A 127,196-nucleotide genomic window follows, 5' to 3' on the forward strand; every position below is an offset into this window, starting at 1 on the left:
CCAACTTGCTTTACATATTAGCCTATCTAGGGAAAGACGAGAGATGATGGCTGGAACCCCATCATCCAGGAAGGAAGGAGAAAAGCTGCTCTACTCCACTTCTGAACCCACTGATTGTGACTGTCTCCTTCACGCCCTAGATTCACGGTATCGGGCCCTGCAGAAGAGAACAGCTGTGCTGCAGTCAAGAAGAATCGGATCCATTTTGATATCTGCAACACTGATTATAAATGGATTTGCCAGAAGGAAGCTGTGCTCATTTAACGGGCTGGATTGGTGACCTCTGTTTGAATAGGTGGAATGCAAAACATCTGGTGTGTTTGTCTTTATAACCACTAACAAATTCTCAGCTGGGGGAAATCTGGGCCGCTCCAGTAAAGTCAGTGGAGCAAGACTGATTCACACCAGCCGGGGGTCTGGGCCCACTGATTCAAATGGAGTTATGGCTGATTTCAACCAGCTGGGGCTCTGGCCACATTGACTCCAATGGCGCTTCCCCCGATTTATACCAGCTGCGGGTCTGGCCCTTTGGAAGGGTTCTAGATTTACAAAATTATAAAATCACTGAGCTTCTAAAATTGTTTTCAGTGTATAAAAATAATTTGATTCCTGGGACATCATTATGTGTATTACGGTAGCACTGAGATCAGGGCCCCGTTGTGCCGAGCACTGCACAGACACACAGGGGGAGACAGGCCCTGCCCCAGCTGAGATCAGGACCCCATTGTGCCGGGCACTGCACAGACACACAGAGAGAGACAGTCCCTGCCCCAGCTGAGATCAGGACACCATTATGCCGGGCACTGCAAAGACACACAGGGAGAGACAGTCCCTGCCCCAGCTGAGACCAGGACCCCATTGTGCCGGATGCTGCACAGACACAGTGTGAGACACTCCCTGTCCCAGAGAATTTACACTCAGAGTCTGAGATTCCAAGGCCCCTCAGGGTGTCAGGTGTTCAAATCCCAATGAAATACAACTCTTAGGCTCCTCTGAAAATCAAAGCCTAAATGGACAGAGCACACATTGCTTAAAAATTTTGTTAAGATGATGTTAAAAAAAATAAATAGTGAACAGAGTTTGAGCATAGAAGTTTCTTGTTATCAAGGAATAACATACAGATTATCGAGGGTGCAAAATTTGGTTTAAGATCAGGTGGCATGAGGAATACATAATCTGCAATATCCCCAATTGGGGGTAAAAGTTTGATGGGTCAAAGTACAGACATTGAAATATGAGGGTATGAAGTTCATAGAGTGGTTGTGTTTGGGTGTGGAGTATAATGAGTGGATATGATGATGAGGATGGATTGACCCTCATTTGGTGAGATTTAATGTTCAGGGAGTTTATGGTTCCAGTTCATATGATCCAACGGAGAAGGTCACTTGGTCCCTTTCTCGTAGTGGGAGAACGATGTCACTCTGGTTCATGCCTCCTGGTACTGTTGGTGGCCAGTGATGTGCTCGATGTAGATGTCCCTGGACCATTGGATGGTGTCTGAGACCATGAGGCGCTGCATGAGCCGTGTGTAGCGTCGACTGATCCCGCAGGTCCGCAGCACATGCTCGTTGCAGGGGTCCCAGGTGCCCAGGGCTCTGACAATCAGGGCGTCCATCTGCACCTCGTAGCCCTTCGCTCTCAGGGTGTCAGCCAGGGGGGCATACTTTTCCAGCTTACGAGCTCGGGCTTCGCAAAATGCCAGAGTCCTGTTCTCTGAGGAAACTACAATCCATCGGTGATCTTCCAGAAAACACCATCCTGGCCACTATGGAGGTAGAAGCCCTCTACACCAATATTCCACACAAAGATGGACTACAAACTATCAGGAACAGTATCCCCGATAATGTCACAGCTATTTCTAATAAATTTGTTAGTCTCTAAGGTGCCACAAGTACTCCTGTTCTTTCTGTTCTCAAAGGAGACCGTGACATCGACGAGGATGATCTTTTTCTGGGCCTCGTCGGTGAAGACGACATCAGGTCGTAGCTGGCTGTCAGTACCGGGGATGGTGCAGTTCATGGAGATCTCCCCCAGGCGTGGCATGATGGCTTTCACCAGGCGGTTCTGGATGGCATTGTGGTGCAGCTGCCAGGCTCTGGAGTGGGGTTTGCAGCTGCACAGGATGTGGGGCAGGGTCTCATTGGGGTAGTCGCACTTCCTGCAACGCTTGTCTCGGTTCCCGTGGCGGACGGCTCCGTTGAGCGGGAAGCAGTTGAGCCGGGCATAGTGGATGAACCGCCAGTCGGCGAAACGGGTGAAGCCGCCCCCGGCGAGGAAGTGGTTGCTGGCGTCCCACTTGCTGGTCAACTCAAAGGCTTTACCCTGGTCTGGTTTAGGCTTCAGGGTTTCCACATACAGCGAGCGGATGGAGGCCTTCAGAGTCCTCTCCAGCAAGCCCCTGGCCGTCGGGGTGACGATGGTGTTGTCGTCAGACCTGATCTGTGGCACCCAGACTCCCAGCTCCTGGCGCTCCTCGCACCACTCCCAGCGGCAGCCGATGCGCTTCCCCAGGCGACGCGTGGCATTGCGAATGCGGGACCTGTAACCCTTCTGCCCATCTGAGTTGGCAGCAACAAGGGCCGGGTTCTGTATTTAGGGGTTCCGTTTCAATAACGCAATGCAAAACCGGCTCAAGCCCCCACCCAGTGACCTGGGACAATTACATACCACCCCCTGGGCACCTCTAAGAGGCAATACTTCCCCTCTCGCAAGCACAGAGTCTGAGTGTAGCAGAAAATGTTTAATAACATGAGGTAAACGACATTAGCATTAAATTTGAAACAGACCACACACAGGATTCATAACACAAACTATGAGCAAAAGACCCACCCCAGCAAATTGGGCTGTCTCCTTTCCCTTTGGTTCTTGAATCCAGCAACCCAAAAATCACCCAAAGTCCCCAAAGTCCAACACCCCAAAAGTCTCTGCCCCTGGTCAGTGCAGCCCCAGAGTTCTAAAGTTTATCTGCAGGGTTTTTACCCCCCCCCCCCAGTCTGGGTGGAAAGGGTGGGGAGAAACGGGGACACGCAGGGTGTTAAGGGGCACCTTACGTGGTCCGAGGCCGACTGCCCGCCTCTCCGTGGGGTTCCACTGCAGCCTTCATCACGAGCCGCTCCACTCCACCAGCTGTCCCGTGAGCCACTCCTGCCGCCCCACGAACTGCTCCGCTCTACCAGCCGCTCCGCTCCGCTCCTCCAGCCGTCCCCGCAAACTGCTCAGCTCCACTCCGCTTGCTGTTCCGTGGGCCGCTCCAACCATTCCACAAACTGCACCGCTCCACCAGCCGTCCCACAAACTGCTCCACTCACCGTTCCGCGGGCCGCAAACTGCTCCGCCAGCCGTCTAGCAATATAGCTTCAGGCTCCCCCACTGGTTAACACAGCACTCAGTGATCTCAGCTCTTAGTAACTTTAGCTCTTTAGTGACTTCAGCTTATAGTAGGGGAGCCCCAGTGCTGGTGCACCATTGGCCCAAAATGAATTCCACATAGCAGCCTGTAACTAGACTCTCAATAGAATCAAAATTAGCTCTGCTATTCAACAGTGGAGAGAGAAGGTAGTGCAATTGCTGTTTCAGACCCTCAAAGTGGGCCTATACCATCAGGTACAAATACCTGTCCCCATCATCTTTCAATTCACAGGGTTTTGGAACCCGGGCCCCTTATCTAGCGAGTGCTACTTAGTTAATGGTGAGTCCCTCTGTCATACAACAGTTCCACTGGCCTTGATTCATATAATCAGGGTAACAACACTTTATTCTTCCTGCCCAAATAACAGAGAAACTGGGGATCCCACACCAGCCAAAGTAACCACTTTTGGTTGCTGTGGGCTTATGCTAGGCGGGTGGGTGTGCCTATGCAAACAAGATCAGCCCGAGGTTCTTTTCCACAGTCGCCATAATTCACCACCAGATGTCAGGGTAGAGCTCATCCTGACTCTGCTTACATCTAAATGGGGGAATTGAGGCCCAGTGATTAAGTGATTACAACAGGAGTGTAAAACAGAGGGTGTGTCTACACTACAGGGCCTATAGTAACATAGTGAGATGCCATAACGATGCTGGTGTAACCCTGTAGTGTAGACGCAGCCCAGCAATGGGAGGGGTTTTTCCTTGGTGCAGGAACTCCACTTCCCTGTGCAGGTTGACGGACACACTCTTCCATTGACCTAGTTGTGTCTGCACTGGGGGTTAGGCTGGCTTTGCTCCCGTGCTCAGGGGTTGGATTTATCCCACCTCTGAGAGGCCTCACTACCCAACTTACATTTTTAGTGTAAACCAGCCAGAGCCAAGAACTCGAGGGAGAACACTTGTGCTGCAGTTCAAGGTCTTATCCACAAGGTCCACTGATGTTGACAGAACTATGACAGCTTTCGCCATCTGAGGATTTGCCCATAGTTTAAAGCAGCCTCAGTCCATCGGCGCTGACTCCGTGGGTGCTCTGGGGCTGGAGCATCCATGGAAAAAAAATACAGATGCTCAACACCCACTGGCAGCCCCGATGATCAGCTCCTCCCCCTCCCTCCCAGCAACTCCAGCCCGCGGCGAATCAGCTGTTCAGTGGCGTGCAGGAGGTGCTGGAGGGGAGGGGAGGGAATGGTGTGGGAAGAAGCAGGGTGGGGTGGGGCTTTGGGGGAAGGGGTGGAGTGGGGGGTGGGCCTGGGATTGAGCACTCCCGGGGAAAGGAAGAAGCCGGCTTTGTATTAAGGCCCCTGCCAATTTTTGTGGTTTTAAACAATGATTGTTCTCTTCTCAGCATATGAAGGATGCACAACAGGGGCCTGGACTATGTTGCAGAATTCGGCCATTATACAAAGTGCAGTTAAATGAGCAAAGTAACCAAAATAAATATAAATTCCAGAAACGGAAGGAAAAAAGCTGCAGATTTTTAAGACCAGACAGGACCGTTCCGATGATTTCGTCTGATCTCCTGCGTAACACAGGCCAGAGAATCTCATCCGGTGATGCCGGCCCAGAGCCCAATCTGTGTGGCTGAGCGTCAGCTCTTAGACCAACCCAGTCGTGAGTCAAAGAACTCACGGGATGGCGAATCCGCCACGTCCCTCAATAAGTGGCTTCGATGACTAGTTCCGCTCACTGTTAAAAAGGGGGCAGCGTATTTGCCGTCTGGATTTGTCTTGCTTCAGCTTCCAGGCATGGGATCTTCTTCTGCCTCAGTGCGTTCGACTCGAGATCTCGATTAGCAATCCTCTTCCCGTGTACACTGTGAACAAGTCTCCCCCGAACCTTGTGTGTGGTAAACGAAGTAGACCGACCTCTTTATGTCACCCACTGCCCAGCATGTTTGTCAGAGCTCAAATCCTTCTTGGAGTTCTCTGAAAGAGCTGCAATTTTTCTACATCTTGGTAAAGAGACAGCTCTGACCACCTGAGGTAGCAGGTTAAAAAAACCTCGCTCATCTTACAGTGTGATTCTAAGTTATCAGTTGATCTTCGACACCTCCGGAGTGCAGCTGACCACAAAAGAGCAGATATTGCTTTCATCAGGCGACAAAAGACACCTAGCACGATTCCACTGCATGTGTGAAATGTATCTCTTAAATGCTCGGTATCATGGTATGTAAGGGGGACTGTTGTCCCCTTACTAACATTCAGTGGGTGTTTTGGTTGGCTGCTCCCAGCACTAAAAGAAGGGGGAGAGGCCAATGCTCCAGGTCAGCCTGATTGACAGGGTGGGCAGGCTAATCAGGGAGTCAGGAGACAGGGGGGCGGGGAGATCCCGTCCTGTCCTCGTGTGAGCTGGGATTGCCTGGGTCAGACCGAGCTAAGGAGAAAGCAGGGGCCCGAGCTGAGCTGGGGAGCAGGGTCGTGCCAGCCAGAGGGGCCAGAAAAGCCGCCCAGGGGGCAGGTCAGAGCTGGGAGCAGAGTCACAGAAGCAGCCCAGGGAGCAGACCCTGTGCTGGGGGCAGAGCTGTAGCCACAGAGCCAGAGGGGACAGAGAAGCAGCCCAGGGGGCTGGAGGCAAAGTGCTGAGGCCGAGTGGAGCCGGAGCTAGAACAGTGGAGCTGGAGCCAGGTGTGTTGAGCGACTGGGGCCAGCCAAGGGGGGACCCTGGGTAAAGGGCCCAGCGCAGAAAGACACCCCCAGCCAAGGGTCCTTGCAGGCCAGACCGGGAGGGGAATCTTAGCCAGATGGGGGGCTGACACTGGGAAGAAGGGTCCCACCACCCAAAGCCCGGAGGTGTGTGGCCACCGCCAGAGCAAGTGTCCAACCCGCAGCGTCCCTGCAGCACAGCCAGGGCCTGAGAAGGAGCCTGGGACCTACAAGGAGCAGACTGTGACCTGCCCTGACGTTCCAGAGACACTGGTTGTGATGTTCCTGGCCACAGAGCGGGGTGATGTGTTTTCCTTTAACCTTTCCCATTTTTCCTTATTCTTTTTTAAATTAATTGTTGATTAAATAACTTGCATTTGCTTTAAATTGTATGTAACAATCAGTGGGTCAGGGAGGTGCCCAGTGCAGAGAGAGTACCCCGGAGTGGGGACACCCTAGCCCCTGTCCTGGGTGACCGCAGCAGTGTTGGGGGTCAAGCCCCCCAGGAATCCTGAGCCCAGCCTTGTCGGGGTTACGAGGACTCTGCCAGACAGGGGAGTGGAAGGGGAGTCCTCAAGGGCAGGGAGGGCTCTGGGTAAAGGAAGTGGGAGTGAGGAGTAAGATCCCTCCACTAGCCGATTTCACCGGGGTAGTGCAGAAGCCAGGAAAGTTCCCCACAATAGCGGGACCATTTGCCCACTTACATATAGATACAATTACCAGGCCAATTACCACTCCCAAACTGTGGGGTGGCCCCCCCTAAGGGGGGCACAGAGGAACATTTGGGGGGGCGGGGCCAGCCCCCATGTGGGGCAAGGAGGGAGTGCCACACAGCCCCACTCTGGCCCCAGCTCTGCCCCACCCCCAGCTGCAGCTCCAGCTCCGGCCTCACCACTAGCTCCCGGCCCCAGCTCCGCTCCTGGCTGCAGCCCCAGCTGCAGCTCCGGCTCCAGCCATGGCCCCATTCCCGGCCCCAGCTGCAGCCCCAATCCCAGTGGGGCAGGGACCAGGTAAGGAGGGGGCCGGGAGGGACATGACCAAAAAAGCTTGGGGACCCCTGCCATAGCCCCAGCCAGCATTAACGGGCCCAGCTCCTTTGACTTCTGCCAGCCGGAGATTTGGCTCCAAGGACTCAGTGGAGCTCTGGTCGATTTACCGCAGCTGGGGAGCTGGTGACAGTGAAGTATATTTTTATCACAGAAGCCTGGTGCTAAGAGGACCTGCGAGTGAACGGTGGCTCCCTCTGCTGTCTGCACCACAGCACATAGTCAGTATTGTACCATGATACGTAAACAGAATTGGATGTGTCGACACCTCCCCTTCGGAGATACAGGGCCTGATCCCCAGTTACCACATTCCTCAGCTTGGGTTGGAATTTAAGTAGTTTTAACCCCCCTTTTTGCTTCTCCTATTCTGGGTCTGTGCAGAGCTCTGCCTGCCCCCTGGTGTAGATCGGAGCCGCTTCAAGGCTGCTCTAATCTACAGTCTGTTTTCTATTGGCCTTAGGTAGCACAGAACAGGCATAACCCAGTGCATTCCAACCACGTCCTCAATCCAGCCCCTACACCAAGGGGCTGGAAGCAGGGTACCTGCAGGGCCCTTATGCCAGCTCCACACCGGCCCTGGTAGCATAAACACTTCCGGCAGAGAGAGAGAGAGTGTGTGTGTGTGTGTTCCAAATAGGAATTAATGGCCAGCTATGCGATATTTTCCACGTGAGGGATTGTTTTAAAAAAATTCAATTTGGGAAGAATTTTGCAAAGCCGTCCAGTCCCACCTCTCCAGCTCCCTGGCATCCCACTGGGGGCAAACTTCCAAACAGTTTGGAAGCCCTGGGAGTTCCAGCTCCCCACCTGACACAATGCTGAGACCTGGGAGTCTGACAACTCAGGCTCCCGAGAAGGACACCAGGTGGGCGGCTGAGGAGCCAGGCGGGCAGGCCACCAGGTAAGTTTCTGTCCAAACTTTTGTCAAAATAGACGCGTCCCTGCAGAATGTCTTGATTTTTGATGAATCACCATTTTCCCGACAGGAAAAACGACCTGCTGAAAAATTTCTGCCCGGATCCATTAGTGACTCTGTAACACACTGGTCAGTGCAGGTCACAGGTCGCTGCCGGCGCCTGCTCCACAGAGGATCGACGTCCATTACACCCGTCGCTACAAAGCCTGGCCCTGCAGCTCCAGCCCAGGGCAGCTCATGCGTCTTGTTCTGTACATTCCCTGGCTCAACTCCTGGGGTGTCAGCCAAGACAGCAGCTGTCACACCTCCACTGGGACACCCAGCGGCAATAAACACACACCTCTGAATGCAAGGACTGCTGCAGGACAGGCACATCTCTAGGAGTCAGGTGGGGATTCACAAACTACTAAGTAGCATCTGTCATAGGTTTCACCCCCACTCTGAACTTTAGGGTACAGATGTGGGGACCTGCATGAGAACCCCTAAGCTTAATTACCAGCTTAGATTAGTATGCTGCCACCACCAAATCGTTTAAACAACCGTTTATGAGTCATTTGGGAACTCTGTCTTCCCCCTAGAATATCTCCTTCCCAAGTACTATAACCCTTCCCTGGGTAGCCTTGAGAGACTTCCTGGTGAACACCGATCCAAACCCCTTGGATCTTAAAACGAGGAAAAATCAATCAGGTTTTAAAGAAAAGACTTTTAATTAAAGAAAAAGGGTGAAAGGAATACCTCTGTGAGATTAGCATGCAAGCTATTCTCACAGACAACAGATTCAAAAACACAGAGGATTTTCCTTTGGGCAAAAACCTTAGGTACACAAAAGAAAAACCCAATTTAATTCCCCCTCTTATGCAAAATGAAGTCACAAAAGGAAATAAACATAAGCTAATTTATTCCTTCTCTAATACTCACTACCCTGGTTGATTCCTGGATCTTTTCCCTCTGGCACAGAACTTAATGAATAGAACAAAGGAAAAACTTCCCTCCTTCCTCTTGAGACATCTTGTCCCCCCATTGGTTCCTCAGGTCAGGTGTCAGCTAGGCAAGGTGAACTTCTTAACCCTTTACAGGTAAAAGAGGCATTAACCCTTCACTGTCTGTTTATGATAGCATCTGACAAAACAACACCTTTATTGGGTGAGGATGAGGAAGATTAAGGAAAACCTTAGATCCCGCAAATCCCACAAGAGAGACAGATTCTCCCATGCTACTTAAAAAAAAACAACAAGAGTCGGTTAATATATTACATATAAATATAAACAGAATTCAGACACAAGTGAGACAGACACGTACATACACGTTATTACAGACCAAATGCATCACTCAGCGCATTTGCCCAGAAGCTGGGGCCAATTTCTACACACTCAGTGACTGCAGTAGCAACAGGCCATTGACGTTCCTGCTACAGCGACAGGGTTTAATTTCCAGTTATTAATGGAGGTAGAAGCAGCGTAACTGACACTGTCCATCCTGTTACTTTTCTCTCTGTGTGGTTCCCCCCTCATCCTTCCTTAGTGTTTGGTTCAGACCCGGGAGAGGAGCCCCACTGTGAACTATCCCACACTTAATTTACCTGTAACCAGCCAGAGAGACAGAAACAGCCTTTGTCTGACAGAAAACCTGGTTCACACCTTTGGAATCTCGGTGGATGATTGGGAAAGGAACGCAGAATGCCACGCTGGCATATCTCCCGGCTGGCCTGGGAATGCTTGGTAATCCCCCAGGAGGAGCTGGAATCTGTTGCGGAGGAAAGGACTAGTCCTCCCTACTCTCCATGGTGCTGCCACAACCCTCACCAGGAAAAACCAGCATAGACGAAAAAGATAGAAGTTAGTGTCATCACTAGGTTCCAGAGTTAACGTGTGAGTAAATTAAATGGGGCACTTCTCTGAGTTATTGTTTCAAGCTCTCTGCTGACTCTGTTTGATTTGCCAGGGTACATTCATAACCAAGCAAGCTAGAAACATACTCTTTTTAAAATAAAAGCAGGGATTCTTCATAATCTAAATAATTTATTCACTTCACGTATTAAGGGAATATTAGATTTAAGCCCCTAAAACCCCTGTTCAGTAGTACCATTGCAATGGAGTTACTGTTTAGTAGTTCGTGTTGTGAGCATTGTAAAGATGGTTTTTCAGCAGGGATCTGGAGGGAGCAATGGTTGGAGAGGTAGGATGCTCTGCAAGAGATGATGAATGTGTAAATTCTGCATCCACTGAAGAGACTGCATTGACCCTTTAAGTGATCTTAGACATTGTGTCCCCTCCTGCGGCGCTTGGCTTCCTTCTAGAGCACTCAGCTGGCTGGCTGCAGATGAAATGTCTGTCTGAGTAGCACCTGGAGCTGCTGACCCCATGATCATCCAGGTAGGCGCATTGCCCTTCCCCTCTGACCTGAAACCTGCAATGAGAAGCAGTGTGGGGTTATCACATGCAGCCGGCTCCCGTTCCTGCTCACGTACGGAGAAGCGATGTGGTCCAGTGCTGTATGATGCAGGGGAACTGGGTTCTCAACCAGGCTTTGCTACTAATCAACCCCGAGCAAGTCACTTCTAGCTGTAAATGTCACAGTGGACACTGAGCGCCTGAAAATCCGGCTCACAGAGAACAGGAAACAGAGTTTGTGAAGTTTCTTGCAGGTCTTTCCAGTGTGTGAGGGAACATAGGCCTGGAAGGGAGTTCCTGGGTCACTGAGTCCAGCCCTCTGCTATGGCAGGCAACCCCGGCATTTTGTCCTGTTCATAGACACAGGGCCGGCTTTAGGCCAATTCGGCTGATTCCCAGGAATGGGGCCCCGCGCCTAGCGGGCCCCGTGCAGCTGTCCACCACGCCCCCGGCCCACTTCCCCCTCCTCCCCTGAACGCTCCGCCCACCTTCTCCTCCCTCTCCCCTGCTTCCCGCGAACCAGATGTTCGCGGGAAGCCTGAAACAAGCAGCAGGCAGGAGGTAAGCGGGGGGGGGGGGGGGGGCGCGAGGAGAGTTCCAGGGAGGCGCAGTGCGGCCCAGTCTGGCCCTGGCTGAATGCGCGGCTCCCTCCGGCCTGGCCCCGGCCGAACACCCCCAGCCCGGTTCCAGCCGAGTGGCTCTGGCCCGGCCCGGCTCGGGCCCCGCGGCGCCGGTCTCGGGCCCGGCTGAGCGGCTCCGGCCTGGACCCAGACCAAGAACCGGCCGAGCGGCTCTGGCCCAGCTCGGGCACCACGGTGCCGGCCCTGGCCAAGTGGTAACGGCCCGGCCCGAGAGGCTCCGGCCCGGCCCCATGGCCCCGGCCCGGACGTGGACCTGGCCGAGCGGCTCTGGCCCGGCTCAGCTCGGGCCCTGCGGCGCCGGCCCCAGCCGAGCGGCGCCAGCGCGGCCCCAGAGACTCCGGCCCGGCCCTGGCCCAGCGGCTCCGGCCCAGACCCAGACCCAGACCCGGCCCAGACCGAGCGGGCCCGGCCCGGCCCAGGCCCAGGCCGAGCGGGCCCAGACCCGGACCCGGACCCGGGCGAGCGGCTCCAGGCAGCGCGGTAAGGGAGCAGGTGTTGGAAGAGGGCAGGGGAGTTTGGAGGGTTGTGGATAGGGGTCGGGGCGGCTAGAGGGCAGGGAACAGGGGGATTGAATGGGGGCAGGGGTCCCGGGGGGCAGTCAGGAAGGAGCAGGGGTTGGGTTGGGCGGTGGGGGGCAGTCAGGGGCAGGGGTTCCAGGGGCAGTCAGGGACAGAGAGAAGGGGTGGTTGGATGGGGCAGGGGTCGCAGGGGTCCCAGGGGGCCATCAGGAATGAGAGGAGGGGTTGGATGGGGCAGTCAGGGGACAGGGAAGGGGGTGGATGGGGCAGGGGCCCCGGGGGTGGGGTGTCAAGAACTTTAGGTAGGCTTAGCATGCATCCGCATACATTACGCAATGTATGTAATATATAATTTTGTTATTATTTATATAGTTATGGAAAGTACGTGGAAGAAATGAAAGGTGTTTTTTTACGTTTTTTTTTTTTTTTTTTTAAGTCATCCCTTTTGGGGCCCCACCGAAAATGTTCGAATTGGGCCCCGCACTTCCTAAAGCCGGCCCTGCATAGACATCTCAGGTTCTGTATTCTATCTAGTTAGGTGGTTCACCTCCACTGCTCCTATGGGATGACTGCTTCAGAACCTGCCTCCTCTGATGGGCTGAAACCTTCTGCTAATTTCCAGCCCCAAATTAATTCCTGGCCAGTTTATCCCTGTGTGATCTTGTGCCAACATTGTCCTGTAGCTTCGGTAGCTCCTCTACCTCCCAGGTTTCTACCCCTGAGGTATTTACAGAGAGCAATGAGAGACCCTCTCATGTTGCTAGGCTCAACCAGCCAAGCTCTTTCAGTCTCCTCTGATAAGGGAGACTCTCCATTCCTGCGAGTATCCTGCTGTGCTTCGCTGCACCTGTTCCAGTCTGAGTGTGTCTTTCTTGAATACAGGTGACCAGAACTGGACGCATTAGTGCAGCTAGACTGGAAATCAGGCAATACCTCAGGGTAAGCAAACCTCATAAGAACGGCCGTGCTGGGTCAGACCAATGGTCCATCTAGCTCAGTATCCTGTCTGCTGACAGTGGCCGGTGCCAGGTGCTTCAGAGGGAATGAACAGAACAGGACAATCATCAAGTACCCATCATCTGTTGGCCACTCCCAGCTTCTGGCAAACAGAGCTAGGGACATCCAGGGCATGGGGTTGCTTTGCCTCTCAGACTCGCCTCTTCCAGCAACTTCTTCTCTCTCCCAATATCCTTTTGCTGCCCTGTCATTGTGCACGAACGATGGGATGTGCTCGTGAATGATTCGGGGGGGAACTGTTTGCACTGAGGTGGGTGACAAATAGAATTTCCATCCTGAGGTAAATTCTCATGTTTTGGGACAAAAAGTCAAAATATTTACATTTCCCACAGAACAGAAATTCTCTTCCCTCCCTCCAAAAAAAGATTTAAGTCGACTCAAAATGAAACCTTTTCATTAGATAGACCGTGGGGCTGATGCCAGGCATCTTGGGAATTGTAGTTCTTGGTTCTTCCACCCCTGCTCTCTCCTTTAGGTCCTGATTCCCAACTGGACTACATCTCCCATGATGCACTGCAGTGTCTTCCTACTGCCAAAATACCACATAAGAACACGCATGAGTGAGACATTGCAGTGCATCATGGGAGATGTTGTCTGGTCAAAGACCAGGGACAAATGGGACCAGAAGGACACAGAACTACAATTCCCAAGATGTGCTGCAGTGGCCCCATAGGCAAACCAAAATGAAAATGTTTCATTCTGGGTTGACTGAAAATAAACATTTGAGTCGATTTTCCCAGTGGAAAAATCTCATCCAAATTGACCTTTCCCTTCAGGAAATTTTCTTTCAACATAAGGGAAAACATTTAGTAGGAATTTTTCCAACCAGTCCCACCCGTGTCATCCACATTACCCGAGTGGGGCTCTCTGTCCTCCTCTGGTGCCTACGCTATGGAAGAGTCTACAAGTCTCCTCCAGGTGCAACCTCCCCAGAACTAGCCCTGTCGCTCAGGCAGTAGAGGATCAGGCTTTTAAGATCCTGAGGTCTCGCTTCCAATCCCCGTTCTCCACCCAGCCCAGGGTTTTGTTGCATTTCTCTGTGCCCTGCTACTGAGAAAGCGAATGAGGAAAAGGGACGCACAGGTTGTTGAATATGGTACCGTTGGTCCACTTCCAGGGCTGGCCCTCGCCTTGTTCCTTCTGGAGGCCAATCCAGCGGTAAGGGATCTCTCTATAGCGCAGCATGAAATTCTGTGGATAAGAACACACACATGATATCCTTATCTGTGTTACAGCCGCCGTCACGGGGATCAGGGCCCCCACGCGCTAGGGGCTGCACACACAGGAAGTTGGTCCCTCGCCCAAACAGCTGCCAGTCAAACTACACAGGGCAAAGGGGTTCATCCAAAATGATTTTCCCCCCCCCACAGGAAAATGTATTTAAAAAAACCAAACAAACATGCTCCCGCCCCTCCCCCCATTTTGTACCGGGGGGGGGGGGTTCCTCCCATTTTCTTACAGTTTCCCAACTTTTGGGAATCATAGAGCACGGGGCTGGAAGGGACCTCGAGAGATCATCAAGTCCAGCCCCCCGTGCTCAGGCAGGACAAAATAAACCTAAACCATCCCTGACAGGGGTTTGTCCAACCTGGTCTTTAAAACCTCCAGTGATGGCCGCCAAGCGCCATGGCCGCTTCCTCCCCCGCGGCAGTGGGAGCTGCAGCAGCGGCTGCTCCCGAGTCCCGCTGCCCGGGGGGGACAACAACAACAGCCGCCGCCTGGCCCCGCAGGTCGCCCCCCTCCTCTCCCAACCACCCAACTGAGTCCTGCCTGCTCGGGGCCAGGCCAGACTCTCACTCACCCTGGCCCCGCGCTTCCCCTGAGTCTCCCGGGCCTCCCTCCAGCACTTGCGGAGGGAGGGGGAATGGTGAGCCCGGGGAAGAGGCGGGGATTCGGGGAGGGAGCCAATCGGGGGAGAAGGGGGCGGAGTCGGAGCGGGGGCGCGAGCACTTCCAGGCTCCGGGGCATTTCCTTGTTTGTCCAGGGACAAACAAGGAAATATCGGGACAGTCCCGATAAAATCAGGACGTCTGGTCACCCTAATACTGGAAGACTGTTATCGCGTCCCCCTCAGTCTTCTTTTCTCAAGACTAAACATGCCCAGTTTTTTAAACCTTTGCTCGTAGCTCAGGTTCTCTCAACCTTTGATCATTTTTGTTGCTCTCCTCTGGACTCTCTCCAAATTGTCCACGTCTCCTAAAGCGAGGCACCCAGAACTGGGCACAGTGTCCAGCTGAGACCTCACCAGTGCCCAGCAGAGCAGGGCAATCACCTCCCATGTCTTACGTACAACACTCCTGTTCATACACCCCAGGATGAGATTCACCTTTTTCTCAGCTGCATCACATTGTCGACTCATATTTAATTTCTGGTCCATTGTAACCCCCAGATCCTTTTCAGCAGCGCGACCGCCTAGCCAGGTATTCCCTATTTTGTCTCCATGCATTTGATTTTTCCTTCCTAGGTGAAATACTTTGCACTTGTCTTTATTGCTGGTTAAATTACACAGATATAACTAGATATAGATATATAAAAACGAGGTATATACTGTTGAGATGAAAATGTTCCTTTCTTTTTCAGAGCAACATTTGCACTCGTTTCCTGCTGGCAAAAAATATATATATTAAAGGCAGGTTCTCACACCTCTTTCCCATGCTTTTTACTTTCTCCTCCCTTTTTCCAGTATAAAATGATGTGGAAAAAGGCAAAATAAAAAAAAATAAAATAAAAAAAAGGGGTGGGGTGGGGTGGGGAGGAACCCAAAATTTTGAAAAAAAATGAGATTTTGGAGTTTAAAAGAATCTCTCTTTTGGGGGAAATCAACTTTTTCCTATTAAAAAATGTCAAATCCTGTCCCTGAATTTCCATTTTGCAACCAGCTCCGCAGGGGATTCAGTTCCTTGAATCTAGGAGCTGCCTTAGGCCTTCGGGGGGCGCCAGGCTCTGGCATGTCCCTAGCTGTGATTATGAAGGTTTGTGTCTCTTCCTTACCAGCTCCGGCAGGGAGTCAATGGAAGCCAGCGAGGCGTTGAGGGAAGAGCAGTGGCTCTGGCTGGTGCTCCAGTTCCCTTCAGTCTCTGAGAAGTAGTAGCAGTTCCCTTGGTATCCCACCCAGCCGTCCGGGCACGCAGCAGTGACATGGGATGGGGAGGGCGGTGTCTTCTTGGCTGAAAATAAGCAAGTAGCACAGTGGTGAGAGATGGGCCTATCCCTGGTCTCTGTCTCTGTGTGGGAATCCCGGCCAGCGAGGGCACTAAGACCCACACGTCTTGGGCCTGGGTTGTCGTTTTGCAGAGATCCCAAGGCCAGAAGGGACCATTGTGATCATCTTGTCTGACCTCCTGCATCACACGGGTCTTAGAACTGCCCCAAAATAATCCCTGGAGCAGAGCTTTTACATCATCATCCCATCGTGATTTAAAAACTGTCAGTGATGGAGAATCCACCGCGCCCCTTGGTAACTCGTTCCGAGGGTGACAGCTGTCAGTGCTGGAGCAAGGGGCTGGCTGCTTGGCCTCACTGGGCAAACAGACCTTCACAAGGGATGTGAATGGCTACGGGGAGCAACACGCTGTAGGGGTCGGGTTGGGCTGCGTGGAGAGTGGGAGATTCTGGGCTGGATCCTTAGACCACTTTACACCACTCTGGGGACTCAAGGTGGATGCAAAGAGCCCTCTGAGAATCCCCCCCAATTCAGGGGCCTCCCCAGCTGGTGTATGGGCTCTGCACTCAGAGTGTAGGGGATGGGTTGGGGTTGTGGCCAGAGCACGCTGCATTACAGCTGTTCTGTGCTTCCCAGGCAGCCTGAGAAGCAGAGGGTAAGTTAGAGCAACCCTGAGGCTGCTCTAAGTCACACCGGGGAAGGTCAGGGCCCTGAATGGCCCCCGGAATACAGGAAGCACAAAGCCAGCATCTCTTCAACATGTGCCAGACATCCACACGTGCTGTTTTGCTACAGTACACATGTCAGCATTTCTGCCCATAGTTAATGTGTCTGTGTGTTGGGAAATCACATGGCTGGTAAAAGTTTCCATTGACCCGAACTGAAATTGTTTCCTGCGTCCTTCTTGTTAGGCTCCTTTGCCCTCAGTTTTAGTGGCTGCTTCGCCTGAATGGAACGCCTTGGCGAGTGTGTGTGACAGGCCGGCCTTTGGGCCCAGTAGAGTGACCAGAACTCTTCGGTTCCTGGGGGCAGGGCGCCCACACTCCAACACATCCCTTTCCACTGCGCCAGCGACGCCCAGCCAGGAATGGGAAGAATCCGTACAGCATGTCCGATTCTCTGTGTCACGTGATTTTTACGGAGGAGCTTTGGCAGAGACAGGAAATTCAGAAATGCTCCCAAAGCCACGAGAGACTGGCCGGGATCAGGGAACTGAATGCTCTGCCCGAGACTCCCAGTTGCATTTACACACAGTACGGCGGATGAGTGAGGAGGAACAATGATAAATGGATTGGAAACAATTTTCGAGACGCGCTGTGAGCCATGGCCACATGGTGGCACCCAAACCTAAGACAACTTAAGGTTAGACTTGGCCTTGGATGACACAGGGAGGGGGAGGCAGGGAGACCCACCCACTGCATCCCTACACCACTACCCCGGCCTGGGATGTAGTGGGGCTGCTTCTGAAGGGGCAGGGAATGGGGTTAGGCCCTTTCTCTTTGAGGGAAAGGGTCTGAAGAGAGATTTCCCCTCTGAAAAGGGGAATGTGCTTCAACGGAGGAGTCAGACCAGGGCAAAGACGGGGTGAGAAGAGGCCGTGGGAAACGCACGTGGGCACCGTGACCTTGGGGCTAGGATAAGCAGTCAATTGAGAATCAGTGACAAGGGAATGAGAATCAGCTGGGTTAGTAATAAGCCTTCACTCACCTGCCAATGCAATTACGGTGATGATCAACGCTGTGATGACGACAGTAACGGTAATTGGGATCCGTTTATCTTTAATGCATTTTAGGCTGAAATCTGCAAAATAAAAAAAATGACATGAAAGCAGATGAAGGCGGGCAGCAAACGTATCAACAGCAAATGCTGCCGGTGCATGAAAATGGTCACGTTTTGCTAAGTGCTTCCATGAGTGGATAAATCTAGTTGATAATGATCAAGAGCCTGGAACAGCTTCCATACAAGGAGAAACTACAAAGATCAGTGCCGTTCTGCTTAGAGAAGAGACGACAAAGGGGGGATAGGCAAGAGGTCTATAAAACCATGAACGGTGTGGAACAAGTGTATAGAGAAGTGTTATTTACCCTTCCCACAACACAAACACCAGGTGTCACCTGATGAAATTAACAGGAAGCAGGGTTAATACAAACAAGAGGAAATACTTTTTCGTACAGCGCATAGTCCACCTGCCATTGGATGTGGTGATGGCCAAAAATAACTAGGTTCCAAAATAGAATGAGCTAAGTTCCTGGAGGACAGGTCCATCAATGGCTATTAGCCAAGATGGTCAGGGACAGCTCTTATGTTAACAACTTTCCCAAACAACTTAACACTATATTTTCAATAAAAATGTCACCAAAAGATCAATAAAAAAGAAAAAGCAAGAAACACCTTTTTTCAACAAAAATGAAAAAGCCAAACAACTCTGACAAATCTTGGTGAAAAAATTTGTTTTTCAATTAAAAAACCAAACAGGTTCAAAAATGTCCCTGAGCTCTGGTCACCGGCTTTGAAGGACCTTCTTACTTCCCAGATTGCTCGATCAGGGACCGTGCCGCCAGGAGCTGGTTGATTGGGAGAGAGATTTTCATGGTTGCCCAGAGTTACTGGGGCTAATTTGGGGGCTACCAGGATATCCCAGGACTTGCCTTTAGAAAGGGAATAAATCATCAGCAGTAGAAACTGAACACCTGATTTCTGGATTTAAAGGCACAAGCCATTACCACTTGAGTTAAAGGAAAAACACCTTAAGGGACTGTCTCTCGTTGTGTCTGTGCAGCGCCCAGCACAACGGGGCCCTGATCTCAGCTGGGGCAGGGACTGTCTCTCCCTGTGTGTCTGTGCAGCGCCCAGCACAACGGGGCCCTGATCTCAGCTGGGGCAGGGACTGTCTCTCCCTGTGTGTCTGTGCAGCGCCCGGCACAACGGGGCCCTGATCTCAGCTGGGGCAGGGACTGTCTCTCCCTGTGTGTTTGTGCAGCACACAATGGGGCTCAGCTGCTGTCTCTAGGTGCTACCATATTACACATAATAAATAATATAATTATTTACCGACATCTCTTCTCTTTTCTTCCACTGGTTTCTGACTCAGCAGCATTGAGACATTCACTCCACTACCTACCAGAAAGCAAAAGAAACTGTCATTTAAGGTCAGATCATACAGTCCCCTCATGCAGGGCCCAGTGCTGTGTACGAAGCCCAGGGCTTCCATCACTGCTTCCCCTCCCCCCGCGTATCCCAAAGTGACTAGCAGTCCCCAGATCTTGCTATCCCCACCCCACACAGCCCACCCTTGGCCTGGCTGAGGGACTCCAAATGGATTAGAGAGCATGGTAATGCATTTGACAAATTGTGTGCCATGTCCCCCTCTAGTGGCTGGTAAGAGGATAATCTCTGCCAACATTTTTGTTAGCATTATAACAACTCTGTCTCTTCCTGCTCTCCATAGAAATGTCCAATCCCTCTCGGAATTCTGCTAAGCTCTTGGCCTTAAAATCACTGGTTGATGTTACCTAGCAGCGAGTTCCACCATCTAATTACCCAGTGTGTGAAAAATTGTTTCCTCTGATCAGTTTTGAAGTTCCCACCTTTCCACTCCATTGACCATCCCCTTTGTGCTTGTGCTAGATACAGATCTACCTTCTCTATCCCATCCATTATCCTGTCCCTTGTACCCGTCTCCTCTCCAGGGTAACAATCTCCGTCTTTTCAAGTTCTCTTTACAGGAGAATTTTCCCAGGCCCTTGATCCTTCTCGTCACCTCTCTCGTTCTATCTCGGAACCCCTCTAGTTCTACAATATCCTTTCCGAGATGGGGCACACACACTATTCCAGATTTTCAGCCTCTCACTACACCAGTTCTCCTGTTGGCCATAGAGTCCTTCCGGGTGGAAAAGACCCAAATTGCTAACACAAAAAACAAGCATGAACCAAAGAGCAACAAAAACTCCTTTTATCCTGTCTTTATCCCTCATAAAAAAAGGGGAGGCAACCCACCCACCGTATCTTTGTCCCTCTGCCAATCACACCGCAGGCACCTTTTAATTAAGACCAAAGTATTTAGTATTTACTGGTATCGCTTCTCCAATTTATCAAGGTCATTTTGAATTCTAATCTTGTCCTTCAAAGTGCTTACAATACTCCCAGCTTGGGATCAGCCTCCCATTTTATAAGCATTCGCTCTACTCCATTATCCAGGTAATTAATGAAAATAATGAATAGCACCTGACCTACAACTGACCCCTGCTAAACCCTACTAGATACATCCTCTCAGCTGGACAGTGAACCACTGATAACCACTCTGGGCACAACCAGTTGTGCACCCGCCTTATAGGAATATGGTCTAGATGAAATTCCTCAGTTTGCTTGTGAGAATGTCACGTGGGACTATGTCAAAGGCTTTACTAAAATCAGGATATATCACAGCTCCTGCTTCTCCACTAGGTCAGTGACCCTGTTAAAAGAAGGAAATTAGGTTGGTTTAGTAGGATTTTTTTCTTGACCAATCCATGCTGACTCTTACTTATTACCCGGTTATCCTCTAAGCTAGAAGTTTACACACTGATTGTTTTATCATTTGTTCTAGTCCCTTTCCAGGGATCGAAGTTAGACTGACTGGTCTCTAAATCCCTGGGTCCTCTTTCTTCCCCTTATTAAAGGTAGGTCCTATGTTTGCCCTTCTCCATTCCTATGGGACCTCACCCACCTTCCAGGAGTTCTTGAAGTTAATCGCTAACAGTTCCGAGATGATTTTGCCTGCATCATCACTGCAAAGTGGGCGGGTTCCAGGTAATCAGTAATGACCCAGGGTACGTCAACACTGCAAAACAACACCCACGGCAGCGAGTCTCAGAGCCCGGGACTAGAGACTCGGGCTTGTGCTATGGTGCTAAAAATTGCCATGTAGACGTCGCCGCCCGGGCTTGGAGACCCACCCTCCTCACCGAGCTTCAGGGCAGGAACGTCTACATGGATCTAGTGGCGTCTACCAGGGTCCTGTCTTGGATGAGGGAGTGGAGAGCGTGCTTGTAAATTTTGTAGCTGACACCACGCTGGGAGGATCACAAGCACTTTGAAGGCTGGATGAGAATTCAAAATGATCTTGACAAATGGGAGAATTGGTCTGAATTCAACAAGATGAAATTCAGTAAAGACAAGCACAAAATACTGCACATGGGAAGGAAAAATCAGACACACAACTACAACCTGGGGACTAGCTGGCTCGGGGGTTGTACTGCTGAAACGGAGCTGGGGGTGCGAGTGGGTTACAAATTGAATGAGTCAGCAACCGGCTGCAGCTGCAAAGAAAGTGAACCCACCCCTGGGGGTCGGATTTTCCAAAGAGCCCAGCACCCAGTAGCCCTTCTTCCCGCACAGCTGAGCTCACGAGGGGGAACAGAGCCTCCTTGTATCCAGGGTAGCAGCTGATGCCCTTGAGGCCTTATTGGAGACAGAGAGTGGCCTTGTAATTAAGGCCTTGTCGACATGGGGGGGGGGGGGAAATACACTGCCTGGCACCCACACACGAGTGAGTGAGGCGGAACAGGCAACCACAGAAATTATAATTCAGAATTCTGCTATTTCATTAAGAACAGATTTTCCCCTTCATCTCCTTGCAGACTGCCACTGACACTAGCGGGAACCTCACTGTGCATTGAGGGGCGAGCGTAGCCCTAAATTTATGCCCCCGGCCCCTGGATTGTGATTAAACACAGAGCCGGGCCTGTCACACAGAATTAACTGGAAAAAGAACAGGAGTACTTGTGGCACCTTAGAGACTAACAAATTTATTAGAGCATAAGCTTTCGTGGACTACAGCCCACTTCTTCGGATGCATATAGAATGGAACATATATACTGGGGAACTTTCGTATCCTAGAAGTAGAATGAAACAAAAACTGTTAGGGGTAAAAACAGATCAGACAGCAGCTGCATTAAACTTAGCTAGGCAAGTAACAGACACGTATGAGACTGCAGCCAATCACAACCAACCACATCACTAAAAAGCTATTCCATTCTTCGCTATTTTTACTTGCACGTTCTAGCCAAGGCCCCAGCTGCTGGTCTGTTCTGTGTCTATTCAGGCTGCAAGCTCTTCGGGGAAGGGACTTAACTTGGTCTGTAAAACTCCCAGGGCAAAGGGACACTGTTCCCAACAAGTCTCCGGATGCTACCATATAAATTCTATTCTTCTCCTCTCCTCATTGCTACATGACATGAGCACCTGTCAGTGACACGGGATTCGTTCCCTCTCCCATCCCGGCCCCGCAAGAGAACAGAACAGGACGTGCTGGGGAGCGTTTTCTTTGATGGGGGGTTTGGTTTCAGTGCACACACTGGTCTGGGTACTAAATATACATGTTTACTCTGGCAGCATAAAGCGTCTTTCATATTGATGCCAATTTTCTCTACACTCGCTTCAAGGTCCCAAAGAGAAGCAATTCTCGCTCCCTCCCCCACTGTCCCCCCCTTGCCTCCCTCTCTCCATCCCCCGCTCTCACACACAGAGAACAGAGCTCACCCCTTCTCTGCTTCATTCACAACGCGGCTGCTGAGAACAGAGTCCCAGCAATGTCGGGCTGGACAGACCCTCGAGAGCTCATCAAATCCAGCCCCTTGCGCTGTGGCAGGACCAAGTAAACCTAGACCAGCCCTGACAGGCGTCTGTCTAACCTGTTCCTAAAAACCTCCAGTGTTACCCTGCCAACCTAGACGCCTCTCTGGCCTCTCCCACTGGCTCCCGCTCCTCTACAGCGTTAGACACAAGCTTCTCCTCTAAGCCTTTAAGGTTCCTGTCACAGCGTCACTGCAGGGCCCTCCTGGCTCCTGCCCCCACTGGGCTGAGAAAGTCACCCAGAGACCTTCAGGTGCAGCGCCCACCTGGTGCTTTTACTTACAGGCTGTTACAGGCTGTGCTCCCACCACCTATCACCATACGCGTGGTCCCCTTCTCGCAGTCCCCCGACAGGAGAGAGGGGCCAAGCTCTCTCTCTGCTTCCCCTCACTGCCTTTCCTCTTTCCAGCTTCCCCCCTGGCTTCTTCCCCTGGGCTCTTATCCAGCCCCAGCCTGATGGGGCAGCAGCTGTTAGAGCTTCCCCAGTCAGGGCCAGGTGCTCTACCCAGCTCCATTCACCCCCCTTCATTGGAGCTGGAGAAGCAGTTTTCTGCTTAGCCCTGTCACAGTTCTTCACCCTTTAGCCCCTCACTTCCTAGCAGATCTGCTATTTCATCATACCAGGGACATCGCCATTGCTCTGCCAGTGATATCCAGCCTTTCCCACCCCTGCAAGCGTCTCCAGGCTCTCCCCTCATCAAGGTATAAAACGTCCCCAGCAAAACACGGAAAGTCCCTACAATACCTTACTTTCGAAGCCGCTTCCTTTCCACTCAGATCTGCTGCAACACCCACAGAACACGGCCAGCTGGTGAGGGCAGGGACGGGATTAAGCTGAGGCTGTAACTGACTATGCAAAACATGCTGATTTTATTTGTCTTAAACAATGTGTAATTTGCCCCAGGCCCCCACGAGAATATAGTATTCTATCGTATTGCAATTTTTTTTATGGAAGGGGCCCCTGAAATTGCTTTGCCTCAGCCCCCTGAATCCTCTGGGTGGCCCTGGTTATACAGAGGACAGGGATCAATTGTTCTCCACGGCCACTGAAGGTAGGACCAGAAGTGATGGGCTTTAATCTGCAGCAAGGGAGATTTAGATTCGATATTAGGGGAAACTTTCTAACTGTAAGGGGAGTTCAGCTCTGGAATTCGCTTCCAAGGGGGCTTGTGGAATCTGCGTCATTGGAGGCTTTTCAGACCAGGCTGGACAATCACCCGTCAGGGCTGGTCTAGGTTTACTTGGCCCTGCCTCAGCACAAGGGGCTGGACTTGACGACCTCTCCAGGTTCCTTCCAGCTCCACATTTCTATGAGTCTAAGCTTAAGGCCTCTAGGCACTGCTGTAATACCAGTGACAACACCCAGTGCCTGCTCCTCCAGCAGATTCTGCTTGGGGAGTAATAGGAGATCCCATCTCCTCGGCTCCTCTATCTATGGACCCAGTTAGCATGTAGCCACCTTCATCTTTTAATGCATTTAACCCTACAAGGCAGGGCAGTGCTTTTACCCCCGTGTTACAGAAGGGGAACTGCGCCCCAGATCGATTTCAATGGGAAATAGGCATGTAAAGACCAGTGAAGATCAGGCCCAGGTGACTCACCCCAGGTATCAGTGCTGGAGCAGGGAATCAAAGCCAGGTTTTGCAGGTCCCAGGTTAACGTCCTAACGACTGGACCTTCCTTCCTCTCTTCAAGGCAGGGGGGCCTGGCCCCACAAAGGGTGTCGTGCTGCTGAGAGTCACAACCCCTAACTTTCAGATGCCTAGAAAAATCTCAGGAACAGCACCAGGAACCACCTCGCCTGGGTTAGGTTCCCCGGCTCCCGACACACTGAATGGGGAGAGGTAGGTGCCGTAGAATGGGATTCACAACAGCCAGCATGCTGGGCAGGGAGACGCCTACTCCAGCCAATGCTAATGAGAGGGGTGTGTCCCAGCCCTGCCCCCTCAGGGAGTTTGGCACCTAAGTCCAGGCTGGAAGGAGGCACCTATCTCCTCCGCTAGCGATCCACGAACGGGACACGTGTTTGGAGTCAGGCGATTAAGCCTCCTGAGTAGTTTCTTGTGAGATGGAGATAGTCATCTCCCTGCCCAGCTGCCTATGAGCCACCAATGTGATCAGGCCATGAAGAAAGCTAAAGCAATCCTAGGGTGCATTGGGCAAGATATTTCCAGTAGAGACAGGGAAGTGTTCGTACCATTAGTCAGTACTGACTGTCAGGGTGTTAAGCACAGGAATAAATGGTGGAATTTTGAGGGAAGTTGTGGAATCTCTGTCACTGGAGATCATTAACAGCAGGTTAGACAGACTCCTGGCAGGGATGGACTAGGCAATACTTAGTCCTGCCTTGGGTGCAGGGGACTGGACTAGACGGCCTCTCGAGGTCCCTTCCAGTCCGACGATTCTCTGATTATACAAAGCACTGGTGAGACCTCACCTGGAATACTGTGGGCAGTTCTGGTCTTCCATGTTTAAGAAAGATGAATTCAGACTAGAACAGATACAGAGAAGGGCTACTAGGATGATCTGAGGCATGGAGGACCTTACGAGAGGAGATTTAAGGAGCTTGGCTTGTTTAGCCTAACCAAACGAAGGCTGAGGGGAAATAGGATTGCTCTCTATCAATACATCAGAGAGATCAGTACCAGGGAGGGAGAGGAGTTATTTAAGTCAAGGGCCAATGTTAGCACAAGAAAAAATGGATATAAACTGGCCATCAATAAATTTAGGTTTGAAATTAGATGAAGGTTTCTAATCACCAGAGGAGTTTAGTTCTGAAACAGACTTCCGAGGGGAGCAGCGTGGACAACAAAATAACTTGTTTTAAGACTCAGCTTGATAAGCTTATGCGGGGGAGTGTGTGTGTGTGGGGGGGTTACGATGAAGTTGCCTACAGTGGCATGTGGCCCATCCATGACTGCTATTAGCAAATGTCTCCAATGGCCCGTGATGGGACACTAGCTGGGGAGGGCTCTGAGTTACTACAGAGAATTCTTTCCCAGGCGTCTGTCTGGTGGGTCTCGCCCACATGCTCAGGGTCTCACTGGTCGCCAGATTTGTGGTCAGGAAGGAATTTTCCCCCAGCTCAGCTTGGCAGAGACCCTGGGGAGGTTTCACCTTCCTCTGCAACATGCGGCACGGGTCACTTGCAGGTTTGAACTAGTGTAAATGGTGGATTCTCTCTCACTTGACGTTTTTAAACCATGATGTGAGGATGTTAGTGACTCAGCCAGAGGTTCGGGATCTGTGGCCTGTGACGTGCAGAAGGTCAGAGTGGATGATCGTGATGGGCCCTCCTGGCCTTCAGGTCTATGTGTCTATAGGGCTGCGTATCTGGTGGGTGGGCAGGAGGGACACAAGCGTACAGGCCAGAGATCAGCAGATGAATCCCGCACTGCTGGGGAGGTGCCGACATGGGTGAGTTGTGAGAGTCTGAGGCAGACGTTATTCTCCCCCTCCATAACAAACAGTGTCTAAAAACAACCCCCATGACACCTGCAGTTGGAGGCTCCGTGATTCAGGGCATTGCGGGAGAACCGTCAGGAAACAGTTGGGAGTTGTGGTTGACTCAAACAGCTGCTGGGGGGGTAGATACAACGTTTCTCACAACCGATTACTCTAGCCAGGCAAGGACAAATTGGAGAGCTGGATAAGGAAAGGGGGAGGGATGATAAAACAATAAGTTGGAAGTGGTGAAATGCCACAGGAAAAGCAGATGAAATAAATTTCTTCTTTGGCAGGTGTTAAAATCCCGCGCCCCTCCTGAAACCACCAATTACAGTGACCAATGAAGAATTGGGAAGCAGTTCCTGTAGGTGTCTGGCTGGCTGAGTTTCTGGCTGAATGCTTATTATACAGAATGCCATTTGTTTTCAGTTTTAACTGAAAAATTCCAGGGTTTTACAGAAGCTATTTGGTTGGGTTTTTTTAACCAATTTTCGACCTCTGCAGTCCACGGAAATACTAATTATGTGTTCACGTTAATAATAAGTTAGTCTAAGTGTAAATATGAAGCTGTCTATTAAAGTGAAAACACACACGTATGCGAGTGGCTACATGTATGTATTATGTACAGTTCATAACACAAACCACAGCATTAAACTGATTTTCCTCTCAATACTCCCACTTTTCTCTACTTGTTGCTTTTTTTTCTGTCCCCCAATATTTAACCAGAAAACTGTGACGTTAATTCTTTGCACTGATTTTCACCTATGTTTAAAATTGTTTGTAATAAACACTGATAAATTCCCAGGGACTTTTAAACAAAATAAAAACCAAAAAAGAAAGGGCCTTGGTTCTATATATTACTAGTAACACGTTAGAGAGTCTGGAATTAGTACCTTTTTATTATCTGAATCTTAATAAAATCTCCACCACTGTAAATGTTTCCATCAGGATTGGATGTTTTTCTAAACCCTCTGCTCTAGTTCAAACCGGAATTCATCCAGGGCCGCTCTCAGGCTGGTGCTATTCCGGAGCTCGTGCTACACGATCACAATGGTCCTGTCTGGCCTTGGAATCCATCAATCTTGTCCGCTCTGTCTCAGAGTCGTGGGACGTCAATGGGCCCCAGTTCCAGACCCTTCGGTTGTCACGAGCAAGTCTTACCCCCACAGTTCGGTGCCAGGCTTTGTCTTCATGCTGCGCTGGTATAAATGGGCTGCGTGAACTGGGCCCATCATTTGCCCAGCAGCTTAAAAACCAAGCCAGGTGGTGCAGTGGGTGAAGAGTCCCAGGAATGTGTTTGCTCCTAGCTCTGAACAAAGAGCTCTGCTAAAATGAGGAACCCGCAGTAGGCACTTCAAAGCAAACAGCATTATCCCCCAAAGCTGCTCTGAGTCTGCAACGTCAATACGCAGCCTGGCACCAAACTCCGTGGGGGTAGGATGTGCAGAGTGCCCTGACAATGGACGGGGCTGGAACTGGGGCCCGTTGATGTCCCAGGACTTTGAGACAGAACTGTCCTAGCTTACGCCCACGCTGGACTCAATGCGCTGGCTGTTGTCCGCTTTTGTAGGCCAAACTGCCCCAGGCCTGGCTAGTGCTTAGACCAGTCAAGACGCCCGGCAGTCTGCGTCACTGCAGAGAGTCTGCCTAAAACCTTTCCCACCCCCCCACCTCCCACTCAGACTCACTTCCTGAAGAAAAACAGGCTATAAACTAAGAATTTGGCTATCGAATTTGTTTAAAAACAGGATACAATGTGTAATGTACCTGTTATTTGTTGGCCTGACTCATATCAGCCACGTTTGCATGCACACGGACATTTGCATTAGTCCCCAGGGGGAAAAAAAGAAAAAACAAGCGGAAGAAGAAGATAAATGAGCAGTTAACAGACAGCTGAATCCGATCAAACCCAGTTTTTGCCATTTCCCGGGGGCTGGTACTTCTCCAGAGTCATTTACCTGGCAGCGTTTTGCATTCATTTACACCCCACCCGCCCAGTGATTTCAGTTCCTGCAGGCATTTCTGTAACCCTCCCCCGGGCAGGGGTGGCAGAACGGCTGTGGGTGGGGGAAGGGGCATGGGATAGAGCCCCCTCCGCAATGGAAATAGTGCAGGGGCTGATCTGTTTCTGCCCCTGAGCGTCAGGCCGCTCAGGCTGGGGGGTTTGCAGCTGCTGGGGGCAGAGACAAGAGCAGGGGTGGGAGCAGCCACTGGAGCTCCAGGGATCGGGCTGGGGAGCAGGTGGGGTCCAATGCGATCAGGTCAGCAGCAGCTACCCCTGGGGAAGAGACGGAATCACCAGGACCCCTCTTCCCCGGCCTTTTACAGGACTAGAGTCACAGAACAGACGGAGGTGGTCATGCACCGTTATCCCTGTGGTTAGAGCAGCGCCTGGGAGACGGTCGGGCTGTGGGGTGTCCTAGGGCAGGAACCTCCCAATCTCTCCTGCTGACGCCATATAAAGTACTCAGATCTTCACTGGGCCAGAGAGCATGTGAGAACGTCCCAGCTACCGGGCTATGGAACCGGGCACCTAGGAGGGAGAAATCCCTGCTCCATCCTCTGTGAACATCCTCCCCGTAGAACTTTTAGTCCAGTGGTTACAACAGCATCTACCCCCTCGCCGCCCCACTATTTTGTGAATGGCACCTAAGTCAAGGGGGAAAAAATGGCCAAACTATTCAGTGAAATGGTGTCAAATCTGCAAATTGTTTCAGGTCAACTGAAATGGCATTTTACTGCAAACAAACGATGCATGTAGCTCAGCGTAGCTTTGCTATCTGCCAAATCAGACACCGGAGTGATCAGCCCAGAGTTGTTCTTGAGGAGCTGAGGGGAAGAGGTCTCAGGGGAACCCCAACATAACTAAACAGAGGAGACCTCCCTGTGTGGTTGCCCGGAATGGTGTGTTGCAGTTTAGCTTAACACCTGCTCTCAATGACCGTAGGTCCCAGTGTCTGGCGTTTAGAAGCAGCAGTGGGGGTGTGTGAGAGCAGATGTAAACAGTGATTGTTGTGGTCCTAGTGTGCTGGGAGCGGGGGAGGGGCTGGAGGGGAGAAATGGCAGATGGTCTCTTAGCCGCCGCATGGCGAGCATGCTGGGGGAAGCAAACAAAGGACGCTTTAAAGCAGAGAAGCAAAGTTAGGGTTACCATTCGTCCAGATTTACCCGGACATGTCCTCCTTTTTGTGTTAAAAATAGCGTCTGGGGGGGAATTTGTAAATCACTGAAAATGTCCGGGATTTCCCCCCCATGCAGAGCGAGGCGCGGCTGGGAGGCTGCAGGAAAGTCACCGCTCGCCTGGGGCTCTGGCAGCCAGAGCCCTTCCCCCGCAGCTTGCCGGGCTGGACTCCGGAGCAGCCGTAGAGCTCCTTCTCCCCCCCCCCCATTCTGAGCCGGCCGGCCGGGCCGTTTGCATTGGGCCTCAGCAGCTCCTCCTCCCCTGCAGCCCAGCGCCCTGCTCCGGCAGCTCTGGGTGGGGTGGGACCGGGTTGTGTGTTGCGCTGGGGAGCGCAGCCACGTGTCCAGCTCCGCACAGAGCCCAACACCATGTTCTGAGCGGCGGGGTAAGGGAGCCAGGGGGCAGGAGAAGGGGCAGGGAGATTTTGGAGGGGGCAGTCAAGAGACGGGGGGGGGGGGGTCGGGAGTTCGGGGGGGGCTTTTTGGCGGGGGTGGAGAAGGTTTTGGGCAGTCAGGGTACAGGTAGGGGGTAGGGTCCTGGGGGGCATTTGGGGGGGGGTCTTAGGAGCGGGCAGTCAGGGGACAAGGAACAGGGAGGCTTAGGTAGGGGGTGGGGTTCTGGAGGGCAGTTAGGAGCAGAGGTCCCAGGAGGGGGCAGTCAGGGGACAAGGAGCGGGGGGGTGGGGGGTTGGGAGTTCTGGGGGGGCTGTCAGGGGGCAGGAGTGGGGAGAGGGATTGGAGCAGTCGGGGACAGGGAGCAGAGGGGTTTAGATGGGTCGGGAGTTTGGGGGGGCTGTCAGGGGACAAGGAGCGAGGGGGTGTTTGGGAGTTCTGCGGGGGGGGGCTGTCAGGGGGCAGGAGTGGGGAGAGGGATCGGAGCAGTCAGGGGACAGGGAGCAGAGGGGTTTAGATGGGTTGGGAGTTCTGGGGGGGGCTGTCAGGGGGTGGGGAGTGGTTGGATGGGGCGTGGGAGTCCCAGGGGTCTGTCTGGGGGTGGTGGTGTGGATAAGGGTTGGGGCAGTCAGGGGACAGGTAGGGGGTAGGATCCTAGGGGCCAGTTAGGATGGGGGGAGGGTCTCAGGAGGGGGCAGTCAGGGGACAAGAGGCAGGGAGGCTTAGGTAGGGGGTGGAGTCCTGGGGGGCAGTTAGGGGCAGGGGTCCCAGGAGGGGGCAGTCAGGGGACAAAGAACGGGGGGAGGGTTGGGGGTTCTGAGGGGGGCGGGAAGTGGGAGGGGCAGGGGCGGGGCTAGGGCAGGACGGGGGCGGGGCTCCTCCCGTCCTCTTTTTTTGCTTGCTGAAATATGGTAACCCTAAGCAAAGTGCATTGACTACAGAGCATGGCTCACATGCCACGTGTCTGGAATGGAGCTAAGCAGCAGGGGTTACCTTGATCCTCAGGAGGAACAGAGTAGGGGGCAGTGGGGACAGGGACGGACGGACACACACACACACACACACACCCCTGCCCAGGGACGGACACACACACACACGCGCGCACCTGCCCAAGGATGGACACACACACACGCACACCTGGCTTGGATTCCTGAGTCTCTCATGTCATGGGTGTATCTAGATCTCTCCTGAAACCTGGTCCTCTTTCTTCCATTATGAGCTCTTCCTACAGTACACACTTGGGGAGAACACACACACAAGAGGGCGTGCAAAAGGCACACACACACACACACACACCCCCCAAGGCAGGGGAACTCACACATACTAGGAATCAGAGAGGGCACAATAGCGGGGAACACAGAGGGCGGGGGAGGGAAGAGAGACATTTTGGGGAGCGGATGAGGACACTGAAAAACACACACGCACACACACACACACACACACTGGGGTTAAGGACACAAACCGGGACAACACAGATACACACACTTGTGGACACAAACACGTGCGCACGTGCCCCTCTGCACCCACTTGGAAGCAGAAAATGTTCTGCAATGGAACCATTTTCCAGGCTCCTGAACCAGCCAGCTTTCCTCCCGGAGCCATTCATGTAGTACAAATAGGCTCGGTGGGATTAGATTTTTATCTGCCAATGTCAATAGAGGTCAATTTCACCGCACATGCACAAAATATTTCCAGCCACAATTATCGAGCTTCACAGACAGGCAAAGTCAGGAAAATGCTGCTTGAGAACAGATTGGGGTTTGTTTGACGTGTATTTCCCTGGTATGTTTTGACATGAGATGTTGAAATTTGTGTTTTAAGGGTTATAAAGCTTTAACTGTTTAAATCTCAACATCTATTGTCATTAATTATCTGATCCCCCTCCCCCAATTAATTTCCCACAACTGCGAGTATTTACATAAACATTTTAAAAAGGCCTAAAACCCATAATTTTGCACAGCTGTGAACATTTAAAATTGATAAAACCTTTTAAAAAAAGCTTAAAAATAAACATCAATATTATCTGTCAAAATTATGACAATCATCACCGTCTGTCAAGCCTAGTTATAAACACAAGTCATTTAAAGTCCCCTAGGAAACAAATCCCCACTAGCCCAAGCTTAGGCTGTTACCCACCTACTGTGGTTCTGCCAGCCCGGATCCAGCACTCAGTGACCTGAACAGAAACGGGGGTTGGGATCTGGTTCTAGTACGTCCACACTGCAATGTAAGCCCAGGGTTCCAACTCAGGCTCAGGGCTAACTCCTCTTCCATCAACACACAAATCACGCTGACCCAGGGTTCCACTGGGGTAGAAGGCCTGAACCTGAGTCAAGCCAGGACCCAGGGTTTAAGCCCTATTGCTTTGCTGTGTAGATGCAGCCCCACTGGACTCGTGCTCTGGGAGTCCACCAATAGTATCCCACAGGCCAACTTTCTTTGTCCTCTGGACAGTCAAGTTTTCCCACACTGCACCACCACCAAAGGGCTACAGTGGCCACATTTTGGCAGGGCGCTAGGAAGTCTGGGATATGGGTGGTTGGACTCGGGCCTGCATAGTGCTTTGCAGACACCAGAGCCCTGGGGTGGGACCCAGGGTTGAACACTTACTAACCTGGGGTTACAAATAAGTGTAGACGCTCAAGTCCTAGGTCAGTTGTTCCCAAACGTTAACAACCCGCAAATCCCTTTCACTAAAATGTCAAGTCTCACGAACCCCCTCCTAAAAATGAATATTTCCTGGGATTTTCTCCTTTACCTGAGTATGAATTATAAAAGCAGTGATCTGGGAAATATAAAATTTGTTCTTATGACATGCTTATTACACACTATTTATCATTATGGTATTTTTATTACATTATGAAAAGGGCAACATTCTTCCAAGATCTCACTTTCGTAGCTTGTATCATTTTGAATAAGCGGTTATAAGACAAGACTCCTGTGTTTCATCAAGGAGTATCAGATGTGAAACAGCAGGAAGGTATTTAAGAAACCAACTCAAAGAGTTCCTCCTACACAAGCATTCAGGTCTTGAGCAGTCCAGGCAAACAACGCACGTTACAACAAAGCTTAAACTTGTTCTTCATAATAAATTTAAGAACAATACTAGCTGCCTATTTAATTTCAAAAACAGAAAAAACTATCCCCCTCCCTTTCCATTTCTTCTAAGGAGTCTTGAAGTTGAAATCTCCTCAGTGTGATAGAGATGCTTGCTTTGATCTGCTCAGCTCTTGGAAGTCCAGGGGCTCCGGGCTGCTGGTCCCGTGCTGCCTGGGGTCCCTAGGGACAGCTCTGTCCACCATTGGGGAATTTTCCCCCCCGAGAACCTCCTCTAACATGTCACGAACCCCAGTTTGGGAACCACTGTCCTAGGTTAAACCCCGGGTCTGCTCACTTGAGTTCTACTAACCCTGGGCTTACATAGCAGTGTAGATGTGCCCTTTAGTGCTACCCTCTATATCTTACCTCAGTCCCAACAAAGGATGGTGACAGCACTGATCTGCTGACCAGAAGGTCTTGGTTCAGTTCCCAGCAATGTCACAAGCTCCTGGCATGACCCTGGGCTAGTCAGTTCATCTCTGTCCCTCACCTACCAAACAGGCCCGCGATAACGCTTGCTTGGCGAGGAAATATTTCATTCCTATTCGGGAGGCCCAGACTCTGCAGTGACAAAGAGCAGCAGACATCTCCTAAACTCCCCACACCTGGAGTAGGAAATTCCACCCACCTTCAACTTGGCTGCTACCAGAGAGGCAGGGCTGGAACAGCAGGTTTGAAGCGAATGCCGGAGTGACATCTGTGTTCCTTCACAGACACGCGGCTCAATTCAGATCTATAGTTTGTATTCCTGGGCTGGGATACCGAGCGCCCATAACCAGATGAGCACAGGACACTCGTTTTTACATCTCATCCATTCATCATTGATTTCCACTGTAAGCTCTTCAGGGAGACGGGCTCTGGCGTTTAATTAACCTGTATAGCTCCGAGCATGCTGGTGGTTAGTAAGTAACAAATCTCAATCCCTTCCGCCAAGATCAAACCGCCTTCAGCCCCCTGCAAGGCAAGAAATGTGCAACATGAGGAAACGAGGGATCAGTGGCTGAGCCATAAGAACATAAGAACGGCCATACTGGGTCAGACTAAAGGTCCACCCAGCCCAGTATCCTGTCTCCGACAGTGGCCCATGCCAGGTGCCCCAGAGAGAATGAACCTAACAGGTAATGATCAAGTGATCTCTCTCCTGCCATCCATCTCCACCCTCTGACAAACAGAGGCAAGGGACACCATTCCTTACCCATCCTGGCTAACAGCCATTAATGGATTTAACCTCCATGAATTTATCCAGTTCTCTTTTAAACCCTGTTATAGTCCTAGCCTTCACAACCTCCTCAGGCAAGGAGTTCCACAGGTTGACTGTGCGCTGTGTGAAGAACTTCCTTTTATTTGTTTTAAACCTGCTGCCCATTAATTTCATTTGGTGGCCCCCTAGTTCTTATATTATGGGAACAAGTAAATAACTTTTCCTTATTCACTTTCTCCACACCACTTATAATTTTATATGCCTCTATCATATCCCCCCTTAATTGTCTCTTTTCCAAGCTGAAAAGTCCCAGTCTTATTAATCTCTCCTCATACAGAAGCTGTTCCATACCCCTAATCATTTTTGTTGCCCTTTCTGTACCTTTTCCAATTCCAATATATCTTTTTTGAGATGAGGAGACCACATCTGTACGCAGTATTCAAGATGTGGGTGTACCATGGATTTATATAAGGGCAATAAGATATTCTCTGTCTTATTTCTATCCCTTTCTTAATGATTCCTAACATCCTGTTTGCTTTTCTGACTGCCGCTGCACACTGCGTGAATGTCTTCAGAGAACTATCCACAATGACTCCAAGATCTCTTTCCTGATTAGTTGTAGCTAAATTAGCCCCCATCATATTGTGTGTATAGTTGGGGTTATTTTTTCCAATGTGCATTACTTTACATTTATCCACATTAAATTTCATTTGCCATTTTGTTGCCCAATCACTTAGTTTTGTGAGATCTTTTTGAAGTTCTTCACAGTCTGCTTTGGTCTTAACTATCTTGAGCAGTTTAGTATCATCTGCAAACTTTGCCACCTCACTTTTTACCCCCTTCTCTAGATCATTTATGAATAAGCTGAATAGGATTGGTTTTAGGACTGACCCTTGGGGAACACCACTAGTTACCCCTCTCCATTCTGAGAATTTACCATTTATTCCTACCCTTTGTTCCCTGTCTTTTAACCAGTTCTCAATCCATGAAAGGATCTTCCCTTTTATCCCACGAGGAGCCAGTCCCCAGAGGGCAAGTGTCACCCTTTGCTAACATTTCAATATTCCTAAATAACCCCAGGACTCAAACATCACAAGCAACGGTCATGAGACTGGCTTCAAAAACCATGAACTATGTCAACATTTATTATTTTTGTGCAACAGCTGCTGTAGATGCATTTAAGACCAGGTAAGGAGGGGGCTGGGAGGGACATGACCGAAAAAGCTTGGGGACCCCTGCCAGAGCCCCAGCCAGCATTAACGGGCCCAGCTCCTTTGACTTCTGCCAGCCGGAGATTTGGCTCTAAGGACTCAATGGAGCTCGTATTGGTGAACCGGGCGGGCTCACCCGCCCACTACTAAAGGCCCCTCCCCCAGCCTAGCAGGAGGGACCACTGGACCCAGTACCAAATAATTACTAGGGACAACTAATAAAAAAACAGGGAGCGAGGTGACGGTCAAAGGTTCAAAATCAGGGAACCGGATGGGGACACCGAGCAGAGAACCCTGGACAGCGCCCACTGCTCCTCGAAAGTGGCAAGGGAGCCAGCGGACGCTGCCCAGTGGAACTCCGCCCGGAGACGTGAGACCAAGGAGGTATGGAAGTAGGCTCCACAGTCGCAGAGCACCCCCTCGGCCAACATCCTCTCCCTGGTATTATAGATGGTAAGTTTGGCCAGGGCCAGGAAGAGGTTGACGAGGAGGTCCCGCGACTTAGTGGGGCCACGAACAGGGTGCGCATAAATAAACAAGTGTGGGGAAAAGTGCAGCCAAAACCTCAACAAGAGGTTCTGGAGGAGCCGGAAAAGGGGTTGCAGCCTGGCGCACTCAAGGTAAGCGTGCGCCAGGGTCTCCCTGATGCCGCAGAATGGGCAGGCCTCGGGAAGAGGGATGAAACGCGCCAAGTACACGCCCGTGCTCACGGCTCCATGAAGGAGCCGCCAACCAATGTCCCCGGCGGGCCTGGGAACTAAGGTGGAATAAAGGCTGGCCCACCGGGGCTCCTCACCCTCCACAGGTAGCAGATAGTCCCTCCACTTGGTGTCGGGGCGGGACACAAGGGTGAGGTGATGCAACGTGTGGAGCACGAGCGTGTACAGATGGTCTCTGGACGCGGTCCGAAACCGGACCGGCTGCAGAGCGTGCAGCCGGCTCGGATTATGGGAGCGGGAAAGCCGGGGGGGCTCACGGAATAGGGGCCCGAGAAAGAGGTCCGGAGGGCCCGGGGTGAGGGGTGGGCGGGGAGCGCCCTCCCGCAGGGCCCGCCACAGGAAGCCGAGAGCAGGAGGTGACAATGCAGCGCCCACCTCCTGGAGTACACGCAGAGGGGTTGCGAGGGTGGAGAGCCCCATGCGCCGACCAAGCGCGCGGGGATCCACCAAGTCCCCTCTGGTGTAGTCCAGGAGGTCTCCGACCCTGGTGGTTTCCGCCAGGACCAACCTCCGGCTCACCGAGGGTGACTCCGCCACCTGCACACGAAGATCGGGATTGTGCAGCAGGGGCTCCGCGAGGAGATCCACACCCTCGGTGGCCACAGTGGACCTGGTCGTCGAGAAAAGCTTCCAGGTCCGGAGAAGGTCCTGGTAGAAGACCGGCAGCTCCGAGAGGTCTCGCGGAAGACCTCTCGGGTGGAGAAAAAGGAGCTGCCGGTCGTATCGGAGCCCTCGGAGACGGCGGAGGAAGGCGTGCGCTAACGTGCTCCACGCCGGACTACCTGCGTCATAAAGGAGCCGCTGCAGGGCCTGGAGGCGGAAGACATGGACCTGGCTACGAAGGCAGACCAGGCCCTGTCCCCCCTCCTGTAGCTTTCCTTTCCTCCAATACTCGATCAGCCTGTTTAATTGCTTCAAGGATTTTGGCAAACATACATTTATTATCCTTTTGTGCTTCCTGCGGTACATTTGAAGTCTCAGACACATAAGGGTTACGATTAAACATTTGGAAATATGGTGTGTTTTGGACTGGCGCCATGGGAGTCAAGTTAAAAGCATATGCAATGGCAGATAAATTATCATCCCAGTCATTGGGGTGGTCTGCACAGTACTTGTTCAGGAAAGTCTTGATTGTCTTGCATGTTCTTTCATTTGTGTCATCTGTCTGAGGATAGGACAATACTATTTGTTTCATTCCAAAGAGCTCAAATAGTTCTCTGTTGATCTGATGAACAAACTCTTCTGCTTGATCAATAACCATTTTTTTAAGCGGTCCATACAAGAAAAACACACTGACAATTGCCTTAGCAATTTCTACCGCTGAAGTGTCTTGTAGTGGCAGAACCACCACCCATTTTGTGAACAGATCTGTCATCATTATGACATACATATGGTTTCTGCGGGTGGTATTAAAAGGTCCCATTAGGTCTATTGTGACTGCAGTCCATGGATCCTCTGCTTTGATAGGGTGTAATTTGGGTACTATGATTGCTGTATTCTTTGCCACCTGGCAATGCTGGCAAGCATACACCCATTGTTTGACGTCATTTGTTATGGAAGTCCAGTAGTAACTAGACTCCACCAGAGTCAGAGTCCTCGATATGCCATGATGAGCACCTGCAGCACTTTCATGGCATTTGCGTAGCACTCTCTTCTTCTCCTCATCTGAAACAATTACCAAATGCATCTGTTTCCTGTCTTTTCCCACATAGAACAACTTATTTTCTTTGAAAACAAATTTTTTGGCTGCTCTTCTTATTCCACTTCTCTCACTTGCTAACGTAGTTGGATGATATTCTCCTGTTCGTTTGTAATAGGAGATTTGTTTCAGATGGAACCCACCATTCTTTCCACTACGAACCATTGTTTGCCTTGCTGGTGGGCAGAGCTATCCATCGGCAGCAGCTGGCACTGGAGCCATCTGTCTGTGGGCTTGGGCAGACAGGCCATGGCCCCCGGGGAGGTCTGCAAGGCTGCAAACTATGTCTAAGATTTCCAAGGGGGTCTGGCTATCGCGATATCCTGCCCTGCGGGGGCCAAGACCGTTTTTTTCTGGCCTGGCGAGAATGGAGCTCTGGTCGATTTACCGCAGCTGGGGAGCTGGTGACAGTGAAGTGAACTCTGGCTCCCTCTGCTGTCTGCACCACAGCACATACTCAACATTGCACCATGATACGTAAAGAGATTTGGAAAAAAGAAGAACAGGAGGACTTGTGGCACCTTAGAGACTAACAAATTTATTAGAGCATAAGCTTTCGTGGACTACAGCCCACTTCTTCGGATGCATATAGAATGGAACATATATTGAGGAGATATATATACACACATACAGAGAGCATAAACAGGTGGGAGTTGTCTTACCACCTCTGAGAGGCCAATTAATTAAGAGAAAAAAAACTTTTGAAGTGATAATCAAGCTAGCCCAGTACAGACAGACAGTTAGATAACAAGTGTGAGAATACTTACAAGGGGAGATAGATTCAATGTTTGTAATGGCTCAACCATTCCCAGTCCTTATTCAAACCGGAGTTGATTGTGTCTAGTTTGCATATCAATTCTAGCTCAGCAGTTTCTCGTTGGAGTCTGTTTTTGAAGTTTTTCTGTTGTAATATAGCCACTCGCAGGTCTGTCACTGAATGACCAGACAGGTTAAAGTGTTCTCCCACTGGTTTTTGAGTATTTTGATTCCTGATGTCAGATTTGTGTCCATTAATTCTTTTGCGTAGAGACTGTCCGGTTTGGCCAATGTACATGGCAGAGGGGCATTGCTGGCACATGATGGCATATATCACATTGGTAGATGTGCAGGTGAACGAGCCCCTGATGGTATGGCTGATGTGATTAGGTCCTATGATGATGTCACTGGAATAGATATGTGGACAGAGTTGACATCGGGGTTTGTTACAAGGATAGGTTCCTGGGTTAGTGGTTTTGTTCAGTGATGTGTGGTTGCTGGTGAGTATTTGCTTTAGGTTGGGGGGTTGTCTGTAAGCGAGGACAGGTCTGTCTCCCAAGATCTGTGAGAGTAAAGGATCATCTTTCAGGATAGGTTGTAGATCTCTGATGATGCGCTGGAGAGGTTTTAGTTGGGGGCTGAAGGTGACAGCTAGTGGTGTTCTGTTATTTTCTTTGTTGGGCCTGTCTTGTAGGAGGTGACTTCTGGGTACTCGTCTGGCTCTGTCAATCTGTTTTTTCACTTCAGCAGGTGGGTATTGTAGTTTTAAGAATGCTTGATAGAGATCTTGTAGGTGCTTGTCTCTATCCGAGGGATTGGAGCAAATGCGGTTATATCTTAGAGCTTGGCTGTAGACAATGGATCGTGTGGTGTGTCCTGGATGGAAGCTGGAGGCATGTAGGTAAGTGTAGCGGTCAGTAGGTTTCCGGTATAGGGTAGTATTTATGTGACCATCGCTTATTAGCACAGTAGTGTCCAGGAAATGGACCGCTTGTGTGGATTGATCTAGGCTGAGGTTGATGGTGGGATGGAAATTATTGAAATCATGGTGAAATTCCTCAAGGGCTTCTTTTCCATGGGTCCAGATGATGAAGATGTCATCAATGTAGCGCAAGTAGAGTAGGGGCGTTAGGGGACGAGAGCTAAGGAAGCGTTGTTCTAAGTCAGCCATAAAAATGTTGGCATATTGTGGGGCCATGCGGGTACCCATAGCAGTGCCGCTGACTTGAAGGTATATATTGTCCCCAAATGTGAAATAGTTGTGGGTGAGGACAAAATCACAAAGTTCAGCCACCAGGTTAGCTGTGACATTATCAGGGATACTGTTCCTGATAGCTTGTAGTCCATCTTTGTGTGGAATATTGGTGTAGAGAGCTTCTACGTCCATAGTGGCCAGGATGGTGTTTTCTGGAAGATCACCGATGGATTGTAGTTTCCTCAGGAAGTCAGTGGTGTCTCGAAGATAGCTGGGAGTGCTGGTAGCGTAGGGTCTGAGGAGAGAGTCTACATAACCAGACAAGCCTGATGTTAGGGTGCCAATGCCTGAGATTTGAAAGAGATTTGGATGTGTCGACACCTCCCCTTTGGAGATACAGGGCCTGATCCCCAGTTACCACATTCCTCAGCTTGGGTTGGGATTTAAGTAGTTTTAACCCCCCTTTTTGCTTCCCCTATTCTGGGTCTGTGCAGAGCTCTGCCTGCCCCCTGGTGTAGATCGGAGCCGCTTCAAGGCTGTTCTAATCTACAGTCTGTTCTCTATTGGCCTTAGGTAGCATAGAATAGGCAGAGCACAGTGCATTCCGACCACACCCTCAATCCAGCCCCTACACCAAGGGGCTGGAAGCAGGGTACGTGCAGGGCCTTTATGCCAGTGCCACACCGGCCATGGTAGCATAAAGGTGAGTGTAGCTGAGAATCAGGCCCAGGGGAGTGCAGAATGTAGGTTAGAAACAGGCGCTGCGTCGGCAGATCTCTGCACCGACGTAGCAGCACACCGAACTCAGGAGCATGGGGCTTTGGTCTGAAACAGCCAGTGTCACATGAGCTTCAAGGAATGTTGCAAAATATGTAATTTATAAGTGTGTGTGTGTTACTGGAAGGGGAGGCAGGTTTGGATTTGTAATTTGCCTGATTTATTGCAGGCAGGGCCTATATTAAATTGTACTGCCGCACTTAGGGCGTATTATTTGTGATGCATTTTCAAGTTATTGAAGGGGGGACTGGAGTGTTAGGAATAGGCGCCCCTCTTCTAGCAATGTTCAGGAGGGGGTTTCTAAGGAAATTGGGAGAGAAAATCAAAGGGAACTGGGCCCACAAAACTCTTCAAATCTCTCCCCCCCCCACGAAATAAGCATCTAGGCTGGAATTTTCCAAGGACTTTAAGGTAGTATGGTGCCAAAATCCCAACAAAAGTCATCCCATCCCTAGAGATTGGAGTTGGGAGGGAAACTGGAAATTCCCTCCCATGGAAAAGTCCACATTTCCGGGAGAGAGAGAGAGAGAGAGAGAGAGAGAGGGTGTGTTTCAAATAGGAATTAATGGTCAGATATGCGATACTTTCCATGGGAGGGATTGTTTTTAAAAAAATCAATATTGGAAGAATTTTGCAAAACCGTCCAGTCCCACCTCTCCAGCTCCCTGGCACCCCACTGGGGGCAAACTTCCAAACAGTTTGGAAGCCCTGGGAGACCCAGCTCCCCAATGCTGAGACCTGGGAGTCTGACAACTCAGGCTCCTGAGAAGGCCACCAGGTGGGCGGCTGAGGAGCCAGGCGGGTAGGCCACCAGGTAAGTTTCCATCCAAACTTTTGTCAAAATAGACACGTCCCTGCAGAACGTCTTGATTTTTGATGAATCACCATTTTCCCGACAAGAGAAATGGCGTGTCGAAAAATTTCTGCCCGGATCCATTAGTGACTCTGTAACACACTGGTCAGTGCGGGTCACAGGTCGCTGCCTGCGCCTGCTCCACAGAGGATCAACGTCCATTACACCCATCGCTACAAAGCCTGGCCCTGCAGCTCCAGCCCAGGGCAGCTCATGCGTCTTGTTCTGTACATTCCCTGGCTCAACTCCTGGGGTGTCAGCCATGACAGCGGCTGTCACACCTCCACTGGGACACCCAGCGGCAATAAACACACTCCTCTGAATGCAAGGACTGCTGCAAGACAGGCACATCTCTAGGAGTCAGGTGAGGGGCCACAAACTACCAAGTAGCATCTGACAAAACAGCACATTTATTGGGTGAGTGTGAGGAAGATTAAGGAAAACCTTAGATCCTGCAAATCCCACAAGAGAGAGTTTTCCCCCCATGCTACTTAAAAAACAACAAAAGTTGGTTAATATATTATATATAAATATAAACAGAATTCAGCCACAAGTGAGACAGACACGTACATACACGTTATTACAGACCAAATGCATCACTCAGCGCATTTGCCCAGAAGCTGGGGCCAATTTCTACACACTCAGTGACTCCAGTAGCAACAGGCCATTGACGTTCCTGCTACAGCGACAGGGTTTAATTTCCAGTTATTAATGGAGGTAGAAGCAGCGTAACTGACACTGTCCATCCTGTTACTTTTCTCTCTGTGTGGTCCCCCCCCAATCCTTCCTCGGCGTTTGGTTCAGACCCAGGAGGGGAGCCCCACTGTGAACCATCCCACACTTAATTTACCTGTAAACAGCCAGAGACAGAAACAGCCTTTGCTAAGTGTAAGGGTCTGTATCCCACACTCAGGGTCTCTGTCCCCCTGTAGTAGCTGCTGTTCACAAGTCTGGTTCTTTAGCTCAAAGAATAGCTGCCTCTCCCTGCATGTTAGTGTCAGGCCAGTCTCCATCGCGGAGGCCAGCCCAGCGTGGTCCATCCCTCCTGCTGCCATTCGGGCATCGCACCCAACCCTCACTCTTTGCCTCGCGGGTGCTGAGCCCACGGCCCCTTTTCGGGTTAGGCCCGGCCGGGTTACATGGGTTGCCTGGCCATCAGACACTCACTAACACCACCCCCAGGCCTGGCTTCAGGGGTGGGTCCGATATTCCTAATCCAGGTGAGGTGCGTGTGCTTATTTGTTGGGCTTTCATGAGCATCTTGCGCGGGATCGTTTTAGTCTGGAACCTCCCCCCAGACCTGTTCGTCTAGGGTGACCCTCCCAGGAGCACTGGGCTCCAGACGACATAGCCCTGGGGTTCACCGGAACACGCAAGCCCCTCCACCACGACAAGGTAACGATCCTGGGAGGGAGTCTATATGTTCTGGACACCCGGGTGCAGAGACGGGCAGAGCTATCAGCCAATCACCGCTTGGTGATGGTAAATGGGAGCGGGAGATCTACCGACGGATTGGGGGGGCGGCGGCAGTGATGAGGCAGCTGTGCAGATCCGTGGTGGGGAAGTGGGAGCTGAGTCTGGCCACCTGCATATGAAATGTCTCTCTGAGTAGCACCTGGAGCTGCTGACTCCCTGTTCATCCAGGTAGGCGCACTGCCCTTCCCCTCTGACCTGAAACCTGCAATGAGAAGCAGTGTGGGGTTATCACATGCAGCCAATTCCCATTCCTCCTCACGTACGGAGAAGCAATGTGGTTCAATGGTTCAGATGCAGGGGAATTGGGTTCTCAACCAGGCTTTGCTACTAATCAACCCTGAGCTAATCACTTCTAGCTGTAAATGTCACAGTGAACGCTGAGCACCTAAAAATCCGGCTCACAGAGAACAGGAAACAGAGGTTGTGAAGTTTCTTGCAGGTCTTACCAATGTGTGAGGGGACATAGGCCTGGAAGGGAGTTCCTGGGTCACTGAGTCCAGCCCTCTGCTATGGCAGGAAACCCCGGCATATCTTCCTGTTCGTAGACTTCTCAGGCTAGTTAGGTGGTTCCCCCACTGCTCCTACGGCTGCATCAGAACCTGCCTCCTCTGATGGGCAGAAACCTTCTGCTAATTTCCAGCCCCAAATTAATTCCTGGCCAATTTATCCCTGTGTGCTCTTGTGCCAACATTGTCCTGTAGCTTCAGTAGCTCTTCTCCCGCCCAAGTGTCTACCTCCAAGGTATTTACAGAGAGCAATGAGAGACCCTCTCATCTTGCTAGGCTCAACCAGCCAAGCTCTTTCAGTCTCCTCTGATAAGAGATTCTCCATTCCTGCGAGTATCCTGCTGCGCTTCGCTGCACCTGTTCCAGTCTGAGTCCGTCTTTCTTAATACAGGTGACCAGAACTGGACGCATTAGTGCAGCTAGACTGGAAATCAGGCAATACCTCAGGGTAAGCAAACCTCATAAGAACAGCCATGCTGGGTCAGACCAATGTCCATCTAGCCCAGTATCCTGTCTGCTGACAGTGGCCGGTGCCAGGTGCTTCAGAGGGAATGAACAGAACAGGGCAACCATCGCTCCCCTGATCCATCCCCTGTCGTACACACTCAGCTTCTGGCAAACAGAGCTAGGGACATCCAGAGCCCATTATCCTCTTCTCCTGGGTCTCCTAAGCCCTCCCTCACACTTCCCATCCGTTTCCTCTGCCTCCCCTTGTGCCCCAGGCAGTCAGAGCCCAGCTGTGCTTAGGAAGAACCTAACACTGCTACCGAGATGCTCCCCCACGGATCTGCCGCATCTTCTGCCGCATCCCCTAGCTGTAGCGATTCCCCTCATTGGGGTGTCATTGTGCACGAACGATGGGATGTGCTCGTGAATGATTCAGGGGGAACCATGTGTACAGAGGTGGGTGACAAATGGAATTTCCATCCTACAGGAAATTCTCATGTTTTGGGACAAAAAGTCAAAATATTTAGATTTCCCACAGGATAGAAATTCTCTTCCCCTCCAAAAAAAAAAAAAAAAAAAAAAAAAAAAAAAAAAAGATTTAGGTCAACGCAAATGAAACATTTTCATTAGATAGACCGTGGGGCTGATGGCAGGCATCTTGGGAATTGTAGTTCTTAGTTCTTCCACCCCTGTTCTCTCCTATAGGTCCTGAGTCCCAACTGGAGTACCTCTCCCATGATGCATTGCAGTGTTTCCGATCACCAAAATGCCACATAACACCCATGAGTGAGACACTGCAGTGCATCATGGGAGATGTTGTCTGATCAAAGACCAGGACCAAATGGGACCGGAAGGACCCAGAACTACAATTCCCATGATGTGCTGCAATGACCCCACAGGCAAACCAAAATGAAAATGTTTAATTTGGGGTTGACTGAAAATAAACATTTGAGTCAATTTCTGCAATGGAAAAATCTCATCCAGTGACCTTTACCTCCAGGAAATTTTGCTTTCAACACAATCAGATTTTCCATAAGGGAAAGCTTTGAATTGGAATTTTTCCAGCCAGTCCCACTTGTGTCATCCACATTACCCGAGTGGGGCTCTCTGTCCTCCTCTGGTGCCTACGCTATGGAAGAGTCTACAAGTCTCCTCCAGGTGCAACCTCCCCAGAACGAGCCCTGTCGCTCAGGCAGTAGAGGATCAGGCTTTTAAGATCCTGAGGTCTCACTTCCAATCCCCGTTCTCCACCCAGCCCAGGGTTTTGTTGCATTTCTCTGCGCCCTACTACTGAGAAAGCGAATGAGGAAAAGGGACGCACAGGTTGTTGAATATGGTACCGTTGGTCCACTTCCAGGGCTGGCCCTCGCCTTGTTCCCTCCGGAGGCCAATCCAGTGGTAAGGGATCCCTTTATAGCGCTGCATGAAATTCTGTGGATAAGAACACACACATTATATCCTTTGCTGTGTTACAGCTGCCGTCACGGGGATCAGGGCCCCACGCGCTAGGTGCTGCACACACAGAAAGCTGGTCCCTCGCCCAAAGAGCTGCCAGTCAAACTACACAGGACAGAGGGGTTCATCCAAAATGATTTTTTTCCACAGGAAAATTTATTTAAGAACCCAAATACCCCCCACCCCATTTCATAACGGGGGGTTTCCTCCCATGTTCTTACAGTTTCCCAACTTTGGGGAATCATAGAACATAGGGCTGGAAGGGACCTCGAGAGATCATCAAGTCCAGCCCCCTGTGCTCAGGCAGGACAAAATAAACCTAAACCATCCCTGACAGGGGTTTGTCCAACCTGGTCTTTAAAACCTCCAGTGATGGGGATTCCCCCCTTGGAAGCCTGTTCCAGAGCTTAACTAACGTGAGAGTTAGCAAGTTTTTCCTAATATCAAACCTACATCTCCCTTGCTGCAAATTAAGCCCATTACTTCTTGTCCTGCCTTCAGTGGACACGGAGAACAACTGATCAGTGTCCTCTTCATAAAAGCCCTGAACATAGTCGAAGACTGTTATTGGGTCCCCGCTCAGCCTTCTTTTCTCAAGACTAAACACGCCCAGTTTTTTAAACTTTTGCTCATAGGTCAGGTTCTCTCAACCTTTGATCATTTTAGTTGCTCTCCTCTGGACTCTCTCCAAATTGTCCACGTCTTTCCTAAAGTGAGGCACCAAGAACTGGACACAGTACGAGACCTCACCAGTGCCAAGTAGAGCGGGACGATCTCCTCCCGTGTCTTACGTACAACACTCCTGTTCATACATCCTAGGATGAGATTCGCCTTTTTCTCAGCAGCATCACATTGTCGACTCAGTCATATTTGTGATCCACTGGAACCACCAGCTCCTTTTCAGCAGTACGACCACCTCGCCTGTTACTCCCCATTGTGTAGTTGTGCATTTGATTTTTCCTTCCTAGGTGAAGTACTTTGCACTTGTCTTTATTGATGGTTTATAAATAAATTAAATAAATAAGCAAATAAATAAATAAAACGTGAGGCATGTACTGTTGGTTGGAAAATGTTCTGTTCTCTTTCAAAGTAACATTTGCACCATTTTCCTGCTGGAAAAAAAATTGGGATATAGGTTTTTTTTTTTTTTTTTTTTTTAAAGGCAGGTTTCACACACCTCTTTCCCACGCTTTTTACCATTCCTCCCTTTTTTTAAAGGAAAAAACAAATCCTAATATTTGGAAAAACGAGATTTTGGAGTTAAAAAAAAACCCCAAAATGAAACCACATTTGAAGTTAAAAATAAAATGAAAATTTTGGGGGAAAAAAATCAATTTTTTTCTATTAAAAATGTCAAATCCTGACCCGGAATTTCCATAACCAGTTCCTTGAATCTAGGAGCTGCTTTAGACCTTCAGGGGGCACCAGGCTCTGGCATGTCCCTAGCTGTGGTTATGAAGGTTCGTGTCTCTTCCTTACCAGCTCCGGCAGGGAATCAATGGAAGCCAGGGAGGTGTTGAGGGAAGAGCAGTGGCTCTGGCTGGCGCTCCAGTTCCCTTCAGTCTCTGAGAAGTAGTAGCAGTTCCCTTGGTATCCCACCCAGCCGCCCGGGCACGCAGCAGTGACGTGGGACGGGCAGCTTGGGCAGGGGGGCGTCTTCTTGGCTGAAAATAAGCAAGTAGCACAGTGGTGAGAGATGGACCTATCCCGGGTGTCTGTCTCTGCGTGGGAATCCCGGCCAGAGAGGGCACTAAGACCCACACGTCTCGGGCCTGGGTTGTCGTTTTACAGAGATCCCAAGGCCAGAAGGACCATTGTGATCATCTAGTCTGACCTCCTCCATCACACGGGTCTTAGAACTGCCCCAAAACAATCCCTGGAGCAGAGCTTTTACATCATCATCCCATCGTGATTTACAAACTGTCAGTGATGGAGAGTCCACCGCGCCCCTTGGTAACTCGTTCCGAGGGTGACTAACGCTCACTGTTAACAGCTGATGCCTTATTCCCAGTCTGAGTTTGTCCAGCTTCAACTTCCGGCCATTGGATCGTGTTAATCTGAAGAGCCCAATGTTAAATATTTGTGCCCCATGTAGGTATTTGTAGACTAGGATCAAGTCACCCTTTAACCTTCTCTTGTAAACAGATGGAGCTCTTTGAGTCTATCACTATAAAGCAGGTTTTAATCCTTCTCGTGGCTCAACTCTGACCCCTCTCCAATTTATCAACATCCTTCCTGAATTGTGGGCACCAGAACTGGACATGGGATTCCAGCAGCGGTCGCACCAGGGCCAAATCTAGAGATAAAATAACCCGTCTTCTTCTACTCGAGATTCCCCTGGTTATACGTCCCATGGTCGCATTAGCGCCTTTGGCCACAGCATCCCACTGGGAGCTTGTGTTCATCGTGTCCACCCCCATGACCCCGAAACCTTTGTCAGAGTCCCTGCTCCCCAGACAGAGCCCCCCTCCTGGATGTACGGCCGCCATTTGCATGGGGTGGCTGGGGAGCACAGGGTGGAGCTAAGATGGCGTAATGATCCACTGTACCCGTGCATCCGAATGGGCCCGTCCACCATTTTAACTTCCGTTACTGTCATATGTGGTGGCCCATTCTGCCAGGGACGGGCAGCCCATTCAAATACGCCTCCTTGGGGCAAGGGGTGAAAAATGGGAGGGGTGGGTGCATTTCATGGATTCCCCCTTGACATACCATCCTCAGTACACACAAGTGTCGGTTGCCACACCAGGGCTACAACTGGGGCCCTCCAGAGCGAAGAGCGAGACCCCTAATATCGGAGCTGAGAGCCCCTAGGTGGGGCTAGAACAACTCACGTTCTCTGTGGCTGGGCCCAAAGCCAGCCTGTCACACACACTCGCCAAGGCGTTCCACTCAGGAGAGCGAAGCAGCCACTAAGATTGAGGGTGAAGGAGCCTAACGAGGGATGCAGGAAATGTTTTTACCCAACATCCTGAAAAAACGTTCAAGGTTTTACAGAATTTCCCCTTCCTGAGTTGGGGAGAAAAGTCAAACGTTTTCATGAACTGAAAACCAGAAACAATTTCAGTTCGGGTCAATGGAAACTTTTACCAGCCATGTGATTTCCCAATACACAGACACATTAACTATGGGCAGAAATGCTGGCACGTGCTCTGTAGCAAAACAGCACGTGTGGATGTCTGGCACATGTTGAAGAGATGCTGGCTTTGCGCTTCCTCTATTTCGGGGACATTCAGGGCCCTGACCTTCCCCGGGTGTGACTTAGAGCAGCCTCAGGGTTGCTCTAACTTACCCTCTGCTTCTCAGGCTGCCTGGGAAGCACAGAACAGCTGTAATGCAGCATGCTCTGGCCACAACCCCAACCCATCCCCTACACTCTGGGTGCAGAGCCCATACACCAGCTTCACACCAGCTGGGGAGGCCCCTGAATTGGGGGGATTCTCAGAGGGCTCTTTGCATCCACTTGAGTCCCCAGAGTGATGTGAAGTGGTCTAAGGATCCAGCCCAGAGTCTCCCACTCTCCATGCAGCCCAACCCGACCCCTACAGCGCGTTGCTCCCCGTAGCCATTCACATCCCTTGTGAACGTCTGTCTGCCCAGTGAGGCCAAGCAGCCAGCCCCTCACTCCAGCACTGCCAGCTGTCACCGCACACTCCCTACAGCATGTGTCTTCTCTAAGGAATTCCGGGAACTCTTCAGTTCCTGGGGGCAGGGCGCACACACTCCAACACACCCCTTTCTGCTGCGCCAGCGACGCCCAGCCAGGAATGGGAAGAATCTGTTCAGTGTGACAGATTCTCTGCGTCACGTGAGTTTTACAGAGGAGCTTTGGCACAGAAAAGAAATTCAGAAATGCTCCCAAAGCCACGAGAGACTGGCCGGGATCAGGGAACGGAATCCTCTGTCTGACTCCCAGTTGCATTTACACACAGTACTGCGGATGAGGGAGGAAGAACAATGATAAATGGATTGGAAACAATTTTCGAGACGCATTGTGAGCCATGGCCACATGGTGGCACCCAAACCTATGACAGTTTAAGGTGAGACTGGGCGTTGGATGACACAGGGAGGGGGATGCAGGGAGACCCACCCACTGCATCCCTACACCGCTACCCAGACCTGGGCTCTAGTGGGGCTGCTTCCCAGGGGGCAGGGAATGGGGTTAGGCCCTTCCTCTTTGGGGGAAAGGGTCTGGAGAGAGATTTCCCCTCTGAAAAGGGGAATGTGCTTCAACGGAGGAGTCAGACCAGGGCACAGACGGGGTGAGAAGAGGCCGTGGGAAACGCAAGTGGGCACCGTGACCTTGGGGCTAGGACAAGCAGTCAATGAAGAACCAGTGACAAGGAATGAGAATCAGCTGGGTTAGTAATGACCCTTCACTCACCTGCCAATGCAATTATGGTGATGATCAACGCTGTGATGACGACAGTAACGGTAACTGGGATCCATTTATCTTTAACGCATTTTAGGCTGAAATCTGCAAAATAAAAAAATAAAAAAAATAGATGAAAGGAGACGAAGGCGTTTCAATAGCAAATGCTGCCGGAGCATGAAAATGGTCGTGTTTTGCTAGGTGCTTCCATGAGTGAATAAATCTAGTTGATGATGATCAAGGACATGGAACAGCTTCCATACGAGGAGAGATTACAAAGATCAGTGCCGTTCTGTTAGAAAAGAGACGACTAAGGGGGGATAGGCTGGAGGTCTATAAAACCATGAACGGTTTGGAACAAGTGAACAGAGAAGTGTTATTTACCCTTCCCACAACACAAACACCAGGTGTCACCTGATGAAATTAACAGGAAGCAGGTTTAATACAAACAAGAGAAGATACTTTTTCATACAGCGCATAGTCCACCTGCCATTGGATGTGGTGATGGCCAAAAATAACTAGGTTCCAAAATAGAATGAGCTAAGTTCCTGGAGGACAGGTCCATCAATGGCCATTAGCCAAGATGGTCAGGGACACAACCCCATGCTCCTCTGACTGCCAGAAGCCAGGAGGGCAAGGCAGGGGTGCATCGCTCAGTCATTCCCCTGTCCCCTCCCCCGAAGCTCTGATAGTGGCCACTGGGTGATTGGGAGAGACATTTTCACGGTTGCCCAGAGTTATTGGGGTTAATTTGGGGGCTACTCATCAGCAGGAGAAATTGAATGCCTGATTTCTGGATTTAAAGGCACAAGCCATTACCACTTGAGCTAAAGGGACAGCACCTTAAGGGATTGTCTCTCCTTGTGTGTCTGTGCAGCGCCCGGCACAACGGGGCCCTGATCTCAGCTGGGGCAGGGACTGTCTCTCGCTGTGTGTCTGGGCAGCGCCCGGCACAACGGGGCCCTGATCTCAGCTGGGGCAGGGACTGTCTCTCGCTGTGTGTCTGTGCAGCGCCCGGCACAACGGGGCCCTGATCTCAGCTGGGGCAGGGACTGTCTCTCGCTGTGTGTCTGGGCAGCGCCCGGCACAACGGGGCCCTGATCTCAGCTGGGGCAGGGACTGTCTCTCCCTGTGTGTCTGTGCAGCGCCCGGCACAACGGGGCCCTGATCTCAGCTGGGGCAGGGACTGTCTCTCCCTGTGTGTCTGTGCAGCGCCCGGCACAACGGGGCCCTGATCTCAGCTGGGGCAGGGACTGTCTCTCCCTGTGTGTCTGTGCAGCGCCCGGCACAACGGGGCCCTGATCTCAGCTGGGGCAGGGACTGTCTCTCCCTGTGTGTCTGTGCAGCGCCCGGCACAACGGGGCCCTGATCTCAGCTGGGGCAGGGACTGACACTGTGGGTCTGTGCAGCATGCAATGGGGCTCAGCTGCTGTTTCTAGATGTTACCATATTGTACCTAATAAATAATATAATTATTTACCCACATCTCTTCTCCTTTCTTCCACTTGTCCGTGACCCAGCAGCATTGAGTCATTAACCCCTCTACCTACCAGAAAGCAAAAGAAACTGTTGTTTAAGGTCAGATCATACAGTCCCCTCCACGCAGGGCCCAGTGCTGTGTCCGAAGCCCAGGCCTTTTGAATGTGTCCATCACTGCTTCCCCTCCCCCTGTGCATCCCAAAGTAACTGGCAGTCCCCAAATCTTGCTATCCCCATCTCACACAGCCCACCCTTGGCCTGGCTGAGGGGCTCCAAACAGATTAGGGAGCATGGCAATGCATTTGAGAAATTGTGTGCCATGTCCCCCTCTAGTGGCTGGTAAGAGGATAATCTCTGCCAACATTTTTGTTAGTATTATAACAACTCTGGCTCTTCCTGTTCTCCATAGAAATCTCCAATTCCTCTCGGAATTTTGCTAAGCTCTTGGCCTTAACATCATCAGCTGATGTCACTTAGCAGTGAGTTCCACCATCTAATTACCCAGTGTGTGAAAAATTGTTTCCTTTGATCAGTTTGAAGTTCCCACCTTTCCATTCCATTGACTGTCCCCTTTGTGCTTGTGCTAGACACAGATCTACCTTCTCTATCCCATCCATTATCCTGTCCCTTGTACCCGTCTCCTCTCCAAGGTAACAATCTCCGTCTTTTCAAGCTCTCTTCACAGGAGAGTTTTCCCAGGCCCTTGATCCTTCTCGTCACCTCTCTCTGAACCCCTCTAGTTCTACAATATCCTTTCCAAGATGGGGCGCACACAGTATTCCAGATTTTCAGCCTTTCACTCCACCAGTTCTCCTGTTGGCCATAGAGTCCTTCAGGGTAGAAAAGACCCAAATTGCTCACGTAAAAAACAAGCATGAACCAAAGAGCAACAAAAACTCCTTTTATCCTGTCTTTATCCCTCATAAAAAAAAGGACGCAACCCATCCACCGTATTTTTGTCCCTCTGCCAATCACACCGCAGGCTCCCTTTTAATGAAGGCCAAAGTATTTAGTATTTACTGGTATCGCTTGTCACTTCGTCGCTCTCTTCTGCCATTTTCTGGACAATCAGCAGTGAGACTGCTGTGTCTCCACCTACCAGGAAGGAACAGAGACGGTCACTCAGGGTGGGTTATTTTAATTATGCACTTCTCCTTTAAAGCCGTCAGAACGTACCATGGGCCAAATGCAACAGACAATGCCTGGTCCAACCTCTCAGTGTGTCCATCAAAGTGTTTTCAGTGCATCTGTCACCATGTGAGACCCACGGTTGTGGCTTCCCCCGGCCTTAATATCCTCAAATACCCAACAGTCCCCACCCCTCCTTCACAGACTCGTAGATTTTAAGGTCTGAAATAGGGCTGTTGCTTAATTGCAGTTAACTCACGTGATTAACTCAAAAAAATTGATTATGATTAAAAAACGTAATTGCGATTAATTGCACTGTTAAACAATAGAATACCAATTGAAATTTATTAAATATTTGGCTATTTTTCTACATTTTCAAATAGATTGATTTCTATAACAGAATACAAGGTGCATAGTGCTCGCATTATTATTTTTTATAAATAATTGCACTGTAAAAGTGATAAACAAAATAAATGGTATTTTTCAATTCACCTCATACAACTACTGTAGTGCAATCTCTTTATAGTGAAAGTGTAACTTACATATGTAGATTTTTGTTACATAACTGCACTCTAAAACAAAACAATATAAAACTTTAGAGCTTACAAGTCCACTCAGTCCTACTTCTTTTTCAGCCAATCGCTAAGACAAACAAGTTTGTTTACATTTACGGAAGATAATGCTGCCTGCTTCTTATTTACAATGTCACCGGAAAGTGAGAACAGGTGTTCACATGGCACTTTTGTAGACAGCCTTGCAAGGTATTTACATGCCAGATATGCTAAACATTCGTATGCCCCTTTATGCTTCAGCCACCATTCCAGAGGACATGCTTCCATGCTGATGATGCTCGTTAAAAAAAATAATGTGTTAATTAAATTTGTGACTGAACTCCTTGGGGGAGAATTGTATGTCTCCTGTTCTGTTTTACCAACATTCTGCCGTATATTTCATGTTATAGCAGTCTCTGAAGATGACCCAGCACATTAGTTTTAAGAACACTTTCACAGCAGATTTGACAAAATGCAAAAAACGTAACAATGCGAGATTTCTAAAGAGAGCTACAGCATCGACCCAAGGTTTAAGAATCTGAGGTGCCGTCCAAAATCTGAGAGGGATGAGGTGTGGAGCTTTCACAAGTCTTAAAGAGCAACACTCAGATGCGGAAACTACAGAACCCGAACTATCAAAAAAGAAAATCAAATGTCTGTGGGTGGCATCTGACTCAGATGATGAAAATGAACATGCGTCAGTCCGCTCTGCTTTGGATCATTATCAAGCAAAATCCATCATCCGGGTGGTTGAAGCATGAAGGGACATATGAATCTTCAGCGCATCTGGCACGTAAATGTCTTGTGACGCCAGCTACAACTGTGCCATGCGAACGCCTGTTCTCACTTTCAGGTGACGTAAAGAAGAAGTGGGCAGCATGTTTTCAAATTACCAGGGCCTGATGAAATGCATCCTAGAATACTCAAGGAGCTGACCGAGGAGATATCTGAGCCATTAGCAATTATCTTTGAAAAGTCATGGAAGATGGGAGACATTCCAGAAGACTGGAAAAAGGCAAATATAGTGCCCATCTATAAAAAGGGAAATAAGGACAACCTGGGGAATTACAGATCAGTCATCTTAACTTCTGTACCCGGAAAGATAATGGAGCAAATAATTAAGCAATCAATTTGCAAACATCTAGAAGAAAATGAGGTGATAAATAACAGTCAAAATGGATTTGTCAAGAACAAATCGTGTCAAACCAACCCGATAGCTTTCTTTGACGGGGTAACAAGCCTTGTGGATGGGGGGTGGGGGGGGGAAGAAGTGGTAGATGTAGTATATCTAGACTTTATTAAGGCTTTTGATATGGTTTTGCACGTCCTTCTCATAAACAAACTAGGGAAATACAACTTAGATGGAGCTACTATAAGGTGGGTTCATAACTGGTTGGAAAATCGTTCCCAGAGAGGAGTTATCAGTTGTTCAGTCATGCTGGAAGGAATCCCGCAGGGATCAGTTCTGGGTCCGGTTCTGTTCAATATCTTCATCAATGATGTAGTAGATAATGGCACAGAGATCACACTTATAAAGTTTGCGGACAATACCAAGCTGGGAGGGGTTGCAAGTGTTTTGGATGACACGATGAAAATTCAAAATGATCTGGACAAACTGGAGAAATGGTCTGAAGTAAATAGGAGGAAATTCAGTAAGGACAAATGCAAAGTATCCACTTGGGAAAGAACAATCAGTTGCACACATACAGAATGGGAAATGACTGCCTAGGAAGGAGTACTGTGGAAAGGGATCTGGGGGTCATAGTGGATCACAAGATAAATAGGAGTCAACAGTATAACGCTATTGCAAAAAAAAAAACCAACATCATTCTGGGATGTATTAACAGGAGTGTTGTAAGCAAGACACGAGAAGTCATTCTTCCGCTCTACTCTGCGCTGATTAGGCCTCAGCTGGAGTATTGTGTCCAGTTCTGGGTGCCACATTTCAGGAAAGATGTGGACAAATTGGAGAAAGTCCAGAGAAGAGCAACAAAAATGATTAAAGGTCTAGAAAACATGACCTATGAGGGAAGATTGAAAGAACTGGGTTTGTTTAATCTGGAGAAGAGAAGACAGAGGGGACATGATAATGGTTTTCAAGTACATAAAAGGTTGTTACAATGAGAAGGGAGAAAAATGGTTCTTCTTAACCTCTGAGGATAGGACAAGAAGCAATGGGCTTAAACTGCAGCAAGGCAGGTTTAGGTTGGACATCAGGGAGAACTTCCTAACTGTCAGGGTGGTGAAGCACTGGAATAAATTGCCTAGGGAGATTGTGGAATCTCCATCATTGGGGATTTTTAAGAGCAGGTTGGACAAACACCTATCAGGGATGATCTAGATAATACTTAGTCCTGCTTTGAGTGCAGGGGACTGGACTAGACGACCTCTTGCGGTCCCTTCCAGTTCTATGATTATCTCCTGCAAACTGCAACCAAACTTGTTTGTCTGAGCAATTGGCTGAACAAGAAGTAGGACTGAGTGAACTTGTAGGCTCTAAAGTTTTACATTGTTTTAGTTCTGAATGCAGTTATTTTTTGTACATAATTCTACATTTGCAAGTTCAACTTTCATGATAAAGAGATTGCACTACCGTACTTGTATGAGGTGAATTGAAAAATACTATTTCTTTTGTTTTTTTACAGTGCAAATATTTGTAATCAAAGATAAAGTGAGCACTGTACACTTTGTATTCTGTGTTGCAATTGAAATCAATACATTTGAAAATGTAGAAAACATTCAAAAATATTTAAATAAATGGTATTCTATTACTGTTTAACAGCGTGATTAATCGCGATTAGTTTTTTTAATCACTTGACAGCCCTAGCCCAAAGACATTAAGTAGTGGAGAATCCAGCGCTTCCCTAGGGAATTTGGTCCCAGAGTTAATCACTCACCGTTAGAAAACCTGTGCATTATGTCTCATTTGAATTTGTCTGGTTTCAGTTTGCAGCCATTGGTCCTTGTCCTGCCTTTCTCTGTTAGCTTAAAGGGCCATTTAGCACTTGGTATTTCCTCCCAGGGCAGGTCCAAGACCTCTCAATCTTCTGTTTAAGAAACTAAACAGACGGAGCTCGTTAAATCTCTCACCATGAGGCCTTTTCTCCAGCCGGCAATCATTTTCGTGGATCTTCTCCGCCCCTCTCTGATTTTTCAACATCCTTTTTAAAACAGACACAAGAAGTAGAAATACTAGTCCAGTATCAGTCTCACCAGTGCCGTACACAGAGGTTAAATCACCCGCCTTCCCCTGCTCACAGCTCCCGTTTACACATTCACGGATTGCGTTTGTGATTTTTGCCACGGCATCGCACTGGGAGCTCATGTTGAGTTGCTTGTTCATTATCACTCCTGCTCCCCCAGGCTGAGATAATAACCTGCCTTTTCAATACATTCAGTGTCATGCATTGCAAAGGGAGACTCTTGTACCCCTCTATTGGTCCATTCGCATAACGGATAACAGCCTACTTCTGCTGCCACCTCAAGTTCTATGTTGTGGCGCTAACTGTCCCCACTTCCCCACTTCAAACCCAGCTCATAGACAATGAGGAAAGTCTTTATGTTAACAAACAGTTTAGTGGGGTTCAGGACACATCCCAGTGATCAGAGAGATCTCCTGGCTGATAAAGGGGCCCTTAATGTACTGGGGTGCACAGGGTTCCCCACACAAGGGTTTAGTAAGTAAGAGCAATGAGCCAGCGCTGCTGAATTTTCAGTCCCCGTCCCCCGTGTAGCACATTCTCCTGCTCCAGCTACTGGTCTCTGGGCCACCAAATTCCCAACCTTCACTTACACCAACCACATGGCTACTTTTAAGGCATTAAAGAATGTGATCTCCTCTGGCACCAGGACTTTACCTCAGGGGACACGGGGCATTTCCTTTCCACCTCGGCTTCAGTGGTGCGGGCTGCTGGGCAGGGTGAGCGAGACTTTGCACAGACACCTGGGAATGCAGATTGCTCGTCTGTCTCCCTCATTCCAGCCCTTAGTGCTGCAAGTTCTATCTCATCACCGTAGCTTCTGAGAATCTCCCATGTACTTGGTGCCAACGCACCTACAGTTAATATTATTAGCTACTTCTCTTGCAGAAGTGGCACGGGGCACCAACCAAGACTGGAGCTCCATTGTGCCGGGTGCTGCCCAGACACAGGGAGAGACAGTCCCTGCCCCAGCTGAGATCAGGGCCCCGTTGTGCCGGGCGCTGCACAGACACACAGCGAGAGACAGTCCCTGCCCCAGCTGAGATCAGGGCCCCGTTGTGCCAGGCGCTGCACAGACACACAGGGAGAGACAGTCCCTGCCCCAGCTGAGATCAGGGCCCTGTTGTGCCAGGCGCTGCACAGACACACAGTGACAGTCACTACCCTAGCGAGATCAGGGCCCAGTTATGCAGACACAGTCCCTTACCCAAAGAGCTCACAATCTAACCAAAGGGTGGGAGGGGAAACAGTGCAGAGAGGGGACTTGCTCAGAGTCACACCACAGTTTAGTGGCAGAACCAGGATTAGAACCCAGGTCTTCTGTCACCCACTCTGGTGCTCCAGGCACTAAACTACAGCATGGCCGTGGTTTTTGTTCTGATTAGCATGGGCCTGGCTGGAGTCCTTGGCATAACTAACCTCTTGGCATAACTGACCTCTGCAAAATACGTTTTAGCTCACACCAAGTGAGCATATCCTGAGCGGAGAGGCTGGTACAAAAACACGCAGATCCCTCAAGAGAACACGTCAGCACATTCCCGAGAGATGGTGCAGGAACACACTGACCCCTCTTACGACAAGGAGGGGATGACAGAATAACAGATAAGGATGTTTTGGTGGAACTAGAAGGTACAAGGCCAAGGGCGGTAACTAAACGTCTGAAGCGTCACATGTAACTTGTTTGTATCAATGCCAAAAGAGGAGATGCCAGAGGAGGGGTGACTTTACACTGATCTAGGGACAGGACCCTGGTGCGCTGACTGAGCCGGTACCATTGTCCCGGGTATACATGTGTTAGTGTCCTTGTGGCTCCTACGGGACACTAGCACCGCGGTTTGTCAACAATGAACCTGGCCGAGCGCCTTCACCACTGAACCGAGCCCAGGGCCTTACGAATCACACACTGACCGAACACGCTGCGCTGTGAGCGGGAACAACGCTGCAGCATCAGCCGTGCCCGCAGCGCGGACGACAGTCAGTCATTGAAAAGGGCCAAATTTGCAGAAACAGCCGAGTATCAGGGACGCTGAAAATCAGGTTCTTTCCCCAGGTCAAAGGCCAGCAGGGCCTGTTAAAATCATCTCGTCTACCACAGGCCAGAGACCCTCCCCCGCAGCACGTCCGGCATCCAGAACAGTTACGTGTTAAACAGAGCGTGTTTCAGGAAGATAGCTAATCTCGGTTTACTGGTTTTGCCTGCCATGGGAACCACCTCGGCCTTGGCGAGCTGTCCCAATGATTGATTCACCTGTGAACAGGTACTGTTTCTGCAGCCTGACTTTCCCAGCCTCAGCTTCCTTCTTTTGGTTCTGCTTTTGTCTGCTCCACGCCAGGGACTTCCCTGAGGCCGCCCAGCCTGGCCTCTCCAGCCGCGGTGCTTATTTAGCCCGGCTTTCTCTGCAGGCAGCAAACAGGAAAAGGCCTGTGGTCCCCAGAGCAGCGTTACCCAGGTGACAGCAGTTGCTAGGCTCCCATCTGAGGCCTGGGCTACCTGAAGAAGTGATTCCAGAGTAAGACAGGGAGAGACATTAAAGGGCCAGAGCTATTCTGGAGTGACTCCCAGGGCGGGCGCTCTCATTCTGAAATCAGATCACCTCGTTCTGGTTCAGCTTCATTCACTTCTGGAACAAGGGGAGCTATTCCGGAACAGCGGGAGCTATTCCGGAACAGCTCGGCCCACGGGAGCTATTCCAGTCCATTTCCCCATGTAGACAAGCCCTGCGGAAGGTGTTTGATTGTGAGAGTCAGACGTGAGCTTGGGGAAGGCTAAACCACCCCTCCAGGACGAGGAGCGATGACAGTGTGGTGGATTCTCTCCCCACCCCCCTTGAGCCCCTTATGCTGCTGGACTTGCTCAGAAGCCCTGTGCCCCCCTCCTACACAGCCCCCAGCATAGAGGCCTGCTGGGGGTGCAGCTAGGGCTAGGAGTGAGCATGACTCTGCAAGGCTGCTGCAAATTAGAGTAACCCTGGGGCTGCTCTAACTTGCACTAACATCCCCGGAGCAGCCCTGAAAAAAAGGAGAGCCTCTGGTGGCTTTAGGCCTTGGACCCCCACTGCCTGGGCTCTGATCCCTGTGCTGACACCCCCCACATCTACCGTTGTCCCTTCTTCCTGTCAGAACTCCAGGGGTTAAAGGAAAGGGGAGCTAAAAGCAGAGGCAAGGCCCATCCTCCTCTCCCTGGCTTGGGTTGAGCAGCCTCCTTCGCAGCTCCCCCTCCATTCTGGCTGGTGCAGACAGGATGCCTCCTTCCTGTTTCTATCTACTTCAGCACCCATGGACTCCTATGGGACAGGATGGTCTAGTAGCCAGGGTACCACGCTGGGACTCAGGAGAGCTCAATTCTGTTCACAGCTTTGCCACTGCTTCGCTGGGTGACCTTGGGCAAGTCCCCCGCCCTGTGCGAGACCTTTAATTGAACTTGAGTCTCTCACGTCGATGGGCCTTGGAGGCTTTTAGCTTTGGAGCCATTGTTACTTGATGCGCATTTACTGAGCCAGGGTGGAACGGCAGCCAGAGCCGGGGCTGACCCCATTTTCAATCAACAAATATTTCGGATTGACAAGGCTTAAAAGCAAATATCCGAGGAGGCAAATTGCCCCTGAGCTCCTCAAAGAACCAGTTCATCAAACGTAGGATCTGAAAAATGTCGGGCGGGAAGGGACCTCACAGGTCATCAAGTCCAGCCCCCTGCGCTGAGCACGACCAAGTAAACCTAGACCATCCCTGACAGGTGTTTGTCCAACCTGGTCTTAAACACCCACAGTGACGGGGATTCCACAACCTCCCCTGGAAGCCTGTTCCAGAGCTTCACTCTCCTCTGAGTTATTTTTTTCCCCCTAATATCTCACCTGAATCTCCCTTGCTGCAGATTCAGCCCCTTACTTCTTGTCCTGCCATCAGTGGCCATGAAGAACAGTTGGTCACAGTCCTCTTGATAACAGCCCTTAACGTATTTGCAGGCTGTTATCAGGTCCCCCCTCAGCCTTCTCTTCTCAAGACTACACACATCCAATCCTTTCATCCTTTCCCCATAAGTCGGGTTTTCTAAACCTTTTATCACTTTTGTTGCTCTCCTCTGAACTCTCCCAAATTGGCCACATCTTTCTTAATGTCCAGAATTGGGCACAGTGCCCCAGATGAGGTCTCACCAGCACCGAACCGAGCTGGACAATGACCTCCTCTGTCTTCCACACGGCACTCATGTTCATGGACCCCAGAATGATGTTCAAGTCTTTTTTGAAACTGCATCACATTGTTGTCTCACATTCAAGTTTTTGATCCACTAGAACCCCCAGATCCCTTTCCCCACTACGACCACCTGGCCAGTTAGTCCCCGGTTTGTAGTTGTCCATTTATTTTTTTCCTTCTTATGTGTAGTACTTTGCACTTGTCCTTATTGAATTTCATCTTGCTGATTTCAGACCAATTCTCCAATTGATCAAGGTCATTTTGAATTCTAATCTTGTCCTCCAAAGTGCTTGTAACCCCTCCCAGCTTGGTATCAGCCTCCCATTTTATAAGCATTCGTTCCACTCCATTATCCAGGTAATTAATGAAAATAATGAATAGCACCTGACCTACAACTGACCCCTGCTAAACCCTACTAGATACATCCTCTCAGCTGGACAGCAAACCACTGATAACCACTCTGAGCACAGACTTTCCACCAGTTGTGCACCCACCTTATAGTAATTTAATCTAGACCACGTTCCTCAGTTTGCTTGTGAGAATGTCACGTGGGACTAGGTCAAAGGCTGTAATAAAATCAAGATACATCACGTCTCCTGCTTCTCCACTAGGTCAGTGACCCTGTTAAAAGAAGGAAATTAGGTTGGTTTAGTAGGATTTTTTTCTTGACAAATCCATGTTGACTCTTACTTATTACCCGGTTATCCTCTAGGCTAGGGGCTTACACACTGATTGTTTGTTTGTTTGTTCTAGTCCCTTTCCAGGGATCAAAGTTAGACTGACTGGTCTATAATTCCCTGGTTCCTCTCTTTCCCTTTTTAACAGTAGGTCCTATGTTTGCCCTTCTCCATCCCTATGGGACCTCACCCACCTTCCAGGAGTTCTTGAAGTTAATCGCTAACAGTTCCGAGATGATTTCACCTGCATCATCACTGCAAAGTGGGCGGGTTCCAGGCGCTCTGTAATAACCCAGGGTACATCTACACTGCAAAACACCCACGGCAGCGAGTCTCAGAGCCCAGGACTACAGACTCGGGCTTGTGCTATGGTCCTGGAGCGACGCGGGGCTGGGAACAGGGCAGGCATGCAGGGAGCCTGCCCTGGCCCCGGTGTGTGTGCGCCGCTGCCCCCCCCCCGGAGCCCGAACCCCTCCTGCCCCCGGCTCCCAACCCCCTGCCCTGAGCCCCCTGTCGCGCCCTTCACCCCAACTCCTTTCCCTGAGCCCCCTCCTACACCCCACACCCCTTCTGCACCCCTGCCCTGAGCCCCTTCCTGCACTCCGCACCCCGTCCCACACCCCACACTCCCTCATGCACCCCTGCCCCGGCCCTGCATACCATTTCCCCACCCCAATGTGGCCCTCGGCCAAAAAAGTTTGCCCACCCCTGGTGTAGACCCAGGTGTGCCCACTTGGATCATAGAAACCCCCCTGGGAGCTGCCACCCGATGTGCAAAGACTACCCCTGCTCCTGTTTTCCCTGCCAGCTCAGGACTCCAGCACCCTGTCTTGCTGAGCCAGACACTCCCGTCTGCTCCAACGCAGACCCAGGGTCTGAATCACTTGTACCAGAGCTGCAAGTTTACCTGAAAACAGCTCACAGAAGTGTGCTTGTCTTTAGCACTCAGATGCCCAACTCCCAATGGGGTCTAAACCCAAATAAATCCGTTTTACTCTGCATAAAGCTTATGCAGGGCAAACTCAAATTATTCACCCTCTGTAACACTGATAGAGAGATATGCACAGCTGTTTGCTCCCCCAGGTATTAATACATACTCTGAGTAAATTACTAAATAAAAAGTGATTGTATTAAATACAGACAGTAGGATTTAAGTGGTTCAAAGTAGTAACAGACAGAACAAAGTAAGTCGCCAAGCAAAATAAAATAAAATGCACAAATCTATGTCTAATCAAACTGAATACAGATAATCTCACCCTCAGAGATGCTTCAGTAAGTTTTTTCTCAGACTGGACACCTTCCAGGCCTGGGCACAATTCTTTCCCCTGGTACAGCTCTTGTTGCAGCTCAGGTGGTAGCTAGGAGATTCTTCATGATGGCTTCTCCCCTTCTCTGTTCTCTTCCCCCCCCTTTATATATCTTTTGCATAAGGCGGGAACTCTCTGTCTCTCTGGGTTTCCACCCCCCCTCACTGGAAAAGCACCAGGTTAAAGATGGATTGCAGTTCAGGTGACATGATCACATGTCACTGCAAGACTTCATTACTCACTTGCCAGCACACAGTATACAGGAAGACTCACAGGTAAACACAGCCATCTACAGACAATGGTCCTTGTTAATGGGAGTCATCAAGATTCCAAACCATCCTTAATGGCCCACACTTTGCATAATTACAATAGGCCCTCAGAGTTATGTTTTATATTTCTAGTTTCTGATACAAGAGTGGTACATTTCTACAAATCGGATGATCACACTCAGTAGATTATGAGCTTTGTAATGATACCTTACAAGAGACCTTTTGCATGAAGCATATCCCAGTTACTAGGTTTGCGCCACAGCTATTCACTTATGATCATGTTTTTATAAAGCCATATAGACTGCACAACGTCACACCAGGCTCAGAGATGAACATCTGTCATGTTTATTCTCTCTTACCCTCTGCCCAGGGAGTGAATTGCCAGTGCCCTGGAGTGTTTTGTATTGGCAGGGTTGTGTTGTTAACACACACACACTGCCCCGTATACTAAATAGCAACATTTGTTACTAGCCATAAAACTCTCCAGAGTGTGGCAGCTTTTCTTCTGTTTCTGGGCACTTGTCTTTGCCGCAGGGTGAGCTGGACGGGCCACTCGAGCGTTGCCCTGAGCCAGCTCCCGTGCACACCTACAAACCTCTAGCCCGAGTGAAGCGAAGCGGTGCTGTAACCACGAGCCAGCCGCCCCGCTGGGGCTGGGGGGACCCGTAGCTCGAGCACTGCTGATGCCAGAGCTAGTACTGCAGTGGGGACGTCGTTAGCGCAAGTCGTTGGGCACAAACGCTCTGCCCGTCTCTGTGCTGCCCGTGAAATCACCCGCGGGCTCGGCAGTGGTTCTGCAGCGTGGATCGCTGGGCTCAGTCGAGTGCCGCACCTCGAGCTGGCTGGGACCACAAACCCCTCTGGGCCTGGAGTGTTGTTACATTAGTAAGGGGGGGGGGCACTTTGTAGCATGTGCTGACTGGCCTCATTGCTCCCTGGATCTCCTCATATCCTGCCCTTCCCCCGCCCCACAGGCTGCCTGATGCCACCTTCCTCTACTTCCCCATTGCAGGACTTCCTGCAACCACCCCCAAATTTCCCCTGGCAGGGCTTCCCCTCGCCCTCCCTCAGTTCCTGTCACGCAGGCCCAAAGCAGAAGGCCACAGTTCCAGGCACAATGTTCATTGTGGTTACCAAGTAAGTACAGCCAGAGCTCTGCACACCAGCAGAGCTTTTCCCATCCCCCCTCCTCTTTCCTATCAGGCCTAATCAGACCTGTCGTGCCTGCCCCCGGCCCCACCCCTTACAATTTATGGCCATGTTCTGTTCTGGAGAATCATGAATCTGGGGGCTTCATCAGCACTTCTTGTACGGGGCAAGGAGTGAGGGCGTGTTTCAGCCAGGCAAGGTCATTGTTTCTTTGGCTTTTAGCCTTTCTTATGCTTCACACACACACACACACACACACACACACACCCCTCCCGCCCCCCCGACTGGTTGCTTGACCTTGGCTTGAGAGAGGAGTTGAGCAGTCTTCCAGTGTCCGCTCGTACCTCAAACTCCCACCATCCCCAGCCAGACTTTTACGCTCTTCCTTCTCTTGTCTCACCATGTGCTATAAACCCCACCTGGCCACAGGTAGATGCAACACACAGAGTCTTTGTTCACCCGTGTTAGTGAGGACGTAAACATATCAAAAGTCAAACAGGCAAACGAACCCCAAATTCTACCTCAGGCTAATAAACTGAATTACCATCACTAACCCCCCCGGCAGGGGTTCTCTGCGCCCCCAGCTCTGTGCCCTCAATAGATATTGCAGAGCTGTGGCACTGTTACTAGGCCAAGGACAAGCTGTGACGATCACCGGCTACCTAAGTCTTGCTCACTGCACTCCCCTCTCTCCCCCCGCCATCTGTTTCAGTCACCGGTTGCCACATCGTTGTTATGACTTGTTTGCCTGCCTCTCGACTGTTGCTATGATTTGAGCCTGTGGGTCGGGTGGGGCAGTACCATCTGTGCAGGCACCCACACAATGGCGCCCCTAGGCAGGGTTATAATGCAAACACTGGGGTCAGTTCCATGTAGAGAGGGTGGGGCCAGATCCCACTTGCTTCAGCTCCACTGAAATCACTGACCCTAGATCCCCAGCTGGTGAAATTAGCCATCACTCCACTGCAGCGGGGTCAGATCCCCAGCTGGTGTGAATCATCCGTAGCTCCCAGGAGTCCGTGAGGACAAACCCCCAGCTCTGATTGGTGATGTCTGTTTATAGATTTCAGAGTAGCAGCCCTGTTAATCTGTATCCGCAAAAAGAACAGGAGTTATGCATCCGAAGAAGTGGGCTGTAGCCCACGAAAGCTTATGCTCTAATAAATCTGTTGGTCTCTAAGGTGCCACAAGTACTCCTGTTCTTTCTGTTTATAGAGTACCCTGTTTCCCCGAAAATAAGACAGTGTCTTATATTAATTTTTGCTCCCAAAGATGCGCTAGGTCTTATTTTCAGGGGATGTCTTATTTTTCAGAAATGAAAAATGCCTTATTATCGGTGGATGCCTTATTATCGGGGAGGTCTTATTATCGGGGAGGTCTTATTATCGGGGAGGTCTTATTATCGGGGAGGTCTTATATTACAACGAGAGGCAAAACTGTAAGTAGGCCTTATTTTCGGAGGATGTCTTATTTTCGGGGAAACAGGGTAGTTACAGCCATGCCTGAATTGGCAGCAATGAATTCGCTTCCCCTTATGCGAACAGTTACAAGAAGTCAATATGGTTCCATTTGAGAACCTGGAATATCTCGAGTGGGTGGGTCCTACCCCCTTTCTGCCCCTGAGGGTTGCCCCATGAAGTCCCTGCACCCCTGGCAGGACAGGGACCGGGAGAGCAGCAGACACAGATTCCCAGCTGAGCCCTGTGACGGGGCAGAGCTGCCAGCTGAGCAGATCTGAAGGGAGCGACTCCAACAGCAGCAGCACCAACTGCTTCAGCGGGAGGGGCAGGACACCCCTGTACTGGACAGCGATGGAATAACCTGCCCCGGGGACAGATTCATCCCTCACCCCCATTGGTTAGAAGTTGGGGCTTGTACCTTGTCCTGGAGGGTTTAGAGCCCTTCCCACTCCAGGTTATTGTGTAATATTGATGGTTATAACTCAGGAGGGTCCCATTAAACAAACAGCCCCCTCCTCTCACAGCTCCTCTTGGGTATTAGCAGAGCCGTGGGGTAATGGGGGAGGGGGGGTAATGGCTACCTCAGCCAGCTGGGAATTGCCCCATAGTCCCATTGTGTGTCATAAAATGCTACAAGGGCAGGAATCCGGGAGACAGAAAATGCAGCCGTTTCCCCGGGAAGAGTCTCCTGTGCTCATACAGAGACTCGGATTCTCCCCTGCCCGGCCCCTTGTAACAGCTCGGCCACCTGCCTAGTGGGGTATAAAATGCCACCGGATTAGAATTCTCCTCTCACTGGTATCCGCTGGCCTCATCACCAACCCACTGGCAACAACACCTGCCCTGGGATGGTGCCAACGAATCACTAAGAGTCCGTCTACACTGCATTGTAAACCCAGTTCTGTGGGACCCGGGTTTGTGGACACTTGCGTCCGAGCTCACACGCGTGAGCATCCACACTGCACTGCAAACCTGGGCTTACAATTGCTGCCCTGGGTCTCCTGGCTGTGCTAATGGTCCATATCGCACTGCACAGACCTTCTCACGGGGCTGCAGCTTGCGCTGTGTCCACACTGAAAAACAACAGGGCTCGGACCGGAGTCACACCAGGACGCAGGCTCAGACCCACGTGCCAGCAGAGTCCTAGGACTTGGGCCCTGACTGCGCTCTGTCCGGAGTCAGACTGATCTGTGTGTGGACAAAAAGAGGTTTGGGCTCAAACCTGGGTCAGAGCTGGGCTCACTGTGCAGTGTAGACAAGTCGCTTTCTTCCACCCGTGGGCAAGAACCGGGCAGAGTAAGGAACGCAGCATTTCGCTTAGATTTTGGTCTCTGCCACTGCAGAGCTTCTGCCTAGAGCTGCCCCCCACCCCTCCTGCGTCGCTTCCCCTGGCACAATGAAAGGAGCAGCCCACCCCACTCACAGCCCCACCTGCCCCAGGGGCATTTGTCCCCTGCTGCTCACAGGATCCAGGCTCTACAGACCCTGGTGAATTTCATTTGCAAAACACATCACAGACTAACCCAGCGAACACACCCCCAGGCTGGGGCAGCAGGTTAATAACCGGTAACTGGAGTCCAGCCAATGCAACTGACACCCGCTCCCCAGTGTCTGTCTCTGCTCCGGCAGGGAGAGAAGCAGCAACTGCTGCCCGGGGGGTTGCAGGAGGGACTCACCTGCCGGGACAGACAGCGCCAGCCCAACAGAGCAGGAGCCAGAGAGTGAATCCGGCAGCTCCGGGCACCAGGCGGCCCCAGCAAAGGTACCAAACGGAGCCGGCCCCGAGGGTCTGAGCCCAGGGCAAACCCCGCGGCGCTGCAGTGGGGTGCAGAGATCAGACCCCACCTGGCTTTGCAGGGCGGACACATCCCGGGCTGGGCACTGGGGCTGCCCAGGGCATCACTGCCCCTGTCCCCAGCGCCCCCTGCCCCATAGGAGCCCCCCGCAACCAGCCCCGCGGCGCAAATGAGCTGGGAGCTGAACTGGATCCGCGGGGACAAAGCCGGGGAGACAGGGCGGAGCCAGACCGGCGCCCTGCGGATAACATCCCCTCATCCCCCCCGCCCGCAGCTCTCCGCTCACCTGGGCAGCAGCCCCCGGCTCCCAGCAGGACACACAGCGAGGAAAGGGTTAATTCCGACCCCAGCGGGTTTGCGGGGCTGGGATACGAACCTACAGCCAGGGCGGCTTCAGGCTGATTCGGCGCCAGCGTCAGCATAGCTCCGCTCCTCCCTGCCCCATCACAGCTGTCTCCGAGCAGGAGGGGAAGGGAAGGGCTGGGCTGGGCTGGGGGGCACACCGGCGCGGCAGGGCTGTTTATAGCAGGTTTCTGGCCAGCAGCCAATCAGCGAGGGGAACTCAGCTCCTGGCACAGGGGCTGAGCGATCCCACAGGTGCAGCCCCACCTCCTTCTCCCACCTGTGAGCAGCCCCGGCCGCTGTCGGTAGCTCTGAGCAGCTCTCAGCCTCCCTTCAACCTCCCACCCAACTAAAGGCCGCCAGGAGCAACAGCTGAGCTGGTAAGTGTATTTCAAAGGGGGACTTCTTGGGGTGAGGGTGGTGGGGACTGAAACATAAGCCCAGGCACCAGGGGGGGTAGGAAGGAAAGGGAAACTGAGGCTATCAGGGGAAACCGTCCTCCTAGCAGTGCAATCTCTGCCTTGGGGGGTATGGCTGGAATTGTCTCCCAAGGGGAGGCTGGAACTATCTCCTGTTGTACGTGTTTAGTCCCTGTGCTCTGGCAAACACAAGTCCAGGCACTACGTGGGGGGCTGTAGGAGAGGGAAACTGAGGCTATCTCCGAGTTGGTTCTGGAGTCAACTAAAGCCCAGGAAGGGAATGGTCCTAACTTTGTGTCTGCTGGGGAGAATGGCACTGGAACTAGGTTGCATCCAGTTAGTGTCTATGCAAAATCCCAGAGACCAGACAATTCAGGTGCTTGTATTTCGCCTGTTGCTACTGTGTTGCTGGGAAAGGGTGTAGCAACTCTGTCTAATCAGGGTGAGATCCTAGCCAGGGCACAAGGAGAGCAGAAAGGTGATTTGATTGTGTTACCTACTGATAGTGTGGAAACTTGTAGCAAGAAAGAAAAGATTCCTGGACTTATGTGTGGCAAAGGGAAGGAGAATGCTTCTAACCTTTTATCTAGTGAGTCTATGAGTTTGTCTGAAAAGGGATTGTGTAGGAATCCGCCTGGTGGGCCAGAGGTAATCCTGGATGTAAGTGAGACCCAGTCTGTTGTTTCTCAGGGAAGTGTTCCTTTAGAGAGCAAGCCCTAGGTAAAGAGGGTAAGGGCAAAATTTCTGTGAGGAGTGAATTGCTGCTTAGAACAGCTCTTGGGGATCATGGTAGTCTCTGCAAGCAGTTTGCTGCAACTGAAGGGTGTGAAAGTGATTTAATCAAGAAGTTTCAAGTTTTGGTTCCTAACAGCCAGAAATTTTCTGTTATGAATGGTTTCAGAGTAGCAGTTGTGTTAGTCTGTATCTGCAAAAAGAAGAACCGGAGTACTTGTGGCACCTTAGAGACTAACAAATTTATTAGAGCATAAGCTTTTGTGGACTACAGCCCACTTCTTCGGATGCATATAGAATGGAACATATATTGAGGAGATATATATACACACATACAGAGAGCATAAACAGGTGGGAGTTGTCTTACCAACTCTGAGAGGCCAATTAATTAAGAGGAAAAAAAACTTTTGAAGTGATAATCAAGCTAGCCCAGTACAGACAGTTTGATAAGAAGTGTGAGACTACTTACAAGGGGAGATAGAGTCAATGTTTGTAATGGCTCAGCCATTCCCAGTCTTTTTCAAACCGGAGTTGATTGTGTCTAGTTTGCATATCAATTCCAGCTCAGCAGTCTCTCCTTGGAGTCTGTTTTTGAAGTTTTTCTGTTGTAATATAGCCACCCGCAGGTCTGTCACTGAATGACCAGACAGGTACAGGCCCAACAAAGAAAATAACAGAACACCACTAGCTGTCACCTTCAGCCCCCAACTAAAACCTCTCCAGCGCATCATCAGAGATCTACAACCTATCCTGAAAGATGATCCTTTACTCTCACAGATCTTGGGAGACAGACCTGTCCTCGCTTACAGACAACCCCCCAACCTAAAGCAAATACTCACCAGCAACCACACATCACTGAACAAAACCACTAACCCAGGAACCTATCCTTGTAACAAACCCCGATGCCAACTCTGTCCACATATCTATTCAAGTGACATCATCATAGGACCTAATCACATCAGCCATACCATCAGGGGCTCGTTCACCTGCACATCTACCAATGTGATATATGCCATCATGTGCCAGCAATGCCCCTCTGCCATGTACATTGGCCAAACCAGACAGTCTCTCCGCAAAAGAATTAATGGACACAAATTTGACATCAGGAATCATAATACTCAAAAACCAGTGGGAGAACACTTTAACCTGTCTGGTCATTCAGTGACAGACCTGCGGGTGGCTATCTTACAACAGAAAAACTTCAAAAACAGACTCCAACGAGAGACTGCTGAGCTGGAATTGATATGCAAACTAGACACAATCAATTCCGGTTTGAATAAGGACTGGGAATGGCTGAGCCATTACAAACATTGATTCTATCTCCCCTTGTAAGTATTCTCACACTTCTTATCAAACTGTCTGTACTGGGCTAGCTTGATTATCACTTCAAAAGTTTTTTTTCCTCTTAATTAATTGGCCTCTCAGAGTTGGTAAGACAACTCCCACCTGTTTATGCTCTCTGTATGTGTGTATATATATCTCCTCAATATATGTTCCATTCTATATGCATCCGAAGAAGTGGGCTGTAGTCCACGAAAGCTTATGCTCTAATAAATTTGTTAGTCTCTAAGGTGCCACAAGTACTCCTGTTCTTCTTTCTGTTGTGAATGGATCCACTGACTTTCCTTTTGAAAGATCCAGTGTGGATCGCTTTGGAAAGGTCTCAGATGGAGTAAAAGCTGTTAAGAAAGTTGAACAGTCCTATGACCAAGTGGCTGGGTTTGGCCAGCTTGTTGGGGAGACAAGGTTGTTGAGAGAGGAATGTCTCCATGCTAATTCTTTAAGTGAGCAGTCTACGCTTCAGGGTCTGCAGTTGGTGAACACACCTAGCCAGCAAAGGAATTCCTGTGAGCAGGAAGTTTCAGTTTTCAACCTTCTAGGAAAAAGGTGGGGGTGGGGAAGGAACCCAATCCTGCTAACCAGAAGAATGAGTGTCCAGCCTTGAAATTGGTAGCAGATGAGAATCTACAAGCTAGTGTCTGTGTTGATACAAATTACCTGGCTGGCAGGGAAAAGGAAGACTTGCTAATAGCTGGTTTCAGAGTAGCAGACGTGTTAGTCTGTATCCGCAAAAAGAACAGGAGTACTTGTGGCACCTTAGAGACTAACAAATTTATTAGAGCATAAACTTTCGTGGACTACAGCCCACTTCTTGGGTTGCATACTAATAAAATATATATATATATATATATAATAATAATGCATTGCTAATAGCTATATGCATCCGAAGAAGTGGGTTGTAGCCCACGAAAGCTTATGCTCTAATAAATTTGTTAGTCTCTAAGGTACCACAAGTACTCCTGTTCTTTTTGCTAATAGCTGTTAGCACAAAGAGCCCACCCCATCAGCCAGTGAATTCTGTTAAGCAAGAGAAATCAGGGTTTGATTCTTCAGGACAAGGAGGAAAAAGAGAACTTAATTTTGCAAAGGGAAGCCACAGGGTAACCCTAAAATGCCAAAACCCCAATGGTATTGAGCCAAAGGTGTGGCAAGACAAACATGATTGTAAATGGACACTTGCGATGAATATGTTGTTGTTGCTAAAGGTAATTTTTGTAACTGTGTTGCTATTACCAAGAATTGTAAAAGTATATGGGTGCACATAATTTATCATACATACATGTGAAGTGTAGAGTCTGAAATGTGTCCCCAAGGATTCCTGGTCATGCAGGCAGGAGGGAAAAATATAGACATTAGGGTACTAGAACAAGCTCTCTAGAAGTCTGTTGCTAGGGAATCCCCCCAAAAGGACAATTAAAAGAATTCGGATTGGAGGATATGACCACTTGTTAACCGTTACCAACTTTGAGCCTGGCTCTGATCTCTCGTGAGTTTTCTCTCCAATAACCTCACTGGAATCTCTCCTGATTGACACTGGTGTACATGAGATCAGAATCAGGCCTTGTATCGTCATCTGACATAACGGGGCTAGCTATGATTACTTACTTATTAGTGTTGTTTCTAATTTGTTTATGGTCGTGCCCACTACGTGCTAGATGCTGTCCGAAAAGGCACAGGAACAGCCTATGCCATGAGGAGCTCCATAATCTAACAGCAGAGAGAGATTAGCGGGAAGCAGAAATCATATATCCTTTTCAAAGAAGTGAGAAGCTGAAAAACAGCAGCTGAAGGGAGTAACCCTGGTGGAGCAGAGAGGATGTGGCGGGAGAAGAGAAGCTTGATAAGGGTACTAGATAGGGAGGGCAGAATTATTGAGTTTAGAAGGTGGTGATATGAAGCGTGATTTTTATGCGATAAGAGATGGGGAGTCAGCAGAGCGATTCGGAGAAAGGAGCGATTTGATCAGATCAACAGGCAGGGAGTGTAGCAGCTGCAATTTTCACAGTGTGAATAGGGTATGATGCCTGTGTTTGGGAGGCCAAAGAGGGAGATGTTGCAATAATCAAGGTGGGGCCTGAACTAGTGATGGGGCCAGGGGGATGGAAGGAAGAAGATGGTACTTGGAGATGCTGAGGAGAAAGATGTGCCAGATTTCAATAAGGCCTGGATGTGAGGGGCAAGGGAGAAAAAGGAGTCCAAAATAACCCCAATAATGTGGGCCCGACTGATGGAAAATGGTAGTTTTGTCAAGACTAGCGGAGAAGGAGCAAAATGGAGAGGGTTTGGGAGGAAAGATGAGTCATTCGGCTTTGTCCACGTTACGTTTAAGCAGATAACGAGACAGGCCGAAACACTGGATGCGATGGAAGGAGGGAGACAAGTTGGGGTGGGCAGCTTGGTTCATGAGTATTCCCAGCAGAGATGGTGGTTGATTTCAGTGGGAGCTGATGGCTGTTTGTCATCTTTGAAAATTAGGTCACTTGTTTAGGGGCTTTAATATGGAATTTGGAGCCTAAATTTAGGCACCCATTTTTGACTATCTTGACCCACATATATGGATTTAACCCTATTCTTACACGTGGAGTAACGACACCTTTGATTTAAAATTGAATATAAAAAAATCTAATTTGTTGGGTGCACTTTTATTTTTGTTTTCACTTCATTTAGTCCACGTAGTGAAATTTAGGCTGCTCAATTTATTTTACTACTTACAGCCCCAATCACACTCATTCTTTTTTCACTTCCATCCCGTCCTTTCTGCCTTTTGTAGACGGCCCCATTTCTGCTTTGAAAAGTGGCATTTTGCAAATTGGATTTTCACCAGGGGATTTTCCCAGGGTCAGCAGTATACACGCTATTACTGTAGGCTCAGTGGAAAATTCCCCACCCGCACATCCTGCTCCGGTACCTGTGCTGGTGTCCTGAATGCGGCAGAGACATATAAAATTTAAATATACACGTCTACCCTGATATAACGCTACCCGATATAACACAAACTCGGATATAACGCGGTAAAGCCGTGCTCCAGGGAGGCTGCGCGCTCCAGCGGATCAAAGCAAGTTCGATATAACGCGGTTTCACCTATAATGCAGTGAGATTTTTTTGGCTCCCGAGGACAGCGTTGTATCAAGCTAGTTTGTAGGTTTTATAAAAACAGAGAACAAGGCAGCAAATATCTCTACGATCTCGCTAAAATACATGCCGGCTTTCACCTTATATAAGCTTGGAGCCAAATTTTGCTGTCCTTACATACATGGACTAGTACCTTCCTCTAGGACTAGTGCGACTACTCGGGGAATGAGGTGCTACTAAACTGGAGGAAGGATATCAGAAGAATCTTGTACTTAGAAGGCAATGTATTATCTCTCTGTTACTGTATCACTTACAGTCATCTTAGGCCTTGGCTACACTGGCAATTCACAGCGCTGCACTTGCTGCGCTCGGGGGGGTGAAAAAACACCCCCCCCCCCCCGAGTGCAGCGCTGTAAAGCGTCAGTATAATCCGCACCTGCAGCGCTGCACAACTACAAACTGGGGACTAGCTGGCGCGGGGGTTGTACTGCTGAAACGGAGCTGGGGGGTCTCCAGTCCCCCTGCTCTAATGCCTGTTTAATTATTCATGCAGAGTGGAACAGCTTTGAGAGTGAGAGAGCCCTGCCCCAGGATCTCCCCAGCCCCATGGCTGGGCACTCACCTGGGAGGTTCAAGTCCTGTTTCCCCATAAGGCAGAGGGGGGGATTGAACCCCCGGGTGCCCCACGTCCTTGGTGAGTGCCCGAGCCACTGGGCTAAAGGCTATAACCTGGGCCCTGCAGCGCTTACGGACCTTTGTGCATCTGGACCCCCAGCCCAGCGGTGCATCTGCGTCCGTTTCTGGGCACCTCATCGACCCCTCACCCTCCGATCCCACCCGACTCTGCCATTCCTGGGAGCGCCCCTGGAAACCTCCCAAAGAGCATCGGCGGACCGGCGCAGACTCGGGGGAAACGCTGCGGGACAGAAGTGTCGGGGGCACAAATTTCACTGGCAACGTCAGGGCCTGATTCTGCCCTCAGGGGTAGGGTTACCATACATCCAGATTTTCCCGGACATGTCCGGCTTTTTGGGCCTCAAATCCCCGTCCGGGAGGAAATCCCAAAAAGCCGGACATGTCCAGGAAAATAGGGAGGGAGGGGCCGGCGGTGCTCAGCTAGGGGTGGGGCCGGCGGGGTGGGGCCGGGGACCGGTGCCCCAGGGCCCGAGCCGAGCTGAGCCGAGCCGGGTGAGAGACGCCGGGGCCAGAGCCTCTTGGCCTGGGCCGGCCGGCCGCCGGAGGGAGCCGCTCGGCCGTGGGGGCTGGACTGGGTCGCACCCCCCTGCCCCAGCCCCAGCTTGCCTGCTGCCTGCCTGCTTCAGGCTTCCTGCGAATCAAATGTTCGCGGGAAGCAGCGGAGTTGGGGCGGGGCTGGAAAGGGGCGGAGTTGGGGCGGGGCCAGGGCCCTGTGGAGTGTCCTCTTTTTGGACACTTAAAATATGGTAACCCTACTCAGGGGGCCAGATCCTCAGCTGGTGTAAATCAGCCCAGTGCCCCGTCCCGTCAGCTGGAGCACAGAGCGGTGACACCACTGGAGCTACGGCCAGTTCCCCCCAGCTGGGATCTGCCCCATTGACCCCACTGGAGCTACGGCCAGTTCCCCCCAGCTGGGATCTGCCCCATTGACCCCAGTGGAGCTACGGCCAGTTCCCCCCAGCTGGGATCTGCCCCACTGACCCCAGTGGAGCTACGGCCAGTTCCCCCCAGCTGGGATCTGCCCCACTGACCCCAGTGGAGCTACGGCCAGTTCCCCCCAGCTGGGATCTGCCCCATTGACCCCAGTGGAGCTACGGCCAGTTCCCCCCAGCTGGGATCTGCCCCATTGACCCCAGTGGAGCTACGGCCAGTTCCCCCCAGCTGGGATCTGGAGTCAGGTCACTCCCGGGTGCAGGGGTCTGTAGAATCAGCTGCTCCCCCTCCCCCGGCCCAGGCTGGCCCATCTCCAGTGTTATCCCGGCTCCAGTCAGATTCTCCCCCCGTTACCCGCCCTGGGGTGGCAGCCCGACCCTGCCCCTTTGCTGTGACACTGAGCCCATGTGGGCGAGGGGGGGGGGATTTTGGTACCTTGGTTCCAGGCTGGGGATGGGACGCCCATGCACCCCTTCTGGGGCCACAGGTTCCATGCTGGGGACCCTCCTCGTCCTGCGTCGTGCCGGAGAGAGAGGAGATCGGGGAGGGGGGAGCCAAGAGAAGTGGTCTGAGATCACAATAGGAAGTTGCATCTGGGGGGTATAGGGGGAGGGAGGCTCAGGCACGTAGGGGCTGGTCACCCCACAAACCACGCGGCTGCAGCCCAGCGGCTCAGCTTCCTGTGTGATCTCAGCCCAGCCCCTCACCTCCTGTCCCCACCTTCACTGCCTCCTCTCACTCGGACGCGATGGAGGACGAGGAGGGCTACACGGTATTGAACCTGCAGCCCAAGCGGGGCGGCTCGGGTGGCCCGTCCCCAGCCGGGAACAAAGGTAGGGATTTCAACCCCCTCCTCCCACCTATGGGCTCCATCTCCTGGCAGCAGGGGCAGAGCCGGGGCTGGGATCACAGAGACGGGCCAGGGGATGGCAGAGTCTGGCCATGTGGTTATATCACAGGGTGGGGTAGTGCCGTGGACAGAGGTAAAGAGCGTGGGGGAGCCACAAAGTGACAGAGGGAGAGTGGGAGCGCTCACGGGGACGGGGTGTCAAATGGGGGAAACTGAGGCACAGACCAGGTGAAAAAAATCTTTCACAAGGACACACCCACTAGTCCCCATTCCCCTCCCTGAGCTGGGAATGGAGCCCAGGCGTCCTGGCTCCCAGGCCCCCATTCTGACCCACTTAGACACCACTGCCCACCCAGGGTAGAGATTATAACATAGGCGTCCTAGGTCCCAGACACATTCTGCTCTAACCACTAAACCCCACTCCCCTCCCAGAGCCAGGAATAGAAACTAGGAGTCCTGGCTCCCAGCCCTACTGCTCCAACCTACTAGATCTCATTTCCTGCCCATATCTGGTAATAGAAACCAGGGTTTCAGGTGGGGTTTGCAGAGTTTCCAAAACAGTGGTTCTTGGGATTCATGGAGCAGAGTCCTGCTCTCAGCGCAATTGGTGCAGGCTCTCCGCAAACTCAGGCAGCATTGCTGTATCACTAACACTTGGGGTTACATTTTCAATCTTTTCTCCACTACTGTGAGGGCTGAAAACTGCCTTTCTCTTTTAAATGAAAGCTGAGACCCTGGTACAATCACCTGACTCCTGGAGCTGGGGTCTGAGGCCAGGATCTAGAGTGGCTGGGCCTTAATTCAGCCCGGCTCTGCTTGTGTTTCATTACAGGTTCCCGTCAGTGTCCTGGCTGGCTTCAGGTCGCTCTAGGGGCTGGGAATCTCATCCTGGCAGGGGCTGTGCTATTGCTGGCGGTGTGTGGTGAGTCACCGAAGGCTGTAGCTTTATCTGTCCGGGTGCGTCAGTCTGCAGCGTGGATCCGACACTGGGGGAGGGACGGCCAGTGACATTGAGGGGCAGCACATTGAAAACTGATGCTCAGTCACAATTAGTGTGTGGATCTCACTGGGGCCATGAGCTTAGCAGGGCTCAGTGAAGGATCAGGACACATATATGAGAACATGACCTGGCAGAGGTCCAGGAAGTACCCAAATACTTTGGCAGGGGCTATAAACCCTCCTGCTTCAAGGTATCAATCAACCCCTAACTGATGGGCAGGAAGGGTCTGACTTGGGGGACAAGTTCTCATTGTCCACTAGGAAGTGTCTTGCTCCTTGCTCAGAAGTAGCTGGGGATGTCCACCCTTGGAGATGGGATAGCAGGTTAGATGGGCCCCAGGGCTGATTCAGTCTGACAATCCCCCATGCAGCCAGATTTGGGGGCGTGTTTTGAGGGTGAGAATGAGTGAAAACACTGGCTGGGTTTGCAAAGAAGCCCAAGGGATTTAGGCACCCAATTCCCAGTGATTTTTTTTCAATCCCAGACACTTTTTCAGACCGTGTTCCTTTGGGGCTGCTCCGAAGTCCATTGGAGTCAGCGGCGATGGGGCAGAACAGGCTTTGGGGCAGGCCCTGTGTCTCCACAGGGCTCTGTGCTGGTGCTTTTACCCATCAGTCCCCCATCACATTGACCGGGCGCCCTCACTCCCACTGATGCGGCTTTTCAGTTTCCCACTTGGTATCTGATAAGGGACAGACCCCAGTAGCCCCTGGGAGCCATGGAGCCAGGAGCAGAGATAAACCGACACCCCCTGGGAGCGCAGACCCCAGCACAGCGGAATGCAGCGCCCGCCTGGAGCGTTTTCAATCCCAGCTGTGCCACCCGACCCAGACCTGGGTTCTGTTCCCACAGCTGCTGGGTGACGTTGCACAAGGCACTTTGCCTTTGTGTTTCTCTTCCCTCCCCAGCCTATGATTTGCCTTGTCTAGTTACGGGGAGATTTTCAGACGCCCTTAAGGAATTTAGGGCACCACCTTCCTACTGACATTAAATATCCTCCATTCGGCTGCAAGCCGCGCTTAGCTCTAGCATCAATTCCTGACTCTGCCATAGACTCCCTGTGTGACTGTGGGCAAGTGCTCTGGGCCTCAGTTTCCCCATCTATAAAATGGAGATTGTGCCTCCTTTGTCTAAGTAGATTGCAAGTTCTTTGAGGCAGGGACTGTCTCTCCCTGTGTGTCTGTGCAGCGCCTGGCACAACGGGGCCTGAGCTCAGCTGGGGCAGGGACTGTCTCTCCCTGTGTGTCTGGGCAGCGGCCGGCACAATGGGGCCTGATGTCAGCTGGGGCAGGGACTGTCTCTCGCTGTGTGTCTGTGCAGCGCCTGGCACCACGGGGCCCGGATCTCAGCTGGGGCAGGGACTGTCTCTCCCTGTGTGTCTGGGCAGCGGCCGGCACAATGGGGCCTGATGTCAGCTGGGGCAGGGACTGTCTCTCGCTGTGTGTCTGTGCAGCGCCTGGCACCACGGGGCCCTGATCTCAGCTGGGGCAGGGACTGTCTCTCCCTGTGTGTCTGGGCAGCGGCCGGCACAATGGGGCCTGATGTCAGCTGGGGCAGGGACTGTCTCTCCCTGTGTGTCTGTGCAGCGCCCGGCACAACGGGGCCCTGATCTCAGCTGGGCCAGGGACTGTCTCTCCCTGTGTGTCTGTGCAGCGCCCGGCACAACAGGCCCTGATCTCAGCTGGGGCAGGGACTGTCTCTCCCTGTGTGTCTGTGCAGCACCCGGCACAACGGGGCCCTGATCTCAGTTGGGGCAGGGACTGTCTCTCCCTGTGTGTCTGTGCAGCGCCCGGCACAACGGGGCCCTGATCTCAGCTGGAGCAGGGACTGTCTCTCCCTGGGTGTCTGTGCAGCGCCCGGCACAACGGGGCCCTGAGCTCAGCTGGGGCAGGGACTGTCTCTCGCTGTGTGTCAGTGCACAGCTGAGCCTCTAGGCTCCACAGCACTAGATATAATAACAATAACAGGCTGGTTCAAGGGCCTACGGCCTATTTGCAGCCTAGAATGTGTCTGTGCTGGGCTGTAAGGAGACAGTTGGGCTCTGGGCAGAAGATGCCGTTTGCTGCTCTGTCCCTGTTTGTAACCTTGTTTACTGGGCGGCAGGAGAGACACTGATGGTTTCTCTTTGTGGTGTAGGAGAGGAAGTAAAATGAGGACATGAGCTGTGTCTGGGAAGCGAGTAGGGTTACCATATTTCAACAATCAAAAAAGAGGACGGGAGGAGCCCCAACCCTGTCCTGCCCTAGCATCTGGGGCCCTGCCAGCCCCAGGACAAGCCCAGCATAAAGCCGCCTTTGCCACCCCCACCCTGTGCAGCCCAGAATCTGGGTCTCACCATTTCCTGCTGGGTGTCAATCACGGCCAGGGAGGCACCGAGGGCAGAGCAGTTGTTCTGGCTGTTGGTCCAGTTCCCTTCGGCCTGTGAGAAATAGTAACACTTCCCCAGGTACTGGATCCAGCCGTCTGGGCAGGCGGCCACTGGGCCCGCAGCACCAGCTGGACACGGCTCAGGTTACTTTGCTGGAGATGAGAAAGTAGCAGGGTGAGAGATCTGCCCGTCTCCCGCTGTAGCCACGGAAACACCCCCCCCACACACACACACACACCCTCTACACCCTGGAAACCTGCGCTTGTGCCTAGACACGTTCCCCTTCACAACAGAGAGGCCAGCGCCACCCACCAGCTCCCCACAGCGCCGCGAGCTGTGAATTCGGGGCCACGTTTCCAGCCCTGGGCTCCTTTGCTGCGGCTGCAATTTTGCCCCCTGCAGTTACCTGCAGGCTCAGACGCTGCCAGCGAGACACCTGATGGCACCTGCACGTCAGGCACACTGACATCTGACCGGCAGGGCTGATCTGCGGGAGAAGCAAGACCAGACCAGTGTGCTGTGGGCAGGGGGGGGCGGGTTTGTAGAAATTTTGGTGGTGCCCAGAACCTGCCCCTGCCCAAACTCCGCCCCCCACCTGCCCAAGGCTCTGGGAGGGAGTTTGGGTGGGGGCGGAGGTCTGGGGTGCAGGCCCTAGGCTGGGGCAGGGGATTGGGGTGCAGGGTGCAGGCTCTGGGAGGGAGTTTGGGGATGGGAGGAGGTGAAGGGGTGTGGGGTGAGGACTGGGGTGTGGGAGGGGCTCAGGACTCAGGCAGAGGGTGGGGTGTAGGGGGTGAGGGCTCTGTCTGGGGCTGGGAATCAGGTGTTTAGGGTGCTGGAGGGGCTCAGGGCTCGGCAGAGGGTTGAGGGTGCAGTGGTGGGGTGAAAGCTCTGGCTGGGGGTGTGGGCTCCGGGGTGGGGCAGGGCTGGGGATGAGTTTGGGGTGCAGGCAGGCTGCTCCGGGACAGAGGCCAGAGAGGAGGACTCCCCCCAGCCCTTTCCCTGCTGGCAGCAGCAAGTTCTGGGGGAGGAGCCCCCCTTTCCCGGCCCCCCAGCAGCACACTCACCCCCACCACTGTCACTGCATGTGCTCCTAGGGCCCCTCTCAGGTCCAGGAATCTCCCTCGCCTCCCCCAGGCAGGAGCGGTGACTGCGGCCATGGGGGGGGGGGGGGGCTGTGCTGCTGGAGGGTCCTGCCGGAAAAGGGAAGGGTCTGAGGGGGAAGGGCAGGTTCAGAGTCAGTCTGCCCTGGCAGTGGAGATGGGGGGCACTAGGACCCTGTGGCAGAAGTTGCTGCAGGGAGGCAGCATGGAGCTGCACAGAAGAGACAGTGTGTCGGTTTTCAGAGTAGCAGCTGTGCTCCGGAGCCCCGGGAAGGCAAGAGGCGGCCGGGGGAGGTAAGGGGGAGCCATAGGGGGGCCGGGGAAGACACCCGGCCCCAAATATTGGTGGAGCTGGGCCCCTGGGCTCTGAATATTGCTGGTGCCCGAGCACCATGTGGATATGGAACTCGCCGCTGTGGGCACAAAACTGTGCTCTGAAAAAAGGCTACAGGATGACTCGTGTGGCCTCTTATTGTATCAACCAACCGATGAGATAATTATAAACAGCCACCAGGTGGCGCTGTTACCCCTGTGCACCTGCAGGTGAGATGCTAGGTATAGAATAGAGGCAACCAGCCACCAGGTGGCGCTGTTTTCTCTCTGTTTGAATAGAACAGAGGAGGGGGAAAGACCCTCTGGATCCATTCACTGAGGAGGAGCAGGGTGGCTTTCAGGAAGACTTGGATCCTGGTTTCTGTGAAGCCAGCCAGCTGTGAGAGCTGGCATATCTTTATTAATGATCTGGAGGATGGTGTGGACTGCACTCTCAGCAAGTTTGCAGATGACACTAAACTGGGAGGCGTGGTAGATACACTAGAGGGTAGGGATAGGATACAGAGGGACCTAGACAAATTAGAGGATTGGGCCAAAAAAAACCTGATGAGGTTCAACAAGGACAAGTGCAGAGTCCTGCACTTAGGACGGAAGAATCCCATGCACTGCTACAGACTAGGGACCGAATGGCTAGGTAGCAGTTCTGCAGAAAAGGACCTAGGGGTCACAGTGGACGAGAAGCTGGATATGAGTCAACAGTGTGCTCTTGTTGCCAAGAAGGCTAACGGCATTTTGGGCTGTATAAGTAGGGGCATTGCCAGCAGATCGAGGAACGTGATCATTCCCCTTTATTCGATATTGGTGAGGCCTCATCTGGAATACTGTGTCCAGTTTTGGGCCCCACACTACAAGAAGGATGTGGAAAAATTGGAAAGAGTCCAGCGGAGGGCAACAAAAATGATTAGGGGTCTGGAGCACATGACTTATGAGGAGAGGCTGAGGGAACTGGGATTGTTTAGTCTCCAGAAGAGAAGAATGAGGGGGGATTTGATAGCAGTCTTCAACTACCTGAAGGGGGGTTCCAAAGAGGATGGAGCTCAGCTGTTCTCAGTGGTGGCAGATGACAGAACAAGGAGCAATGGTCTCAAGTTGCAGTGGGGGAGGTCCAGGTTGGATATTAGGAAACACTATTTCACTAGGAGGGTGGTGAAGCACTGGAATGCGTTACCTAGGGAGGTGGTGGAATCTCCTTCCTTAGAGGTTTTCAAGGCCCAGCTTGACAAAGCCCTGGCTGGGATCATTTAGTTGGGAATTGGTCCTGCTTTGAGCAGGGGGTTGGACTAGATGACCTCTTGAGGTCCCTTCCAACCCTGATATTCTATAAGAGAGACTGGACTTGGGGGGGAAAGTGGCTTTATTAGACAGGAAAGGTGAGTGTAGACCCAGGTTTGTATTTTAGGACTTTGTTTTGTGTTGTTACCGTTTGTTCCTATCTCGCTCTCTCATTTCTAATTACATTTTTATTCTTTCCTGAACAAACCTTCTCTTGTTTTATTGGCCGTGCTCACAAGTGCTGTGTGTGATACAGGAGTGGTGGTTTATGGTAAAACTTGTCAACTGGGGCACGCTGCATCACTGGGGGCAGAAGAGCTGGGATTTCTGTGAGGAGCCAGTGTCAGGGCTGGATATCACAGGGGAGCACTCCAAAGGGATGCAGGGACCTCAGTGCAGGTATTGTTAACCTGCAAGACAAAGCCAGGGCTGGCCTAGCCTGGAGGAGAGGACTTGAGAGGCTGAAAGGCCGGTGTGTTTAGGGAGCTGAGAGCCAGCTGGGCATAGGTACGGCTTCCTTCCGGTGCAGGCAGGGGGGTGAGATGGTGACTCACAGCCCTGGGTAACCAGGTGTGTTGGGTGACAGGGCAGAGCAAGCCGACAGCCAGTGGGAGCTGGACACTGGGGGCGGGGGAGGCCCCACAGAAACACCCCAGGCTCAGCAGAGTCTGATGTGACTGTTGAAGCAGGAGTGGGCTGTGGGGGAGGGGGGAGAAGTTGGGGGGATTGTGACGTTTCCAGCAAGGAGTGTAAGGTGCAGAGACGGGGTCAGTGCGGGCTCCACACTCACCTGGCAGTGCCATGATGGAGATGATGATGAGGAGGAGGAGGAGCGTGGTCAGTATGAGATTGAGAACCACACTCGGAACTGCCCAGCGATGCGCCCGTGGTTCCAACCCAGACAGCAAACCTGTAATAGAAACAGCCAGTAATGGTCACGCTGCTGCTATGGGGGGGCGGAGGGGCGGGGGGCTACACTGATTAACTGCATCAACTGGAGCTCGTTTAAAGAAAAAGATATTTTCCAAATATATCTGAGAGAGAGAAATGTAGAGAGCATGAAGGGAAATTTTTCATTCCAAATGGGGAAGTCCTTCCACCCCCCCCCCCTCCCCCACACACACACACACAAAAAAAGTTGAAGGAAAAGGGAAAAAAATGAAGAAAAAGCGTGGGTTTCAATTTGAGGATTTCAGAGATTTCCCCGGCCCCTTGAAAATGTTTCAGTGGAAAATGTATTTCAGAAGGGAGAGAATGCGGGGAGATGCCCACATTTTACATCAAAAATGGATTTTCCTATTTCAAACAAAATTCCCCCAAAACACAAACTTTTCCGTTTTGAATGAAGATTGCCGTTGTTACCATTTGAAACCCTGAAAACTTCTGAACCAAAAAAGTTGAGGGAAAATTGTCTCGTTCAAAAAAGCATTTCCCCCCAGAAGACGTTGATGGAAAGTTGACCAGCCTGTCTAGCATCAAAGGAGGAAGTGGGGTGAATATGCAGCGACTGAAGCAGAGACCTCTGGATCTAAAGACAAAGAGCTTGAAGGCCGTGGCTGACTTAAGTGTCTTTTACATGGACCAGCCACTAGAGGGAGATAAAGGCCCTCACTGAGTTAAAGTGTAAGAAGACCCCAGAGAGGCAGCTGTACCTGTAGGGCAGATTGTGCAGCTCTCTCCACCCTGTGGGGGGATGGGCACATGAGCTGTTCTGTTTTGTTTCACTGGGGTTCCCTGGGAACCCAGGCCTGGATCTGGCTCTGTTGTTTCCAGGGGCGGCTCTATGTATTTTGCTGCCCCAAGCACGGCAGTCAGCCAGCCTTCGGTGGCATGCCTGTGGAAGGTCCGCTGGTAATGCGGCTTCAGCAGCATGCCTGCGGGAGGTCCGCCGGTCCCGCGCCTTCGGCGTACCTGCCACCGAATTGCCGCCGAAACCGCGGGACTGGTGGACCTCCCGCAGGCATGCCACCGAAGGCAGCCTGACTGCCGCCCTCATGGCAACCGGCAGGCCGCCCCCCGCGACTTGCCGCCCTAGGCACGCGCTTGGTGCGCTGGTGCCTGGAGCTGCCCCTGGTTGTTTCAGCAGGACACGACTCACTTCCCATCTTTTCTGTCTCTGAAAGACTCGTGGGCTCCAAAACGGGACACATGTTCACCCGAACCACCTTTCTGCAGCCACTGGTAACTGAGGCCTGTTCACAGTGGGTCTGGCGGTGCCGGCAGAGCCCTTCGTAAGGACAGATTCAAAGCAGTTCACTCGATTACAGCTCAGGTGCGGTTTGGCTACGTGGGGCGAGCAGGAAAACCCCTGTCCAATATAATTGGATGGTGAGTTTTGCCCGAATACCCCGACCAGCCAGGCTGGGTCTGGGCTGTGTTTGAATGAACTGTTTCAAAGCTCCCCTTGACACGGCTTTTATCCCCAGGGTCAACCAGGCCTTAGCAGGCGCTGCCCAAATAAACTCCAGGTCACTGAATCGTCCTTGTTGTGTTTCTTTTCACTGGCGTCCCGTCCCGTGGGGTCTGGGTTCGAGGTTTGCCTATGGAGAGAATTGTCGGGTTACTCGGGCTGGCTTGTGTCGGTGTTTGTCTGCCCAGACACAGCCCTGCACAGCAGGGTCGGTTAGAGCTGACGGTGCTGGGACTGCCCTGGTTTTTCTATTTCATTTAATCTGAAGGATCCCAAAGCACTTGACAAACACATGGAGGCAGGTGCTGGACTGGGGTCAGTTCCATGTAGAGAGAGTGGGGCCAGATCCCCAGCTTCTGGTGTGAATTGGGGCAGCTCCCTTGAAATCACTGACCCCAGATCCCCAGCTGGTGAAATTAGCCATCGCTCCACTGCAGTCAATGGGGCCAGACCCCCAGCTCTGTTCGGTTATGTCTGTTTATGCCAGTGATACTCAGACCTCTGTGGTTCAGGAGAAAAAATTAGCGATCAACATTCCCCAAAAGAGCCACAGTTGTGTGAATTCATTGTTTCATTTACTAAAGTACTATCCATATTCAAACAGTCTGATGGGAAATATTTAGTGTAAATATATACTATTCTCATGGCAAATAAGTTAATAACTTAATTGGTTATTAACACAGTAAAAGCTTCCTGACTGGTTAATAATTAAACCACCCAGTGGTTTAATAGCATGTTCTGTAAAGAACCGCAGCAGAGACATTAAAGAACCACATGTGGCTCGCAAGCCGCAGTCCGGGTAGCACTGGTTGATAGTTGTTTCAGCCACACCTGAACTGGCAGGAATGAATTTACTTCCCCTTATGCAAGTAGTTTACAAGAAGTCGTTATGCTTCAATCTGAGAGCCTGAAATTTCATATGTAGGTGGGCAGTTCCCGCTTTCTGCCCTTGGGGGATGCCCCAGGAAGTACTGCACCCCTGGCAGGACAGGGACTGGGAGAGCAGCAGACACAGATTCCCAGCTGAGCCCTGTGACAGCAGCAGAGCTCCCAGCTGAGCAGATCTGACGGGAGCGACTCCCACAGCAGCAGCACCAACTGCTTCAGCGGGAGGGGCAGGACACCCCTGTACTGGACAGTGATGGAATAACCTGCCCCAGGGAGAGATTCTTCCCTCAGCCCCATTGGTTAGAAATTGGGGCTTGTACTTTGCCACTTAGAGCCCTTCCCACTCCAGGTTATGGTGTAATAGTGACGGTAACTCTGGAGGGTCCCATTATCTCTATAAATGCCAAGAGGTTGGCAGGATTTAGAAAAGAAGATTGACCAAAGAGATCTTGTGGCAGTGAGTTCCACAGGCCAGCTCTGCCTTGTGTGGAAACGTATTCCCTTTCACCAGATTTCACCCGCCTTTTCGAGTCAGGGGTGTGGTCAGGGGAGTGGTTCAACTACAGCTTCTGGGAGAGCTGTTGTAAAATGACATCGGCCCCCTAGTGGAAATGAAATGTCATTGCAATCAGGCAATAAACAGCTACATCAGGGGTAGGCAACCTATGGCACACGTGCCGAAGGCGGCATGCAAGCGGATTTTCAGTGGCACTCACACTGTCCGGGTCCTGGCCACCGGTCCGGGAGGCTCTGCATTTTAATTTAATTTTAAATGAAGCTTCTTAAACATTTTAAAAACCTTGTTTACTTTATATACAACAATAGTTTAGTTCGATATTATAGACCTATAGAAAGAAACCTTCTAAAAACGTTAAAATGTATGACTGGCACGCGAAGCATTAAATGAGAGTGAATAAAAGAAGACTCGGCACACCGCTTCTGAAAGGTTGCCGACCCCTGAACTACATCAATGAATCAATAAAAGGCAGCTAAACAAACAGCCCCTCCTCTCACAGCTCCTCTCGGGTATTAGCAGAGCCGTGGGGTAATCGGCAGGGGGGCAGGCAGGTAACGGCTACCTCAGCCCGCTGGGAATTGCCCCATAGTCCCATTGTATGTCATAAAATGCTACAAGGGCAGGAATGCGGGAGACAGAAAATGCAGCAGTTTCCCCGGTAAGAGTCTCCTGTGTTCATACGGAGATTCGGATTCTCCCCTGCCCGGCACCTTGGACCATCGCTGCCACCTGCCTAGTGAGGTATAAAATGCCACTGGATTAGAATTCCCCCACACACTGTTATCCACTGGCCTCATCACCAACCCACTGGCAACTACATCTGCCCTGTGATGGTGCCAACGAATCACTAAGGGTCCGTCTACACTGCATTGTAAACTCAGTTCTGCGGGACCTGGGTTTGTGGACACTTGTGTCTGAGCCCACACGCATGAGCATCCACACTGCACTGCAAACCTGGGCTTACAATTGCTGGCCCTGGGTCTCCCGGTTGTGCTAATGTTCCCCACTGCACCTCACAGACCTTCTGACGGGTCTGCAGCTTGAGTAGCGTCCACACTGCAAAATGACAGGGCTGAGACTGGAGTCACACCAGGATGCAGGCTCAGACCCACGGCCTTAGCCAGGTCCTGAGAACCGGGTCCTAAGTGCTTCCTGACCGGAGTCAGACTGATCTGTGTGTGGACGGAAGGGGGCTTGGGCTCTTACCTGGGTCAGAGCTGGGCTCACTGTGCAGTGTAGACAGACCCTGAGAGTCACTTTCTTCCACCAGTCAGCAAGAAGCTAGCAGAATAAGGACTGACCTTTGGGTATGTCTACACTGCCCATGTTACGGCGCGGCCCCGGCAGCGTTGTGATGTGGGCCGTGTAGTCACGCTTTATCGCCGGGGGAGAGCAATCCCGGCAGTTCTGTGCGGCTTGTTACTCCAAGTGGAGTTCACACTTTAAACCCTGATATTTGTGATTTTAAGTGAGTCTTAAGTGCAGTGGCTAAGAACAGTCAGGAGGAGGTCACAGGTTTGTGATTTTCTGTTTGTTTATTTCGGGTGAGGGAAATAAGCACAAGAAAGCAGGAAAATGACAACCAATGAGACAGCTACAAAACTAGAGCTGGCCAGACTGGAAGCTGCAGAGACGGCAAAGGCCCAGAAGTTTCCAATGTGGCCGGCAGAAATGAGGCTCAAAGAAGAAGAGGCTGCTCACAGAAGGGCTATGGAAGAGAAAGAGAAAGAGAGAGAAGAAAGAGAAAGAGAGTGGGAAGAAAGAGAAAGAGAGCAAAAACACCAACTGGACCTGCTAGAGAAGCAGAACTAGAACCCCAACCACTCCCATCGCTCCAAAAATCCACAAGTGGGAACACGTATGTCCTGCACACGGTGAAGAGGATGATATTGCTGAATATGTGACTACCTTCCAAAGGCTGTGTAATACATGAAATCCCTGATGATAAGAGAGTTCCTGCCCTGATTGCGAAACTCGAAATGTATTCAGTGGAATGCCTGTTGAAGATGATTTAGAGTACTTTAAATTTAAAGATACTCTTTTGCGAAGTTTTCAGATTACCCCTAAAACATATAGAGTTCAATTTAGGAATCTGAAGCGGGATATTGGGATGAGTAGTGGGGCATATGTAAACAAAATGAAAGATTTGTTGGGAAAATGAGTGAAGGGTAAGGAGGTGGCAAGTTTTGAGGGAACGTCGGATCTTGTTGCTCAAGAACATTCCCTAGGCATATGCAAGGCTGATGTGAAGCAGTCTCTCTGGGACAAAGAGGTAAAGTCTGTGGACGAGGTGGCCTTTTTAGCTGATGCCTTCGAACAGAATCAGGCATCTATTGAGGGCAGGCCCCAGAAAGAGGGGTTCAAAACTGGTGGGAAGGGAAGATCCCATTTTGCTCCTGGGAAGAGAGAAGGGGGTTGGGATCCTAAACATTCTCTTACCCAAAAACAGTCCTCTAACCCTCATCCCAAATCTCCTGTAGAAGTAGAAGAGCCCAGAAGGTGCCATCAGTGTAATTCCACCAATCACCTGAGGAATCAATGTCCTGTGCCAGGAGGAAGCAACCAGCAGCTCATGTTAGTTCTGCCGTCCTCAACACAGAACCCCCCAGGCGATTTGAACCTGCCATATTGGTTCTGTGAGGTTAGCCTCTGCAGAACCAGATATGGAGCATGTTCAGGCTGTTCTAATGAATGGCAGGGAGTACTTGGGGCAGAGGGCTACAGGGGCCCAGATCTCTCTGGTTAAGCAGAGTGTGGTCCCAAAGGCCAGTATGTTGCCTGGCCAAATGGCAGAGATTGTGGGGGTGGGTGAAAGCAGATTCCTCGTACCACTAGCTAAAATCCATGCGATGTGGGAAGGTTTGGAAAGTGTTTTGACTGGGGGGGTAATGGAACACCTCCTAGTCGACCTGCTCCTGGGTAATGATTTTTTACGTGTAGCTCAGGTTAAAGTTGTGACGGGTAAGATCACAGAAACCCTCCTGGGTGCTGCCATCTGATGTGCCAAGACCATTTCTGGCCCTGATTTCCCTGCCCCCTCAGGACTCCAGCACCCTGTCTTGCCGAGCCAGACAGTCCTGTCTGCTCCAACACAGACCCAGGGTCTGAATCACTTGCCCCAAGCTGCAGGTTTACCTGAAAACAGCTCACAGAAGTGTTCCTGTTTTTAACATTCAGATGCCCAACTCCCAATGGGGTCTAAACCCAAATAAATCCATTTTACCCTGCATAAAGCTTATACACGCTAAACTCAAATTGTTCACCCTCTATAACACTGATAGAGAGATATGCACAGTTGTTTGCTCTCCCAGGTATTAATACATACTCTGGGTTAATTAATAATTAAAAGTGATTTTATTAAATACAGACAGTAGGATTTAAGTGGTTCCAAGTAGTAACAGACAGAACAAAGTAAGTCACCAAGCAAAATAAAATAAAATGCGCAGATCTATGCTTAATCAAACTAAATACAGATAATCTCACCCTCAGAAATTCTTCAGTAATTTTTTTCTCAGACTGGACACCTTCCAGGCCTGGGCACAATTCTTTCCCCTGGTACAGCTCTTGTTCCAGCTCAGGTGGTAGCTAGGGGATTCTTCATGATGGCTCCTCTCTTTAGCCAGCTGAAGACAAAATGGAGGGGTCTCTCATGAGTTTAAATAGACTTTCTCTTATGGGTAAAGACCCCCCCGCTCCTCACTCCTATGCAAAGTCCAGCTCCAAGATGGAGTTCTGGAGTCACCTGGGCAAGTCACATGTCCATGCATGACTCACAGTCTTTACAGGCAGAAGCCGTTGTCCACATGGTATCTTGTATGTCTCCAGGAAGACTTCTTATGTGGATTGGAGCATTCCAAGATCCATTGTCCTTTAAGTGTTTCTTGATTAGCTCCTTAATTTCAACATTCCTTTCTCCAGGAACTGACCAAATGCTCGACTAAGGTTATTTAGAAACCAAGCCAGTACACAGCCAACATTCATAACATCAAATACAAAAATGATACATGCATGCAAATCGGATTAATACATTCAGTAGATCATAACCTTTAAGGAGATATGTTACATGGCATATGTAGCATAAAACACATTCTAAGCCTATTTCCATAAAGCCTTATGGGAAGTACCATCACAGGAGACACACCTAAACCCCTCCGGACAAGGGTGATAGGATTAAGGAAACTCCCCTAGCCTCATTTCCCTCGAAGATGGGACAAGGAGGCATCCCCATTAGCATACAGAATGGAGAACAGAGATTCCAAGGCAAGAACCGCACGGAACTCTGGGATCAGAAAAGCAGGGAAGCAGTGCATCATGGGGGATCTCTGCTCCAGATCTTAATGAACCCACATCTGCACACACCCAGCTCAGCAGTTATCAGACCAATTCTAGTAATAAATCCTTTATTGGTATCCAAAATAGTGAAGCTGCCTAATTGGATTGTGAGCTCCCTCCAAGGAACACAACTCATAGCCAGGAATGATCAGCTCCCATGTCTAGCTTGAACAAAACAAACTTTGGTATTCTCCCTTGTTTACACAAACAAATCTAGTGTCTCCCTTGAACCATTGCTGTGTCTCTACAAAAACCCCTACCCACGCTCAAGTAAGTGTTCTGATACCTGGATCCAAAATCCGCATCAGTTCCATTGGGATTTCATCTTCTCCTGACTGATGGTGCTGGGGGCTCTGCCTGTCTCCAGCACTCCAGACTCTCAGCTACCACCACCACCTGGGAACCCTGATCGATTCAAGCTTCACGGAGTGGTGAGAACCCAGCTCTCTCTCTCTCTCTCTCTCTCTCAGTATAGCCTTCTGACCCTGACTTGTGTGATCAGTTATAGTTTTCTAAACCTGACTTTTATAGTCAATTTTAAGTTGGATTTAATATTGTAACTGTTTTGTTTGTTTGGCTCCCCTACGGTTATTACCTGGCAATAAATAACTTTCATAGTTAAGCTGGTTGCTTCTCTCTCTCTCTCTCTCTCTCTCTCTCCTCCTTGTGGGTGTTTTTTGGTTTCCTCATTTGCTCTACAGCAACGCTCCTCGTACCTAAGCTAAAGGTCCCTGCAGTGCCCAAAAATCCTGCGGGGTTTGCTCATCCAGTGGGTTACTACCAGAACAATTGTAACGTGAAAGTGGGGATTGGGATATGCTGAACCTGGGACATATAAGGGAGACAGCTTGGAGGTGCTGCTTGACCCAACCTACTGAGTCCAGGGGTGTGTGTGTGTGTGTGTGTGTGAGTGAGTGAGTGAGTGAGTGATATTCTGGGACTGGAAGACCCCAGCCCTAGGGAACCTGCAGGATAGCTTCCCTGGGAGGGACTTGCAGCAGGGAGAAGTCGAGCTCCGTATGAGAACACAAGTAGTACATTGATAGAAGTACAGAACCCCGGCCCCCCAGAAGAGTAACCCTAATAAATGAGCATACCCCAAAGTAACAGGGAAAGCTGGTAACAGCAGGAGGGGATTTGGGGTGCAAGCTCTGGGAGGAAGTTTGGATGCTGGAGGGGGCTCAGGGGTGGGGCAGGAGGTTGGGTGTGGGAGCGGATTTGGGGTGCTGGCTCTGGTTGGGGGCTCAGAACTGGGGAAGGAGGTTGGGGACGGGGTGAGGGGTTCGGACTCCGGCCAGGCAACACTTACCTCGGGTGGCTCCCGGGTGGCGGCACAGCAGGGCTAAGGCAGGCTCCCTGCCTGCCCTGGTCCGGCGCCGCACCTTGAAGTGGCCGGCAGGTCCCTACAACCCCTGGGGGTTTTCAGAGAACACTCCACGGTGATTCCAAAATCTCTTTCTTGGGCAGTAACAGCCAATTTAGACCGCATCATTGTGTCTGTGTAGTTGGGATTATTTTCCCCAACGTGCATTACATTGCACATTGGAACAAAAAATTTACTTTGCACTGGTGGGGGCTCTCTGGCACTATTAATTCCAATAGAGCTAGGGGGGCGGGGGCGGGGGCGGGGGGAATTCACAGCAGGTGGAGATCTGGCCCGAGAGCCCTGTTAATACTTGTTAACCACTGTCACACAACACCTTTCTCGGCTGGCCGGTTGTGGTATGACAGTAATATTTTCCGATGTGTGCTCAAACCACACTTGCAAAATAGATCACCCAAGACTTCAGTCAATAACCAGTCTGGCTAGTTTGTTCTTCCCTTAGACACTCTGCCCAACTCTTTGAACCATGTTAGTGATATTGATCCATTCGAATGCTACATCACAGAAAACCTTTCACCAGCACAATGCCAGGCACACCAGCGGCACTGGGTAAATCATTCCCAGGCTGAACCAATGTCCCACCTGGTGTTAAAAAGAGAACAGAAGATGTCTCCTGGTTAATGCACTGGACTGGGACCCAGGAGATCTGGTTACAAAGTTCTGCCGCTAACTTGGTGTGTAACCTTGGAAAGTCACTTAGGAGCAGACCTTCAGAGGTATTTAGGCACCTGGTTTCAATGGGAGTTGATCCCCAGCTGAGATCAGGGCCCCGTTGTGCCAGGTGCTGCACAGACACACAGGGAGTCCATGTGGCAAAGAGTTCACAAATGAAATATACACAAAACAGGTGGGGAAACTGAAGTACAGGGGAAAGAAGTGACCTGTGCAAATTCACACAGCAGGTCAGAACTCAGATCAGAACAAAGCCAGGAATTTTAATTCCCAGCCCAATAGTTTAGCCCCTGTGCCTAGACCCTACAACAGGTACCAGAAAGCTACCGTGCAAGACAAGTCCCTGGCCCCAACACTGCCCCAGTCTCCACATTTCAAGGCCAGTTGCATTGGTTTAAGGCTGCAGGACCTAGTCAGCCCTGGCTGTGACAGGACCCTTCGCAGTCACATGTGAGAGGAGTGGAATTCAGCTCTCAGAGGCGGCACTTCCTGATGTTGGATTGAGATCAATTACATTCACATACCCAGCGGCAGGCTGCCCTGAGCACACAGCCAGGTGTTCTTATCAGCTGCTCGCATCATGACTGGGGAGATAGTCTATGCTGATCTGAACCTCCCCCCTGGCTTTCCTGGCTCCAGGGCACCCCTTTCAGCTCAGCCCCACAGTAAGTGCCTTTTATTTCCCCAGAGGGGTGGGGGGGGGGTCGTTGTAAACCCAAAGATGGATTTTGCTGGGGAGCCCCTTGCATTCACTGGCTGCTCCTGAGCAGGTCTGTGCCAGGGGAATTTTTGGCTTTTGGGGAGGTGGCTGCAACACATTTGATCAGCTCTCTGTAGCAGCTCACTTCTGTGTGCGGGGCTCTCGGTGCAGAAGCCTGGGGTGGAAAGAGGAAGTCCATGCACCCACTCGCCAGTCTGGATGGTGCATTAGATGGTACTTCTCCAATTACAACCCACCAAGTTCTAGCTGGGGGCTTGTGGCGTTCTAGATGGTTGCATGATGGACTCAGGCTACCAGGGCATTGGCAAGAATAATGTGAACTGCTCAGACACGTCCCTGGAGTGGGGTTGAGCTGTAGACACTACATTAACTCTAGTGCTATTGAGACAGCGGGGGCTGTCTCTGGTATATGCTCCTGCAGCCCCCAGCCCAACAGGGCCCTGATCTCACCCAGCATCTCAGGGTGCTACTGTAATTGACACGTCCTTCCGGGGAAAGCCAGTACGTGCAACTGTAATGCTGCCTCCGGGCGTCCTCTGTAATGGTCCATGGAGCTGCTACTCGAGAGCTGAGGAGTGCTGGCTGGGCGGGGAAGGCTGGTGTCTGGGGTAAACCCCCGCACTGGGAATCTGGACATGGTGGGTCTTATTTAGGTCAAGTGCTCAGCCCCCCACAGCTGGAGCCAGTTGTCGGTACACAGCTCAGCACCCAGCCTGCCTCGGCCCCTATACTCCACACCGGCAGCACACGGGGGCAGGATTTTGCTGCAAGTGATCAGAGGAGAATTTCACCCAGTGCAGGTACAGCATAGGGCGGCCATAAGCTACACTGCTTCCCCTCATTCCCCCCCCCCAAAAAAAACCTAGCAGAGAACGCTTTCCAGCAGGGGTGGGTGAGGGAGCAGTAAGGAGAATTTCTGCTGCTCCAGATAATCTGAGTTGCCCTGGACTGTCCATAAATTAGAGCAACCCCAGGGCTGTTCTAATTGACACCTGGGGCTGTTTTGGAGAAGCCCAGAATCACAAGCCCCGGGGTTCACTTCCCCTGCTGCACAGAATCTCTGCAATGCGTGGCATTAACTTGCTTTTTAAGAAACCCTTCAAGTCTACATTTCTAACCTCACTCTGGGCAGCTCTGACTTCACAGCAGCTATATTTAAGCTATTGTTTCCTCTCCCTGCCTCCCAACCTTGGTGGGGGAAATGCACATCTCTGCAGAGGGCGCAGCGCAAAGGCCAATGCCCTACTTGTAACCTGCAAAATAGGACTAGAGAGGTGGCTAGCCTTTGTGCTGGTTCTCTACACAGGGGTGAATTTCATCCCGTGCACCCAGTTTCTTCAGGGCAGGGCATGTCTCTTGTTAGGTGTCTGTGATTCATACACGTTGCATGTCTGTAAGTGTCGTTCTGATCATCAAGTCTGACCTCCCGCATAACCCAAGCCAGAGAGTTTCACCTACAGACGCCGGCTTTGATTAGAATTCAGCAAAGAACTTAACACCTGTGCCTCTCTTTAACCACTTCCTTAACCCCATTACAGTCAATGGGACTGGAGTAAGCTGTTAAAGTTAAACCCACATCCAAGTTCTTTGCTGGATAAGGATGTTTTGCTGAAATGGGCCCTAATGGACATGACTGAGTCCAACAGGAACAAAGCATGCAGGCCACACTTACAGGATGGGGGGGGGGCACTCTGTCTTGGGGAGCAGGGACTCTGAAAGAGATTCGGGGGTCATGGGGGATAATCAGCTGTACATGAACTCCCAGTGCGATGCTGTGGCCTAAAGGGCTAATGCTACCCTGGGATGCATAAACAGGGGGATCTCAAGTAGGAGCCGAGAGGTTATTTTAGCTCTGGATTTGGCCCTGCTGCGACCGCTGCTGGAATCCCGTGTCCAGTTCTGGTGATCACAATTCAGGAAGGATGTTGCTAAATTGGAGAGGGGTCAGAGAAGAGCCATGAGAATGATTAAAGGATCAGAAAACCTGTCTTGTAGTGATAGACTCCAGGAGCTCCATCTATTTAACAAAGAGAGGGCTAAGGGGTGACTTGACAGTCTATAAGTATCTACATGAGGAAGAAATATTGAATAACAAGCTCTTCAATCTAGCAGAGAAAGGTTCTAACACGATCCAAGGGCTGGAAGTTGAAGCTAGACAAATTCAGACCGGAAATAAGGTGTAAACTTTTAATGGTGAGCGTAATTAGTCATTGGAACAATTTACCAAGGGTCGTGGTGGATTCACCATCACTGACAAGTTTTAAATCAACCCTGGGTGTTTTTCTATAAGATCTGCTCTAGGAATTATGCTGAGGAAGCTCTCTGGTGTGTGTAATACAGGAGGTCAGAATGGTCCCTTCCGGCCTGGGAATCTCTGAGTAGCTCGTAGTTAAACTGTGGTTAGTTCAATCGGTTTGTGACAAGGGCTGGTATTCTTGGTCTTCGACATTTTCCATGGAATCTTTTTAATCCCCATTTTTTTTTTGTTTTCGAACATCATCATTTTGAAATGTTTTGATTTCAAGACAGAGAAATGTTTAGAAGAGGTTTAGAAAACATGCCGGATGAGGAGAGGTTGAAAGAACTGGACATGTTTAGTCTAGAGGAGAGACGGCTGAGGGGGGACATGAGACCAGTCTTCCGGTATGAAAAAGGTTGTTCTAAAGAGGGTGTTGATCAGTTGCTCTCCATGGCCACTGAAGGTACAATAGACAATAATCAACTTACTTTGCAGCAGGGGAGATTTGGGTTAGATTTTAGGAAAAACTTTCTAACTCTAAGGGTAGTTAAGCGCTGAACCAGGTTAGCTAGGGAGGTTGTGGAAACTCGGGCATTGGAGGGTTTTAAGAATAGGTTAAACAAACACCAGACAAGGATGGTCTAGGGGTAAATACAGTCCTGGCTCAGTGCGGTGTGAGGGAGAGGGGAGGGGGGCTACATGACCTCTTGAGGTCCCTTCCAGCCCTACAGTTCTGTGATTCTATGTCTTCAAGATTGAAAGATGTTCAGTCTGAAACAATAATGTCATGTGACTCAGCTGACCAATCAAGCTCGGCCATGCAACATAGTAATTAAGCCTTGAAAATGGAAAGAGAAAGCACCGAACCAAAGATGTTTACAAATGGGAAAAAGTTTCCAGCCAAAAATGTTGCGAATGGGAAACCTTTGAGAAAATCAAATCTGGGAAAGCAAAATAATAATAGTGATGCCGAATCCTGCCCAGGCCATTGTAGGTTGCTCAGGGGACGACCCAGGCTCCACCATTCCTGGCTAACCTGGGACGCTCTTTTCCTATCTTCTGTGTTGTTATGTTCTGTAAGTTCTCTCTCTCTCTGTCTACGCCTTTGGTGGATTTCCAGCTTTCACATCTATACATTAGGGTGGAAATAACAGGCCCCAATCCTGTAATGAACTCCATACAGGCATAGGATTCTACCCACACTGTAAGATCAGGGCTGTGTTTTCCTTTGAAACAGTCTTTCATACACCAGGTTCCGATTGTTTCTCACCAGACGTTGGCTCTTACAGGTCCCCCGAGTCCCCGGTGGCATCGGACAGCGCTGTGGGTCGGATGGATTGGGAATATTGTCCTGGTGATTGCTGTGATAGCGCTGGGGATTTGGGGTAAGCAGCTGGCAGCACTGGGTTTATTTGTGTGGGTCCATCCGTGTATAGCATGGATTGTCCCGACCCTCCAGAATTCCATTGTGGAGCCCCTCCCACTAGCTGGTAAATTTCTTTGATGTTCCAAAGAGCTTGACTGTAACACAGAGAGAAAATTAGATAGCTGGGTGTGCATGGGGATGGATGGATAACTAGATAGATCCAGGCATACACTAGAACTGGTTAAAAATAACGGGAACATTTTACTGATAGATTTAAAAAAAAAAAAAAAAACCTTGTCACCCTCTTTTCAAAATTCAAAAGACCCCCTACATTTTGAAAGTTCAAAATTTAAAAAGCTCCACAAGTTGGTTGAAAAATGGGAGGGAGAGGGGAGAATTATGTGACAGTTTTATCAACATTTTTCCTCATTTTTTGTTTCAAATTTCAAAATTACATCAACATTTTAAAATTAGAAAAAAATTTCAGCCAACTCTAATACTAGCACTGATTGAAAATTTCTCATCCAAATGTGTTTTTTAAAAGGAAAATTAGGATTTTGCTATATAGGTAGCACTCCAATCCCCCCGGCTACCTTCTTTAGCACCAGTCCCGATTTTGAGGAACGGGCCTGGGTTCTTCTGGATCCCACTTTCCACTCCCCAGGTTATAACATTTTTATTTTCTTCCCATATGAATTTATTTGCGGGTGCCTCCAGCCCCCTCGCTCCTGCCTGGCAGGGTCACAGACACACAGCGAGAGACAGGCCCCTCCCGCCACCCAAAAGCTCACTATCTAAATAGGAACAGGAGTACTTGTGGCACCTTAGAGACTAACAAATTTATTAGAGCATAAGCTTTCGTGGACTACAGCCCACTTCTTCGGATGCATATAGAATGGAACATATATTGAGGAGATATATATACACACATACAGAGAGCTCTCTGTATGTGTGTATATATATCTCCTCAATATATGTTCCATTCTATATGCATCCGAAGAAGTGGGCTGTAGTCCACGAAAGCTTATGCTCTAATAAATTTGTTAGTCTCTAAGGTGCCACAAGTACTCCTGTTCTTTTTGCGGATACAGACTAACACGGCTGCTACTCTGAAACCTATCTAAATAGGCACAACAGTCAAAGCAAAAGAGGTGAAATTACTTGGCCAAGATCATACACAGATCTGTGGCACAGCTAAGATTTGAATCCCGATTTCCTACCCATTAATCACGCTGGGCGCTGGACTGGCCAGTACCATAGAGTGGGATTTTCAGAGCCATTGTTGAAATTTCAAAAATTGAAACATTTCCACTTGCTAGAAAATCTAGGACAGGGGGAAATTATCCTAGTGTTCCCCCCCCCCCCCCGCAGCTTTTCATCAACGTTGGGCATTTCAGTGCAAATGTCATCAGAATGTAATATTAGAAAAATGTAGCTGGTTGATAAATGGAGAAATATGGCTGGGGATTTTTCCCCTGAATACCTTGTTCCCATGGCCACGCTGACATGTCAGACAGAGCTGGCTGTTCACAGCGGGATGTGGGACTGGGCGGGAGCTCACAGGTTCTCGGAGGGGAAGGCTGCCTCAGGGGGTTAGGTGCTAATCTGGGACGCAGGAGCTCTGGGACCAGTTCCTGGGTTTTGCACAGATTCCTGTGTGATCCTGGGCTGGTCCCTTACGGCTGGAATTCCACAGGGGTTTAGGCACCTAACAATGCAGCTATGCACCTAGTGGGTTGTTTTTAGGCACCTAATGCTTATTGAAACCAATGGGAATTGGGCACCTAGGGCCCAGGTTCTCAAATGTATTTAGGTGCCGAAAACCCAAAGGAGTTAGGAACCTAAATCCTGTCGAGGATCTGGACCTAGGTGCTTCTGAAAACCCCACTCGGGGCCTATCTGCAGCTTTAGGTGCCTTAAACCCCTTTAATAATCTGTCCCCATGAGCCTCCCCTTCTTCACAGGGAATGTGGGCGAAGGACAGAGACAGCAAGTGACGGGGGCCAGATAAACTCCTCAACAGACAGGCTGTGCCCCTCACCTTGGGATCAGGGTGGCTGCACTGGCGGGGGAGGCTGTCTGCGAGCCCTGTTTTGACTGAACCAACTTCCATAGCAGCAGAGAGCCCCTGACACCGGACGCTGTGACCACCACCCTGACGCCCACACAGCTGCAGCCCAGCGTCTCAGCTTCCTGTGCGATCTCACACCCCAGCCCATGCTGCTCCCGGCTCCTCCTCTCACAGGGCGAGGACACAGGGCGAGGAGGGCTACACAACATTGAACCTGCAGCCCCAGAGGAGCGGCTCAGGTGGCCTGTCCCCAGCCCAGAACCCAGGCTGGTCCTCGCTACCTTGAGGAGCTCTGTGCCTCAGTTTCCCCACCTGTACAATGGGGATAACAGTCCTGTGCCCTGCCTCACACAGGGGGTGAGGGGTGGGGAAGATAAATCCAGTACAGACTGTGGGGTGCTCTGATACACTGGTGATGGGCACTGGGAAACTTATACAGATGCAAACATGAGCTGGGTTTGCAAAGAGCCCCAAGGGATTTTCAGTTTTTTTTTAGACCGTGTCCCTATGGGGCTGCTCTGAAATTCATTGGAGTCAGTGGCGATGGGGCAGAACAGGCTTTGGGGCAGGCCCTGTGTCTCCGCAGGGCTCTGTGCTGGTGCTTTTATCAGCAACTCCCACAACATTGACCGGTCGCCCTCACTCCCACCGACGCTGCTTTGCAGTTTCCCACTTGATGTCTGAGAAGGGACAGACCCCGGCAGCCCCTGATTGCGAAGAAGCTGGGAGCAGAGATACACCTACACCCCCTGGGAGTGACGGAGCTGGGAGCAGAGACCCCAGCACAGCAGAATGCAGCGCCCGCCTGGAGCGTTTCCGATCCCAGTTGTGCCACCCGGCCCCGCCCGGCCCAGCAGGTAACCCCAGCTCGTGTGTCTCTGAGCCGCCCTCCGCCCCGGGCACGGCCAGTGGGAACCCAGCTGCCGTCCCAGCCCCTGGGGATCCTGCAGGGCAGGGACACGGCGCCCCCTGCTGGCTGCACTGATCTAGCCACCAGCCCCGCTCGGTGCCAGGCCATGAATGTACCTGCCTCAACTGGGACTGTGCGTGGGGCAGCGACATCTAGTGGCCATACAGGGTAATACCCAGCCATGAAGATTTTAATAACAATGTAATACAAAGCTGTCCAATTTTTTTCAGTGTGTGTGTGGGGGTCACATCTCATTAGAGAGATTGTCTTATGGTCCCACCCCCTCCTGTTCCCTGGCATCTGGGCCCCATGTCCCCTCCCATTCCCCATCACCCCTGGGTCCCAGCCTCCCCTCCTGTTCCCAGTTTAACACCACCCCTTTCCCCTAGTTACTCCAAGACCCTTCTAGGCCATTCTGGCAGCGTAAAGGGGCCTTAAAGTGGGTCCATAGGCCCCTGAGAATCTCCCCTGTCCTGGGGGGCCTCTCCGGCTGGTGTGGAGCTGGGGTAAGGGCCCTCCCCCACCCTGTTCCCAACTCCCAAAGTAGGGAGCAGATTGGCAGTGTGGCTAGAGTGCAGTGCCTATGGGTGTTCTCTGCTTCCCAGGGCCCATACGGGAGCACTGGATAAGGCAGAGCACCTCTGAGGCTGCTGTAGCTGACATGAGGAGCCAGGCAGGGCCTGACCCAGCCCCGGGGAGCACAAAGGGGACTGAACCCATTTTACCCCATCCCTGCCTCAGTCACAGGAAGGGAGTAGCCGGAAATGAGGCCCAGAGCGCTCAGAGCATTAATGACGCCTGTCTCTCTGCAGGGGGCTCTGGGTGCAAACTCTGCCCCACGGACTGGCAGCTGCGCGGGGACAAGTGCTACTGGGTCTCCAGAGGAGGTAAAACGTGGAGCGAGAGCCGCACCGACTGCTCAGCGAGGGGCTCCCAGCTGCTGGTGATCCGGGACCGGGAGGAGCTGGTAAAGGGGATGATACCTTCCTGCTGGAGCTGCCCCTGCAGGGCTGGGCCCTGGGTGCAGAGTCCGAGGGCGCATAGCTACATGGTAGGGCTGGGATTGTCAAAGCTGCCTAGGGGATTTGGACACCCTGATCCCATTAATTGTTAATAATGGGGTGTCCAACCCCCCCCCCAGACAGCTTTGACAAACCCAGCCTAAATCACCAGCCCTAGGATAAGGGGCACACAAAGGTAGCTTAAAGCCACCAGTACCCTCCCCCTTCTGGGGTGTGCCCAATACAGCACAGCTGGAGAGAGGGGCTGGGTGTGTGTGAGGATGGGTGTGTGAGGATGGGTGGCTACAGAGAGACGGGGACTGGATGGGGATGGATGGATGGATAGAGGGGTGTCTATGGGGGATAGTTGGATAGATGGGTGTGTATGGGGACAGATGTCTGGGGATGGATAATGGGTTTATACAGGGATAGATGGACAGACAGACAGACGTTCTGGTCCTGAAGTTGTTGACAACCTGGATTCACAAGAAAAGAGCCCGACAGCACGTCTGGTCACCAGCTGCCTGTCACACACTCACTGCAGGAGTTCCTAAAGGACCTGACACAAGGTTCACATCTGTTCTGGGTCGGACTGTCCGTCTCCTCCCCGGAGAAGGCCTGGACCTGGCTGGACGGCTCCCGGCTGGATCAGAGCCTGTGAGTGATTCCTTGAGTCAAACACTTTCCCTCCCCTCTGTGGGCAGAAGAGGCCAGGGCCAGGGGAGGTTTGGGGGGAAGATCGGGAGCTCAGGGGGAGCTGTGTTCAGTATCAGACGATGCTGAGACCCCAGGAGGGGACCTGGGGGGCCTGGTTGAGAGGGGGGCTGGGTGGGAGCAGACAGGGCTATGGGGCAGAGAGAGATTTGTGCATCCCCCAGCATAAAGATGGTGGCTGAAGCCCTGGGGGAGGGGGATGTGGCCCAGAGACAGGATGTGGAGTGAGAAGAGCAAAGAGGCCAGGCCAGAGCCCTGGGGATCCCCCAGACAATGGGGCAGGGGGGAGGGGGAGACACAGAGCAGCCAGAGAGGCAGGAGGGAACCAGGACGGGGCAGCATCTGCACAGCCCGGTGGGGAGGAGACGCGGAGCAGGGGAGGGAGCTGGACAGGGTCTGGTCCAGCAGGGAGGATGAGGCTGGAGCAGGTCCCTGGGATCTGGGCAGGGAGAGGCCGTTAGAGACCCTGGCCAGGGCCCTGACAGTGGGGAGAGGGGGCAGCCCCCAGGGCAGAGCTGGAGGAGCCGACGGCTGCGGGTCCTGTTGGAACAGGGAAGAGCCGCTACCGACTGCATGTGGTGGACCCACACGCACTGACAGGGGCCCTCTCCTTTGTCCTGCAGGTTCCCGGTGTCAGGCCCGGCTGAGGGGAACAGCTGTGGGGCGGTGAAGGGGAATCGGATTCATTCTGACCTCTGCGGCTCTGCACTTCGGTGGATTTGCCAGAGAGACGCCATCCCGCTCTGAACAGGGTACGGGGGAGACTTCAGCGTGCGGCACTGTTAACCCCATGTCAGTCACACATGGGGAAACCGAGACACAGACATTGACCCGCCCAAGATTACAGCAAGTTTGTGGCAAAGTAGAAATGTAACCCAGGGGCAGGGCCATCCTTAGGCATAGGCAGCTGTGTAGGGCACCCAAAAATTTGGGGCACCCCTGGGTCTTTGGCCTTGGCTACACTTGCGAGTTACAGCGCTGTAAAGCCTCCCCCAGCTCTGTAACTCACTCCCCGTCCACACTGGCAGGGCACTTGCAGCGCTGTATCTCCCTGGGTACACCGCTGCAGGCACTCCACATCTCCGAGAGCAATAACAGCTGCAGCGGAGTGGCTACGACTCACGGGTGTGAGTGTAAACGCTTGCAGCGCTCAAGTGGCCAATCCTCTCCATTGTTGTGACCGGCTGCAGGAATGCGCAAGTGCCGGTTTCAAAGCTCGTACCACAGAGAAAAAGCAAACAATTTGCTGTTTGCTTTGAGTGAGTAAACGAATGAGCAGGGGGCCGGGAGTTTGGAACTTGTAAAATAGAGAGCTGACATGCTCCAAAAAGCACACTCTCTCTCCCCCCACACTCCCTCTCACACCCCACCCGCCCCGTTTTGAAAAGCACGTTGCAGCCACATGAATGCTGGGATAGCTGCCCATAATGCACCGCTCCCAACACAGCTGCAAATGTTACAAGTGTGGCCACACCACTGCGCTGGCAGCTGGCAGTGTGGACAGACTGCGGCGCTTTCCCTACGCAGCTGTACGAAGACAGGTTTACCGCACAGCGCTGTACAGCTGCAAGCGTAGCCAAGACCTTAGTGTCCACCCCACCGCCTCGTCCTATCCCTGTTCTGACCCTTCCTGCAGGCTCCCACCACAGCTGGCTGCTGCAGCCTGGTGAGTCTTCCTGGGAAGGGGATCTAGTAACTTTAAAAGTGAAAAAGCCTCCAGCCCCACAGACCTATTAGCACAACACTGACACTCTTAACGAGCCATTCAAGGGGTAATGAAGCCATTTAAGAGGCATTTGCCAACCCCCAGGTATCTACTGTCAGTTTCTGAATGTACTGACACAAACAGTGGTGCATGACTGTCATATTTACGCAGAACATGTCAGTCTACAGGACCTTCGCGTAAAATTTGCTTTAAAAATATTTCATTAGTGAGTTGGTGAAGATTATAAAATCACATCTCTAAAAATCCTTGCATAGATTTTTAGATGCACAATCTGAGTATTCATCTTTAGCCTTAAATGCTTGGATCTAAAATACACATGTGAGCCCGGGCTGCCATCGGGCATAGGGGCACCAGTTTAATAATACTGCATAGGGCCCCAAAAAACCTAAGGATGGCCCAGCCAAGGGGGTCTGACTCCCAGGCCCCCTCCTCCCCAACCCTTCCCCCTCTCCCAGGGCTGGGAATAGAACCCAGGAGTCCTGGCTCCCAGTCCTACCTCAGGCAGATGAGTTTAAAGGGTTAATGCCATAGAGAAGAACAATTCCCAGCTCTGGCGTTACATGTCCCAGCAGGAGTTGGAAGCGCTGCAGGGGCAGGATTGGGCTGTAGGTACAATGCTCTGCACAGCCCTGGGGCAGTTTAACCCTCTCCACCCCGGAGCTGGGAGGGAGGAATCGGCCAGATTCTCAGCTGGTGTAAATCATCCTCCATCCAGGGACTCCAATGGAGCAGCACTGACTGACCCGAGCTGGGATCGGGCCCCGTTGACTCCAGTGGTGCTATGGTGGATTCACACCAGGTGGGGATCTAGGTTTTCACCTGTATTTCACTCCTGATTCATTTCTTTGCACCTCTCTGGCAGGTCCCACTCTGAGCTCTCTTCCCCGGCCCGGCCACTGCTCCCGTCCGGCCTGTGACCTGACGCACCTCTGCCCATCCTGCCCTAACGGATCGTTAACTCCTGTCACTAACGATGGGGTCTCAGCTTCTCCAGTCCAGCATCAGAGCGTTACCAGGCTGACGTGCCATCCACTTGCTACCTCCTCAGAGCATCGTTAAGGGGATCAGTGCCCCGATCCCAAATGAGGCTTTCCATGCGTGTTGCTTCATGATCTCTGGTGTCACTGTCTCTGTCAGAGGAGCCGGGCTGGGGTGCTCAGTGGCAGTGCAGGGAGCACCACGGGGAGGGCTGGGGGCTGACGAACATCCTGGTACTCAGGGGCCCGGCAGCCCAGGAGGAGATGGACTGGGAAAGCTGGAGGGCAGGCTGACTGGCCAAGCCAGACAGACCCCAGTGTCTTTAGGAGCCGCCCCCCGAGACAGCTGGGCTTGTGACTGCCAGAGAACAGAACTGGGCCGGTCTGCGGGAGAGACAGGGCCGCCGAGCACAGACTCATTTTGGGTTTGGTCACTGGGGCTGGACGAATGCACCCTGCTGACAGCGATGTCAGGGGAGGGAGGCAGTGTGGCCTAGTGGACAGCACACTGGACTGGCACATGGAAGGCTGAGTTCTGTTCCTGGCTCTGCTACAGAAGGGCGACCCTGGCGTTTGCTACACCCTCTCTAGCCCCCGGCCTTGGCTGACGGGCAGGATGCGCCGGGCCTGCTGGGTGACTCCGTGTAAGACACTTCACCTCTTTGGGTTTGTCTGCACCAGGGGTTCTCCAACGTCATTGCACCGCAACCCCCTTCTGACAACAAAAGTGACTACAAGGCCCCAGGAGAGGGGACCGAAGCCTGAGTCCTGCCACCCAGGGTTCAAATCCTCAGGCTTTGGCCATGGGGCTGTCTTCGGCTTCAGATCTGGGCCCCAACAAGTGTAACACCAGCCCCGGCGACCGCTTTAAAATGGTGTTGTGACATTGCACTCCATATGTTTTATGGAAATATGTTTATAACGATGTAACTGGAATATGCTTTATGCAAAAGGTTTCTTGTAAGGTATCATTACAAAGGTTATAATCTACAGAGTGTGGTCATCCTATTTGTATGTATGTATCTTTCTTGTATCTAAAACTAGAACTATGAAGTTAACTCTGAGGTTCTATTGTAATTATGGAAATTGTGGGCCATTAATGGTGGTTTAGAATCTTGATGGCTCCCATTGACCAGGGCAATCGGTTGTAAATGGCTCTGTTTACTTGCAAACCTCCCTGTGTTCCTGTGAGCCAGTCCAGGAAGAATGAAGGCCTGGGGTCTCACAGCACATGTGACCATGTCACCTGGTACTGGAATCCATCTTAAACCTGGGGCTTTTCCATTTAGAAGGAGGGGTGGGGACTCAGAGAGACAAGATTCCCGCCTTGTGCCAAAGCCATAAAAGGGGGTGGAACAGAACAAAGGAGGCAGCCAGACATGAGAAATCCCTGAGCTATCACCTGAGTTGGAACAAGAACTGTACCGGGGAAAGGATTGGGCCCAGACTAGGAAGGAGTCTAGTCTGTGAAAGAAGCTTATTGGAACATCTCTGAGGGTGAGATTTTACCTGTATTCAGTTTCTTAATGTATTAGGCTTAGACTTGCATGTTTTGTTTTCTTTTGCTTGGTAACTTATTTTGTTCTGGCTGTTATTACTTGAAACCACTTAAATCCTACTTATTATACTTAATACAATCACTTTTGTTTATTAACAAACCTAGGGAAAGTGATTAATTCCTGGGGGAGCAAACAGCTGTGCACATCTCTCTATCAGTGTTATAGAGGGCGAACAATTTATGAGTTTACCCTGTATAAGCTTTATACAGAGTAAAACGGATTTATTTGGAGTTTGGATCCCATTGGGAGCTGGGTGTCTGGGTGCTGGAGAGAGGTGACCCACTAAGCAGTTTTTGGTTAAAGTCTGCAGGTTTGGGGGCGTGGTTCAGACCCTGGGTCTGTGTTGCAGCAGGCTGGCGTGTCTGGCTCAACAAGACAGGGTTCTGGAGTCCCAAGCTGGCAGGGAAAACGGGCTCAGAGGTAGTTTCAGCACATCAGGTGACAGTCCCAAGAGGGTCTCTGTGACCCAACCTGTCACAGGTGTTGTGGCCTAAGTTCCCTCTAAGCTGTGCGGCCACGCAACTACCTATTAATCCTTGCGCCTCTCCCCAGGCCCTGAGCTGCTGCAGTGAGAGAGGATGGGGGGAATCCTTTCTCCCGACTGCAGTCCTTTGGCAACCTGCACCCCAAACCCCTCATCACTGGCCCCAGCCCAGAGCCCACACACCCCTGAACTCAACCCTCTGCCCCAGCCCTGAGACTCCTCACACACCCTGAACCCCTCATGCCCAGCCCCCACTCCAGAGCCGCATCCCCAGCCAGAGTCCTCACTCCCCCCACCCCCCAACCCTCGGCCCCACCCCCCATGAATTTTGGTATGTGCACCAATAGGGAGGTGCTGTGTCACACATCACATAACAAAATTCATTCCGCACATGGATGTAACACATTAACGGGAACACTGGTGTGACCCACTCTGGGGTCCCGACCCACAGTTTGAAACCCTGGTCTACACGACAATAGACGCTTGGGTCAGCTGGCTCTGGCGCACGGGGCTCAGGCTATGAGGCTGTTTAATTGCCAGGTGGACATTCTGCCTCGGGCTGGAGCCTGGGCTCTAGGACCTTTCCCCCTCCTGGGGGTCCCAGAGTTCGGGCTCCAGCCAGAGGCCCAGTCGCTGCACTGCAGTGCCCCTTCATCTGAGGCCACGTCAGCTGGCACTGGCCAGCTGCAGGCGCCTAACTGCAGTATAGTCACCTTTTGTGCCTCAGTTTCCCCAGCTGAGCAATGGGGATATTGATACTGACCTTCCTTGGTGAAACGCTGTGAGATCTACTGCTGGAAAGCTCTAGATCAGAGCGAGGGATAATTACAATCGCATGGACAGAAAAGATTTCTGTTGAACTGTGCAAAAGCTCAGTGCGTTTATTGTTTATTGTTGATGGGCCACACAGCAGCCAGAACCCTGGCTTGGGATTCAGGACACCTGGGTTTATTCCTGTCTCTGGCCTGTTCTGTGACTGTCCACAAGTCACTTACACTCTCTGTGCTTCAGTTTCCTCTCCCAGCCTTTGTCTGTGAACTGCTCGGGGCAGGGACCATCTCTCCGTGTGTGTCTGTGCAGCACCCGGCACAACGGGGCCCTGATCTCAGCTGGGGCAGGGACTGTCTCTCCCTGTGTGTCTGTGCAGCGCCCGACACAACGGGGCCCTGATCTCAGCTGGGGCAGGGACTGTCTCTCCCTGTGTGTCTGTGCAGCGCCCGGCACAACGGGGCCCTGATCTCAGCTGGGGCAGGGACTGTCTCTCCCTGTGTGTCTATGCAGCACCCGGCACAACGGGCCCTGATCTCAGCTGGGGCAGGGCCTGTCTCTCCCTGTGTGTCTGTGCAGCGCCCGGCACAACGGGGCCATGATCTCAGCTGGGGCAGGGACTGTCTCTCGCTGTGTGTCTGTGCAGCGCCCGGCACAATGGGGCCCTGATCTCAGCTGGGGCAGGGACTGTCTCTCCCTGTGTGTCTGTGCAGCGCCCGGCACAACGGGGCCCTGATCTCAGCTGGGGCAGGGCCTGTCTCTCCCTGTGTGTCTGTGCAGCGCCCGGCACAACGGGGCCCTGATCTCAGCTGGGGCCTCTAACTGCTGCTGTGACACAAATAATCTTTTTATCTTCCTGACGCTTAGCACAGGGGTTAGGGTGCGTGTGTGTCACTGTTCACAGTTTGTCTCATCAGGAATTGTTCCTGGGGATTGGGCCTGGCCAGAGAGAACAGCCCGGCTCTGTGATCTCTCTCCCCCACACTCCAGTGCAGGGCCGGCTCTAGGTTTTTTTTACTGCCCCAAGCGAAAAAATGTTTGGCTACCCCCACCCCAGCCATGAGCTACCCCCTGCAGCCCCCTGCCACCCCTACCCTGGGCTCTCCCCCATCACCCGCACCCCCTGCTGCCCCAGCTCTGGGCTCCCCCATTCCCCTCCACCAGTGCCCACCCCCATCCACACACACCCTGCTGCCCCAGCCCTGGGATCTCCCCCGCCAACTGCACCTCCTTCTGCTGCAGCCCTGGGTCACTGATAACTCGCTCCCAGGACGGGTCATTCAGCAGGAATTTGGGATGTGCACAGAACACAGACAGGATTGGTTCCCATATGGTTACAGAACTGCAGTAAAGTGGAACAATTTTCAGCTTGTGTGATTGAAGGATATCTGGATGCATATTATAAGACTGTCCTACAGAAATGAGGAAAAGTTGAGGTGCCTTTATTATTCTTTTGTTCCATTCTTTGTTTCTATGGGGAATTTGCCAATGTGACATCACTGTCTTCCTTTTAAACAAATAAAATGTAAAACAAAAAAGGGGGCAATGGCTGTTGAAAATAGCAATTCCAGTCCTAATAACCACTGGGCAGCATTTCTTGCTCCATTTTATCCTACTTTTTCTACAGCAAGTTACAGTGGATCAGTATATTTGATTTGGGAGAAATGAAGTAACAGCTGCCCAAATTGAGCTTGAGCACTCCTGAATTTTGAGGTGTTCAAATCTGGAAGGCAGGTGCTGGATTCCCTTTCTGAATATTAGCTAAATCTGGAAAGGAAAAGTCCATTTCTGCTTCCATGGCTCAGAAGTGGAAATCCTCCTACATGCCTGGTACTGTATCTAAAGCTGCCCAGTCTAGTAGAGTGTCCCCTCCCTTACTTTTCATTTTAAATTCTAGTGGGATCCACGTACCTCCCTTGCTAGGCTTCAGATAGAGAGGTGTCCAGTATCCCTAATCCAGGCTGGGGATGTCTTCTGAAGATGATATCTGGGTCAAAGCCTTCTACTCCTTGGGCAGACTTGTTCCCCATTCACAGGGCCACCCCCTTCTAGCAGCCAGCTCTCCATTCACAGCAAGGCTCAGCTACTTCACTCCCTCCCCCTCCCTTTCCTGTTGATGGCTGCCAAGGGATTGCTGGGAAATGTAAAAAGCAACAGAGGGTCCTGTGGCACCTTAGAGACTAACAGAAGTATTGGGAGCATAAGCTTTCGTGGGTAAGAACCTCACTTCTTCAGATGCCAGACTGGGATATGTAATTCTTTCCCTGCTCCAGGGCTGGCTCTATAGGCAGGGAGCTAACCAAGGAACTACAGCTCCCGGGCTGGATCCCTGCCGGCTCTGCAAATGGGCTGCCTCAAGCACGTGCTTGCTTTGCTGGTGCCTAGAGCTGCCCCTGCTCCAGTGGGCTCATGACAGACCTGTTCTTCCCCAGGGCAGAGACACCAGTGCGGAGCCCGGCTCTTTATAGGCAGAGCTCAGAGAAAAGTCCAGTGAGGGCAGTGCCCTTCCCCTAGAGGGCATCACCCCCCCATGGGCAGAGCTCTCCCTCATTCTGGGGGAGCCCCTCCCCGGCAGGAAGAGGGGAAGATGAGGAGGAGGATAAGAAAAGAGACACAGTCACATTGTCCTCAGTGCATTAGTCCCTGTGGAGCGGGGAACTCACAGCCCTGGTGGGAGGTTGCAGCTGCTGCCTCTGTTTCCCTGTTCGGTTGGGAGGAGCCAGTCACACGAGGACTTAAGTTTACAAAATAAAAGTTTCCCTTGGGGGAGCTGGTGTATTATTCTAGAAATAATTCTGTACACACATGTATACACACACGTCTGTCCTAGCACGTCCCAGCAACCCGCTCCTGTGCGCGGCGTCTCTTCACGCTCCCACAGCGCTCAGCAGCACCTGCACAACAGCCCTTCTCGCTGTACAACAGAGTTCATGCGTCCTTCCCCCGGGCTGCAGGATTCACACCGGCCCCTTTGCCCCATGGCTGCAGGGGCCACAGCACTTCCCCCTGGCCCCAGCCGGTACATTGGTCTCTAGCCACAGCCCGGGCCAGACTCCTGCCCTGGGCCTCTGACAGGAGGGACACTGCAGGCTTGGAAATCAGAAGGGGAGCAGCCAAGTCAAAAGATCCCTTCTCTGTGCCACAGAGTGAGCTGGGGGCTGCTGGCTAATCCGCACCCTCACCCCAGTCCCCAAATGGGCCAATGGGTGCCAGAGGCTCCAAGGGGAGGAGCTATCAGATGTCCTTCAGCAAGCGTGTCTCTTCCTTGCGGCTGGGGCTGTCCCCCTTCACCAGCCTCACCCAGTTCCCCACTCGCTGAGGCAGCTTGGGACAGCCCCATGGAAAGGACAAGGCCCGACTCATCCAGGTTACAGTCGCTTTGCTCGGCCTTCTGGTTTCTCCACTGGTTTGTTGCAGATCCAGTGTTCCTCCCTGGAGCAGCCTGAACTGGCAATACCATTGTGGTTCGCAAAAGCACATAGGCCTCCTCCCGCTATTGGAAACCTGCAACCGCAACAAATAATAATAAAAAACCCGACAACTGTTAGAGCAGCTTCAACTAGCCATGAAAATCCAGCCCCGAACGCTTCACCCCAGGTCACATGGCAAATCTATGGGAGAGCCAGGCACTGAACCCCGATTTCCCAAGTCAGCCCCAGGCCCTAATCACAAGGCCAGTGTCCTGTTTAAATGTGAGCTGCAACATTTCCTGAGTTAATAGAACTAAAAGGGACGCACCAGTTGTTGAATTCAGTGCCATTGGTCCACATCCAGGGCTGGTCCGGTTCCCTCCGGAGGCCGATCCAGTGGTCATAGAGTCCTTTATAGCGCATCAGGAAAACCTTTGTTAGAAAAGTAACAGCAAATACACGTTACACATCTCCATTTCTGGGATCTCTACAACCTACACTGGGTTCTCTGGGCTACTACACAGGGCGCTGGGCAGGTGGTCCAGGCTGGGAATTCCCAACTGCAGAGGCAGCACCCATCCGCTCCATGAGCTATGGATTGGTCAGCCCATGCAGGGACATGATGCTAAGACTAGTCCAGTGTATTTCGTAGAGCTGGCTGAAGATTTTTCATAAAAATATTTCTGTGACAGAAAATGTGTTTCCTACAAAGATGAATTTTTTAGAAGTTTAATTTTGATTTCATGGAAAAGTTTCTATTTTCCATTGGGCAATGATTTTGTTTTGGGTCAGTTCAACATTAATCTGTAGGCAGCTGAGTTACCAAGGTGCCTCATGGGGGTTATAGTTTGGGCCTCACACCTCCGTTCTGGGTTGGGTTCCCCCAGACTACATCTCCTATAATGCACCATGGTTTCCGTATTGGCTGAGCCATTGCTGGGCATCATGGGAGATGCAGTCCAACCTGGGATCTCAGCACACAGAAGGGGGCAGACAGCACCCAAACTACAACTCCCATGAGGAACCACAGGTGCTGTTCAATGTTGAACCATGCTGAAACAAAATGTTCTGATTTAGTTTGACAAACCAAACTGCTTTGCTATGTGAATGATGAAAGAAACTGGTTTGATCAAATTTGGAAATTAGATATTTTCACACATTTCTGGAACTGAATGGAAAGTAAAAAGTTTGTGTATTTCAACTTCTTGTCCTGATTCATGACAGACACAAATGTGAAAATATCAGAATTTCCCATCTCAATTCTGATTTAGGAGCTACCTGGTTCAGCTTCTCAGCTGCACTCCAGACCTTTACCACTCCTGCATTCTTACCAAATCCAGTGATTTTACTGAGAGTCTCATGCTGTTTGGTGCTTTTTTAAACACCCCAGCTCCTGGAGTCAGGTGATTACAAGAGACTCTCGTCTTTCATAAGTTTCTAGCCCTTATGGTTGCAGAGAAAAACTTGTAACTGTGACCCCTAAAAGCTACGACACTAGAAAACAAATTAAAAGCCTTCAAAGCTGTTATTTGAAAGTCAATCTCATGGTTTTGGGGGTCCCAATCCATGATTTTTGAACACTTGGGTTGGCAATGCTGCTCCTGTCCCATTAAAGGGGCTGGAAAGTAACTGGATTCCCCTGCTGGGAATTCCCCTGGAGCAGAGGGTCGGCACATTAGCCCCACACTGCTCTGACTCAATCCCCAGTGACCAGGGAGGATGGAGTGTGGGTGGCGCAATCTGTACTGTGGCTATTCTGGGATGTGAGAAGTTGCCCTAAATTCAAGCAGCATCTGGGGCCCTGCCAGCCCCAGGACAAGCCCAGCATAAAGCCGCCTTTGCCACCCCCACCCTGTGCAGCCCAGAATCTGGGTCTCACCATTTCCTGCTGGGTGTCAATCACGGCCAGGGAGGCACCGAGGGCAGAGCAGTTGCTCTGGCTGTAGGTCCAGTTCCCTTCAGCCTGTGAGAAATAGTAACACTTCCCCAGGTATTTGATCCAACTGTCTGGGCAGGAAGGATCAGCTGAACACGGCTCAGGTTTCTTTGCTGGAGATGAGAAAGTAACAGGGTGAGAGATCTGCCCGTCTCCCGCTGTAGCCACGGCAACAAGCCCCCAGTGACACCACACCATGGAACACCGCACCCCCTCCACACCATGGGCCAGCTTCAGGACGTGCGGGGCCCGGTTCGAAAGAGCTGCCGCCGAAATGCCGCCGAAGACAGTGGCAGTGATTGTGCTGCCCCCGAAGAGAGCGGCGGCAATTCAGCAGCAGCTCAATCGGTTGCTGCTGTTTCCGGCGGCACTTCGGCGGAGGGTCCTTCCTTCCTTGGGGGGCCCCTGTGACGAACTGGGACTCTTCTTACTGTGGCCTGTGAATGCTGACAGGGGAGTGTGGCTAGGATAGTCTGCATTGGGGGATGGGAGACTGACCGAGGGAGGGTATCTGAGCATGTAACCTGAGACTCAGGAAGGGGTTAGAGGCCAGGTGACACCTTTGCCCAGGGAGGGAGGTTTGAGAGCTGGCTGGTAGAATGGCTGGGAGACAGACGGGGCTCTGACCTCCCAAGGGGGCTGTGGTGCCCTGGGACCCCAAGATGCACCTATTGGGGGGGGGGTCCTGTTGTCTGTGCCTGCAAGACCTGTCTCGGACTGTATTCCTGTCGTCTAAATAAACCTTCTGCTTTACTGGCTGGCTGAGAGTCATGGTGAATTGCAGGAAGCCGGGGGTGCAGGGCCTTGTGTCCCCCCACACCCCGTGACTGCCCCTCTTCCGGACACTGTGGGGCCCTCTGAGGCGCGGGACCCGATTCACAGGAATCGGCCTAAAGCCAGCCCTGTTCCCCTTTACAAAAGGGAGAGTCCAGCGCCCACCCACCAGCTCCCCACAGCGACATGAGCTGTGAATTTGGGGTCTCGTTTCCAACCCTGGTCTCCTTTGCTGGGGTCCCCATTTTGGCCCCTGCAGGCACAGACTGTGACGCTGTGTGGAATATGTGGAACACTTAGTGATATTATTGATACCAATATTATCAAATTGCAAACGAGCTGGCCAGATAGGCCATATGAAGTAGCTGCGAAAATGTTATGATTTCCCAAGTACGATAACCTTGTTTATATGATTGATCACTTTTGTGTTATGAGTTATAGATGTGTAGGGAGCATAAGCTTTCGTGGGTAAGAACCTCACTTCTTCAGATGCAAGTAATGGAAATCTCCAGAGGCAGGTATAAATCAGTGTGGAGATAACGAGGTTAGTTCAATCAGGGAGGGTGAGGTGCTCTGCTAGCAGTTGAGGTGTGAACACCAAGGGAGGAGAAACTGCTTCTGTAGTTAGATAGCCATTCACAGTCTTTGTTTAATCCTGATCTGATGGTGTCAAATTTGCAAATGAACTGGAGCTCAGCAGTTTCTCTTTGGAGTCTGGTCCTGAAGTTTTTTTGCTGTAAGATGGCTACCTTAACATCTGCTATTGTGTGGCCAGGGAGGTTGAAGTGTTCTCCTACAGGTTTTTGTATATTGCCATTCCTGATATCTGACTTGTGTCCATTTATCCTCTTGCGTAGTGACTGTCCAGTTTGGCCAATGTACATAGCAGAGGGGCATTGCTGGCATATATAACATTGGTGGACATGCAGATGAATGAGCCAGTGATGTTGTAGCTGATCTGGTTAGGTCCTGTGATGGTGTTACTGGTGTAGATATGTGGGCAGAGTTGGCATCGAGGTTTGTTGCATGGGTTGGTTCCTGAGTTAGAGTTGTTATGGTGCGGTGCGTGGTTGCTGGTGAGAATATGCTTAAGGTTGGCGGGTTGTCTGTGGGCGAGGATTGGCCTGCCTCCCAAGGTCTGTGAAAGTGAGGGATCATTGTCCAGGATGGGTTGTAGATCACTGATGATGCGCTGGAGAGGTTTAAGCTGAGGACTGTAGGTGATGGCCAGTGGAGTTCTGTTGGTTTCTTTTTTGGGCCTGTCTTGAAGCAGGAGGCTTCTGGGTACACGTCTGGCTCTGTTAATTTGTTTCTTTATTTCCTTGTGTGGGTATCGTAGTTTTGAGAATGCTTGGTGAAGATCTTGTAGGTGTTGGTCTCTGTCTGAGGGGTTGGAACAGATGCGATTGTACCACAGGACCCTCTGTTGCTTTTTACAGATTCAGACTAACACGGCTACCCCTCTGATAGATGTGTAGGGTATGTCTGTAGTTCCAAACTTGTGCTTGGTTTCTGGGTGACATCCCCAGACAGATTGGCATCAGCACTGCCCAGCCTGCTCAGTGGCCCATCCAGGGTCATCAGCTGTGCAAAGAACCCATGGAAAGGAGACAGGGGCTACACCTTATGAGTTACAAGACATGTAGGGGAGGCCGGTGGACAGAGAACTCGAAGGCTTTTCCATATCATGTTCTGTGAAGTTTGTGTTTGAGACACAGGAAGTCCCAGCCATATAGCAAAAGAACATAAAGGGCAGCTGCACCTTCTCCATTTTGTCTTCAATCCTGCTTCTCACCTCTGGAGGAACTTTTCTGAAAACTGAAGCTCTGAACAAAGGACTGAATGACCCATCCAAGCTGTGGATGTGTTCCAGGGGGACTTTCAAGCCAGCAAACACCAATGCAGCTAAGTATCTGATATATGGACTTTGAAGTCTCTGTATGTATCTGACTGCTTGACCATTTAACAACTCTCCTCTTGTTCTTTCTTTTATAATGAACCTTTACTTTTAGGTGCTAAAGGATTGGCTGGCAGCGTGGTATTTTGGGTAAGATCCAACCTAATACTGACCTGATAATAGGCTGGCCCTTTGGGGTCAGAATAACATTTTGTATAATGAGCAGAGTTTTTAAATAACTTCTCACTGTACTGGACCCACTGGATCCATTCACTGAGGAGGAGCAGGGGGGCTTTCAGGAAGGCTTGGACCCTCATTCCTGTGAAGCAGGCCAGCTCTGCGACAGACTGGACTTTGGGGGTGTGTGGCTTTAATAGACAGGAAAGGTGAGTGTAGACCCAGTGCTCAGAAGTGCTATGCGTGATACAGCAATATAAAGTAAAACTATTAACCAGGGACACATGAATCTCTGGGGGAGAGGATCTGGGATTTCTGTGAGGAGCCAGTGTCAGGGCTGGATGTCACGGGGGAGCACTGCAAAGGGATGCAGGGACCGTGGTGCAGGTATTGTTAACCTGCAAGACAAAGCCAGGGCTGGCCTAGCCGGGAGGAGAGGACGTGTGAGGCTGAAAGGCCGGTGGGTTTAGGGAGCTGCCAGCCAGCCAGGCACAGATATGGCTCCCTCCCACTGGAGACGGGGGGGGGTAACACGGTGACTCACAGCCCTTAGTAACCAGGTGTGTTTGGGTGACAGGGCAGAGTTACCCAACAGCCAATGGGACATTGGCAGAGGGGGAAGACCCCACAGAAAAACCACGGGCTCAGCAGAGTCTGATGTGACAGTTGAAGCAGGTGTGGGCCGGGGGGGGGGGGGGTGGAAGAGAGGAGAAATTGGGGGGAAGGGGGATTGTGATGTTTCCAGCACGGAGTGTAAGGTGCAGAGACGGGGTCAGTGCGGGCTCCACACTCACCTGACAGTGCGATGGTGAAGATGATGATGAGGAGGAGGAGGAGGATGGTCAGTATGAGATTGAGACCCACACTGGGAACTGCCCAGCGACGTGCCCGTGGTTCCAACCCAGACAGCAAACCTGTAATAGAAACAGCCAGTCATGCTCACGCTGCTGCTATGGCAGGGGGCCCTACACTGATTAAATGTCTCTCTCTATTGGCAGAATATCCCCGTTTTCAGACGAGCTCTAGCTGATGCAGTTAGAGTGAATGAAGTGAACATTTTCATTCCAACCCGGGGGGGGGGGGGGGGGGGGGGCAGGAAGTGCTTTCAAGTTTTCAGGGCAGGGGGGGCGAAATCAGAAAAAACAGGGGTTTCAATTTGAGGTTTTCACAGATTTCCCCGGCCCCTTGAAAATGTTTCCAGTGAAAGTATTTATTTCAAAAGGGAGAGAATGGCGGGAGGAGACCCTGATATAATAAATCAAAAATTGATTCTTTTCTTATTTTCTGACACAAAAATCCCCTCCCCCCAAAATTTTGGCCATCTGGAATGAAGACTGGCATTGTTTCCATTTGAAACCCTGAAAACTTCTGAACAAAAAAATGGTCTTGTTCAAAGCAGCATTTTCCGCCCGGAAAGCGTTGATGGAAGTTGACCAGCCTGTCTAGCACTGACGGAGGAAGTGGGGTGAATATGCAGGGACTGAGCAGGGATCAAAAGCCCCAGACTGCTCCTGCCTGGGCTAAGGGCCGTAACTGACTAATGTCTCTTACATGGACCGGCCACTAGAGGGAGATAAAGGCCCCCACTGAGTTAAAGTGTAAGACGATCCCAGAGAGGCAGCTGTACCTGTAGGGCAGATTGTGCAGCTCTCTCCACCCTGTGGGGGGATGGGCACATGAGCTGTTCTGTTTTGTGTCATTGGGGTTTCCTGGGAACCCAGGTGTGGATCTGGCTCTGGTGTCTCAGCAGGAGATGACTCATTCCACATCTCTTCTCTCTCTGAAAGACTCATGGACTCCAAAACAGGCGACTTGTTCATCTGAACCACCTTTCTGCAGCCACCGGTAACTGAGGCCTGTTCGCAGTGGGTCTGGTGGTGCCGGCAGAGCCCTTCGTAAGGACAGTTTCAAAGCAGCTCACTGGATTACAGCTCAGGCGCGGTTTGGCTACGTGGGGTGATCAGGAAAAACTCCTTTCAAATATAATTTAATTGTGAGTTTTGTCCGAATGCCCCGACCAGCCAGGCTGGGTCTGGGTTGTGTTCGAATGAACTGTTTCAAAGCTTCCCTTGACACGGCTTTTATCCCCAGGGTCAACCAGGCCGTAGCACGCACTGACCAAATCAACTCCAGGTCACTGAATCGTCCTTGTTGTGTTTCTTTTCACTGGCGTCCCGTCCCGTGGGGTCTGGGTTCGAGGTTTGCCTGTGGAGAGAATTGTCGGGTTACTCGGGCTGGCTTGTGTCGGTGTTTGTCTGCCCAGACACAGCCCTGCACAGCAGGGTCGGTTCGAGCTGACAGTGCTAGGACTGCCCTGGTTTCTCTACAGGGATTTGCATCTGAAGGATCCCAAAGCACTTGACAAACACACAGAGGCATGTGCTGGACTGGGGTCAGTTCCATGTAGAGAGAGTGGGGCCAGATCCCGGGCTGGTGTGAACTGGGGCAGCTCCATTGAAATCACTGACCCCAGACCTCCAGCTGGTGAAATTAGCCATCGCTCCACTGCAGTCAATGGGGCCTGATCCCCAGCTGTTTGGTTATGTCTGTGTATACAGTTGCTCCAGACACACCTGAATTGGCAGGAATTAATTTGCTTCCCCTTATGCAGATGCTTTTCAAGAAGTTGTTATGGTTCAATTGGAGTGCCTGGAATTTTGCATGGGGGAAGGTGCAGTTCCTTCCTTCTGCCCTTGGGGGATGCCCCAGGAAGTCCCTGCACCCCTGGCAGGACAGGGACTGGGAGAGCAGCAGACACAGATTCCCAGCTGCACCCTGTGACAGCAGCAGCTGAGCAGATCTGAAGGGAGCGCTCCATCTCCAATAGCAGCCAGCACCCACTGCTTCAGCGGGAGGGGCAGGACACCCCTGTACTGGACAGTGATGGAATAACCTGCCCCAAGGGACAGAATCCTCCCTCACCCCCATTGGTTAGAAGCTGGGCTTATACGTTGTCACTTAGAGCCCTTCCCACCGCAGGTTATTTTGAAATATTAACAGTTATAACTCTGGATGGTCCCATTATCCCTATAAACGACAAGAAATTCAGAGAAGCAGCTCAATCAATGAGACCTTGTGGCAGTGAGTTCCACAGGTTAGCTGCACCTTGTGTGAAAACGTATTCCCTTTGATCAGATTTGAATTTGCTGCCTTTTCGAAGCAGAGAGGGAGAAATAGTTCAGATCCAGCTTTTGGGGGAACAGAACAAGAGCTGTTGCAAAACAAACTTGACAGTGTCTGCCCCCTAGTGGAAATGAAATGTCATTTCAATCACTTGGGCAATAAAGGAACAACTGTGTGACAGGTTGGATCACAGAAACCCACTTGGGAGCTGCCACCTGATGTGCAAAAGACTACCCCTGCTCCTGTTTTCCCTGCCAGCTCAGGACTCCAGCACCCTGTCTTGCTGAGCCAGACACTCCCGTCTGCTGCAACACAGACCCAGGGTCTGAATCACTTGCCCCAAAGCTGCAAGTTTACCTGAAAACAGCTCACAGAAGTGTGCTTGTCTTTAGCACTCAGATGCCCAACTCCCAATGGGGTCTAAACCCAGATAAATCCGTTTTACCCTGCATAAAGCTTATGCAGGGCAAACTCATAAATTGTTCGCCCTCTATAACACTGATAGAGAGATATACACAGTTGTTTGCTCCACCAGGTATTAATACATACTCTGAGTAAATTACTAAATAAAAAGTGATTTTATTAAATACAGAAAATAGGATTTAAGTGGTTCCAAGTAGTAACAGACAGAACAAAGTAAGTCACCAAGTAAAATAAAATGAAATGCGCAAATCTATGTCTAATCAAACTGAATACAGATAATCTCACCCTCAGAGATGCTTCAGTAATTTTTGCTCAGACTGGACACCTTCCAGGCCTGGGCACAATTCTTTCCCCTGGTACAGCTCTTGTTGCAGCTCAAGTGATAGCTAGGGGATTCTTCATGATGGCTCCTCTCTGTTCTCTTCCACCCCTTTATATATCTTTTGCATAAGGCAGGAAGCCTTTGTCCCTCTGGGTTTCCACGCCCCCTCACTGGAAAAGCACCAGGTTAAAGATGGATTCCAGTTCAGGTGACATGATCACATGTCACTGCAAGACTTCATTACTCACTTGCCAGCACACACACATACAGGAAGACTCACAGGTAAACACAGCCATCTGCAGACAATGGGAGTCATCAAGATTCCAAACCATCATTAATGGCCCACACTTTACATAATTACAATATGCCCTCAGAGTTATATTTTATATTTCTAGTTTTAGATACAAGAGTGGTACATTTATACAAATCAGATGATCACACTCAGTAGATTATAAGCTTTGTAATGATACCTTACAAGAGACCTTTTGCATGAAGCATATCCCAGTTACGTTACATTCACTTTTTACCATATTTTTCTAAAACCATATAGACTGCACAACGTCACAAACTGTATCAACGAACCAATAAAAGGCATCTAAACAAACAGCCCCCTCCTCTCACAGCTCCTCTCGGGTATTAGCAGAGCCGTGGGGTAATGGGGAGGGGGTAACGGCTACCTCAGCCAGCTGGGAATTGCCCCATAGTCCCTGTCAGGACTGAGATCCCCACTTTGAACTTTAGGGTACAAATGTAGGGGCCTGCGTGAAAAACTTCTAAGCTTAACTACCAGCTTAGCTCTGGTTCGGCTGCCACCATCAATGGATTCCCTCCCTGGGAAGCCTTGAAAAACCCTCACCAAATCCCTGGTGAAAACAAATCCAAAACCCCTTGGATCTTAAAACAAGGAGAAATTAACCATTCCCCTCCTTCCTCCCACCAACTCCTGGTGAATCAAGATCCAAAACCCCTTTGGATCTAAAACAAGGAAAAATCAATCAGGTTCTTAAAAAGAAGGTTTTTAATTAAAGAAAAAGGTAAAAATCATCTCTGTAAAATCAGTATGGAAATTAACCTTACAGGGTAATCAAACTTAAAGAGCTCAGAGGACTCCCCTCTAGTCTCAGGTTCAAAGTACAGCAAACAAAGATAAACACTCTAGTAAAAGGTACATTTACAAGTTGAGAAAAACAAAGGAAAACTAACACGCCTTGCCTGGCTATTTACTTACAAGTTTGAAATAGGAGAGGCTTGTTTAGAAAGATGTGGAGAACCTGGATTGATGTCTGGTCCCTCTCATTCCCGGAGAACGAACACCGTCCCAAAACAAAGAACACAAACAAAAGCCTTCCCCCCGCCAAGATTTGAAAGTATCTTGTCCCCTTATTGGTCCTTTAGGTCAGATGCCAGCCAGGTTACCTGAGCTTCTTAACCCTTTACAGGGAAAAGGATTTTGGAGTCTCTGGCCAGGAGGGATTTATAGTACTGTACACAGGACAGCTATTACCCTTCCCTTTATAGTTATGACAGTCCCATTGTCTGTCATAAAATGCTACAAGGGCAGGAATCCGGGAGACAGAGAATGCAGCAGTTTTAGGGCTACCATATGTCCGGATTTCCCTGGACATGTCCGGCTTTTCGGTCTATAAATAGCCGTCCGGGGGGATTTTTAAAAATCTAAAAATGTCCGGGATTTCCCCCCGGTCGGCTATTTATAGATAGAAAAGCGGTGGCCAACCGCTGCTGGGCACCAAAAGCCCTTCCCGGCTCCCCCCATCCCCTGCAGCCTTACCACTCTGTCCGGCCCCGCAGCTGTGTTCCCCCTCCTCCCCTCCCCTGAACGCTCCGCCCACCTGCTCCTCCCCCTCCCCTGCTTCCCGCCAATCAGATCTTCGCAGGAAGTGTATAAAGAAGCAGGGGCAAGCGGGAGGCAGCAGCAGCAGGTAAGCTGGGGTGGGGGCTGCGAGCAACCCGGGCCCGGCCCGGCCCCCAGCAGCGCTGGCCCGGCTTGGGCCCCAGCACCCCCCAGCCTGGCTCGGGCGAGCATCTCTGGCCCGGCCCCAAGCCCTGCAACCCCGGCCGGAGCGCAGCCCGATTTCTGGGCTCTTTAAAGCCGGCCCTGGTCCAGAGAGGGGGGGTTGGATGGGTCAGGAGTTTGGGGGGGGGGGCTGTCAGGGGGCCAAGGGTGTGGAGAGGGGTTGGGACAGTCAGGGACAGGGAGCGGGGGGGCTAGATGGGTCTGGGGGGGCTGTCAGGGGGGCACGGGTGTGGAGAGGGGTTGGGACAGTCAGGAACAGGGAGCAGGGGGGGTTAGATGGGTCTGGGGTTCTGGGGGGGCTGTCAGGGGGCAGGGGTGTGGAGAGGGGTCGAGGCAGGCAGGTAGCAGAGGGGGTTGGACGGGTCGGGAGTTCTGGGGGTCCTGTTGGGGGCGGGGAGAAGTTGGATAGGGCGTGGGAGTCCCTGGGGGTCTGTCTGGGGGTGGGGGTGTGGATAAGGGTTGGGGGTGTGGATAAGGGTTGGGGCAGTCAGGGGACAAGAGGCAGGGAGGCTTAGGTAGGAGGTGGGGTCCTAGGGGGCAGTTAGGGGCAGGGGTCCCAGGAGGGGGCAGTCAGGGGACAAGGGGGGGGGTTGGGGGTTCTGAGGGGGGCTGTCAGGGGGTGGGAAGGAGTGGATGGGGGCGGGGCTAGAGCAGGGCTCCTCCCTCCCCCCCCGTTTCCTGTTTTTGGCTTGTGGAAATAGGATCACCCTAGGCAGTTTCCCTGGTAAGAGTCTCCTGTACTGAGTCGCTCACCACACCTGGCTCCAGCTCCACTCAGCACTGATGCTGCTGCTCCGCCTCCAGCCCCCCGGGCTGCTCCTCTGGCCCTGTGGCTGCAGCTCAGCTCCCAGCTCGGGCCCCTGCTCCTGCCTTAGCTCGGCCCCACCCTGTCTGACGCAGACAATTCCAGCTCACACGGAGGACGGGACTTTTCTGATCCCCTGACTCTGATTGACAGGGCGGGCAGCTAATCAGGCAGACCTGGAGCATTGGCCTCTCCCCATTGGTCCTGGGGACTGTCAGTCTCAGGGTCCTGTTTTGTCATCATCCCTTCCCCTTTCTTTTGGTGCTGGGAGCTAGTCACCGCCCCCCCCCCACTCAGTGTTAGTGAGGGGACAACAGCCCCCGCCCCATAGGAGCCGCCGGGCAAACGAGCTGGGAGCTGAACTGGATCCGCGGGGACAAAGCCGGGGAGACAGGACGGAGCCAGCCCGGTGCCCCTCCCCCCTCCGCAGATAAACCCCCGGCGCCCGGCAGGACACAGCGAGGAAAGGGTTAACGCCGACCCCGGCGGGTTTGCGGGGTGGGACACGCACTGCTCCAGTTCCAGCCCTGTCCCGCTCTGGCCTCGCAGCTCCTCCCTGCTCTCATCAGCGAGCCGGAAACCGGATCGGAGACAAACCAAACTTCAGCCTCCTTCAGCTACAAGCGCCCGTGGCAGGAAGCCAAACCCCGCCCCGGGATCCCAGCAAACAGACTCTGTGGGGCCAGTAGCAGGGACCTCACTCAGCGCTGCCAACTTTCTAATACAGGGCTGGGCAAACTTTTCAGCCCGAGGACCACATCTGGGTGGGGAAATGTTATGCAGGGCCATGAATGTAGGGCTGGGGCAGGGGGTTGGGGTGTGTGGGAGGGGGCTCAGGGCAGGGGGTTGGGGTACAGGAGGGGTCTCAAGGGTTGGGGTGCAGCAGGGGACTTGGGGGGGGTGCAGGAGGGTTCCGTGCTCCGGCCCGGTGCCGCTTACCTTGAGCGGCTCCAGGGCGGCAGCGGGGCTAAGGCAGGCTCCCTGCCTGCCCTGGCTCCACACGCCTCCTGGAAGCAGCTGTCAGGTTCCTGCAGCACCTAGGCGCAGGGAGGCTCCACGCACTGCTCCCGCCCGAGTGCCAGCTCCGCAGCTCCCATTGGCCAGGAACTGCAATCAATGGGAGCTGCAGGGGCAGGACCTGCGGGAGTGAGGGCAGGGCTCAGAGCTTCCCTTGCCACGCATGCGTCTAGGGACTGTAGGGAACAGGCAGGCACTTCCTATGAACCGTGGTAAGGACCGCCAACACCCTGCACCCTGAAACCCCTCCCACACCCCAACCCCCTGCCCTAGCCGTGAGCACCCTCCTGTACCCCAAACTCCTCAGCCCCACCCCAACCCCCTTCCCCAGCCCAGAGTGCCCTGCCACACTCTGAATCCCTTGGCCCCACCCCCCAGCCTGGAGCCCCCTCCTGCACCACAAATCCCTCATCCCTGGCCCTACCCCAGAACCTGCACCCCCAGCCAGAGCCCTCACACACACACCCCACACCCCAACCCCCTGCCCCAGCCCAGTGAAAATGAGTGAGGGTGGGGAAGAGTGAAAGAGGGGGGAGGGGGGATGGAGTAAGCGGGGTGGGGCTCAGGGAAGGGGCAGGCTATGGCCTGTGGGCTGAATCTGCCGGTCAGGGCTTTCAATCCGTCCCGCAGGATTGCCAGCCCCATGGCGCAGCTGGGTTAAGGCAGGGTCCCTGCCTGCCCTGGCCCTGCACTGCTCCCAGAAGCGGCTGACACCATGTGCCTATGGTCCCTGAGGGTGGGGCCAAAGGGCTCCGTGCACTGCCCTTGCCTGCAGCCACGGCCCCCCGCAGCTCCCATTGGCCGGGAACTGGGAACAGCAGCCAATGGGAGCTTTGAGGGTAGTACCTGCAGGTGAGGGCAGTGCACTTCGGAGCCACCTGTCCCACCCCACCTCCCGGAGTCACTGCTGGACATACTAGCAACTTCCGGGAGCGGCGCAGCGCCAGGGCAGGCAGGGAGCCTGCCTTAGCCCCGCTGCCGCCCTAGAGCCGCTCAAGGTAAGCGGCACCGGGCCGGAGCACGGAACCCTCCTGCACCCCCCCCAAGTCCCCTGCTGCACCCGTCCTGCACCCCAACCCCCTGCCCTGAGCCCCCTCCCACACTCCACACCCCAACCCCCTGCCCTGAGCCCCCTCCCACACTCCACACCCCAACCCCCTGCCCCAGCCCTACATTCATGGCCCTGCATAAAATTTCCCCACCCAGATGTGGTCCTTGGGCTGAAAAGTTTGCCCAGCCTGTATTAGAAAGTTGGCAGCCCCGAGTGAGGCCCCCGCTACTGGCCCCACAGAGTCTGTTGCCTGGGATCCCGGGGGCGGAGTTTGGCTTCCTGCCACGGGCGCTTGTTGCTGAAGGACTCAACAGTTTGGTTTGTCTCCGATCCAGTTTCCGGCTCGCTGATGAGAGCAGGGAGGAGCTGCGGGGCCAGAGTGGGACAGGGCTGGAGCTGGAGCTGGAGCTGGAGCTGGAGCGGTGCGTGTCTCGCCCCACAAACCCGCCGGGATCGGGGTTAACCCTTTCCTCGCTGTGTCCTGCTGGGCGTTTATCTGCGGAGGGGGGAGGGGCACCGGGCTGGCTCCGCCCTGTCTCCCCGGCTTTGTCCCCGCGGATCCAGTTCAGCTCCCAGCTCATTTGCCCGGCGGCTCCTATGGGGCGGGGGCTGTTGTCCCCTCACTAACACTGAGTGGGGGGGGGTTGGGTGACTAGCTCCCAGCACCAAAAGAAAGGGGAAGGGATGATGACAAAACAGGACCCTGAGACTGACAGTCCCCAGGACCAATGGGGAGAGGCCAATTCTCCAGTCTGCCTGATTGACAGGGCGGGCAGGCCAATCAGGGAGTCAGGAGGCCAGAGTAGGTCCCGTCCTCCGTGTGAGCTGGGATTGTCTGGGTCAGACAGAGTGGGGCCGAGCTAAGGAGGGAGCAGACCCTGTGCTGGGAGCTGAGCTGCAGCCACAGGGCCAGAGGCGCAGCCCGGGGGGCTGGAGGCGGAGCAGCAGCATCAGTGCTGAGTGGAGCTGGAGCCAGGTGTGGTGAGCGACTCAGTACAGGAGACTCTTACCGGGGAAACTGCCTAGGGTGATCCTATTTCCACAAGCCAAAAAGAGGACACGAGGGGGGAGGAGGAGCCCTGTTCTAGCCCTGCCCCCGCCCCACCCCATCCACTCCCTCCCACTTCCCACCCCCTGATTGCCCCCCTCAGAACTCCCAACCCCCACCACACACTCCTTGTCCCCTGACTGCCCCCCTCCTGGGACCCCTGCTCCTAACTGCCCCCTAGGACCCCACCCCCTATTTATGTACAGGCGTGACTACCTGCCCTTTCCTGGTTACTATACGCGGCCAGTCCGCATCCACATCCAGTAGTTAAAAAAAAAATAAACTAATGATTTAAATTGGAATTTCATCCATTAATAAGTATTTATTATATAGTTAAAACCATTCTATTGAAGGGCAGATATTAAATAACACTAAATATGTTAATGTTCAAAACAATATTAAAAATTTGAAAATTTAGAGCATGGAAACCAAAATAGCTAAAATTTAGTTTTGGCAAGATACACGGAATGGAAACTCCGGAATCTTTACCTGTCACTGAATATAGCTATCATACCAATAGTGGAATATAAAACAAGTCTACATATACTCTCCTTAAAATTTTTACTTCTGTCCATTCCCAATAATTGTAACAAATCATTATTCCCTTCACTCCACTTGCCACGCGCCCCAAGCACAAAACCAAAGAAGTGGATATTTTTACCTCCCGTTAAGTTTTTAATTTCTTCCTCTAACTCAAGATAATAAGCCACCTTCTCACTGTGGGCTTGTTCCAAACTTCCGGCATTATCCTCCCATCGCACTGTAACATCAACCACCACTGCTGTATCTCCTTTTATAAATATAATATCCGGCTTTCTTAACTCACCCTTACTATTTCTCAAATGGGGCTCTATCATTGCCTTCCACCCTAATTTACCAACCTTATCTACAACTGCAGCCACTACTCTATTATGCCTTTTTATCCTAGCATTCTTAGTCTTATAACATTGTCCTGAGATATGGGAAACAGTCTCCGGCACTTTACCGCACCATCTACAAAGAGCATTCACACCTCCTCTTCCTCTTGCTAATGTCTCCCTAGTAGGATAAATATTTGCCCTAAGCTGCAATGCTGCGATATACGCTGACGATTTAACTTTACTAGAGTTTCTAAAAATCGAATTACTAATTAAATCATTTTTAAAATATTTTATCCCTACTCCCTGACATCTCAGTTCCGACCATCTTAAAAATTCCTCTTCCCTCCATTTCTTGGGATGAGATGTTACTGCACTAAATAACAATATTTTATCCACAAGATTTTCTCCTGCATATAGATAAGATAGGTCCATCCAATCATCTCTCGAGACAATATGTCTCCTCCATTTACGAATTAACATATTTGGGATTTGCACACTAAACTTAATGAGAGCTAAACCACCATCCCTACCTCTAGAATAAAATATCCCATCTGTAGTACACTGAGGTAAATGTAAAATCTCTTTAACTATTTTTCTAACTAACACATCAAGATCATCTAAAAGATTAAAAGGGGGTTCTATTAAAAGAAGATTATAAAATAGCTTCGGTAAGATGTATGTCTGTAAAATTAATATTTTTTGGGCCGGTTTTAATGGGGCCTTAATTAAATTCTCACTCCAATCTTTCAATTTTTCTTTAAGTACCGGTCCCCCTACACCTATCCAGGGATCTATTCTAGCCCCTAAATATTTTTCAAAATCCCCTGGTTGAACATATTCAATCTTCTCTGACCCTATCTGCCAATTATCCTTAGGATTAACTACATAGGTTTTATATTTAGTTAAAATATGAAAGCCTTTCGTTTTCTTCACATTAACAGAGAGATTAGTATTTTTACAAAACTCCTCTAAGATACCCAAATTTTTGATCATTCCTTTATATGAGCTACTTAAAATTGCCACATCATCGGCAAAAGCCAATGACGTGACACTATTACCCTTAACATAAAAACCACTTCCTTCTACTTCTAATCTAGTTAAAAGGGGATCCATAGCAATATTAAACAAAACTGGGGACAATGGGTCACCCTGCTTGACCCCCCTCCTAATTAAAATAGACTCAGTAGCTTCATCACCCACCCATACCCTAGTTGTGCAATTATCATAAAGGTCCCTAATAATATCTATAAAATGTTCATCTATACCAAATCTTCTCAACCCGGCTATTATATGTCCGTGTCCCACAGAATCAAATGCTTTAGCCAGATCTACGAACACTATTGCAATTTCATTCCCATTTCGTTTAGCCCCTTTAATCAAATTATCTAATATAGCAATATTTTCCTCACACCCAGGGGCGGATATAAATCCTTTTTGTCTACTACATATCTTAACTGTTTCCACCAGTCTTTTTGCTAATATTTTGGTATAGATTCTAATCCAAACTGACCCAATTGTCAATGGTCTCCAAGATGTTAACTTCTTCATTTCCTCCTCATCTTGTGTCTTTGGTATTAAAATCGTTCTATTTTTCTTAAATTCATCTGGTACCTGTCTATTTAGAAACCATAGATTAAAAATTTTTGTAAGTATTAAGGAGTCTAAATTAAAAATATCCCACAAATTGCTCACTTTTACTTTATCTGGGCCAGGAGCACTATCTTTTCTTATTTCTGTTAAAGCTATTCTAATCTCATCCACAGAGATCGGACTCATTAATATATCATTATCCGCATTCTCTGTGGATGATGGCCACCCTATCATATTACCATGTCCAATTGTTCCCAAAATATTTACATAGTATTCCTCAATTTCTTTCATAGGGATAGCACACTTAGCCTTATCTGGCTCTCCCATTATAATGCGAGTCAATCTTCTTCTATCCTTATCAAATAATTGTTGATAGAATTTATACTTAGCTTTCTTTGTAGCATATCTCCTAATTGCATTAAATTGCTTCCTTCTCCCCTCCTTTCTAATCTTCCCTTTTCCTTTATTCCTCAACTCTATTTGACTTTCATTTCTAGGGTCCTGTCCCTCTACTAATGAATAACATAATTTTTCCAACATTGCCCATCCGAGAGCTTTTGTTAAATCCTCCTTTAATAATCCTTCAATTTCCCCTAAACTATTTATTATTTCTCTTCCCTCCCTACTTTGTTTTCCCCGTTTACATATTTTCTCCACTAAATCCACTTCTGGATGTTCTTTTAGTGGGAAAATCCTCTCTCTTGGGGGCGGAATTTCTAATATATTTACTCTAATGTCCTCTACCTCAGTCACTTCCTCCCTATCTCCTGTTACCACTAACTTCTTCTTTGCTAATTCTCGTCTTTTATCTGATATTTGTTTATTCGTTTTGGTCCTCATCTCGCTCTCAATACATTTATTTATATTCCTTTTCCCAATATATTTCCTTTCCAACTGTATAAGCTGCGCAACCTCATCTTTAGTCCATATACGAGATCTAGTCGATCCCTCTTTGATCTTACTTTTAGCAGCCATATCTTCTTTGCTCATTCCTCACAGCAGGGTGTCTATGTCTACAGTGTTGGCTCAATCCAGATCTAGTATGAAAACCAAGCCCACAGACCGAGCACGTATGGCTCTTCATTGGGGTATCCGCCTTCTTGGGTATGCACCTGGGGTAGTGGCAAGCTATATTATGATATTGAGAAGATTTTCCACATTTACTACATACAACTCGTATGGCTT

The 127,196-nt window shown here is 51.2% G+C and overlaps 3 protein-coding genes across 12 annotated transcripts; 1 reads left to right on the top strand and 2 right to left on the bottom strand.

Moving 5' to 3' along the window:
• Positions 1–10,013: 10,013 nt before the first annotated feature.
• Positions 10,014–78,231, bottom strand: LOC101935718 (C-type lectin domain family 2 member D-like). 9 transcript variants are annotated; one of them, XM_065564124.1, is made up of 9 exons: positions 78,067–78,231; positions 60,183–60,309; positions 55,388–55,458; positions 51,639–51,713; positions 50,620–50,685; positions 49,152–49,244; positions 46,247–46,431; positions 44,634–44,743; positions 41,276–42,561 (listed from the first exon to the last, which is right to left on the bottom strand). In XM_065564124.1, exons 3-9 carry the CDS (start codon positions 55,455–55,457, stop codon positions 42,342–42,344), a joined length of 819 nt encoding a protein of 272 aa, XP_065420196.1. In that variant the 5' UTR covers position 55,458; positions 60,183–60,309; positions 78,067–78,231; the 3' UTR covers positions 41,276–42,341. The 9 variants fall into 9 exon arrangements, with proteins under 9 accessions (XP_065420195.1, XP_065420202.1, XP_065420193.1 ...); XM_065564122.1 differs by lacking the exon at positions 78,067–78,231 and adding an exon at positions 66,633–66,772; XM_065564125.1 differs by lacking the exon at positions 78,067–78,231 and adding an exon at positions 60,560–60,722.
• A 12,680-nt stretch (positions 78,232–90,911) lies between these two features.
• Positions 90,912–103,790, top strand: LOC112060967 (killer cell lectin-like receptor subfamily B member 1B allele C). Its single transcript, XM_065564132.1, has 7 exons — positions 90,912–91,672; positions 95,257–95,352; positions 98,070–98,261; positions 99,127–99,281; positions 99,860–99,972; positions 100,653–100,781; positions 102,618–103,790. The coding sequence occupies exons 1-6, from the start codon at positions 91,588–91,590 to the stop codon at positions 100,774–100,776; spliced, it is 765 nt and encodes a 254-aa protein (XP_065420204.1). The 5' UTR covers positions 90,912–91,587; the 3' UTR covers positions 100,777–100,781; positions 102,618–103,790.
• A 4,493-nt stretch (positions 103,791–108,283) lies between these two features.
• LOC101934670 (C-type lectin domain family 2 member E-like) lies at positions 108,284–120,553 on the bottom strand. Of its 2 annotated transcripts, XM_065564136.1 has the most exons (6): positions 120,399–120,553; positions 115,365–115,942; positions 114,532–114,651; positions 110,833–111,002; positions 109,282–109,385; positions 108,284–109,047 (listed from the first exon to the last, which is right to left on the bottom strand). In XM_065564136.1, the coding sequence occupies exons 2-6, from the start codon at positions 115,555–115,557 to the stop codon at positions 108,912–108,914; spliced, it is 723 nt and encodes a 240-aa protein (XP_065420208.1). In that variant the 5' UTR covers positions 115,558–115,942; positions 120,399–120,553; the 3' UTR covers positions 108,284–108,911. The 2 variants fall into 2 exon arrangements, with proteins under 2 accessions (XP_065420208.1, XP_065420207.1); XM_065564135.1 differs by lacking the exon at positions 120,399–120,553 and having other exon boundaries at positions 115,365–117,539.
• Between the last annotated feature and the right edge of the window lie 6,643 nt (positions 120,554–127,196).

The sequence above is a fragment of the Chrysemys picta genome, chromosome 12 (genome assembly GCF_011386835.1).
Source record: "Chrysemys picta bellii isolate R12L10 chromosome 12, ASM1138683v2, whole genome shotgun sequence".
Classification (NCBI taxonomy): Eukaryota; Metazoa; Chordata; order Testudines; family Emydidae; genus Chrysemys; species Chrysemys picta.

Excerpts from the sequence above, each read along its gene's own strand:
- LOC101935718 (XM_065564121.1), bottom strand. The coding sequence starts at position 19,156 with ATGCTAACAAAAATGTTGGCAGAGATTATCCTCTTACCAGCCACTAGA. Across the intron at positions 17,542-18,792 it reads AGAAAAGAGAAGAGATGTCG|ATTTCAGCCTAAAATGCATT; the intron begins GTAAATAATTAT and ends TTTATTTTGCAG. Across the intron at positions 13,770-15,569 it reads TTGACTCCCTGCCGGAGCTG|AATTTCATGCTGCGCTATAG; the intron begins GTAAGGAAGAGA and ends TCTTATCCACAG.
- LOC112060967 (XM_065564132.1), top strand. The coding sequence starts at position 91,588 with ATGACTGGGGAGATAGTCTATGCTGATCTGAACCTCCCCCCTGGCTTT. Across the intron at positions 99,282-99,859 it reads TCCGGGACCGGGAGGAGCTG|GAGTTCCTAAAGGACCTGAC; the intron begins GTAAAGGGGATG and ends CACTCACTGCAG. Across the intron at positions 99,973-100,652 it reads TCCCGGCTGGATCAGAGCCT|GTTCCCGGTGTCAGGCCCGG; the intron begins GTGAGTGATTCC and ends TTTGTCCTGCAG.
- LOC101934670 (XM_065564136.1), bottom strand. The coding sequence starts at position 115,557 with ATGAACAAGTCGCCTGTTTTGGAGTCCATGAGTCTTTCAGAGAGAGAA. Across the intron at positions 114,652-115,364 it reads CTGCACAATCTGCCCTACAG|GTTTGCTGTCTGGGTTGGAA; the intron begins GTACAGCTGCCT and ends TTTCTATTACAG. Across the intron at positions 111,003-114,531 it reads CTTCACCATCGCACTGTCAG|CAAAGAAACCTGAGCCGTGT; the intron begins GTGAGTGTGGAG and ends TCTCATCTCCAG.